Source organism: Pinus tabuliformis, chromosome 2_1 (assembly GCF_031772625.1).
Source record: "Pinus tabuliformis cultivar Carrire ecotype Pingquan chromosome 2_1, CPIR1, whole genome shotgun sequence".
In the NCBI taxonomy this organism is placed as follows: Eukaryota; Viridiplantae; Streptophyta; class Pinopsida; order Pinales; family Pinaceae; genus Pinus; species Pinus tabuliformis.
Window position 1 is genome coordinate 86,784,753 of NC_142299.1, and position 144,179 is coordinate 86,928,931.

General features: G+C 38.9%; 2 protein-coding genes across 2 annotated transcripts; both read right to left on the reverse strand.

Moving 5' to 3' along the window:
- Nucleotides 1–6,906: 6,906 nt before the first annotated feature.
- Nucleotides 6,907–10,341, reverse strand: LOC149198899 (uncharacterized). Its single transcript, XM_089402202.1, has 4 exons — nucleotides 9,268–10,341; nucleotides 8,545–9,135; nucleotides 7,872–8,435; nucleotides 6,907–7,654 (listed from the first exon to the last, which is right to left on the reverse strand). The coding sequence occupies exons 1-4, from the start codon at nucleotides 10,288–10,290 to the stop codon at nucleotides 6,995–6,997; spliced, it is 2,838 nt and encodes a 945-aa protein (XP_089258328.1). The 5' UTR covers nucleotides 10,291–10,341; the 3' UTR covers nucleotides 6,907–6,994.
- Nucleotides 10,257–58,256, reverse strand: LOC149198900 (putative disease resistance protein RF45). Its single transcript, XM_089402204.1, has 6 exons — nucleotides 57,466–58,256; nucleotides 57,256–57,363; nucleotides 56,805–57,127; nucleotides 11,806–11,963; nucleotides 10,720–11,720; nucleotides 10,257–10,633 (listed from the first exon to the last, which is right to left on the reverse strand). Exons 1-6 carry the CDS (start codon nucleotides 58,204–58,206, stop codon nucleotides 10,355–10,357), a joined length of 2,610 nt encoding a protein of 869 aa, XP_089258330.1. The 5' UTR covers nucleotides 58,207–58,256; the 3' UTR covers nucleotides 10,257–10,354.
- Between the last annotated feature and the right edge of the window lie 85,923 nt (nucleotides 58,257–144,179).

Sequence of the window (144,179 nt, forward strand, 5' to 3'; positions counted from 1 at the left end):
AATTTTGCCCCTAAAACTTTGCTTAGTACCTCCGGATCATCCAATCCAAGACCCCCACGGTTTTTAGGTTTGTAAAACTTATCCCAAGCTACCAAGGCCCATTTCTTTCTTTCCTCCCCCTTACCCCAAAGAAAGTCTCTTTGAATGGTTCTAAATTGTTGCAAAACTCCTTTTGGAGCTGGAAGGGCTGATAGCATGAAGACTGGAATTGATTGAAGAATAGCTTTTGTAAGCACCAACCGACCAGCCAAGTTTAAAGATCTAATAGTCCATTTCCTGATTTTATCCTACATCTTATTAATCACCGGCTCCCAAATGCTCTTGTGCAAAGGTTTAGCAGTTAGAGGAACTCCCAAATATTTTGAAGGGAGGACATCCCTTTGAAAGCCCAGAATTCTGGAGATATTCCTTTGAATAGCAATATTGGTATTAAAGAAAAAAATCTTAGATTTGGAGAGATTAACTTCCATACCTGTAGCCATGGAAAAGTCACACAGGATTTGTTTATATGCTAGTGCTTCTTTGACCGTGGGGATTCCCTGCAACATAGTATCATCAACAAATTGTTGATGAGTCAAAGCCTGTCCAGTCTCAGAAAGTTGGAGACCCTTGATCTTACCAACTTCTTTCGCATGCTTGATAGATTGACCAAGTCCTTCCATCATGAGGATGAAGAGAAAGGGAGAGAGCAGATCTCCCTGCCTGAGGCCTCTTGAAGGAATAAAAGTCTCGAAGGGAGAACCATTAACCAGAATTGAAAAGCTAGAAGAAGTTACCAGGGCCATGACCCATCTTACCCAGTTATGATCAAACCCAAAAGCAATAAGGACCTTCCTGATGTAGGTCCAATTCAACTTATCGTAAGCTTTGGCTAGGTCCAATTGCATGATCATTCCAGCCTTCCTATTGCTTGTCAATGAGTGCACCACCTCATGCGCTTGAATGATGTTATTGAGAATTTGTCTGCCCTCCACATAACCAGATTGTTCCACAGAAACTAGAGTAGGAAGAAGAGGTTTGAGTCTATTGGCAACAACCTTGGATATTATCTTGTATACCACATTGCACAAAGCTATGGGTCTAAACCTGTCTGGAGTCTGAGCATTGTCTTGTTTGGGGATCAGGGAGATGAAGGAGGTATTGAGCACCTTCAAAATAGTTCTATTCATCCTGGAATCTTCCACTACATTCAGAATATCCTGTTTAACAATATTCCAGCAAGCTTTAAAGAAATCCACATTGAAACCATCAGGGCCTGGCGCTTTACCATTCTGCATTTCTTTGATGACCTCACTAACCTCCTCTTCAGTCACTGGCCTATTAAGGTTGAAATTATCCTCTCTAGATACCAGCCTAGGTATATGCCTTGTTAAGTCCCTGATAAAATGCTCTCTGTCTGAAATGGTTTCCTTTGCTATACCTCGAAAGTGTTGAACTAACACAGCTTCTATATCTTCATGGGAATTAAGTAGATGACCTCCCTCGTCCTTGATCGAAGAGATCCTATTATGAGATCTGTTCGCCATGGTGGATCTATGGAAAAATCTGGTGTTTCGCTCTCCTTCTTTTAGCCATTGAACTCTAGATTTTTGTCTCCAAAATATTTCCTCTTGTTTACATAAATTCTCCCAGTCTTGATGATGTTTGGTGACTTGATCATTTCTGACTTTATCAAAGCCATCCGTGATAAGGGCTTGGTTGAGTTCCTGCATTTTATCCTCAACAGCTTTTTTTGCTTCAAAAATATTGCCAAATTCATTCTTGTTCCAATCTTTAAGTTTGAGCTTGATGTGCTTTAGTCTTTTGTGTAGTAGGAACATTCTTGTACCCTGAATATGAAAATCTTCAGACCACCAATTTGCAATGTTGCTGATGAAATCTGGGTGGGTGAGCTAGATATTCTCAAATCTAACAGGTCTGTTCCTGGAGGTACCAATGCCCTGAACCTCAAGTTAAACAGGCCAGTGATCTAAGCCTCCAAAGGGGAGAATTCTTGCTATCATTTCCTTGTCGGTGAGCATTAGGTCCTCTGAGATTATGAATCTGTCTAACTTTGAGGCTACTTGAGACTCTCCTCCTCTTTTATTGTTCCAAGTAAAGAGACCATTACTCGTATCAGTGTCAACTAGCTTCATATTATCTATAAAAGTTTGAAATGCTGAAGAGTCTTTGCTTAAAGTTCTGGTTCCCCCTTTTTTCTCCGAAAGTGATTTGATCATGTTGAAGTCCCCACCCATGATCCATGGTATTCCTACATGTCTGTCTCTGAGATCCACAAGAGAATCTAGAAACCTGAGTTTATCATCCATTCTTTGAGGGCCATAAACATTCATGACCAGATAAGTCTCCCTATCTCCCATAGGTTGAATAACCACTGATAAATAATTCCTAGATGCCTCAACATCTATTATGCCAATCTTTTGGGGGTTCCAAAGAGTGAGTATGCCTCCTACTATATTCTCTGCTTTGACTTCTAGAAACTCAAATCGATTGAGCCATTTGCTGTGAATTTCTTTTATTTTTTGAATGGAACATTTAGTTTCCTGGATGAAGATCATATCTGGAGCTTCTTGTTTCATTCTATTACTAAGTAATCTTTGTTTTCTTTTACTACCTAGACCCTTGATATTCCAAGATGTGAACTTCATTATTAAATATTTGTAAAGGAGTAGCTGGTTAGGTCTTCCATCTTACCTGAATCTATCATTAGCTTTCCACATTCCATCAATAGCTCATTCTACTTTTTCCTACCTCTTTTCTTTCCTGGGTTTCTAGGTGCTAATCCTCGTGTGGTTTTCATAGTTTTCACACCTTCGTTGCCCTGCCTTTCATTGTTTCTTTGCCTTTCCAGCCCTTTAGCCTGAGTTTTCCATAGGAACAGCTATTGTACTCTATTGAACTCTTCTTTAGGTAATGAGTCTACCCCTCCCATGGTTCCCTATTTCAAGAACCCTTCCAGATCTAGGTGTTCTCTATCAAGAATCTCTTGTAGTTCGTGGTCCTCCATTTCCATCTCACTCTGGGTCATTTCCTGGTCCATCTCTAGTTCTACATCGCTCATTATAGTCTCTTTATGTTTATTAATATCCTGTGTTTGTTCACTGTCTTCTTCTTTCTCCTTCTCCACTGGACTTCCTTCCATTACCTGATCTACTTTTGTTATCGCTTCTTCTTCTTCGAGTACTTGGAACCTGTTCAGACTGGCCTGTTTCCCTTCTATTTGATGTTGCTTTGGCCCCCTTTTGCCCCCTTTTCCTTTATGTCCCACTTTGTGAAAGCTTTCAGTATCTTTCATTGTGGTAGCTTTACTCTTGTTCTCTATTTTACTGAGAGGGTAGTCTCTAAATAGGTGCCCATGCTCATGGCATCTGCGACATCTGAATGGAATATGTTCATAATCTACTGTTTTCACCCATTCTTCATCAAAAACTTCCAAGATGACCTCATCCGATAGAGCTCCAAAGAGATCCATCTCCACACATATTCGTGCAAAGGAAGTGTATTTTCCCCTTCTGGTGGCTTCAGAAGCTTTGACAAAATGCCCTAATTTATTTCCTATGGCAGATAACGATTTCGTTTGCCAGTAATCAAGAGGTAGGGAGTAGAGTCTTACCCAGACCGGGACCGAAGTGAAAGTCTCTCGCTCCAGGACAAAATTCATCATCCACGGCTGCATGTAGAGGCCTACTGCTGCATAGAAGTAGGGCCCTCCTTCAAACACCCTGTCTTTATCCTCAATATTTGTAAAGACCACAGTGAAGAATCCCTTTGACCCAAGATGTAGGTCTATGCTTCCTTTTGGTTTCCAGTGGTATTTAATCTATGTCTGAATGCATTTTCAGTGGGCCATAACCCCATGAATTTACAAATGATTGCATATGTCCGCATGTGGTCCCTGTGCGCCTGCAGAGCAGGATCATTTAAAACTACCCTAGGTGTGACCTTAGCTTTGGGTTTACATGGTCCCTTTTGTGCTTTGTTTTTTGCTCCCTGTTCCTTGTCTTCTTCCTCATTTTCTTTTGTGCTATTATTCTCTGTTGATTTGGTACAATCTTTCTCCTCTTCCATGTTCCTTTTCCCTTCTCCTGAAGGATCTCTGACATTTTCTATTGGTTTCTTACCTTGGCTAGCCACGGCCTGCTTGTAGGAGGGAGTGGAGCTCCCTCCTTTGTGCCCTTCCATGGAGTTCAACACCTGCAGAAGCCTACAAACCCTAGCTGTCCGTCTGCGTCCTCAACTACAGGTCTTTGTTTATAGCCTCATATTAACTTATGATGGTAGCTTTTGTATAAAAAAAGTATAGATACATAAAACATATGCTGGCATAGGATGTGATATAAGCAAAGACCCCCTAAGGAGTAGTGAAGGTCATTTTGTACATCTTTCATGAGAAACCAATAGTTAATTTTTCTTAGATAATACATCGGAATATAGAAGATCATAGAACATGTAACTCTTTAGGTGATCCATGTTGGGAAAAGGTTAATTGTCATTCTGATACAACTAGTTAAAAATATGGAAATCAATACATAATTTAAATTTTTTATTCTTTTTTCCATAGTTTAAAACTAGTTTGGGATTAATGGGTATTTGGTTTTGCTTGAATAGATTTATGTCTTATTTCAAAGAAATAATGTGTTTGATTATGATTCTCTTATACTTTTGAACTCACCACAACTCAAGACAACACATCCTTGAATTAACAATAAAAGTTAATAATAAGAAAGAACATTATTATAGTGAAAAAAATGAGAAAACATATTGAAAATAATAAATAAAATGTATTTCATTTATAATACATAGCATTAAATACATCATCTTTGTTCTAACTCAAACAATGCTTGTTCTTTGTCCTCGTTGGAGCCCTTGATGAAGATTTGCATCAATCTCTTGGCTTTCTCTTCCATACTCTCTACATATAGGGAAACCATATCATTCCCATTTTCTATAATTATTTCCCCATCTTTATCTATTAATATCATCCATGGAAAGCTATAACCAATAAAGTCAAAGAGTTTTTTCAGTTTGGCATTGTCATCTCTTTTAGACACTTCTTCTTTTAAAGAATGAAAGTGTGTCCAAAATCTTATAGCCTCATGTTCCAATAAATTTAACAAAGGCATCTCCTCCATCTCAACTTTTAGCATTTCAGGATTTTGCAGTAGACAATGTTGAACATAAGTGGCATCGGTGAGGTTTGATGTTTTTGTCTCTTTGAAGTCAAATCCAGTGATATAAATTATATGAATGTCATCAATAAACTCTATTAACACATTCCTTAAAAAAAATGTAAACTCCATAGATATTCCTTTTTCAGAGCCATCTCCACCAAATAAGCATATCATTTTTTGTTGAAGCAATACCTCTTTCACCTTTCAAAATAAGGAAAAAAATTAATCTTAAAACAATAATAAATCATCTATTTAAATTTTTTTAACTTATTATTTTTAATAATAATATTAAAAAAACAAATATAAATTAAATACTAATCTTTAATTTATCATCCCAAAAAAAATTATATAACAAGACAACCTTTAATCTATCAAACTTTAAACAGACAATGATGGACTACTCACCTTATCCCATACGCTTTCTTCATTGTAGAAAAGAAGCTCTAAAGTAGACGTAGTCTCTATTCGAGACGATTCTTCCTCCTCTAATTCTTTAATTTTGTCCACCGTAAAGGGATAAGCCTTTGGCCCCCACCTATCTAGCAAAGGCAGTACAGGTTTATCAGCTGTAAAGACTTTCCCATTTGGTTCTATTACTGTGATTATACTCATATACATTATGCCACGCTCCTCTCCCCATAATTCATATCCTTGATCCGGTAGACACCCTTTAATGAGGAAATACTTCGCTACTCTGCTTAACATCCATGGCTTTTGAAGGACCAACCACGGAGCATCTCCTGAGAACTGCTCAAACATCTCCCATTTTATATTTGTATTTGGCTGCACAAGTGGAATTGATATAACTTCTAAATTAAATGCCTCTTTCATTGTGTTATACAGTTCCATCAAAGACCCCACACGAATATCATGGCAGATGTCAAGAGGCCTGATGTCTAACAAAGTCATTTTTCCTTTCAATTCTTCCACTCCAAACTTTCTAAATGACACATACTTCCTTTTGAATTGTTTTATAATTCCTTTAAATTGCATTTAGATTCCTATTAACATAAGATTATCAATATTATTAGGATGAAATTTTGTTAATATATTCCAATAGCAGTATTAGATTTATTTATCTAGATAAGAAATATCATGCTTCATGCTGGATAGATTAAAATATGCCTTTTCATAGTTTCGCTTCAAGGTTTCAATGGTGGTATAATATGGTCTAGTCCATTGAATCTTTACCCCTTTTATTAAAAGGAGAACTACTCGTTGGGAGATGTGGCCATAGCCTCATATTAACTTATGACAGTAGTTTGTGTATAAAAAAATTATAGATACATAAAACATATGTTGGCGTAGGATGTGATATAAGCAAAGGCGCCCTAAGGAGTAGTGAAGTTCATTCTGTACATCTTTCATGAGAAACCAATAGTTAATTTTTCTTGGATAATACATTGGAATATATATGATCTTAGAACATGTAACTCTTTAGGTTATCCATGTTGGGAAAAGGCTAATTGTCATTCTGATACAACTAGTTAAAAATATGGAAATCAATGCATAATTTAAATTTTTTTATTCTTTTTTCCATAGTTTAAAACTAGTTTGGGATTAATGGGTATTTGGTTTGCTTGAATAGATTTATGTCTTATTTCAAAGAAATAATGTGTTTGATTATGATTCTCTTATACTTTTAACTCGCCACAACACATCCTTGAATTAACAATAAAAATTAATGATAAGAAAGAACATTACTATATTGAAGAAAATGAGAAAACATATTGAAAATAATAAATAAAATGTAGCTCATTTATAATACATAGCATTAAAGACATCATCTTTGTTCACAATACTGAAAATAAATAATTTGTTTCTCAGCAGACATCATCATCATTATCACCATCATCATCACCATCATCACCATCATCACCATCAACATCATCATCATCATCATCAACAGCATCATCATCACCATCATCATCATCAAACTCTAACAATGCTTGTTCTTTTTCCTCCTTGGAGCCCTTGATTAAGACTTGCATCAATCTCTTGGCTTTCTCTTCCATACTCTTTGAATATAGGGAAATCATATCTTGCCCATTTTCTACAATTAGTTCCCCATCTTTATCTATTAATATCATCCATGGAAAGGCATAACTAATAGAGTCAAAGAAACTTTTTAGCTTGGCATTGCCATCTCTTTTAGACACCATTTCTTTTAAAGAATAAAAGTGTGTCCAAAATCTTATAGCCTCATGTTCCGACAAATTTAACAAAGGCATCTCCTCCATCTCAACTTTTGGCATTTCAGGATTTGGTAGTGGACAATAAGGAACGAAAATGGTATCTGTGAGATTTGATATTTTTTCCTCATTGAAGTCAAATCCACTGATATAAATTATATGAATGTCATCAATAAACTCTATTAACACATTCCTTAAAAAAAGTGTAAACTCCTTCATAGATATTCCAATTTGAGAGCCATCTCCACCAAATAAACATATCATTTTTTGTTGAAGCAAAACCTCTTTTACCTTTCAAAATAAGGAAAAATGTTAATCTTAAAACAATAATAAATCATCTATTTAAATTTTTTTAACTTACTATTTTTAATAACAATATTAAAAAACAAATATAAATTAAATACTAATCTTTAATTTATCATCCCCTTCCCAAAAATATATATATATATATATAACAAGACAACCTTTAATCTATCAAACTTTAAACAAACAATGATGGACTACTCACCTTATGCCATACGCTTTCTTGATTGTAGAAAAGAAGCTGTAAAGTAGACGTAGTCTCCATTTGAGACCACTCTTCCTCCTCTAATTCTTTAATTTTGTCCACGGTAAAGGGATAAGCCTTTGGCCCCCACCGATCTAGCAAAGGCAGTACAGGTTTATCAGCTGTAAACACTTTCCCATTTGGTTCTATTACCGTGATTATACTCATATACATTATGGGACTCTCCTTAAGCCATACTTGAAATTCTTGGTCCGGTAGACACCCTTTAATGAGGAAATACTTCACTGCTCTGCTTAAACCCCATGGATTTTGAAGGACCAACCACGGAGCATCTCCTGAAAACTGCTCAAGCATCCCCAATTTTCTATTTGTATTTTGCTGCACAAGTGGAATTGATATAACTTCTAAATTCAATGCCTCTTTCTTTGTGTTATACAGTTCCATCAAAGACCCCAAACGAATATCATAACACATGTGAAGAGGCCTGATGTCTAACAAAATCCTTTTTCCTTTCAATTCTTCCGCTCCGCAGCTACAAGGTTTGGAGTTTTCATTTGAAGCGCCCTACAATTATCAATGTCAACAAAATAAAGTAGAGAGAGTCAATAATGTGACGCGAAATTTGTAAATTCTGTTTTAAAAAAGAAATATCACAGAAGTCAGAACTTAATACCTTTTGTGAGAACTTAATACCAGTCGGAAACAATTCTCTTAACAACTCTATATTACTCTCTCCACTTCTTGCTTCAAGTTCCTTCAACCTCTCGTAACTTCTACACTTACCCAACAAAAATTCCTCCACTGCAGGGCTTCTCAAGCGTTTCGAGCAAGGACGATAATCCTTCTCGTCTCCCGCCATCTTCGCTCTCATCTCAAAATAACGGTTCGGATCACCTGGATCATCTATATTTAGATCTGCAACATCTGACACACAGAGCATTTTCGCGAACACATCCAAAGTGCGATCGTCATGCTCTCTATGGCCCACAATTTTACCCTTGACTTTCAAAGGCAACTCATTAAAATTGCCGCCAATATAAATTATTTCAAATTTTGTTTGTATTTCATCTATCGTTTCTTCAAATAAAGGCCACGGGAAATCATAATCAAAATCGTCATGCCGATCAAAGATGACAAGAAAGAGGGAGTCTGCAGAAAGATGGTGAGACAGATGGAATGGCTCTCCTTCTCCATTACTGAGAAGGCTGTCGAATTCTGTTAACAACTCCTTTTCTAGAGTCGCCTTCCGGTCCTCCGACAAATCCTGAACAGAAATCTGAAATCAGTACAAAATTCAAAAAAAAAACACACTCTATATTCATTTTAAAAGTTCACATAAAATACATGCAATAACACGATCGGTATATCGATATGGATGGATGGATGTTATGTTAACCTGTCCTGTCAACACTGTAAAAGACCCTAATGGATTGCCTTCTCTTTCAATTTCTCCCCATCTCTTCACCAACATTTCGCTTTGCCCGATGTCTACCAACTGTAATGTTTTTATCTTCACCACCTTGTCCATCTCTTTCCCTTCCAACAAGAGGCAATCATCTAGATATAATCGTCGCAATGAGGCAAGACACTGAAAATGTTCAGGGAGTCCTTTTAAACTGTGGCACCCACGTAATACTAAACGTTCCAAGGAGTGGAGGCAGTGGAAGTCATTACACAAATCTTCAAGGTTTTTGCACCCAGTTAAATTCAGCTTCCATAAATTTACTAAATCCCCAAATCTGTCTGGAAGCTTCTCTAAATTGCTACACCACTCCAATGAAAGAACTCTGATAAAGGAGAGGTTGCAGAACTCATTAGGTAGTTCTTTTAAGCTTGAACAGCCAGACATATCCACTGAGGAGGCCAACGACTTCAGCTCTCCAATGCTTTCTGGAATACTTGTTAATTCGCTGCATCCCTTCAAATCTAATTCAGCAAGTGATGTTAAGTTTCCTAAGCCATGAGGGAGATCTAGTAGCCTCTCGCAATAGGATAGATCCAATAATTTCAATGCTGTGAGTTTCTCAAAATTACTAGGAAGCACTTTTAGATTCTTGCAACCCTGCAAATTGAGTTTTTCCAGAGAAATCAATGATCCAAAATCTTCAGGCAATTGCATTATACTCGAACAGTACTCCATTCTGATTACTCTTAAAGATTGGAGGTTTGAAATTGAGGCTGGTAACTCCTGTATAGATCTGCAATGTGAAAGTGTCAGTTCTTGCAAACCACGTACTAGATCACCCAGGTCTTCAGGCAATTTTTTCAACGCTACAAAGTGGGTCAATCTAAGTATCCGCAAATTCCCGAGATGCTGAAGATCGCCGGAAGAGATTTCCAAGGCATGAGAATGTAACCTTCCATCAAACTCGACGCAGCTAACACTCGAGGGAATCTGCAAATTATTTGTGACAACCATAATCAAATTGAACACAACTTCATTTTTTAAAGAGAATTGAAGAAAGAGATATTGGACTAACTATTTAAAAGAGACTTGCCTCGAGGAAATTCAAATCCCTTGGTTCATACTTCAAATATTTCAATCCCTCTAACTGGGACACATCAAAGGGAAGATGGGGAACTGCAGCTTGTAGAAAAACCAACTTTTTAAATGTTTGACTACATTTGCCCTCTACTTTTATCAAGTTCCCCAATGCAAGAACTCTTATCGAACTGCACAACAACTCCAATTTTGATGCTGATATATCTAATAGATCTTTATTATTTTCACTCAGCCATATACCTTTGATCTCTGGAATTTCCTGCATGATATAATTAAACAGAATTGAGTAGTTATCATAATGATAGAGACATATTATGGAACAAAATTAATTTCATGATTTGATACCTTCTCATTTAGCAGCTCCTCAACTTGCTTTCCACTGGTGAATGTGGATCTCACTCCCTCTGTCTTTTTCAGACCGATTGACAAAATGACATCGTGTACAACAACAACCCCATTTGTGCCTCTGCTGACAAGTGATCTACTTTCCAGCATTTTCAATTCAATCTCTCCCACAATATCTGCCACTGTGTCCCAGTCCCATCCTTTAAAAAAGGAGCAAATGTCCAGAAATGGATCTCTGGATATCTCAGGGAGATAGTCGTATGCAAAGAGGTAGGACTCTATTTTCCCAATTTCAGTGTCCCATTTTTCTTTTTCTTTCATCAATATTCTATAAGCTTTTTGTTTATCCTCTTCTTCTCGTATGAATCCTCCTACCAGTTCCAAAAGTTTTGGAATTCCGCCATATGACTGTACAATCTGATTCAATTGGGTAGAATTTATTTGCTCCTCCCTGTCGTAGTCTGTCTCATCATCATAGATTTCTCTCCCCAAAAGCTGCATAGCTTCTGTGTGATGAAGGCCTTTCATAGCATAGCGTATTGTTTTCACTTTTAACGCTCTGCCCACATCTATATCACGTGCAGTGAGAAGCAGCCTCACCTTCTTCGCCTTTTTCATATCCTTGGGCAAAAGCTGCCCAAGCTCCTCTTGCCCCAAAACATTATCTATGTAGATAAACGCGGGCACCTCCTCTAACATCCTGCCCACTTCTAGTTGTCCATCCCGCCCACTTCTAATATCTGGAACCGTCTTTCCTTCTTCCATCAAATCTTTTAAGATCAATCTCTGCAATTCTACTATCTTTGGACTTGAATCGATATTTTCGAAGAGTTGAACTTTAGAATATTTACATCCTTGAATGTTAGCGAACGAAAAGACGGCATCTGCAAGGGTGCTCTTACCCATTCCGCCGAATCCATGCACCATAATTGCAATGGCATTTTTGTCACTCGCCCATTCCAAAAGATCGATAATTTCTTTTACCGACTCCTCTATTCCAACTGTTTCAACGGCATTAATTATCAGATCCATGTTTGTGGGAAGAACGAATTTAAAATAAACAAATTATTTCAATCATATATTCACCTGCATGATCCGGATATCTTCTGGAGAGAGGGGCTTTCTCGCGGCCAATGGCATCTAAAATACAAATACCCATCTGGGTATTAATTTGCCTGTACATACCATCTATGTCTCGTCTAAAATTATCCAGATCCTCCTTGTCTACTGGGGTTCTGAAAAACCTGTAATAAGTCAAGGAAAGTCCATTAAAACACTGGATTCTGCCTATTGGACATGGTCATCCATTAATTATGGAACACGTGGACTTTTTTTAGATGACGTGATGTAAATTTTAATGATGAGTAAAGGTTTGAGTTGTAATGTGCAGGTTATTGTATTATAATTTTTTGAGCAGGTTTGTCTCTATCAAATATTTTCGTATAACATTTTATATTTTTAAGTTTTATATTAATAAATTATTATTATTTTATCATTATAAAATGTAGTGTTCCAAAACGTGGAGTATTAAGAAATGGATTATGTGATCTGGAAAACCACTCAAGAACCTGATCCGATAACGAAAGCTTGAAATCTAATTTTTTTCAAATTTCATTAAATAATAAAAAATATTTTAATTCACAAAACTAAAATTAAAAGTAAATTTTTCAATATTTTATATTAATAAATAATAGTTAAAAACTTAGTTTTTTAATATTTTATATTAACAAATAATAAATGACAGGAAGTTGTTTAGTGATAAACTAAATTAGTGGGGAGATTAAAATCCGGGGATTTTTTGTCCTAAAAAATTTGATGGTAGGAGTGTTTGAATTTTGTTTTTGATGGTGGAGATGGATTCAGCACCATCAAAAATCCCAAAGCACCCAAAATCTTGAAGCTTGAAATTTGTACTTGGGATTTCCAAAAAAAATTACCCCATTTTACCAAAATCTCGCCTAAAAATCCATTGTTTTCTAGGCCAATTTACTTCATTTTTAGACTACTTTATTTATTCAATATATTGTTTTTTCTTTTCATGTTAATTATAGTTTTTTATTTTTATTATTTTTTTAATTTCTAATCCACAATATTCACTCAAATTATTATTTTAGTTTTTTACTTTTATGTTATTTTTTGAGTAATATTTTCCTTCCTTATTTTCAATTTAAATAGCTTTTATCAATCATTACTTTATTTTTAATAACTTTTCTCAATAAGCTAATGTGGATTTTCATAGTTGTTCATAATGTTAGAGATTTTTGGAACTAAAATTATGATATAGAACATGAAGAAATATAACAGTTGATGAAAAATCAATTTTGAAGAGATAAAATTCAAAGGAGGGTCAACGGACAAAGTGTTAATTTTCACATTGCTCTATGTCGTTTCAATTACTTTTAGCCCAATTCAATTCTTCAATTAGCAATCTTTTCAATAAAAATTAATCTTTCCAATCATTAACAGTGATTGAACATAGAACAATAAATGCAATGATAAAGGAGACCATCAACACATCAACAAGAGACATCGAGTTTGGTCAAAGACTAGGGGAAAACCCCACAAGGAGGAAAACCTTTTGAAAATTATTCTTCTATTAGATTGTCATAAAATGTTCAACAGAGAGTACAATGAGCCCTATACAAAATCATCTAAGAAAATAACCCAATAACATTCAAAATTATGTTTCCAGCATCAATATATATCAAACACAACTTTTCTAGTTTGCGGTCAAATTTAGCCCTAAAGCCCAACCGCATGGAGGAAGAGGTGTGCATGCGGCTGGGACCTTCCAATTGCACCCTTGAGCCTGCTAGCCTGCGGTTATAGCCGAAAATTTCCTTTGACGAGCCTGCAGTGGTGACTGAAAACCCTAGAACTTGTGCGAGCTTCAGACCTTGTATTTTTGGACCTATGTGAACCTCTTTCCTCAACCCAACCTCAGACCTGTGCGAACAAATCAATGAAGAAGAGAAGAAGATGATGCTTGGTGATGTCCAAATGAGCTTGAGGTCACTTGTATTTATAGGCTTCCAAGGGTGACCAATTTCCTGTTAGGGCCGACCTATCCAAATGTGCATATGTGGGCTTTTCTTCATAAGAACACTTTCCCTGGTCCAAATTGAGTGCTTCAATAGTAAAAAATGGTCCTCTCGAAAAGAGGAATCTAGTCCCATGGTTGGAATTTATCACTGAGTTGCAAAATTAACACTCCCTCTCAGCTAGGGACAAATTCCAACTGCATCATGTCATGTGTATCCGTCGTCATATCATGTCCCATCTCTGCTCAACTCTATCTGCTAAAACATTCTCAAATCTGAAGAAGAAGAATATGGGAGCATTAGCTACCACTCTCTATAACTTTAGAGAGCATATCGCAATCTGAGAAGAATATCAAGGAGCACATCTCAACCTGAAACTACATTGAGGAACATATCTCAATCCTGAATCTCATGTGGGAGAAAAACACCTTCAACCCCATATCTAGCAATAGGTGATATAGGGGAGCACATCTCAACCCATCCTATTGCCAACTGATATTCCCAACAATGACCCTCAAGAGTCATGTAGTAGAACACCTACATCATAATCAACTTGGGTTGTACACCCCCAAGTACACTCTCAACCCGTTGGCTAAATACGGAGCAGTAATCCCAACAAGCCTAGTTAGTGGGTATGATGCCAACTGGGGTATATTATGAAAAGACCAAGATACGGGAGCAACAACTCTAGCCCTATGTAACAGATAGGGGAGCAACATATACGAACCTTTTGTCCAAATATCCCTCAAGCCTAGGAGCCCTCTATCTCAATTCCTCACACTAGGAGCTCAGGCAACGGGGAAGAGTCATCTCAGTGTTCTTGATCGGTGATGCCCCTTATCAGAAGGGGTCGTATCCATTAGTCCATGTTTCTCTCTGAAGACCAAGAACTTCCCTTTCAGAAAATCCTTGGTGAGAATATCTGCAATCTACTCATTTGTTGATATATGATGGTGTCTAATGGCTCCTCTATGCACCATGTCTCGAATGTAATGATATTGAATCTCTATGTGCTTGGACTTGTCATGAAATACATGATTATTTGCGAGAAATATCCCACTCTTGTTGTCACAATATATCATTGTAGTGTCTAGGACCTGCTCATATAGCTCTCCAAAGAGCTTCCTCAACCAAACTGCTTTGCAACTAGCCATGCTAGCGGCAATGTACTCTGCCTCAGCGAGTACTCAATGCTACATAATTTTGCTTCCTGCTCATCCTAGATATCATGGAAGATCCAAGACTAAAACAACATCCAGATGTACTCTCCATGTCGACAATGTTTCCTTCCTAGTCAACATTGGTATATCCATGAAGTCGAACATCTTCGGCAGAATATCTCAAACCAAGGGTGATCATCCCATGCAAATATCTCAAAATTTGTTTGACAGTGATCCAATGTGCATGGAGAGGCTCGGTCATGAATTGACACAATTTGTTTACTGCATAGCATATATCTGGATGGATGTTCACTAAGAACATCAAAGCCCTAATCAATTGTCTATACTTGAATGGATTCACCAAATTGGGTCCTGCAGCTTCTCCACATAATTTCTTGAAATTCATTTCCATCGGTGTGGGAAAGGACTTGCATTTTGTCATTCCAAATCTCTCCAACAACTTCATGACATATTTTCCTTGTGAAAGGAAAATCTCACTAGGCTTTTGCCACACCTCAAGGCCTAGAAAGTAGTGCATGAATCCAAAGTCCTTCAGCTCAAATTCAAAGGCTAGCTCCCTCCTACACTCTATCATTAGGGGCTTACTACCTATCAAGGATAGATCGTCAACATATAAAACCAAAATCAACGACATACTTTGGACTACTTTGAAGTATAGGTTGGGATCAACATTGCTTCTTGTGAATCCCCGCGTCACCAAATAATTGTCTATGTGGGCATACCATGCTTTGGGGGCTTGTTTCAAACCATACAATGCCTTCTTCAACTTGAAAACATGTGTCTTTCGATCCTCTACTTCAAATCCCCATGGCTTATCAATGTACACTTCTTCCTGTAACATGCCATGGGGGAATGTTGTCTTCACATCCATTTGATGAAGCCTCCATCCTTGATTAGCAACAAAAGAAACTATCAAATGAATGTTTTTATATCGAGCCACAGGTGAAAATATATCATCATAATCTTCTACCTCTATCTAGGAGAATCCTTAGGCTACGAACCTTGCTTTATATTTCTCAATGCTACCATCAACTCCATATTTAATCTTGAATAACCACTTTGAAGTCACCACGGATTTCTCGTCCAATCTCAGCAGAACATCCCATACATAATTCTTCATAATTGATTCATATTCTTTGGCCATAGCATCCTTCCAAACTTGTTCTTTCATGGCTTCTTCAAAGGTGGTAGGTTTGACTTGAATCATAATACTCATGGCTACAACATATCTCGAGTATCTGCATGGCTTCTTCCTTTCTCTAAATGATATTTGAACGGGAACTCATATTTCATCATCCTGTAATCTGTCATGGATCCAAAGTGGTCTTTTCCTGGAAGGAAGATCACATGGAGGATCTAAGGGATCCATGGGCTCCATGGGATCATCAAAAATATTTGTCTCGGATTCAGGGATGAAAGGACCATCTATAATATCCATATCATAATTCTTCTTCTCAAGAGGAGGAGTCAGAGGAAGGTCCCTTACTTTCCTAAGGTAAACATCTTCATTGAACGTTACATCCCTACTAATTTCAACCTTCCTTTTGTTGAAGAAAAGGGTAACTAGGTTCGGTATTTGTCAATGTAATTTTGATCTTTGTACTTGTCAAGAAAAAGAATTATTATTTTTATAAATTATATGAATGAGTTTCATGCTCATTCCATAGGTCTAGGAAAGTCAAAGAGTCAAAAGAAAATTGAAGATCTCTTCATGAGGCTATGTGTAATGTATATGGGTCAAACCAAATGTCTAGAACAACCCTCCAAGACAAGCACAATCCTCAGGATGAAGTTGGCCAACAAATGAACTAAATAAAAGTCATGTCAGATTGCAAATAGAGAAACATATGTTCACACTTACAGGTTGGCTTAATATGTGGGTCAAACCACTATAAATAGGCGTGTAAGTTCAGAATTAAAGTTAAGAAATTTCAGACATCTCTCTGCAACTCGGATCTCTGAAATCTCGGACAAGTATAGGGGTCTGCAATCCGCATTATAGAAGGACACATTTTCGGATGTCTCTGAAACAGTCTCAATGTAGGAAGATCTCGATGTAGGAAGATCTCGGTGCAGGAAGAATACTAACACAGTCTCAGTGGATATCAACAGTCTTTGCATATATGTGTTGAGAAGGATCTTAGTATTACTGTCTCGGCATGGTTAAGGATCGTGATGATCCCACAGTAGAACACACAGTCTCAGCATATCTATTATGAAGAGGATGATACACTCTTGACATACTCACAGTCACAGTCTCATTGTAATGATAAGAACCTCAGTGATCCTACAGTAATGTTCTCTGTCTTGGCATACATTCTAAGTACAACTATACTCTCATAGAAGTAATCATGTAAATACAGTCATGATCTCGATGAAGACAAGGTCAGTATAGAGACCTAGTTGACATGGTGATGATCTCAGTGAAGGTGTAGCAATCATCTAGTTGAAGGTGCAGCAACGATACTACTGTAATGCAATAATGATGACCTTAGTGAAATCACAATGATGAAGATGATCTCAGTAGTAACAAAGGAAGAGGATTTGTGTCTTGCTCTTGGAGTGGCATAGAGGGTAGAGTATAATGGTCTTGGTGTTCGTCAAATAGAATCTCTATAAGAAGAATTATGTGCGGGTTTCTCTCTCCAAGAGAGAGAGATTTTGGACTTGGAAAAATGCCTACTTCTTGTGTTCTTGTCTCTTTGTTTTGGTAGTAGTTTGATGAAGTAAACACACACACACAGAATAAGAAGAAGATTAAGATAAGATAAATGGCAAAATCATTTCACAAATTGTTATCAAGTATAGAAGAATCTATCTAATGCTAACTACCCTAGATTATTCAACACCTTTGACCAAGAATATATATTCTAAAAGCTTTAGAATTTTCACAATATCCAACAAATGTACCTTTTCTTCCCATGGCTTCTAGCTTGTTTCTTTTGTCCTTTGGAACATGGAAATATATATGGCATCTAAAGATACAAATATGGCCAACATCAGGCTTGACACTTGTGAACACTTCTTCAAGGGTCTTGTTGTCCAATGCTTGATGAGGCACCCTATGTTGAACCTATACAGAAATATTTGTTGCTTCTCCTCAAAGGAACTTTGGCAAATTTTGATCGTGGAGCATGGCATGAGCAGCTTCTACAATAGACCTGTTCTTTCTTTCAACTACTTCATTTTGTTTAGGAGTATAAGGAACAATTGTATCTTTCTTGATATCTTCCTTCTTGCAATAATTGATGAACTCGTTCAAAATGCACTCTCCACCATTGTCAGACCTTAATACCTTGATTTTCTTCCCTGCTTGATTTTCGACCAAAGCTTTAAACTCCTTGAACATTTCGAAGGCTTCATCCTTGTGCTTCAAATAATATATTCATGTCTTTCTTGAGAAGTCATCAATGAAGGTCATGTAGTAGAGATGTCCACCAATAGAATGTAAAGGCATCAAACCACATATGATCTGAAATTGGAGGAGAACTTCTCCTTCCTAAAAAGTGATCATTCTTCTTGATGTTTTGCAAGGAAAAATGAGTCTTATGACAAAATAGGTTTTCAAAGCTCTCTTCAAGGACTATGAGTTAGTTTTTCATGTAAACTTAAAACATAAGCAACATCTCATCATCAAACTCATATAGGCATTCATGAAGAGCAACAACAAAGAGTTTGGTGATGGAGTTCACCCCTCTTGGGCTACATCTTTGGGCCTGCCAACATAACTAGACCGCTCCATATATTCAGTGAAAAAAGTGCATAAAGTTTGCTAATAAAACAAGTGGTTAGTTTCCCCTTCAAGGAAATGTTCTACTACAAAGAACTCTCACTATAAACAGCATGACAACCTACAGTCAGTCATGAAACCATCAACAATAAAAAGTGTCTCCTACAAAGACCTTGTACTCCATCTGAAAATGAGCATACATGAGCATACAAGCACTTCAATTCCACATTGAAATACAAAAGAAATATTTCCTCAACAAGACATAGTGAGAAAAGAATAAATGAGTTGAACCCTGCAAGTAACAGCTGCTGCAGTAAACATCTGAAGGTAAGTACTCCTCCAAAACACCTTCAAGAACTGCTCCAAAACATTGATTAATCCATACATCCATGGACTTGAACCTGCAAAAATTCTCTTTAGATGTGCTCCAATCAGCAAATAGAGGTCACCATTGGATCCAAAATGTCCAAAACCCTATCTGGACTCTTCTTGAGCTCCAAAAGGCCAAAAAATCACCAAGTTATGGCTCCAACAAGCTCTGAAAACTCCTTCTCTATTATCCGTCCTACAAAATGGATAAACAATATAATAGTGCTACAATTTCTCCAAGTTTTATGTTATGGAGGCGACCATTTCACCCATCGAAGGTGCAATTTGTTAGATAATTAAATCTCCCAATAACTCTTAAGTGCAGAAACTATGGCCACATGGGCCATGCGGATGGGGGATGGGGCTAACTACCCGCCCCCGTTGGTCTAGCCCCTTAAACTTCGGGGTTGTGGTCTTATTAGTGCCCACAGGGCCAAGGACTGAGCCAACAGCCCGTCCTTACCTCCGAGCCCCCTTCCATGGCGTTGCGGTCAAGTTGGTGGCCATATGGCCCAGGCTAGCCCCCATTCAAACTCCCTACCAGTGAGCACTCTGCCAAGGTTCTATGGCACCCATACGACTGGAACCTAGGGATATCCCAAACTCCTTCTCTATTAAGCTCGATCCACTATACCGATGAGGTCATATGCAAGTCACCGTGATAAGGGCTAGAGTTAATCTTAAGCCCTTTTCCATTGAGCTCTACTTCGGTGCACTTGTGATCTTGTGGTTGGTTGGTGACTAGGGATTGGGGCTAGTCCCCGATCCCCAACCCTTTTGTGCCATGGTCATATGGAGAGCAGACGACCAGGGGTCAGGGCTAACCGCCTAGCCCCTCCTCCCATATATGCGCTTCATAAATCTTAAATAGGTTTGAGGCCCTTGTGGGGGTAAGAATCACCCTTGTGGCGCAGTGGCAAGGCGCTAGGCTACTAGATGTAAGGTCGTAGGTTCGAATCCTACCCATCCTATCTGACCCATACCAAAATTTTGGCCAACCGTGGGGTGCCATGTGGCAGCCTCTGGTTGGGCCACATGGCACACCCTAATTAGTCCACCACACACAAATCGACCTAATAAAATTTTACCAATACGAGGCTGCCACTTGGCATGATCTCATTGGTCCATACATACCAAGTCAACTGATGATGTTAGCAGTACGATAGCCCAGTCAATTGCCCAATCAGCAAACCTACTAATTTTTTAGATATTGGGACAAACTATTAGGACGCGATAACTTGATCATACGATATCGGATTGAGGTGAAATGATTGTTGTTGGATTCAGAACAATGAACATTTACACTTGATGTCAATTTTGAAAAAATTTGGGCACTTTAATTTTTGAGCTAAAATTTGATCACCAGATCGTACCTCCCCACTAGGAACTTTTGGACGCCAAAATTTTACTTCTCCTAGTAAATAAAATGAGGTTGAAAATCAAAACTTACCTAGAACTCAATCCATAATGCTTTGTTTTCAATTGGTGCCCTCTCCAATGAAGGTACTTCGCCTATCTTCTTTGTGAATACCTACCGTCCTGTCAAGAATCGAGGAAAAATTCTTATTGTTGATGTAGGAACAAAAACACTAGTGAGTGGGATATGAATATTCTCTTTAAACCCATATTTCATGGCTCAAACAACTTCATCCTGAAGTTCCTTTGTTGAAGACAAACTTGACTTCCCATCTTGGAAATCATAAGCAATATAATGCCTATCATGCATTGATTCAAATTTTCTTTAATGTCCTCAAACTGAGCTTGTACAAAAAAGTACACTGCTACAAAAATTCAATGACATAATTAGATTTTCTTGCAAAAACATAGTCATCTTGTATAATCTTAAACAAAGATTCTATTCACAACAAGTTTCATCTTGAACACTTGCATTGGTGAGTACATGACAAACTTGGACAACAAACATTGTACATTCCAAAAGTCTTCAAACATTTGGACTTATAAACAAGCCAACTACATAACATGTCATTGAAAAACACATACTTGTTGTTCATAGTGATTATTCTTGTTCACTTTATAAAGTACCCAAAACAGGTAATGACAACAACAAGCTTTTACAATTTACAAAGCAACAAACTATACAAACAATCTACCCAATCTTTGCCTCTTCTAGGCTTATGGGTTCTCTTTTTGTATCTACTTTTCTTTGAAGGTTTCCTTAGGAACGTTGCGAGTCCTCTTTTCCATTTCTTTCTTCCCTTGCATTGGTTTGCACAATCTCTTTATCCTTGTTGGAAAAAAGCTCTAGATGAAGTTTCTAACATCGATCATTCCCATGCCCATGCATCTTACAATGGGTACAAAAGTACTTTATCTTGCTTGCCGAAAAGTCCTAAAATGTGAAGGAGATTCATCAGGCTTGATGCCAAGAATCTAATCCATTCTTTTGACCATTACCATGTGTTTCTCACAAACAACCACACAATGGTCAAATGCATCACACAAAGTGCAAGGATACATGTTCCACAAATAGTCAAAATTACCAACATTTGGAAAACACCCATGAAATTTATACCTTTCCATTGGGCTACAACTTTGATGATCTGGACCAGACAATGACATGCAAGTTCATTTAAAGCATTCATCTCTCTTAGGAGACAAATGAACATTGTCACCATGATCTTGGTGTGACATATCATCCTCTGATGATTGATTTTCCTCAAACCATTTATAGCATTCTCCAAACTCTCTTTGACCATATCCCAATCCTTGATATTTTGGTATCTCTTGTACCATGATTGGATTGGTGATCCTTTGGCCATTGATGTCGAGGCCTCCTCCTTCATAACCCATTTTAGATAGAAGCTTCATAACAATGCCTCTAGTATGTTGTTCAAATGTTGCAAAAGAGTTTCTATGAGAATAAATAGAAGGATTTGAACTTGAGATGCCTATTACCTCCTTGAAATTTCCATCTACCTTTTCTGCTTCATATGATGATGATGACTTTGTAGATGACTCTAGCCACCCACTCTTACCAAATGACATATGATGAGAATCTATGAGATGCTTACAAAATGCACATGCATCATTTTCCTCATACAGTTCATAACCTTTGTTTGAACCATGCTCACATATTGGCTTCACATTGGAAGTTTCCTTTACTGTCACAGGAGTGGAACTTTCAGCAACTTGTTCCTCAAGCACTTGCTGCAACTGAAGGTGCAGATGCCTCTTCTCCTCTTCATCAATTTCAAGCATTCTTCTCAATTCAATGTTCTCCATTCGAAGAGACAAATTCATCTCCTCTATCTCTTAGAGACCCTTCTTTCCCTTTAAACAAGCTCTGAAAATTTGTTCCCTATTATCTGTGCTACAAAATGGAAAAGCAGTCTAACAACGCTACAATTTTTCCCTTTTTTCCACCATGGAGGCGACAATTTCACCCGCCAAAGGTGTAATTTGTTGGATAATTAAATTTCCAAATAACCCTTAAGTACGAAAACTATGGCCACATGGGCCATGCGACCAAGGGTCGGGGCTAACCACCCACTCCCGCTGCTCCAACCCCTCAAAATTCAAGGTCGTGGTCTTATTAGCGCCCACGAAGCTGAGGACCAAGCCAACATATGATGAGAATCTATGCGATGCTTACAAAATGCACATGCATCATTTTCCTCATACAGTTCATAACCTCTGTTTGAACCATGCTCACTTATTGGCTTCACATTGGAAGTTTCCTTTACTGTCACGGGAGTGGAACTTTCATAAACTTGTTCCTCAAGCACTTGATGCAATTGAAGGCGCAGATGCCTCTTCTCCTCTTCATCAATTTCAAGCATTCTTCTCAATTCAATGTTCTCCATTCAAAGAGACAAATTCATCTCCTCTATCTCTTAGAGACCCTTCTTTCACATTAAACAAGCTCTGAAAAATCTTTCCCTGTTATTCGTCCTACAAAATGGATAAACAGTCTAACAATGCTACAATTTTGCCCTTTTTTCTGCCATGGAGGCGACAATTTTTCCCGCAAAAGGTGCAATTTGTTGGATAATTAAATTGCCAAATAACCCTTAAGTACGAAAACTATGGCCACATGGGCCAGGTGGCCGAGGGTCGGGGCTAACCACCCACCCCCGCTGGTCTAGCCCCTTAAAATTCAGGGTCGTGGTCTTATTAGCGCCCACGGGGCTGAGGGCTAGGCCAACGGCCAACCCTTACCACCGAGCCACCTCTGCCATGGCATCACACTCATGTTGGTGGCCATATGACCTGGGGCTAGTCCCCATTCAAACTCCCCACCGGTGAGTGCTCCACCAAGGTTCTATGGTGCCCATATGACTGGAGCCTAGGGCTATCCCAAGCCCCTTCTCCACTGAGCTCCACTCTAGTATACCAACGAGGTCATATGCAAGTCCCTGTGACCGGGGCTAGGGCTAATCTTAAGCCCTTTTTCATTGAGCTCTACTCTGGTGCACCTGTGGTCATGTGGTTGGTTGGTGACTAGGGATTGGGGATGGTCCCAAAGCCCCAACCATTTTGCACCATGGTCATATGGAGAGCAAGCAACCAAGGGTTGGGGCTGACCACCAGGCCCCTCCTCCCATATATGTGCTTCATAAACTTTAAATAAGTCTGAGACCCTTATGGGGGTAAGAATCACCCTTGTGGTGCATTGTCAAGGTGCTAGGCTACTGGATGTAAGATCGCAGGTTTGAATCATGCCTAGCCTATCTGACTCATTCCAAAATTTTGGCCAACTGTGGGGTGCCATGTGGTGGCCTCTGGTTGGGCCATGTGGCACACCCTAATTGGTCCACCACACAAAACGACGCAATCAAAATGAACCTATTTGACCAATACAAGGTTGTCACTTAGCATGCTCTCATTGGTCCATACCTGACAAGTCAACTGATGATGTCAGCAGTATGGTAGCCCAGTCAGCCGCCTAGTCAGAAAACCTGTTAATTTTTTAACTGTTGGGTCGAACGATCAGAACACGATAACTTGAGCATACGATATCGGATTGAGATGAAATGATTATCGTTGGATTCAGAACAATGAACACTTTAAATTGATGTCGATTTAGAAACATTCTAGGCACATTAATTTTGAGTTAAAATTTGATCACTGGATCAACATATGTAAGAATGAATGAGATGGTGGATGTCATTTTTCTTGTTCTCGCTAGAGGGGAATGGTCCCCTTGTCTTCTTTCCATTGGCACAAATTGTAAATAATCCATCATGTTGGCTTGAAAATCAGGAATACTAGAAACCAATTTATTCAATTTCAGAAGAGCGTCATAATGTAAATGTGTCAATATTTGGTGCCATAACTCACTTAGATAATTAGTATCATGGACCAATGCTATAAGAGGTCTTCCAGTAACTCTGTAGAGTCCTTCAAATATTTATCCCAATGTAAATGCATCTCTCATGGGTGATCCAACAAGAAAAGTAAGAACATTTCCCCTGATGAAGGCAATCCTCATCCCTTTGTCTTCCAAAGCAGATATTTATACCAAATTATTCTTCAATCCTAGCACATACATTAAATCATGGAGCACAATAGATTCCCCAAACTCCAAATGGAATTTGATGGACCCAAAGCCTTTCATGGAATGAGTGGAGTTTTCTCCAAGAATAATTTTCAAATTTGACTCCCTCTCTACCAAATCAGAGAGAACTTCCTTATACCCAGAGAAATGATGAGTGGCCCCACTATAAACCAACCAACTATCCCATGAATCCAAAGGAGAGGAACTATTAAGGGAAGAAATAAGAATATATTTAGATTGATTGCCTACATTACTTTCATACCTAGAGAATCTTGACTTCTTTTGAGGATGATGATATTCTTCATGATAACATAGAGTATATCTTCTTCTTCTTTAATCTCATCCATTGTGATCATTCCTTTGGTCATCTCTTCTTCTTCGATCATCAAACCCGTTGTTGTTGCTTCTAGTGTTGTATCATGGACCCTTGTTCTTTTTGGGGCAATCTTGAGCATAATGACCAAGTTTCTTGTGACAATTATTGCATTCAATGTGAGATGTCGCTCTATCATTCCTTCTCTTTGCATTTCAAGGAGGAGGTTTTCTTGAATTTGATGGACCTCCTTTTCCTTTCTTCTTCTTGTTTTGAGTGACAAATGTAGCGGGCTCTCCCTCTTCATTTTTTTTAATCCTTCCTCTTGATATCATCCTTGATTCTTCTTGACTGAGCTTTCCAACAATCTCATCAAATGATGAGAAGACATTTTTGTTGCTTATGGTAGTAATGAATGTTTCCCAAATGGGAGGGAGACCTCTAAGAGTTACAATCACCAATTTCCTGTCAGGCACAGTTTCCCTGAATCTTTGCAATTGATCTCTAAGACGAGATATCCTCATAATGTAGGATTGCACAGACTCTCCTTTTTTCATATTCATGTCTTTGAGTTGATCTTTCAAGGAGATGATTTCATTCAAATTATTGATGCCATACATGTCATCTATTTTATCATACATTTCCTTAGACTTTCTCAAATTTTCAATATATGTAAGAAGACTATCTTGTGAACCATTAGCTATAATTTGATTTTCTTTTGACTCACCTTTCTTGTGATTTTTCTTGGCAGTAGCAGAAGCATTTTCCAAAGGCTCGGGTACTTTTCCTTGAATGTATTCCAAAGCATCATTGTTATCAGATATGATATCCAACCTGATCTTCCATGCAACAAAGTTAGATGAGTCACCCAACTTCTTATGTTCCTTGAATAAAGAGGAAGACATCTTGACTGTTGAGAAATCCAAGGCATTCAATGTTAACAATTTCTCTACTTGATAAATGCTTGTGATATGTTTTTACTTCTTAATTTATGATATTTCTTTGTTATCTTCTTAGTGTGTTCTTTTCATCAAGACAATTACCAATAAATAAAGACAAGTGACACAGTATATAGGATTCTCAATACAGGGCCAAAACCTCTCACCTTTTGAGAGGAAAACCTGATAAAATTCTTCTTCTAGATCTTCAATTGATAAGTACCAAGACCATGACACAAACCCTTGACTATTGTATCCTCCCAAGAACCTTGTCACCCACCTTGATTTTCTGCCTCTTCCTTCCTTTGCCTTTCCTCCTAGAGAAACTCAGTCTCTATATCTTATATTGCACCTTCACAACTTCCCTAAAGAATGTCGGTCTGTAGGTCTTCTAGAGAGAACCCCAGTCTCTAATTTGATCACTTAGTAGAGTCTCTCTCTTTCTACCCCAAAAGAACTTCACTGCCTTAACTTCGCACTGCCCAGAAGAATCTGCTGCCCAGACTTCGCACTTCCCAGAAGAATCTACTGCCCAGACTTCGCACTACCTAGAAGAATCTGTTGCCCAGACTTTGCACTTCCCAGAAGAATCTGCTACCCAGAATTCACACTACCCAGACTTCACACTTCGTAGAAGAATATTTGCTATACCCAAAATATGATGTCCCAGAAGAATCTTTGCACTTCTATTTTTCTGCTCCTTCACTCTCCTTTTAGCCCTCTTTCTTTTGCCTTCTCTTCGCACTTTTCTAGTGAATGCTTGTCTAAATTGTCTGTCTCCAAATGAGGCCGAGTAGGGTTATTTATACCCTTCTTTTTTGTCCTTTAGGCTGAATTGACAACTTGAGTTTAGGTTGACCTCATCTTGCAGTTTCTTCATGGTTTGTAGGTCAACTTGAAGGGGCTTGGTGACAAGTTCTTGGAGGATGCTTTACATAGATAATATTGACCTATTACAAAGTGTAACATGATTTCATTTACATGAAAATGACTCTTTTATGTCTATATGAATAAACCCTAAAGACTCTCAATGGGAGTCTTGACTCAAAAACAAAATCCCTTGCTCATGAAACCCTTGAAGCAAGTCAACATAATAATTACATTTTTCTTATTTACATTTCTTTACATATAATTACATGTCATTATGAAGACCAAACCTAATTACACTTTTCAAAATTGACTTGATTAGATAGGCTCCTTAAACTTTCCAAAGATGATTGCTTCAATGCTTGTCTCCTTTTGGGCTTGTCCTTCACCTTAGCTCTAAAACCATGTTAATTTTCACACTACTCTATGTTGTTTCAATTACTTTTAGCCCAATTCAATTCTTCAATTAGCAATCTTTTCAATAACAATTAATCTTTCCAAACATCAACAGTAATTGAAGATAGAACAATAAATGCAATGATAAAGGAGACAACAAACACATCAACAAGAGACATCGGGTTTAGTCAAAAACCAGGGAAAAGCCCCACCAGGGGGAAAACCCTTTGAAAATTCTTCTTCTATTAGATTTGTTGAAGGATCTAGGGCAATAAGGTATAGTAGGATTCTTCGTTACTTGATAAAAAAAATTGGAGTCTTGTTACTTTTTCTTGTTAGCTTAATCTTCTTCTTCTTATTATTAATGCATGTGTGTGTGCTTCATCAAACTGCTACCAAAACATAAGAACAAGAGCACAAGATGTTGGCTCTCTGCCAGGGCCAAAACCTCTCTTCTCTTGAGAGGGAAACCCTTTGGTAAGTTTTCTCTTATTGAAGATTCTTTCTTGATCAATGCCAAACCCTAGACCCTTGACTAGAAGAACCTCCAAGCACAAGTCAAGTCCTTCCTTTTCTCTACACTATGTTTCCCCAACACTTTGTCTACCTCCTTCCAGCACTTCATTCCCTGGCACTTCATCCTTCTTCCGGAACTTCATTCTTCCTTGCACTGTAAGTAGATATTATGGAAGAGATACTTTTACTTAGTGATATCCTTCACCTAAGGATACTCATTCCTTCTCTTGATCATCTGAGTTCCTTCTTGGTGTATGGTGGAAAGCTTAGTGTGACAGCACTACAGCCCTAATTCTCGTACATGTGGGAGGTACCCTAGATAATTAGGGTCCTTTTTCCTTTTCTAGAGAGACAGGCTTCTTCGACTTGGGAGACCTTGTAGGCATAATTTTAGACCCAACCAACACTAATTCATGAACTGTTTGATCCTGTTGTTATACCCACATACTTACCCACCTCTTCTTTGCACGTGTAACTATTTCTAGCCTTAGAAACAGTCCTCTTCACTTTGTCCTTCTTCCTCCTTCCTTCGCTTGTCTTGGAGACCCTTTAGGCTTATGTTCTTATCCCAAATAATGAATTTTTTGTGACTGTAATAGAGGGTTTCTATGATAGCAAAGAGACCCTCTTCTTCTTCACACATGTGACTGTCTTTTAGCCCTAGAACAGACTTCCAAGGCTTCGGTATTTCTTCCTCCTTTTTCGCTATACTTTTAGACCCTTTCTTCGTCCCTTCTTCACCCTTTTTCTCGAATACCTTCGTTGATTTCAAAGAGATGGATGGCGTTGTTATGGAGTGGATAGCCTCTATATATAGAGGATTGTCCCTCCCTTTAGGCTGACTTGTTGTCTTACTTAGGATGGCTTCTTTGGTGGTGTAACATGCTTGAATGAGCTTCTTTGGTGGTGCCTTTGCATAGGAGGAGACTTGAATTTGCTTGGAGGTATTCTCTTGACTTTAGTACATATTCATACATGGTGTAACATGCCCTTAAGGCCTTCAACATTTCCTTTTGACTATTTGACTCACCTATAGCACTTAACATGTGCTAGACCTACTTCAATGAGCAAGAAACACGTTGACATATATTATAAAAATAATATTTATTTTCTTGAATAAGTACAAATATCAAAAGTACATTTATGAAGACCGAACCTAGTTACATTTCCTTCAACAAGATTGTCATAAAATGTTCACCAAAGAGTACAATGAGCCCAATGCAAAATCATCTAGAAAAATAACCCATTAACATTCAGAAATATGTTCCCGAAATCAATATATATCAGAGGCAACTTTTCTAGTCTACAATCAACTACAGTCAACTATGGTCAGATGTCAAATTTAGCCCTAGATCCCAACCGCATGGAGGAAGAGGTGTGCATGTGGCTGGGACCTTCCAGCCGCACCCTTGAACCTACTAGCCTACGGTTATAGCTGAAAATTTCCTTTGACGAGCCTGCGGTTGTGACCCAAAACCCTATAACACGTGCAAGCTTCAGACCTTGTATTTTCAGACCTGTGCGAACCTCTTTCCTTGACCCAGCTCAAATATGTGTGAACCAATCAATGAAGAAGAGAAGATGATGCTTGGTGATGTCCAAATGAGCTTGATGTCACTTGTATTTATAAGCTTCCAAGGGTGACCAATTTCTTGTTAGGGTCGACCTATCCAAATGTGCATATATGGCATTTTCTTCATAAGTACACTTTCCCTTGTCCAAATTGAGTGCTTCAATGGTAAAAACTGGTCCTCTCGAAAAGCAGAATCTAGTCCCATGGTTGGAATTTGTCACTAAGATGTCAAATTAACACAAAGGGATTAAAGAACCCAATAATGAGGGGAAGAATAAAATAAGACTAAAAGACAAAAAATAGGGAGGAAGAGAATATTAAGGGGGTTGGTGTGGGGCGACGGGGGTTAAATAAATTGTGGGTGGAATCATAAAAATTAATAAGAGTAAAAAGGTAAAATTTAAAATTAAATATAAAATAAGAGGGGGACAAAAAATAGATAGATAGGGGAGGGGAAATAAAATTGAATCTAAAATAAGAGGAGGGGAACAAAATATAGATAGAAAGGGTAGGAGAGAGAGGGAGGAGCCAAATTAGAGAATAGAAAAGACGGGGGGGTTTAAAAGTTTTAAAGAAGGACAATAAGTTAGGGAATGAGAGAGGTGTAAATAAAAAAGGGAAGGTAGGGAAGAGAGATAAAACTTTGAAAAATAATAAAAATGGGGGTGGGGGGTAGAAAGATAGGGGGAGTCAGAGAAAGGAAGAGAGATTGAAAACCAGAAAAATCAAGAAAAAAGGGGGGCGGATTATAATAAATATCATTTGATAAGATGATGGATGGTAGACTTCCATGATTTTCTTATCCTGTAACCATCTTCTCTATTAAAATTAAGAGGGTTATTTTCTGTTTCAAGAGCTTCCCGAATAAATCAAGAGTTATGGAAAGGAACATATGCTAATATTTTGATTTGATCTAAACAAATGAGATGCTTAGAATGAAAAGAGTGATCTACAATGGATGAACGCCCCCAAACCCCAATATTTAAGGGCAACCCAAAATTTATAAACCTAGTGTTCCCCTTCGACCTATTGTTAGTGAAATCAGAGCCCCTATCCATGCCATTGACTGTTATTTGGCCAAAAAAATCCACCCCCAAGCCAATGGTACAGTAGAAGCCTTCAAAAAGATATTGGAGAAGGGTTTAACCAAGATATGCTCAGCAAATCAGGATGATTACTACGAGAGAGTGCCAGCAACTCTATGGGCATATCATACAACTGTGAAGCAGTTACACAAGAATACACCTTTCCATCTTGTGTATAGACGAGAAGCTATGGTGTCAGCTGAATTTTCTATTCACAACCTTTTCATTACCCAGGCCACTCATATAATAGACAAGGAATCAATTCATGAGCAGCTAGATGAACTCGCGGAGCTCGATGAGGCAAGGTTTATGGAATATTTCCACCAAATGGTCGAGAAGCAAAGGGAGAAGGCATGGCATGACCAACATATTAAAAGGAAATCATTCAGAGTCAGCGAGCATGTTCTGCTATATGACAACAAGTTCTTGAAGTTTATTGGAAAACTACAAATGCATTGGTTATGATAGTTTGTTGTTGCGGAGGTAAGGGAGTCATGAGCAATCAAGCTTGCGCAACTAGATGGGGTATTGCTACCAGGTCGGGTGAACAGTGCATGCATGAAACCTTTCCAAAAATCAAAAAATGTTACTTAGAATTGATGGGATCTCCAAAAGGAGACCATAGGTAGGTGTAGGTAAGAGTCGGTATGAGTCATTTATTTGTGTCATCATTAGCCGCGTCCGTCAATTTTTATTTTCCTCTGATCAATCAGTCCTTTACAATTCCAAATAAAAATTCAGCCAAGTCAGTCCCAGTTGTGGCTGTGTTAAGTTTAGGCAACAATGGTATGTTCTATGCTTTAGAGCAATTTTACTTCAATTTCTTTGTGAGCCCAATATCAATTTCAGTTTAGCAATCACATAAACATGTAAGTAAAATTTTGATAGAACATAAACATAAATAGTAAAAGAAAAGCCAAGACAACAGGACACAAGATGTGGCACCATCCAGGGACAAACCCGAATGTGGGGAAACCCTTGATCAAATCTTCTTTTAGTCTTCAATAGTTCAGCAGAGAGAGATAGTACAATTTACAAATTCTGGTAATTTATAACAGCAGCAAAAGAGCCCTAACCAGAAAAGTCGATGCTGGTCAACAAGGCAGATTTGACCTCCAAAACAGCTCAGTCAAACCCATTCAACTTGGCCTCCAACAGTCCTCTGAATCATCCCAAAACAATCCTGAAAATCACGTTCAAACTTGGTCAACACAGAAGTCAAACCTGCGGTCAATTCTCTACAGTCAACGCTGGTCAAACAGTACAAAATGCCTCGATTTCTATGCCCAGAAATGCGGCCTACCCAAATAGAGATTTCCCTCAAAAAAACGCAGTCAAATAGGTCAACGCTAGTCAAAACCCTTCCTGAAATTTGGTCAATGCTCAAAACAGAAAATGACTATCTTCTTCTTCGCACGTGTGGAGAGGCTGCCCAGAAATCTGTACCCAATCATGTGAGGAGAGAGAGGTGTGTGAGAAGTGAAGTGTGTCCAAATGAGGATGAGGCATGATGTATTTATAGGCAAACGTTGAGGATGAATAGACGTGACTGTTGGGCTTCTAAACCTACATGAGTTTTCTAGCCGACCTTGACAATTTGTCCATAATCAAAATAAATTCATAACTTAATTTGTACATGTCAAAATGGGATGATCTTTAGATCAATCCTACACCTCTCGGAGAGAGGAATCCAAGAAAAATATCAAGGGTCAGAAATAAGATGACCCATGTGGATTTTGGCCCGAGTTGCCAATTTTAACATTATTCCACCACACCACAACTGATTGTGGTTGGGGGGGAGGTGGGGTCACACGTGTTAAGAGTCCTTTATGTAATAATTAGACAATAATGTTGGTGTCAGCCCAGATTCCCGTTAAATCTTTCCAATTATAGCAATAATTAATTCCTAAATGTCTTCCATCACTATAACATAATTACCCATCAACTCCACCTTTCCTTTTTCAGAATTGTTTCGTTCGAGTCAGGTCCAACTCAGTCGATGGTAGGATTAACACGATTAAGTATGCATAGGGAAATTTGTTGTAGTAATTAGTTAGGAGGTCTCGTAAAAAACGTTGTGTTGAGTTGGTCTACTTAATTTTCATGGCAATGTCGAATTCCTCAAAGTCTGAAGCCAAGGTGGTAGAGTCGTTTCATTTGCAGTCTGGTTCTAATTTCTGTTGTTCTAGGATTAGATACCAGCCCCCTGTAATTTGCGTTTATTAGCGCCGCTTCGAGATGACGAAGAAAATTGTATATGTTCTAGAGTTTGGGTTGGATGAAAGAATTGGAGTAAGGGAGCCACTTTACGGAAAGTATGACAAGGTCGGGCTAGTCGACAACGATCTTTCAAACTCATTCCAATTTCCGACCATGAAACACGATGTCTACATAGATTCAGTCACAAAGGAAGACGAGAGTGAAATAATCAAAGTCAAAATTGATTTCAGAGGAATCCAACGGTCCACCTTACTGAATTTGAGAAGTTTGCTGGTGTTTGGGATGACTCTAGCAGCGATGCAATGTACAAAGTTATTGGTCAGTAGAATGCATGGAGGATCGCTCTAGCTCAACAAAGAATACCCAATTCATGCAATAGAGATTCAAAGGCTCACAGGGTTGTTAGCAGGAGGAGACATAGTTTCAACCACATTCCAAATGACTTCCAAGAGAGCGAAGAAGACAGGGGATGACGACTACTACACCAAGTATGATGCTAAGAGAGGAGGAAAGGGAGCGCGCGTAGATTTGATCAACTCCCCAAAAATCAAGTTCACTTGCTACATTATTGTGAGGAAGCTGATGCGTCACTTCTCCAAGAATGAGTGCACGTTGAATACGATTTCAGTCGCAGAGCATTGCGTAGTAGGCTCCCAGCTAAATTGGTGTGCTTTTCTCCTCCAGGAGATGTTCGAAGCATGTGAAGATGTATACAAGTGGTCCACCCATTTTATTTATGGTTATCTTGTTGTTGCTATGGCAATGTGCAAATATTGCCAACTAGAGGGTCTGGAGCTAGATTCCATCACAGAAGACCCTTTGGTCCTAAGGTATGCGCCTTAGAGAACTTCGAGGGACCCAAGCAACAAGGAGATAAATGAGGCTTCATTTAGTAGATGGTACATAAAAATGTTGGCAGTAATCAGGGTTGCGGAACAGATTCCCAGGTCCCTACTTGATGAATATTCGGCAGAGATTTATTTCATTATTAGTCATGGGAGCACCTGGGTGAGGCAACACTACGTTCACACCCATACTTTCCAGATGTGGCCCCAGAAGTTTATGTTATTAGCCGAATCTTTCCACATAGAGGTCGGTTCGTTGCCAGGAATTGCAGGGGAGATTTGGGAAGGTAAACACATATATTTCTTTGACGGGATGGTACCTCAAGAAATACCAGGAGAGACAGTTGCGGATTCCAGGAAATGCCTGGCCAAGGAGGAGATACAACCAGTCATCAAACTGTTGAAGAATCAAATGAGCTCCTTGAAGGAAACCATCGCCAACATGGGGATCTCAACAGGTTCAGTTTCCAAATTTCCTGAGTTTCAAGTTTAATACAACATGGTCCTTTGAGTACTTCCCCTTTAGTTGTTGCAATGTTGGTAGTAGGACCTCATTCACAGTCCAACCCCACCATCCCAAAACCCCGTAAGTCAAAAGCTAAAAAACCTCCAGTCGGGACCAAAAGCAGAAATCCACTCCGGCCAGTCACATTGTTGACCTCACCATTGAAGAGCCCCAATCCAATACTACCTCATCCATCATTGAAGAAATTCCACCCTCCACTTTAGTTGCGACATCTAGCTCATGCAAACCATCATCGCATACTCCATCCACATCCGCTACCCTCTCAGACACTATACCCTCTGGGACACTATTGGGCACGAAGACGAAAATGGAAGTTGATTCCGTTATCCAATCCATCATAGAAGTCCCCAACAGAGAACTCGTCATCACTTCCATGATGTATTTATTGCTAGAGTCGGGTCCACTACTGAGCACAAGACCCATCATTACCCAATCACTCACCACCACTATCAACCCAGTGTCACTACCACTTCATATGTTTCCTCTAGTTACACCACTCCCCGTCTCCATAAAAATCACTTCCCCATTGGTTGAACTATCACAGCAGGCCACCTCTCCCCACGGACACTCAGAAAAGTCAGTCACCAATGGGGAACCCTTGCAGAGTCAGTTCCCATATCCATCAACTATGCACCAGGATGATCTTCAGGGCTGGTCCTTAGCCCAATTCTTCACCTTTATTCAGCAAGCCGCACAAAATGCCACAACGTTGCACAATGATCTAATTGTCGACCATGAGCAACAACAACAACAAATTGTTTCCCTCATAGCCAAACGTGATCAGCTCTGCCAAGATAAACAATAACTCCAGGGGCGCCTAGAGCAAATCACCACAAAATTCCAAGTACTGTGGCCTTCCATTTCTGATGTTGTGACTAATGCCCCAAAACATTTTTCAGTTTGCAAACTGGTTGAATGCTGCAACCATATCCAGACTACATGCCATGACTTAATCTCTACCAATCAGGAACTCAAGAAAACCCTCGCAGCCACAAGAAGTGCATTGTCGGACCCTGCGACAACATATGCCAATGAGATAGAACAGAAGATAAACGTCGCAACCACCCTCAAGGATTCCATTGTAAATGTTGCAAATGATGCCTACACCCTCCTACAACAAGTTCACGACTGGTCAGGAAGCCTTGTGAAGAAAAACCAACCGGTCTACCCACTCCATGACCAAGTCAATGAGCTCATCACCGATTCCAGGAACACTAAATACAAAGAACAGAGGAAAACACTCAGGGCATAGATAGACGTTTTGGAGGCATGCATTCAACATATCGAAGATGAGTCAGCCAGGACAAAGAAAATACTTTGGGATCTTTGTCCCCCAGTTCAAGCACACCTAGAGACACTGCAACAACTAACCGAGGATATGGAAACACATTGGACTTCCTTGTTGATGCCCCGGCCAACCCACCCGACATCCAACGCAACATCTGAATTCCTTGGTCAGGTAGCTGCAATCACAAAGGTCTGGCAGACATTGTTCAATGACTACACTCAATTCCGCCAGGTGACCATCACGGTTGTCCCTGAATTGGGGCTTCATTTAAAGAGACCAACCAAGAGGAAGTGCTAGCAAAATAAGCAGCACCACCAGCGCAGCAAAAGCATCAGCAACAGTCCCACCAGTAGAAGCATCAGCAATAGCACCACCAACAGGAGGATCAACAACACTGACAACGCCGAAGAAAGATTGACTTGGGGACGAGTCAATGAATTGTGATCCGGACCTATTGGGGCCTTTGTTTTTGGAGAAATTAAGATGTTTTGGAGAAGTCAAAAGGCTGGTGACAAGTGGTGAAAATGGTCGTTAAAGATATGCGGAAACAATAGTCAAGGAAAGGGGAAGGAACTTGTGGAAGACCAGAATTTGTGGAGGGGTGGTGGGAAGAAGCAAATACAGTCAAGCGAGAAAAGATCAAGGGAAGCCGAGGAATGAAGACAATCGAGCAAGGGAGAATGAACTAGAAGTTTTGGCACGCAAAGAGAAGAAAGAAGAAGATAAAAGGCAGAAAGGAGAACCGAGAAGGGTTGGTTGTTGTGTCGTGACTGCTATGGTGGATACTGCTCTTCCTGTGTAGCGGAGCGATGAGAGCAGCTTTGTGTCTATCCTTTTGTAACCTTGTATTCTACCTTGTTAGAGTTCTAGATGTTGAGGAATAGGCCTTGAGCCTGATGTAATGTATTTACCTTGCATATTAATGAGGAAGACTACTATTGGGATCATAGTGTGTTACCTATGTGTTATTCGGGTTCTTTAAAATTTTTATGTATGCACATGTTTAAGTAGTCTTTCTGTTACAGCATATATGACCTGTTATGATCTAACTTCCTTGTAGAATGACTCTATGTTATCTGCTCTCTATTCTTTGATATGGTTTTCCTTGATGTTGGATTCTAACCCTCATCTAACTAAAGTTGTGGCACGCCTCTGGTGAGACTCCTTACCCTTTCCAGGTAAGGTGAAAATGTCGGTGTTGTGTTAAACTACAACGGAGCCTTGTTGGCCCTTATTCCTGAACCCAGGGTCTCGACCCTATTTTTATTTCTACGCGAACATGAGCCAACTAGAGCCAAACCAGGGAGCAGAAGTTCAGGTGTTTTCTTCGTGCCTCATTGAAGATCCATGGGAGAGAAATTCATTACTAAGACCATACATGTTTGCAAAATCATGAACATCACTGAGAAGTAGGACACCATCTATTGAGATCATGGTAGGACAGATCAGTACAGGGCAAAGATATTGTGATATATAACCACATCTTATTGGATTGCAAGGGTTGTGGGTCACTACCCTGTGGGCGGTGATCGTTCGAGCAGCAAGTCCACTGACCAAGAGCGATGGGTGCATCATTGAGCTGAGAGTGCACAGGAGTGCCATGCAGAGAGGTCAAAGCCATCAGGGGTTGGCACTTGCATTGGTTTGCAGAGAATGGAAGGAGAATTCATAAACCACTCAGTTGTGAGGGAAGTGTTAGACATTCAATCATGTTGTGGAATAACCAATATTGATCCCCTCTCAACGTACAAATGAGCTGAATAAATCTAGACCATTCATGGTTGACCATTGTTGGTTGGTGTAGTGACATGGTTAACTAACTGATGTAGTTTATGATTTTGGCATATTCAGAATTATTGCAAACCATTTATCATTTAATTAAAAATGATTCCATCCATATTGCTCAATATATGCCTGCTTGGATTAAAGGTCTCCAATGATGTTTAACTTGCTCTAAGTAATTGATCAAAGTGGACACACTTGGGATGATGACAATTTGTTTGCAACGTAAGAGTGTGTCGTGGACAAAAAGTGCACAGTTAATGCACCTGATCTAGAACACCGAGAGATAACACTACCCAAGGTGATGAGAATAATCACAAAAAGGGTCGATTCCTTGCAGTATATTCATGGAAGTTCTCGCACCAGTCAAATAGGGGATCGAATTGCAGACATCCTCAATCTCGCAAAAAATTAAATTGGGATAGCACTATACATCCACTTTGTGAACAAAGAAAGATGATATATGAGGATAGTAGCATCTCTCCTGCATGTTGAAATGTGGCAACAAGAATATTCCAATTTTAATTTGTCCTTGAATTAAAATTCGAATTTAGTCTCACCAACTGCTTGGAAAATAATTAATTAATTCATCTTGAGTTAATTAGTTGGAGAAATTCAAGCTAGAAGTCTTTGTGAAGTCATGCAATAGTTATCCCTAAATTAAGGAGATTATCCCTTAATTAAGGAGATAAGGATGAGTTGTATTTGAGTTGTAATTAGTTAGCTTAGTTAACTGAGTTAAGTCCAATTAAATTAGTTCCAAACAGTTTGAGGAACTAATTGTGAGTTCAGTCAATTAATGCATGCATGCATCAAACTAGTGTACTCCAGATAACTGAAGATTCTCTCATAAATAACTCATGCATGTCAGTTTAGACAAAGACCTAGTTGAGATTAAAGGCAGGGACAGTGTACGATCAGTGGCAAAAAAAATTCTTATAAGAAAATCTCTTGCATGCTAAAGGAATTCATTCCTTGAGATTTGCCTAGTTTTACAGTGTGTTGGAGTAGTGTGTGAGATCAGTGTCACACAAGGTTACTACTGGAACACTCAGGGAAAACAGTGTAGAATTTTCTCTACAAATCAGCTAGCTCACTGATATCATGTAGAAATTTCACCTACAGATCCAATTGATATATGCAATGTACTAAAGCATAATACTAGATCTACATCTACCATAAATTTTGCGAAAGCTTAATCGAACATGAGCAACATCAATAAGAACACATATAACTGATAACAAGGAATCAATCACACATAACACAGAAGAATTTACCCGAGGAAAGCACCAGCCTAAAACCCCATCTCTGTATTATCATACATAGGATTTATACAAAGCCTTAGCTCTCACACAACTAGCCAGCTCTCAGTACAATCCTCACAGATGAAGGTGGAAATACATTAGGATTACACAAAGCCTTAGCTCTCACAGCTAGCCATCTCTCAGTGCAATCCTCCTGGATGCTCACAGGCAATCAATACTTCCCCTAAGCCTTCTCCTCTGCCCTCCAAGCCTCCTATTTCCTTGTGCAGTTTTTCCTTGGTGATCCTCCTGTTACCAAGTGTAACATTGATCTCTCACACTGATCTCACACCCTGTAAAACTGCACAATCCTCAAGGAACCTTAATCCTTCTGCTTGGATGATTTTCCTTTATAGGAAAAATCCATCCAACTAATTGTACAATGTCCCTTCTTTGATATCAACTGGGTCTCTGTCTGAACTGACATGCATGAGTTATCCATGAGTGAATCTTCAATTATCTGAAATACATTAGTTACATGCATGCAAGCATTAACTAACTGAACTCTCATTAATTTAACAAACTGTTAAATTAATCTAACTGGACTTGACTCAGTTAAACTAAGTCAACTAATTACAACTCAATATTACAACTCATCCTTACCTCTTTAACTGATGGATAAATTCATCAATTAATAGATAAACTGTTGCATGTGCTCACATAGACTTCAAGTCTGATTTTCCTTAAATAATTAACTCAAACTGAATTAATTAATTCATTTACAAATTGATCTTAATACCAAATTCGAATTTTACTTCCTACAGGGATTGACTAAAAATAGAAATCCATCTGAACTACTAAAAATAGAATTTCTATTTTTAGCACTTCCATTTTTCATTCCTTGTTGCCCAACCCAGCACTGGTAACCAAACTGTTATTTTTAGCAGTGCTATTTTTAGAACTTCTATTTTTAGCACTTCTATTTTTAGCATTTCTTGTTGCCATTTTCAACACTCCCTCTCAACAAGAAAGGCTTCCTCTCGAGCCTGATCCTGTACCTTCGGAATGTTTTGCATGCAACACTTATACCAAGTGTGGTTGCTCCAGCAACTCTCAGAACAAAAAAAACTCCCAACTGACCTCTCTGTTGGGCTAGAAACATACTCTGATGCTAAAGCTCTACCTGCCGCTGACAAGTGCTCCCTCTCTGACCTCTGCGCTACTGCAACATCTTCATGCATCTCGCACTGTTTCACCCTTCTCTGTGCTACCCTATACTGTGCAACACACTTGTGCCTCTCGCATTGTTGCAGCGTGCATGCTCTGCGCTGTCATGGGATTCCTTGCACTGTAGCTCTCTCTGCCGCTCCATCCGCATCTATCTCTACCCAATCAGTTAGTTCCTGCTACTCCACATCGGGGCTCCCGTAGCAAAGTCGAATCAAAGAGGTTGGGTACCTCAAGGATCCTGCCCCTATTCCAGCACTCTTGGGACGATCACTCCACATCGCCCCACCTCCTACCTGGAGGTATGGATGCATGTGATCCCTCTGCCCACCTGGATCAAAATTTCCCCCTACTGGAGGTCTCTGCATGAGTAGATGTCTCTACTCTATCTCCTCTCAGCTTCTCTAGTTACGGCTGCTCCACAACCTCCTGAAGCTGCTTCCCCAATTGTGGCTCCTCCACAATCGTCTGAGACTTCTTCTGGCACTACATGTTGAGAGGTAATATACTCTCCCTCTCAACCACCAAGTATCTAACCTTTGCCTTGCTCCTCAAGGCTTTGCATGCATCTTGTACCTCAAGTGCATACAGGTTCTTGGCTAACACACCAATCTGTTTCATATTTCCCGCCATCACGAAATTTTCTAGAAAAAGCATTGATTTTAAATCAACGATATCTCCCTCATCCGAACTCTGATTCAGCCGATTTTTTTTTTTTAATTATTATTTTGGGTATTTTTCCACAAGGAATCCAAATCTGCTATTTGTTTTGAAAATTTTGTACAGAAATTTTCAGATTTGCTCTGCAAACTCTCGGCCCAAAACTCAAAATTTTGAAATCTCCTCTCAATATACTGTTCTCTCCTTTGATCACCTTTGCTCTGATACCATGTAGAATTTTCTCTACAAATCAGCTAGCTCACTGATATCATGTAGAAATTTCACCTTCAGATCCAACTGATATAGGCAATGTACTAAAGCATAATACTAGATCTACATCTACCATAAATTTTGCGGAAGCTTAATCAAACATGAGCAACATCAATAAGAACACATATAACTGATAAGAAGGAATCAATCACACATAACACAGAAGAATTTACCTGGGGAAAGCACTAGCCTAAAACCCCATCTCTGTATTATCATACATAGGATTTATACAAAGCCTTAGCTCTCACACAGCTAGCCAGCTCTCAATACAATCCTCACAAATGAAGGTGGAAATACATCAGGATTACACAAAGCCTTAGCTCTCACAGCTAGCCAGCTCTCAATGCAATCCTCCTGGATGCTCACAGGCAATCAAGACTTCTCCTAAGCCTTCTCCTCTACCCTCCAAGCCTCCTATTTCCTTGTGCAGTTTTTCCTGGGTGATCCTCTTGTTACCAAGTGTATCACTGATCTCTCACACTGATCTCACACCCTGTAAAACTGCACAATCCTCAAGGAACCTTAATCCTTCTGCTTGTATGATTTTTCTTTATAGGAAAAATCCATCCAACTGATAGTACATTGTCCCTTCTCTGATCTCAACTGGGTCTCTGTCTGAACTAACATGCCTGAGTTATCCATTAGTGAATCTTCAGTTATCTAAAATATAGTAGTTACATGCATGCAAGCATTAACTAATTGAATCTCATTAATTTAACAAATTGTTAAATTAATCTAACTGGACTTGACTCAGTTAAACTAAGTCAACTAATTACAACTCAATATTACAACTCATCCTTATCTCTTTAACTGATGGATAAACTCATCAATTAATAGATAAACTGTTGCATGTACTCACATAGACTTCAAGTTTGATTTTCCTTAACTAATTAACTCAAACTGAATTAATTAATTAATTTACAAACTGCTGTTAATATCAAATTCGAATTTTACTTCCTATTTCTAGTCCAGGGACTGACTAAAAATGGGAATCTATCTGAACTGCTAAAGATAGAACTTCTGTTTTTAGCATTTCTTGTTGCCATTTTCAACAAACAGCGCAAGGAAATAGGAGGCTTGGAGGGAAGAGGAGAAGGCATATGAGCAGTCTATTTTGTCTATGAGCAGTGTGAGTGATTGTACTGGAAGTTGGATAGCTGTGAGAGCTAAAGTTGTGTGTAATCCTGATATATTTCCACTTGTATGATAATACAAATAGCGGGGTTTTTAGCTGAGGCTTTCCCCAGAGTATTCTTCTGTGTTTCATGTGTATTGATTCTTCTTCTCTGTTGTATGTGTTCTGCTTGATCTTGCTCAAATTGATTCAGCTTTCGCAAGTTTGATTGTAGAAGTAGATTAAGTATTTTGCTTTAGTTATATTGCATAATCAGGTTAATCTACAGTGAGAATTTCTACACTGCACATGAAACTCATCGCCACCTCTTCCACGTGTTTTTTTGGGAACCAATACCAATATTTAATTACTTTGTTGGACAACTTTAAGTTGGGTGTTTAGTCATCAGCGCAGGGGATTAAGTAGACAACCACATTGACCTATCTTTGTGGCTCGGGTTCAAATATCAAGTAACAGATTCTTCGAGAATGGAAGGAATGGAGGAGATCCATTGGCATTGGAAGGAGGAACTCAAGTAATGGTGGAAAATCCCAAATGAACCAGGAAGTCGAACTGTATCAAGGGCCATAAGGAATATAATACTGGTAGGAAAATAGGTTGTGAAATTTGCTGGGAATTTTATCTCAGATATTGAAATTTGATAGGATATTATTAAAAAAAGAAGAAAAGGTGGAAAAATCATTTTATTCCTAGCTATTATCTTCCAAGTCTATGGGCTAAATTGGAAGTAAAATGATTGACAGAATGTTGATATAATCTTCCTATATTTACCTGCTTTGGTATGTGAGAAGATGAGTCATCTTGAAGAGACCTTGGAAAACACTCAAAAACTTCTTGATGAACTAGTGAGAATATATGGTCCTTTACACATCAATACCTCCTTAGACCAAAATGATGGTCAAAGAATCAGAACATTCTCGAAAAGAGTCCATGTCATTCAGCAGCCCAAGCACCCATGGAAAGTGAAGGAAGGACATGGAAGAGGAGCTAAGCTCTCTACACTTGGATCTGAATTGCAACAAACAAAGTTAGTCATAGACCTTCGTAAGTTGGAGGAATTAGACGCATGTATGTCCAGGGTGGGGCAGCCAGAATGGAAGAAACTCAGTTGGGCTATCAAACCATCCCTGATTGCATTAATACAACCCAAACTCTAGGAATATCCTCGTGAAGAGGCCTCGCTCACAGTTGCTTCTTATCTCAACAGGATCATAGCTTTAACATCACCACTACTGCCTTACAATAATGATATCATGAGAGAGATATTGTAGTTGATAGTAGAATCCCTTCAAGGGTTGAACAACATCATGCTTCCTACCTTTGCCTATGATCTAGTTGAGAAGTTGGTCAGGAAAAACATAAAATTTCTCAGAAGGGTGCGGACTAGGAAGGAGTTGAGAAGGATTGATGGAGGCAAGAACAAAACCTGCAGAAAGAATGAACTAAGGAGGATATGACTATGCTTTATCTGCAAGGGACCTTGGGCCTTTAACCATTCATGTCTAGGTGATAGGAAGGAGGCAACATAGATAGAAAAAGAGGAGATTCCTTTAGATCATGGGGAGTCTTTTGTATTTGGGTCTATTCATTTTCAAGATGGTGAGTAGCAGCGCGATATTATTCAGGGAGACTTGCAGGATGACAAGCATTTGGAAGTGCATGAGGAAATTCTACCTAATGGTATTGATGAGGTAGACTCCTATACAGATGAGTCCATAGGTCTCCAGGGGGATGTCCATAAAGAATATGAATAGTCAAGTATAAATAGCAGTCCACCAGTGCATTTATGTTCGAAAATTGGAGAGGATGAACAACATATTGTATTCACAGATGGAGGAGACAAGGGAAATTTGAGTAAGGAACTAGTAGTAGTGAACCAACATGATGAGCATGATCATTAGGAGCATCATGATGAAATAATGTGCAAAATGAACCATTCCCAGAGAGTCAGTCAAAGGCTCAAGTTGAAGTTGTGGTCATTAGGCATTCGGTGCAGACAGGAACATAGACATTCATCAGGGCATTAGAATCACCAATAGAGAACTTTAAGGGAAAGATCATGCATTTCAAGACACATCTTATGATGTTGAAGCAGAGAGTTTGGATAGCCCAAGACATTATCTTACAAGAAAATAGAAAAATTGAGGAGCTCATAGGGGTATGTGTCGGGTCAGTGGCCAAGTTGTCTAGTGTAGAGGAATGTCTCAAGTCCCTCACAAGGCTACAAGAGGAATACAGTTAGGAATTCCAAAGCAGCCCTCTACAGGAGTACATAGATAAAGCTCGCAGCACTACCAACCCACCTTTATACATTGGGGAGATTAGGGAAAAATTATCCAAATGGATCATGTTGGATGACCGAGTGGAGCAACATGAGTTGAGCAACTGGCAACATCAAAATAGTAGACTTATTCCATGTGCAGCCATTCATGCATTAGATCCTTCCTACAGGATGGATTGCCGAGAAATTATGAGTTGGAACTCTATTGATGGGTTGATTCCTATGAGGATACCCATAACCAAGGGCATATTGCAGCTTGGGCCCTTAGGCATGGGCAATGATGGAGGGTTGAGATGGTATCATAACCCACAGGTCCCAGGACATAGGTGGCATTGGGATCTAGGTGAATCTATTGAGGGCACGATTGGTCAAATAATTGTTTGGGATCTAGGGATCGAAGGATCCATTCAAGGTCATTTAGCATAGAGGCATGGGATAACACTTAGGTTTGTATGGGATGTTGGTATTAGTATACATATGCTTTTGTTGTGGATAGAAGTGGATTGCTTGAGGGCAAGCAATCTTTGGGTGGGAGGATTTGTAATATTCCCTTTCTTGATATGGTCAAAGTGGACGAAATTTGCCCATGGTATTTACCGCGGTATTCGCCAATGGTATTTTCCTTTGTTTTTCGAAGGAAAACAATAAAATAAGGTTTTTGGAGAGTCCATCAAGCCTATAAAAGGGGATAAGGGCCAGACAATGGGATCATGGAGAGTTTGTCTATCTTATTGTGTTTTGTTCAGAACTTGGCATGGCCAGTTCTAAGTTGATCCTAGGACGAAAACCCCACGGTGAAATTTGTATGGTGGATCCATCTAGGATTCACAAGTGGGCTTCAGTGTCTTAGAGTAGTCGTTGTTGAGCAGTCGTGCATGCTATTGGTAGGGACTTGAGTATGTCTTGTTTGAGCATGTATCTTGTTTTCATTTATTAATATAAATAAGAGGTTTCATTTTCATATCCCTTTGGTGTTCGTTTTTTTTATTGCAAGAATTTTTATTAGAACATTCTAGTGTGCCAGATCTATTGGAAATTTAATTGTTTGGGATCTTACAAGAAGGAACAATCTAGGGAGAGATTTGAAGGCAAAATTGTTGAACTCAATGTTGATTTGGGGTAGCATCGGATGTGCTCTAGGCCTCAAATTTTGTAGGGAAGCTTGGGAACATGTATTCCAAAGAACCCAGAAAGAGTTTTGGTAAATTCAACCCAGAGAAATTTTATTAAAATAATTAATATTTTTTAATGGGACCCTAAGTCTAAACTTAGGAAATTAAAAATATTAATGGGTATTAATCTAATTGTGGGTGTAACTTCTAGAAGAAGACAATGATCAAGCTAAAATGATCTTAGCCATTGATTAGCTTCTAATTTGGGTCATTGAATGTAAATGAGAAGATTATTTAAGGGAGCTTGAGGGTCATTTGGAAAACACACCAAGAGATCAAGAGATCGAATTTATGAAGTGAGAAGTTCTCAAGAGGAAATTCTGATCGAGTATATTTCTTTTAGTTGAGGGGCAGGGATAGTTGGGTTGGAGTATCTTCTCCAAAGCCTAGGATACGCAGTAGAGAGAGGCAGAGAGACACCATAGGGGTTGATGTTGAGCCAAAAGGGCCCACGCAGAGCTTGACATTGAGCCAAAAGGGCTCACGTAGAGGCAACTCAGTCACCCACACAGAAGTCCGAGTTTTACAGAGGAGCTGACATTTCTGAGCCGGGAGGGATGGAAACTACTCCAGAAGGCAAGACGTTTCCTAGTTGAGCTAACACAGAGCCTCAGAGAGCTCCACACAGGCCCACACAGTTACTGCGCAAGGGAAGCGTAGTTCTAGCCGGGGACAGTTGATTCAGTTGTCAGAACAGTCGAAATTGCTGAGTATAGTGAGGGAATCTCACTAATTTTTTTTACCAGTTTATTTCTCTGTAACTAGATTGGTGGGAGGGCATCCAAAGTTGTATTCAAAAACTACTTCTTAATAATAAAAAAACCCTCAGAGTTGTTGCACCGATTTTCCTGCATTGGGTTTTTCTGGGGACTTTTGTCCAAAAATAACAGTGTCATTTTTGTTGTATTTTCTTTCTTGCTCAGTCTCTTGTTTCCGCATAATAATTTAATTAAGTGAAGGCTACAATGTATGTATTACAAAACTTTTCGTAGGAAACTGCAAGTAATTTGTTTAAAGGAATTTAACAAATAGGAGTAATATCATCAGTTGCTGCAGTAGGAATTACGGTCAAGGAATTTTCACACTCAACACATTCTTGGTTCACATGAGCACAACCTCAATAAATATGTCCAAAGCGATGGGAATTCCCTTTCCTGCTCCTACCCCTCCTCTGACATCCTCCAATTCAAATGGAAGGTCTGAAGAGGTGGAATCCTCCCAACAGGAGAAAAGAGCCTCCAGTTTGGCTCACCCAAAACCTAAAGCCAAGAAACAAAAGGTGGTCGGCGCCCATAACTCTCTGGAACCAGTAGGGTAGGCAACAGACTTAGCCATTCAGTCTAGCGTTGAGGGCATAACCAACGGAGAACCCTCACGAAGGGAGGTAGATTCCTACATTGGGAAAGCATTCATGGAATTGGAGCATCCCTCTTGTCTCCCTAAAGGATATGACAACCTCTTCCTCTACCTGGAGCAATAGGAACATGCTAGGAAGTAAAAGGCTTGGCAAGGCAAGGTTCCAAGGGAGCAAATGCATCTCACCTAGACCAAGACCAAGACCGACGAGGATAAGGAATAGCCCAAACATGCATGCTAAATTCCCTGGATAGACATTCTCAGAGTCTCAATTTTACATGTCATTTAGTTTCTCTTGTCTACTTAGTTTCAGTTATGTTTACTTTGTTTTAATGTCATTCCATCACCATTATGGTTAATACCTCTTTGGGAGACCATCTGGCTTCCCTCTCGAGCTGATGGTCTCCCTAATTTTCTCCTCATTATATACATGTTTTCTGTCTACAAACAACTTAGGGGTACAAACTACTCTTGACCTCCAGGATTGTATTTTATGTAAAATTTTGAAAATATACAAATATCACCCTGCTTACCCCTTAATTTTTTTTATTAAACTTATTTAAAATTTAAGATCAAAGATTTGACTCGTGAACAGTTGGGAAGATGACAACGAAGGTGAATAACTGATTTCAAGAGAGAAAAAACAGAGAGAGCCTTTGTTTCTGAACAGAAAAAGGCTCTGTTTCCTTTTGCGTTGTATCTAATTCCTGATCTGAATTGAATAAACGATTCTTATGTTGTGGGTTGAATGATACTTTCTTTGGACTCTTACAGAAAAACTGTTAGGCTCACATGGAATGTAAACAACCATAAATGATAGAACAATGAATTGCATATATTATTGACACGATATACATTTATAGTACATAGTGTGACCCTTGGATTCATATTCCAAGTGGTCTCTTGGACTCCAGTGGCTGTTCACATTCCACACCAACCCATAGAGGATTAGGTGTCCAACATTCCCCCCCTTAATCCGAAGGGGTATGTATGAGTCCAAGAAGAGAGTTGTAATACAAAATGTGCAAAAATGCACGGCAGCACTAGGCTGAATGTGCTCTCTGAAATGTTGGTATAAGGAGGTGGTTTAAGGATGACCACCAACACTGGAATGCTTAGTGCAGTTCCCAAAACTCTTCCAAGTCTGGCAAGAAGCTGAAATCTTCTGCAAGAGGAAGTGTCCCTAATGCTTTGGAGAGGGAGACCTTCAACCTGAAACAGGGAGGTCTACAACCTGCAATGGTTTAAGGATGACCACCAACTCTGGAATGCTTAATGCAATTCCTGGAACTCTTCCAAAATTAGCAAGAAGTTGAAGTCTTCTGCTAGAGGAAGTGTCCCCAATTCTTTGAAGAGATGTCTCAACCCCGCATAGATGGTTTAAAGTTGATCATCAACCGAAGGCATGCTCATGGGCATCTTTGTCGCTAGCTACAACTCTAAATCTAGTATGGAAGGTTGTGGCTTAGGCTCGCTTGATGTGGCTTTGAAGCTTGTAGATGACCATCACTTCCCCCCTTGTCAAATACAAGGTGAGATGATGGAGAAAAGTGCAATACTGTTCAATACTCTAGAACAAGTTCTGACATATGGTTGTAATATCTTCTTGTTTGTTGAAGCCCATTGCCAAGAAGCGATCCATCCAAGATGAATCTTTGTTCTTGCAGGAGGCTTGTTTTTGTAGCACCTATTTGAAGAATGAGTGATTTTATGACAGTTCTCACATGGATGAAGATCAAAACAGTGATCTTTCATATGGCCAACTCGGTCACAGTGTTGGCATTTAACAACTTTTGGTTGCAAATGTGGAGGAGTAGAATCTGGAACAACTGAAGGTGAACCATAATGAAGAACCCCAACGCTCTGAAATTTGATGTGCTTTGAGTAATCTGGAATATGAAAGGAAACTTCCTTATCATATCCAAGACATGTTATGTGCTTATTGCTGATGAGTTCTTCCCAAGGTTTAATGATGGGCTTGAGATGTGCAAACTGAACTTCTACATCTGCATGAAAATATGCTCTGGAGCTGCGCACTAAATCAACCTCAACTTTATATTCTTGGTGTTGATGGGAGTCTGTCTCAATGTTCTAAACAAAAACAAGGTTTGCATTTTGCAGACATATGAGTGGTTTTGCTGATTTTGATAGTGTCACCTAGAGTATATTGTATCAAAGTTTCCAGGGACTCTAATAATTCATAAACTTTGGCCATTTTCCAAACAACTCAAGCTAAAGAAATGAAGGGTGTCGGCTTCAACCGATAATGCACCCATTTAAAATGTAAACAAATTGCGAATATTATTCAGTTTGGATTGATCTTCAAAATAAATGTGTCATTGATTTAATAAAAAATATCAAACTAAAATGTTGAATATAGCACCCCACACCAAGAAAAATTTCAACTATACCTCTAAGATTGCGAGAAGAGATAATGATACTATCATTACTTACTATGCAGTGTTTTCTAATGCTAGAAAATATAACATATCCATGGTGAGGGGTTAAGAATTCTTTGAAGCTTCCTGAAAGTGATACAAACACACTCGGTTGGAGAAAATAGATCATACTTCGCTCCCTTCCATCTGGTTCTTTAATTTTTATTTAGGTCGCGGTAATCTGCATTTAGGTCTAGCCAAAATCCGCAGCTTTCCCTTAGATCTTCCTGTTTTCTCCCCTGTCTTTGTGCAGCAATGGTGCTTCACACTAAGAAAACAGTGTCCAACAGACTTCGGGAGGTTGGAGATCGAGTTGGCTATGAAAAGTCACACTGGAGCCAAGGGACCGAGGTTCGAGGGAGAGGACCGAGTGGAAGGATCCCACAACTAACACACAAGAATGCAATGGGCGTAGAGGGAGTAAACAAAGATGTTGGGCATTGGGTTTTCTTAGTAGAGAGAATATTCATGCAGAGACGTTAGTCTTCATTACATGGGAGCTCCAGACGTTAACCAACAACATTCAGGCATGGAATATTAAAAACGCATATGACAGTGTATGGAAGGTGGAGCGTTATACCAGAGGTAAAAACACAACGTTATAGACCGGTGGCAAAGGACTGTGGTATGCAGGCAGAGGACTGGCGCTCAACTGTGGTATGCTTGCAGAGGACCAGGTGTTAACTGAAGACCGTTAATATATATGGAATCGGCCTCCAAATTCGACTGCTCCAGCATGGGCACTTGCCAGACCAGAGACTTGAAAACCTCTCAACTGCAACGTTGTCGTCTGGTGTGAATACCACAACAACCGTTACTTTTATGACGCCTCTGGAATAACATGTGTAGCAAGCACTATACCTATGTTAATTAGAAAGCGCTATACCTACTGATTCTGGCATAAGGTGCAATTGCAGACTCCTCTCTGTGGCGGTGTTCTAAAATTATGGGGGTCATGTTGCCTTTTCTCTGCTCACAACATTGTTGCTTGACAACATGTCTGGAAACAGATTGTCGGCATCTCAGAACTGTGATAAAAACCCTGCGGATTCATCTCATGATGAACACAAGTGGTCGCCTACAATTTTAAAACATCAACGTTCTTTCAAAGACTGGATCAATGGTAGCACTATGACGAGCAACAACATTAATGATGTTGAGCTGATGATATCGGTCCCTGAAGAATTTTTGAGTAATGATGAAGAATCAATGAACGCCACCCCACAACTAGTTGAAGAAGAGCAACCAACTATGCCTCAATCTGAGCTTATTGGACTGCATAGTGACTTGGACTTGGATGCTGAACAATGCACGAGGGACAAGGAATTCAAAGGTTATCTTTGGAGGAGGCGCGAGATGAAATTCAGTGGGGACGGATGAGACCCTCAGATTTCCCCCCCATACATGTATATCAAGATGAGAATGGTACCTTGTGGTCTAAGGACAACAGGAAACTGTGGGCTTTTCGAATGGCCAGCGTTACCTCCATTGCAGCGAAGCTTTTCTTTAACCAATTTTTCAGGATGCCTCCTAACAGTGGTCAGTGGGAAGAGGTATCGATGGCGTAATGTTTTATACCTAAGTGGATATGAATTTGAAACTGATGCATTCAATACTTTGAAGATGCCTTTTCCAGCCCAGGTACACTTCTGTATTCAGAAGGAATGCTTGACATTGCCAGAGGAAAAATTCAAGGTTGCGATTAAAGATAATCACTATGGGAAAAGTAGCTTAAGGAAAGAGCCTGGGTGGCGGTAATAGAAAGATAGGCTTAGATGGCAGAGCCTTAAATTTGATGAGACCACAAATCAATTCCAAACCAAACTCAGATTGGAGCAGCTATGAACCAGCTATGAACCATATGATATAATGAACATAAAGTGACATGAACCAGTGCTCACAATAATCTCAACGCATATATAAATATGACCCTCATATAAAACGAAATTTAATGCAGGAGTAACCTTCACATATAAACCTTGAACTTCAATTAACGCACAGAGAAAGAACGTATATACCAGGATTTAGTGGGGCAGAGAGCCAAATTTAGGTCCTGTGTTCTAACGGGTGAATATTTCAGAGAATCTAGATAATGCCTAGGTTTGGAAACAAACTCACAGAGAATGAACACAAAAAATAGTGGCTCAAATTGGAGCATGACAGGAATTCTCCTGCTCTGATACCATGTTAGGCTCACATGGAATGTAAACGGCCATAAATGATAGAACAATGAATTTCATATATTATTGACATGATATACATTTATAGTACATAGTGTGACCCTTGGATTCATATTCCAAGTGGTCTCTTGGACTCCGGTGGTTGTTCACATTCCACACCAACCCATAGAGGATTAGGTGTCCAACAAAAACTTGTTAGAAGTGTTTCTTTTCTCCTTGTCTCTTTGATTTATTAGATGTGATGTATGAATTATGTTAAAATTGGAAACTAGGGCCAAACTCCACATGGGTCATCTTATTTATGATAGCTGATATTTTTCTTGGATTCCTCTCTCCAAGAGGTGTAGGATTGATCTATAGATCATCCAATTCTAACATGTACAAATGAAGTTATGAATTTATTTTGATTATGGACAAATTGTCAAGGTCGTCCAGCAAACTTATGTAGGCTCAGAAGCCCAACAGTCACGTCCATTCATCCTCAACGTTTGTTATAAATACATGATGCCTTAGCCTCATTTGGACACACTCATCTTCACACTTCTCTCTCTCTCTCTCCTCATTGATTGGGTGCGGATTTCTGGGCCTCTCTCTCTCCACACGTCCAAAATTTCAGGAGCGAAATTTCAGGAGGCCGAAATTTCAGGAGACCAAATTTTTGGATAGTTTGACCATGTGTTGACCAGCAGCGTTGACATGTTTGACTGCGTTTTTGGGTGAGATATTTCTGTTTGGGTAGGCCGCATTTCTGGGCACAGAAATCGAGGTCAAACATTGACTTTGACCAGGTTTGAATGGACTATTTTGGGTTGTTTTGAGGGTTGCTTCATCTTGTTGTTTGGAGGCCGAAGTTTACTGAAGTTGACCAAATTGTTGAGGGTCAAATCTTCCCTTTTGACCAACATTGACTTTTCTTGTTAGGGCTCTTTTACTATTGTTACAAAATATCAGATTTGTAAATTGTACTATCTCTCTCTGTTGAACTATTGAAGACTATAAGAAGATTTGATCAAGGGTTTCCCCACATTGGGGTTTATCCCTGGCTAGTGCCACATCTTGTGTCCTCTTGTCTTGGCTTGTCTTCTACTGTTTATATTTATGTTCTATCTGCATTTTACTATCATGTTGATGTGATTGCTAATCTAAATATTGATACTAGGCTATTAAAGAAATTGAAGTAAAATTGCTCTAAAGCATAGAACATACCATTTTGTCTAAAATTAACATGGTATCAGAGCTAAGGTGAAGACAAAGCCCAAGCAAGAGTGAAAGAGAAATCACCAAAGACAGTTGGACAAGGACAAAAGGCTCAATGGGTTCCTCATCCTACTTCCCGGCTGAAGACAATCTCCATGATAAATCTAACTATCATGGATGGAAGATGTCTCTTGATTTGACCTTGGAAGAACAAGAAGTGATGGATTATGTGCAGGGTAAAATCCCTGAGCCTCCTTCAAATGCACCGGTTGTTGCGAAGACCAGGTACAATAGGGATGAAGTCAAAGCAAAGAAGATTATCAGGGATTTCATTGACAAGTGTTTGGTGGCCTACATCTCCGAATTGAAGACCTCCAAGGAGATCTACGACATGTTGATCAACATGTTCAAGGTTAGTAATGCTAATCAAATTCTATTTCTCAAGAATAAGTTGAAAGATATTAAGAAGGGCAAGGACGAGGATATTCAATCCTACCTCTTAAGGATCAGTGAGATCAAGAATGATCTACTTTTGATTGGAGAAGTCATTCCTAATAGGGAACTTACTCTCACCACCCTTGGAGGACTCCCACTTGAGTGTTATGTATTTAGAACCACTATACTCAACAATGATCGAATTCCAGTGTTTGAAGAATTAATGTCAAGATGCATTCAAGAAGAAACAAGAATGGTGGAGCAAGAAATGCCTTCTATTAGAAGCAACCCCACTGCATTCTTCGCTCATGCCAAAAGGAGAAATAATGCAGGGTCTAAAGGTCATTTCCATGGAAAGACAGGATCTAAGGGAGGAAGGAAGGGAAAGTGCTTTGTTTGCAATAAGTTTGGCCACTATGCAAAGGAGTGTCCAAATAGAAGGGACACATCACATGATGATGATCACAATCGTTCTAGGGGCAACTTCAACAACAACGATCAAAGGAATGGCAGGTCCAATGGCAAGGGAAAAAGGAATGCGGGACATCAAGGAAATGGTCGACCCTCCAAGAGATCAAGGAACTCCAGGTATAAAGAATCTAACGTTGTTAACAATAGGAAAAAAGAGTACTATCTTATATCGGCCCTCTCCACTGCCTCTCCTCTGGACACTTTGGGAAATTGGCTGATTGATAGTGGTGCCTCAAGGCACTTCACCGTATACAAGGAAGCCCTCTCTAATATGATGGAAAAGGAGACAAACTTGAAGATCATCCTTGGAGACGATGCCACCTATCTCATGAAGGGAGTAGGGAATGTTACCCTTCAATTGAATCAAGGTAACACTATTCATTTGCAAGAAGTACTATATGTACCCGATCTCAAGAAGAACCTGGTGTCCATTTCGGCAATGGAAGATAAAGGATTCAAGGTGGCTTTTATCGATGGAAAGGTACGTGTTTGGAAAAGAAATTTTAAAGATGATTTTACTCTTAGGTTTAGGGTTGACACTTTGTATCAAGTTGGAGGAAGTCCATTGGGAGCCATGTCTTGCAACACATCTCTACAATCTGAACTATGGCATTGGAGGTTTTCCCATCTTCATTATAAGGCCCTACCCGATGTGAGACAGATGGTGACAGGTATGCCCGAATTCAAAGTAGAGCATGAAGGTGTATGTCCAGGATGTGCCGAAGGAAAACTTACAAGGGGACCATTCCCCTCAAGTAATAGCAAGACCACAAACATATTGCAATTGATCCACTCTGACATATCTAGTACGATGCCCATAAACTATTTGGGAGAATATTTATATTATCTCACCTTTACGGATGATTATTCTCACAAAAACTGGATCTACTTCTTGAAGAAGAAGGATGAAGTGTTCACATGGTTCTGACACTTCAAAGCCTTTATCGAAAACCAATCCGAGAAGAAAATCAAGATATTGAGGACTGATAATGGGACCGAGTACCAATGAATTCCAAGATTATTTCAAAGAAGCTGGCATTAAGAAGGAGACTACAACACCATACACTCCCAAGCAGAATGGTGTGGCTAGAAAGAAGAATCACATTATTATAGAAGTTGTGCGTGTCATACTTCATGATCAAGGGCTTCCGAAGTTCCTATGCGCTGAAGCTGCAAATACCGATGTGTATGTTCAAAACCAATGCCCTCATCAAGCATTGGACTCCAAGACTCTTGAAGAAATGTTCACTGGTAAGAAACCTGATGTCTCTTATTTTATAATTTTTGGAAGCCCCGTATATTTTCATCTTCCGAAAGAGAAAAGAAGCAAATTGGGTGCATCTGGGAAGAAATGAATCTTTGTGGGCTATAGTGAAAATTCTAAGGGATATAGAATTTATGTGGCTAGTCAAAGGGAAGTTGAGATAAGTCATGATGTCACCTTCGACGAAGATATAGCCCTCAGGAAGATCAACAACCTTCCTATCCCAAGGAAGGACAAAGACGCTGACACCGAAAAACAGGGTGCAAAAGAAGATGAAACAATGCCAGATGTTGATGAACCTATGGATCCTATTGATCCTCCTCCTCAAGAGGAGACCCTCATGGCTTAGGGAGACTCTCGAAGATATCGAGAGACATATTGCACCAAGGGGGACCTTCCGTGAAAGCAAGAAACCAAACAAGTATCAAAGATACTTGACCATCATGAGCACTATCATTCAAAATGAGCCTTCATCATTTGAAGAAGTCGTGAAGCAACAAGTATGGAAGGAGGCTATGAATGAAGAATACGAGTCAATTATGAAGAATGATGTCTAGGATGTGGTGCCTAGACCTGAGGACAAATTAGTTGTCACCTCTAAGTGGCTCTACAAAATCAAGCATGGAGCTGATGGAAGTGCAGGAAAGTTCAAGGCTCACTTTGTTGCTTGAGGTTTCTCTTAAAAGGAAGGTGTAGATTACGATGAAATATCTGCACATGTTGCCCGGCACACCACCATCTGCTCGATCATAGCCCTTGCTGCCTCACAAGGATGGAACCTACATCAGATAGATGTCAAGACTACTTTATTGCATGGTTCGATCAAAAAGGAAGTCTATGTGGAACAACCCGAGGGGTTTGAGGTTCATCACCGGGAATCTCATGTATGCAAATTGAAGAAAGCTCTCTATGAATTGAAGCAAGCACCCCGGGCTTGGTATGAGAGGATCGATAGCTATCTGATGAAGATGAGATTCACTAGAAGTGAAGCCAATTCGAACCTTTACTTTAAGGTTGAAAATGTTAAACCTCTCATTCTGGTACTTTATGTGGACGACCTCTTTTTGACAGGTGCAAACCCTCTCATTCACAAATGTAAGAGGGAGTTGGCTTTTGAATTTAAGATGAAGGACCTAGGACCGATGCACTACTTCCGAGGGTTGGAGGTCTAGAAAAATCCAGGTGAAATTTTCCTATCTCAAGGAAAATATGTTGTGAAGATATTGGAAAGATTTGGGATGGTGGACTGCAAGCCTGTGACTACGCCGATGGAACTTAACTTTAAGAAGTTATGTGGTAGCGCTGCTGGACCTGAATTGGGAAATGCTTCTGAGTATTGTTAACTCATAGGAGGATTGATGTTCTGGGTGAACTCCCTTTCGGACATATGTTTTGCAGTTAACACATTAAGCCAATATATGGTTGAGCCTCATCATATACATTGGATTGGCGTCAAGAATCTTTTGAGATATCTTCGGAGCACAATCACTCGTGGATTGAGATACACTATCGAAGATGTGAGGTTGCATGTTTATTCTGATGCTGATTGGGCTGACAGTGTGGTGGATCACAAGAGCACTTATGGATGTCGTTTTTCTTTGGGTTCTGCTTCGATAACCTGGATGAGCAGGAAGAAGAAATCGATTGCCTTGAGCACCACTAAGGCTGAATACATCGCTGCTAGTATGGCCTCTTATGAAGTTGTCTAGTTGAGGAAGCTCTTCAGTGAGTTGTTTGGACATGTGCTGGATAACATGCGATCCTATGCGATAACCAGAGTGGGATCCAATTATCAAAGAATCGTGTGTTTCTTGCTCCAAGCATATAGATATCAAGGACCACTTTATCCAGAATATGGTACAACCAGGAGCAATAAGAGGTACAAACTATTGTGGACTTCCATGATTGTATTTTATGTAAATTTTTTAAAATATACAAATATTACCGTGCTTGCCCCTTAAAAAAAAATTATTAAACTTATTTGAAATTTAAGATCAAAGATTTGACTCGTGAACAGTTGGGAAGATGACAACGAAGGTGAATAACTGATTTCAAGAGAGAAAAAACAGATAGAGCCTCTCTTTCTTAACAGAAAAAGGCTCAGTTTCCTTTTGCGTTGTTGTATCTAATTCCTGATCTGAATTGAATAAAATATTCTTATGATCTGGGTTGAATGATACTTTCTTTGGACTCTAACAGAAAAACTTGTTAGAAGTGTTTCTTTGCTCCTTGTCTCTTTAATTTATTAGATGTGATGCATGAATTAGGTAAGAAAACCTCTTTTAAGAGCTGCAGTACCTTCTCTATTTCCACTTTTAGACAACCTATTACAGCTGCAGGCTCTTATTTATGTGTATGTTTGAAAAAGATTGTAACAGATTTGCTTTCCCAGAAGATAGCATATTCACATCGAGTTCTTTGTTTTGGTTAATGTGCAGGTTCTGGAGTATTTGATTGTTTGCTTTTATAACAGAGTTGTGGGGCTTTCATCAGGGGACCTCTGCTATATGTGCATATCAAAATAAACCGTGACACAAATAAATAGATTAGAATGTTGATTTACTCACTTGGAATATTTTGACGAGTCAATCTGATAACAGCACCTTTTGTAGCCTTCAATTATCAATTCGGTTGCCTCTTTGATTAGATTGTGCATTCCTTCATCTTCATTCAACTGACGGCGTTCTTTAAATTGTTTGACAACTTTGGCCAGAAAAATCATTTCCTTCAGAAGACGTAGGCACTCAGCTTTATTGGCTTTAACTTCTTCAAACCTCTCCAAGATATTCGCTACCACAAGAAGACCTGCAGTAACCAAGTGTGCCGTTCCCATACCCTGGAGGAGACCTTTAACAGCTGTCTTGATCACGTCACCGGGAATAACATCTTTCTGAAATAAACATAAACAAGAAAAATTTAGGGGATGCACAACACAAACAAGAAGAATTTGAGCATATGAATAAAAGGGTTTGTAAATAAAACATTGTCAAATGATGAAGGTCCAAGTTTACTACGCACAACGACAGTGATTCCCTCTGATATCAGCTCCTTTAATTTGAAGAATGTTTTGGAGGTAGTGGGCCAATATTGTTGAGCCCCTTTTGTTTGTGGCGGTTTTTCCCTTTCCTGGAACAAAAGGAAACGGAATTTCATTCATGCTGTTTTCTAAATCTGCAGGTCATGATGTCCATATAAAATCACACAATATCTATAGCGATACGCTTTTACCTTGATGAGTCGCAAGCGTTCGGATATGCGCTCAATAAGGGCATCCAGATCCACGTCCACGTTGTCTCCTTCAAGCCCAGCAGCATCTTCGTTTGTGTTGGTAATAGAAGAGGAGGACGTTGTCCCTTGAAAAGAAGAGGAGTGGGCTTCTCCAGGTTGAATAGAGGAGGAGGCAACCGATTGTTGGGAGTGATGAATATCATCTGTCGCCATGGCCACCGTTGGAACGCGGGAAGAAGCGGAGGAGGTAGCAGTTTCTGGAACGGTGGAAGAGGAGGAGGGCATCCCTTGAAGACAAGAGGAGTGGGCTTCTCCAGGTTGAGTAGAGGAGGAGGCAACCGATTGTTGGGAGTGATGAATATCATCTGTCGCCATGGCCACCGTTGGAACGCGGGAAGAAGCGGAGGAGGTAGCGGTTTCTGGAACGGTGGAAGAGGAGGAGGGCATCCCTTGAAGAGAAGAGGAGTGGGCTTCTCCAGGTTGAGTAGAGGAGGAGGCAACCGATTGTTGGGAGTGATGAATATCATCTGTCGCCATGGCCACCGTTGGAACGCGGGAAGAAGCGGAGGAGGTAGCAGTTTCTGGAACGGTGGAAGAGGAGGAGGGCATCCCTTGAAGAGAAGAGGAGTGGGCTTCTGGCAGGCCAGAAGGAGAAGCATCTGGCAGGCCAGAGGGAGAAAGGGTGTTCCTCCCCGAAAAACAAGAAAAACAGGAGCAGCGGCATCTACTTCTCCTGGTCATTGTTGGTAGAACAAGGTAAGGTTGGAAGGTGAGGATGAGAATAGGAAAAACAATGAGAGTCGAAGAACTGAAATTTGAGAGGTAGCACTTCTCTGAATTCACTCACCGCGACGCATTATATAGGCACGTTCAATCTAGTAGCTTGCAAAGTCACGGATTCCATACATAAGATAAAGCTAAAGTGATCAAATTTATTGATCAAATTTATTCTGCAATTTGGACGTAAGTACAACCCACACATGCTTTACAAGTCGTGTACGGAGCGGAGGAATTGTCTGGACGATTAAAAATGAGGAATTGAGGAATTGTTGGGTCTCGAAATGTTTTAGAGGTTGGAGGAATTGTCTGAACGATTAAAATTGAGGAATTGTGGGGTCTAAAAATGTTTTAGAAGTCGTGTAAGGGGCGGAGGAATTGTCTGGACAATTAAAAATAAGGAATTGAGGAATTTTTGGGTCTGAAAATGTTTTAGAATTGTCTAAATCACTAAAAATGAGGAATTGTCTGGACAGCTAAAAATGTCAAAGCCAAAAAAAATATGAAATTTTGTAATATTAGTGTTTGAATCATATTTCTTATGGTGGAAATGGATACAGCATCCTCAAAAAAACTTCATAGTACCCAAAATCTTTAAATTTCATAAACTGTTTTTTGACTGGAAAGTTATAAAAATTCTAGCTATATTTTGATAAAATCAGGCATGAATTTTTGTAAATCCAAGTTACAACTCTCAAACTTCAAAATCATAAGTGCCTCCAAAATTTTGATGGTGCCGAATCTATTTCTACCATAATAAAAAATAAAAAATTGCCCAAATTCCTATCACTTTGAAACGTCCAGATTCGTAGTCTACTTCTCCGATAATTATGATTGTGCTCACGGGTTACCTTCGGATGAAATGACGCGTATCATGATGCGAATTCTATTTTCGATACGTGATTCGAAGGCAACATAGTCGAAGTGCTAAATTCAAGGAAATTCTTTTTTCACTTACGAGTCATTTTTTAAGGTCGTCTTCTTTAAAAAATTTAAAAGTTTTTTTTTAAGGGTTGGGTAATTTTTTTCTGAGGATGTTTTTTTTTAAATTATTTTGCAGGTTATAAAACTTATGTTTATAAAGATAAATAGTAAAGGATATATTGATAAATATAAAGATACTAAAATTTTTAAAATTAAAAAATTATTAGATATTTTTTTTTAATTTGTTATTATTTAGATGTGTAGTATTTTTAGTTGTAAATTGGATAATGAGTTGTATATAGTTTATATCATTTGTTGTTTTTATAAATAGGTTTTTTTTATTTAATTTTCTAGGCATCTAGTGAGATTTGTAAAGGTTGTTTTCTCTCCTTTGTTATTTCTCATTATTGTTGAAGTTCTAAGCAGACTCATTGCATAACCTAGGTTTTTGGATCTTCTAAAAGGAACCAAAATTTCTAAGTCAATTCAAGTCTCAAATCTTCTATTTTTCGATGTTATTCTATGTTGTGCACATGGTGGATGGAGAGACCTGGTCTCTCTCAAAAGATCAATCAACTTGTTTTACTCTTCCATTGGAATGGAGATTAATGTCCAAAATTTTGTCTGGTTTCCCATGGAAATTTCGAAGCCATTAGTACTCAAATGATAACTCTTTTTCCTTTTCCTCATAAGTAGTTGTATGGTAGTCTTAATTATCCAGGGGATTTTTTGAAATCAAATAAACACAAGAAGGTAGTCTAGCTATGGATGGTGAAAAAGGTGGAAGCAAGAGTCTCCATTTCACCTCTTAGATTCCTCTCTCATAGAGGCCATTTAGTGTTGATGAAGTTTGTACAACAAATCATTCAATTCTATTGGACCTCCATTGTTTCAATTCCTAAAGGAATTCTTTCCATGTTCAGAAAAGTCAATTTCCATTTTTTATGGTTCGGTGCTAGGAACGTAAAATGTATAACTCTGATTAAATGGGATCAATTAGTAGCTCCCAATGACCTTGGAAATTGGGGTGTCAAAAATATTTATCTGTTTTCCCAAGCTCTTTCCAGAAAAAAGTTTGTGGAGACTCACCCAAGGAAACTCTCTTTGGGCAAGGTTACTCAGGAAAAGTATTTTCTGGGAATGTCATTTCCTTATTGGTTCAAACATCCTCGAAAATCCGCCAAAGACTCTATATTGTGGAAAGTACTTGTGGGAGATTTCCTCCTAGTTGATAAATGGGTAACCTAGTGGATCAGGGATGGTCATAATATAATATCATCGAAGATCCTTGGATCGGTGTTGGTAACAATTATCTCCTCCCTGATCCCTTTCTACAAGTGACTTGATAGAAGAACATTTATTATGTGATTGATGTGAAGGCTTAATCTCCATAACTCAGAGATAGAAGTGGATGGAAGTCAGTCATCTCATTAGGCCTAAATGGAGATGTTGTTACGAACTTGGATTGTTTCATTGGTCTCTTGATTCAAACTTCATCACATTTAGGGATAATGTTCCAGACTCAATTTCTTGGTCAACTAAGCCACAGATAGGTGAATTCACGACAAATTTGGGGGTACAAAGCTTGGTTTGAAGATAACTTTGATGGTTGGAAGTTATGGTGGTGGAAGGTAATTGGGAAATCCAATGCCCCATTCAAAGTGAAACTTACTACTTGGTTGGATCTCAGTCGAAATTTTTTAACTCGGGATGTACTTATTAAGCATAGTTGGATTGGGCCCAACAGATGCCCTCTATGTAAAATTTAGGAAGAATCCTCATTAGATTTTTTTGTCCACTGCAGGTATGTATCTCAAATTATATATCTCATTTGGAGGGAATTCAATCCCAAAGTTATCTAGGATGGTTATGTTCTTACATATTCTATCAAATTTTGGTTATCGGATAAGTTGGTAAGATCCTTTACCAACTAGCCATGCATTCTTTCAATTGTATTTGGAGAGGTTGTAATTCGAGCCCTTTTAAGGAATTTGATCTTTCTCTTGAATCCTGTGAGACTAAGATCATCTCCCTCACAAAAGAATTTAAGTCTAAGCCAAAGAAAAAAAAATCCAAGGATGCCTCATATGTTAGAACTAGATTTTGACATTCCATGGGGATTTTTCGATGGGGCCTGTAAAGGCCACCTACCTCAGTGTGGTGTAGGTTTTGTACTATACTTCAACCACTTTCATTTTATGTCCTATACATTTTCCCTTGGTAGATGATCCAACAATGGGGCTAAGTTCATAACCCTTTCATTCCTCTTGGAAATAGCATACAAAAAAAGAGATAAAAAAATATTTAAATAATGGGTGATTCAAAATTGGTCATTGATTGTGCAATCCATAGAGCCTTAGTTAGCAATGTTAGTTTAGAATGTATTATGCATGATACACAATAGGCATCTCAATATTTTGAGTGGATTTATTACTGCCATATCCTCCAAGAATTAGACGAGGAAGTTGATGCTTTGTCCAAAGAGGCTCTTTATTTGCCTACTAGATCTGTTGGACTTTGCGAATTTAGTGATGGGTTTGAGGTAAAGTCCATGGAGACCTTTCTCTGATTCATTTTGACAGTATTAGTCTATTATATAAGTTAAAGGGAATTTTATTTTTTTGTTTGAAGGGAAGTATGAAATGGACATAGACATATATGGTGAAAGCCAATCATTTTTTGATGATTTTATTACACATTAGATTGTACACATTCAATAAATGAATATATATGATATTTTTCCTTGATTATATTAGTAATGTGCTAAGCTTATGATGTCATTGATGTCTTGGTTACTTACTAAGTAGCTTATATTTGAAGGCATTTTTCCTATAGGTACCTTGTTCGAAAGACCATGAAAATTTCTTGGTTGGATAACCCTCTTAGAGAGCTTTCCAATGATATATGGAACTTAGTCTAGCTCCCTAATAATAAAGAGAAAACTTAAGTATGAAGTGATGGATTGTAGAAAGACCTGGTCCAAGTTCCGATGGGTCAATGGATATCTTGTCATCCGTCCATATGGGGGTTAAGCAAAGATGAGAACCAAGAATATGACCATTTATTCAGATTCATCTAGCCATCTAGACCCATCCAAAGGCACCAAGGCATTCGGGCATTTGGGCCTATGAGAGTGCAATAGGGAAACCACTTATGAAAATAATTGGATCTCAAATTTCCTAGTGCCAAATAGAAAGGGGGCCCCAATATGATGTGGTAGCACATCTGGTATCAGATGGAAGAAACAAGTGACAAGTTGGTGATGTGGCACCCTTAGGTGAGGACATGTGGCATGTGGATTTAGCTCTTTTGAATGCCCAAGTGGCCCCTTTTTGAGTGAAACATGGTAGTGATGTGGCGATGATGTGATCGTGACATGGCATGACATGGCAAAGAGACGATGTAGTAGATGATGTGGCTACGATATGGAAAATGATGTGGCTTATCTCGATCTTCGTGCAAGGATGTTGTTTTGTAAGGCCTCAGAGTGTTAATATTTTTTGTGATTTTCTTTGTTTTTCAGTCTAGAGGCGCATGGTCATCTGGGCATCTAGTGGTCTAGATGTGCACATAGTATGCACCGTTAACAATAAGTCAAATGTCGTATTTACCGAACAAAAACCACAACACGAACCTCAAGGTAAGTTGGACCCCACATCAAAGTTTAACATTGTTGTTTGGTCATCTGGCTAGTCTACGGTGTAGTTTCTCTATGAAAGGAGTGGGTACTAGATCCTAGATCCTCATAACCAAAGCTCAACGTAAAGTTTAAATGTGTTATCCAGCCATTTTACCATACAATGGTGTAGTCTAGCGTGAAGGGGAGTAAGCACAAGATGTCAAATTTCATAAGAAAATGTTGTATAATGAGAGTTAACCAGATCACAAAGGATATGAAACTAAGTGCCTTTGAGCCTAAGCTCCAGGTTATTTCCCTTGGTCACATAGTTTGAGGTGGTTAAATCCCGAGTGCTAAGTCTAGAAAATTGGTGTCTTTCAAGCACCAAAATCAATTAAACACAATTTTTTTTAAATGGTAAAATGCCCAAATTTCTAAAGTTTCAAAGATGAATGAAAGATCTAATGAAACTATGGTTGATGTTAGAGGATATAAATTTTGAATGTAATTTGACAAGAGAATTTAAAGAAACTTGTGTTCTCATGATTGTGAAGGGGAAAAGATTGATAAGGACAAACAATATTGTGGTAGTTTGTGAGAGGGAGCGAAGATGCAAAAATTTATATAAGTTGAGTTCCTAATTAGGAAGAATGTATGAAAAAGATAGTGTGTGCACGAGAGGACTAGACAGAGGTTGAAACTGCTAAATGTCATAAATCTAAAGCATATAAGAGACAAAGTGTGTAGAGGAGAGTTAAGTAGAGGCTAAATGTGGAGATTGGCTGAGACTTGAAGTTGTTGTGTACAAGAAAATTTTTAAGAATCAAAGAAGTCAAATCTTAACTCTAATCTACCAAGAGTGTGTTATGCAACCAACTCATTACATTCAGACACGACGTTCATCAAGATTTCATCTCAAATGAGGGGCTACAATAGTAGTATAGGTACCTAACAGAGTGAAGAGGAATCAAATCTCTCTAGGTGCAACTCAAACATCAGTTTGCATCTTAAGGGATTTGATCCCTCTCGTTGCTTGTTAGGTACGAAGTTAAAATGGATCTATGTTGGTTATATTTTTTTTTCCCGAGGAGAAAAATTGTAATTTTCATTAATCTGAAGATTTAGAAGATTACATGTTGTAGATGCATGAAGCATATGCAGAAATGTGGACAGAGCCACTACAAAACAATACTCCCATAGAAGTATCCAGAAAGCCCTTAGAAAGGGCAGCAAACAATAGGAATGAGAAACCCAGCAAATCTGCAACAAAACAGACCCGGACAGGATACCCAAATCTATTACAAAATAGCAAATAGCAGCAGAGGTACAGCACCCAGCGGCACCATAGCCCTGCAAAAAGAAAAAAGCTCCTGTGGAAGGAAGTAGAAACAGTAAGTTCTAGATCAGGCTGCCCAGACAAGAAGGAGAGGCACGAAATGAGGAAGAGAGCCGCCAGGGTAGCCACTCCTTCCCCACCCCCTCAAAAACTCTCCTCCAGGAGCAGACCAAACCAGAGAAGGACAACTGCCCCAAACATCCACAGCAACTAGCAAAAAACCAGCAAATCCATCCATTGATGCGGCACGAAACAATGCAGAGAAAGATCCTCCACATCCCTGTTCCCTCAACGCTCCAACAGGGCAGCCAGCAAAAACCAAACCAAAACCCACAGCCGCTGCATAGGAAGATTAGTGCAGAGGCGAGGAAACAGGCGCAGAGGTGGCAAGGGAGCCACCTCGCCCCCGCCCAGAATGGAAAATAGGTTCAGAACCCAAACACCCGCGTCGCTGCCAAGTTCTGTGGGTCACAGATGGTGCTGCGGCGTCGACGGAGGAAGCCCTGATCTGCGGCGCCTCGCACCCGAAACCCTACCGCCGCTCTTCGCCCTCGCTCCTCATCTATGTTGGTTATATGTTCTCAAATATCATGGTTATGAAAATGAATCATTATCATTTATATTTATTTTAGTGTGATATACATAGTATGATTTTTTCCATAGAAAAAGTTTGTAAGTTTATTAATAAAAAGAAAATTACATTATAACAAATTGAATTGAATCGATTTATTGTTTTTAATATTTTTTACTTTTTTTTTTTACTTTTTTAATTGAGCCAGTATTATGTTTTATTATCATTATTATTTGACTTAACGCTTTATTTTACGAACACTACAACATTTCTCCCATATTGAGCAGACATCTAAAGGTTTACACTCATTTACAACCATTACAACATCTTCGTCATACCTCTCAGCACAACAAGAAGATGAAAATAAGGTGCATGCGATGTTACATCACCCGAATTATGAAAAAGTAAGACACAATAAGTTATAAAGATTTGAGTAGCTTACATTGTTGGATTTGTTAACACAAAAATGACATAGTTATATTAAGAATGTTTTATAACACCACTAAAACATAAGTATAGCAAGTTGAGACGTCTTTGGAGTAAAGAATGTAAAAGACAAGAAATCTACCCATACCCCTTCTTTCTCAAAATTATTTCTCCTTTTTTTAGAAATCTACCCATTTTTTATAATTATAACCCTTTGCTCTCTCTAGATTCTCTATCTTCTCCCTGATTCTACGCAACAAGTTTGACCTGGAATTTTATTCAATTTTCCAAAGCTTCAATTTCTCTTCCCTACTTCCATTATTCTCCTCATTTTTCCTCGTCTTCATGTCATCTCTCTTATATTCATTCTCCTTTGTTTCCTTCTCTCCTCAATTTCTTTCTACTTCCCTTCTTCATGAAAGAGATTATCTCCAGAAACCGTTCTCACTCAAATCTCCCTACTTTTCCCACTTTCATCTCCACACTTTAACTGTAATGACCTCCACCACATGACTAAGGTCCAATCTATGAAAACAAATGAAGTGGTGGGATTTGACCACCAACATAAATGTTAATGAATGCCACTAGAAAAATCACCTAACAACCAATTAATCTACCACACATAAACCATGTGGAGGAAGAGATCATAGAGCCTCTCCTAAGTAAATATGCACACCTCAAAATTGAAAGCTACATGTGGAAGAGAGTCGCTAATTTTATGCATGAGTTAGATGGTCTCCATATAATCCTAAGAACAAGATGGAAGGTAGTTCATTCTCCTAAATCATTTTAGGGAAAATTTTAGTTGTTGGATAAGACTTGGGTGATCGAATGGCTAAGGATGAATCCTAGGAATAAAAACCATCGTTATCACATTGATTCTTCAATGTTCTATGTTTCGACCATCTTTCTATGTGCAAACTACTATAATATGGTAGTTTGGTGATGCTCCTATGTAACACTTTTTAGGTAAATAGAAACACAACCTCATGTTGAGGTTCATTCTTTGTTAATAATTTAATCTCACTTTCTTTGTGATAAAGCCACCCTAACATGCATACGCCAACAAATTGGTGCATATTTCTCTTCTTTCTCCAACACCACACCTTGAACCATTTTTAATTCCCAAATGGAAGTGTTTCTTTGTTGACTCATGGAGTTGTTCTCTACTACAATAAATGTTCTCATGGAGTGAAATGTCTCCATATCCAACAAATTTTCAGAAGAAACCTCTTGGAGCAATACAACAATGTATCTAGCATGGCATGTTTCTATTTTGTGTTTGTTTCTATTGAATCTTTTCAAGCAACTACATCAATCCTAGATGTTGTAATGACATTATCCTCTCCTCTACCTTCTTCTTCCAAGTTTGAAACCTTTAGAGTTGCAAATTTTATCAAGCTTGCAATTTCCTTAATATCACTTTGCCACACCCCATCTATCTTCTTGCTTGTGTGGGTAGTGTCACATCCCAATAAGTTGATTTACCTTTATAATTCCCATTCTTTCTTAACTTTGATTTGTGCAAGATTAGGATATTAGCCTTGGGTTATTGACAAGTTTTATGGTCATAATATTGTTTCTTTATCTGTGCATGTTGTAGGTAGAATTATTAGTATAAATAATATTATGTATTCAATCATTCTGAGTTGACTAATATGTGAACCATGTTGAACATGTGTTTCTTATGTAATGAGATCATATGATGGTAGGAAATAATTATTGATGATATGAAATAAGTGTGAATTGTGTCAGGAAGGCTAGATTTGTGGGCCTCTTGGGAGGAGTTAATTAACAATTAGTATGGACATTTGAATATCATGAAATTTTAACAATATGTTGTCAAAGCATCATTAAATGAATAGAGTTGAATTTGATAATATATCTATATTCCTATATTGGAATTGAATATAATAATGTTTATGTGTTTGATCATGTTTCATATATGTATGTATATATTGCGATATGATTTTATCAGCCTTATTGATGCAAGCTATTGGTCACCTAAAAAGTGAGATAGGTGCATATGATTGTGTGGGAGAAATATAGGTTTGGACTTTGATATTAAAACACAAAGATGGTAACATATAAGGTTGAAAATTTGATGTTTCCTTACTATTTATATTCCCAACATACTTTATATATGGATGTGTGTTCTTAAATTTGTAGTGTTGGTCTCAAAATTAGTCCTTCAACTTATTTAGTTAGACTCGAGACACCTTTAAAATAACTTTATTTGCAAAAATATTCCTAAAAGTGGTTCTAAAAACTATGCAAGTGCAACTCTCAAATTAGATCTTGAACCATGTAGGTTTAGGGGCATGATCTCTCTTGCCAACTATTGGGAGCCTCCATGTTTCCTATAAAAGAAAGGTTCTTGGTGTGGCTGAGATAGATTAAGTAAGATAACATCCTTATGTTGGTGGAATTAGTCTAGCCTCTCATTGATTTAGCTTTGGGTCATGTGGTCTCTACTTATGAAGATTATTGCCTTCATTCTTTATTAGTGATATTGCCTTGAGAGTGCTTTGTGGATCTATAATGTTCCACCTCTCAAAGTGTAAAAAAAAGATCCATATATTGTTGAAGATCTCTTATACAAGTAGCTAAGGTAGGAAGATCATAGATTCCAAAACATGGAGGTATAACAACTAGATCAGGTATGTTTTTCTTAGTTGGTGTATAAATTCTATTTATAAATTAATATATATTTATCTTCTTTCCTCCCTCTAGTTCATTGTTATTTCTTTTATGAATTTCATTTAGATCTATGAATTGGCTATGAATTGCTTCACCTGAAAGTAATTAAGGTGAATAACCTTTTTATTTTTATTCATTTGATATGTACATGTTGGAGAAAGGGTTTATTTGTATCTTTTATATGTAGATATAAAGCCAAGAGTAACTCTAAAGTCAATTTGAAAGTAGAATTGGATTGTATTAGCTTACTTGTATCTACATCGAATTGTGAGAACAATCTATGTTCCTTCTCCTTCTTTTTGGATCTAAAAGTAGGATCGAACTTTGACGCTTTGCAAGTTATAAGAAACCGGGTCCTATAAATTGTCTTCGTTCAAAAGTGTTCAAGCATGAATAGGTAAATGAAAATGAACTAAACGATATACATGAAGCATGTGATACTCAAAATCAAACTGATGAGAACGAAGTTCGTCCAGGATGGAATACGTCTTTGGGCCCTGCTCCAATGATGATGAGGTCGCTTTATTGAGTGCAACAACTGAATAATATATATATATATATATATATATATATATATATATATATATATATATATATATATATATACATATATATATATATATCAAAACAAGAAATAACTCTCTTGACGAGTAGCAATGTCTCTCCTACAAATAACCCTCACTGAGAGTCATCTCTACAACAAGACAAAGAAACATAAATTGGACACCCTCACAAACATAACATTAGGTCCATGAATCCACTGCTCGGATTCAAAACATACTCAACATCATCGTCATCATCTCATGAATCTGAGATCAAAAACTATATACATGAACACTTTCCAATGAAGTGTCAATATTGTCTTATCTCGATTTGCACCATCTAAAGATCAACTAAAAATTGGTCACTCAAATGAGAAAACAAACATCCATAGGTGAATTCGTTGTGAAATTTTGAATCTTTTGAGTATATACTCGACTATCTTTTGCTTAAGGCCTCTAGGCCCTCACTCTGGAATTCTCCTCTAAAAAGGCACGTGTAAAAAAGTACAATGGAAAAACTTATAACTCTGAGTGCAAGGGTACAAATCCACTGATTACAAACTCTGCATAAAATGGAAACCCTTTATGCCCTTTTAAAACAAATCCTTCATCTTTTTCACTAGAGGATGAACAGGTTAATGGTTAGACACCATTATGACTCTCAGGATGAATTTCTCAAAACATCCATCTATGAGCCTTAAACTGCAAAAATTACTCTACCATCATGTTCAGAAGAGCCAAAAACCCATGTCTAGGCTCTTCTTGTGCTAAAAAAGGCCTTAGGATGACCAAGTTATCCTCATTTTTCCAAAGTGCACTATAAATTGTGCTACAAAAACCTCTGGTCTCACATCCCATTCAACAAAATGGCATAGCCCGACTGGTTGGGCGTGTGGGCTATTATATCGTAAGTCAAAGTTCAATCTTCCCTACCTGTTGGTAGTTGCGTTGGTTTTTAATATATATTAAAAAATAATTAATTGGGTTGTTGGTCCTCGCCCTTGGTTCCTGCGCACAATTATGGGACCGAGAGTCATGGCCCACCCGACGCCCCCTTCTCCATTCCGTTGGATCACATTACATGTAATATAATTGTGGTTCGTGCTGGTCGGGCATGCCAATTGTCCCGCACACTACTCCTAACCACCAAGCCGTTAAACAATAAATATGGTTTGTTCCCTTTATATGTTAAGACTCATGGCATGGTGTAAGGGTAAGTCGAAAGATTGTTACGCGAGAGGTCGATCTCATAAATTTTGGTCTAATCTAATGGCCCACTTGGTGGCCTCTCATAGGGCCATGTGGGGTTGTCTGATTGGCCCATGTGGTGGCCTGTGATTGGCCCATGTGAAAACCATACGCCTAGTCACCTGATGACGTCAGTGCCACATGGCTTACTGAGATTGGTTTACCTTCCTGCACATACAACCCAGTCATTTTCCACATCAATACCATACTACCACATGTCATTCGCTGGTAGGTCAACCCTGTCCAGTCAATGTTGACATCAACAGACACATGTCACGTTTGTACAGTGCCATGTCATCCGTATGGATGCCACGTGGCCAAATTTTATTTGTCCATTTAGCAATCCAAAAATGCCAAAAACGAGTGACACATGGCAGTCTCTTATGCTACCACATCACCATGTTGACGTCAACAATATGTATTTCCACATGAAGTCAAAATTTCCCTTTGACTTTTTCCAGTCAACCCTAAATTTTGACCTACAATAACTTTCGCATACAGACTCAGTTTGATCATGTTCAAGTTGCATTGGATTTAGAATTTTAAGCTATACACAATGGAGCCATTTACAAGGAATTTTAAGACAATCAATTTTTGGGTGTGCAAGGATCGACCTGGATCATGCCTTCAAACAAAAAGAACTTTTGGACTCCAAAAGTTTTTACATCATGAAATAGACTTTAACTCTCAAATTTTCATACATATTGACCCAATAACAAGCCAGAAAAAGCATAAAATGCCAAAAATATTGTTGCATATAAGTGATTTATACATGACATCACTTTTCAAATTACCCAACCAGGTATATAGAACAAGTAATTAAAGTTCTTAAATCAAAATGGTTGTACATTTAGTGTACCCATTCTTTGCCTAACCAGGCCTATGGGTTCTCTTTCTGCACCTTCTCTATTTCAAAGGCTGCTTAGGGAATTGCATCAACTTCCTTTTTGTCATTTGTCACTCCCCTCACAGGGGATTGTATGACATCCTTGTCCTTCTTAGGATGAAGTTCCGGATGGAGTTTCCAACACTTCTTAATCCAGTTCCCACTTATATCACAGTGGGTGCAAAAATATTGAACAGATTCCTTGGCAAGAAAGCTTTCAAACTTCAGAGAGGTTCCTCATGTCTCTTCCCAATGATTTGGTCCAATTTTTTTACCAATTCCTTCCGTTGTTCACACTCAGCCACACAATGGTCAGATGCATGAAAAAATGTATAGGGAACCATTTTCCATAAATGATCATGAGAAAAGAAAGTACTAGAATGCTTATACTTGTCTTTTAAGTTGTGACTCCGATGAGGAGAATCTGACCTGGCATGTCCTTTGGAACGTTCATCTCTGTGCGAAGACAACTTGTCACTATCACTACCATCATGGTGTGACATACCATCACTTCGTAGGAGCCCTTTTGGCATGAACTCCATACTTGAGGATTTCTTTTCCTCAACAATTTTGGAGCACTCTCCAATTTCTTCATGGCCATAACCCAATCCTTCATACCGTAGTCGTTCCTTCACTTCGATAGGATTGACCATATATTGGCCATCGACTCCAAGGCCCCTTCCATCATAACCCATCTGAGTTAAGAGCTTCATACCAATTCCCTTTGTATGGATTTCAAAAGATACAAAAGATGTGTCTTTAACATTAGTTGAAGGAGTAGAATTGGAAATACTAATTACCTCCTTTGACAAAAAACCCATCTTTTTTGTTCCAGTTGTTGATGACGAAGTGGATGATATCTCCAACCAACCACTTTTACCAACTAGCACATGGGGAGAATATTTTAGATGCTAGCAAAAATCACAAGCATCATTCTCATTACAAGATTCATATCTTGTCTATTAACCATGCCCACAAATTGGTTTCATCTTTAAAGGTCTCTTTTCTACTTCCAGGAGGGAACACTGACCAGTCTGCTCTTCCACAATATTCTGCAACTGTAAACGTATTTGCCTTTTTTCCTTCTCTGTTGCTTCGAGCAATGTTCTAAGCTCAAAATTCTCCATTCGAAGAGATAAGTTAATCTATTCCAACTCTTGGAGTCTTTCATGCTTCAATTTATTTCCCATGCTTGAAACTTGGTCAAACTTGGCTTTGATACCACCTGATCTAAAAATAGGATCGAACTTTGACGCTTTGCAAGTTATAAGAAAATGGGTCCTATAAATTGTCTTCATTCAAAAGGGTTCAAGCATGAACAGGTAAATGAAAATGAACTGAACGATATACATGAAGCATGTGATACTCAAAACCAAACTGATGAGATGTAAGATAAAAGAAAAAACACATTAGTACAACCATATGATAACGAAGTTCATCCATGATGGACTACGTCTCTAGGCCCTGCTCCAATGATCATGAGGCCACTTTATTGAGTGAATAAACCATATATATATATCTTTGTCAAAACAAGAAAGCACTCCCTCATTGAGTGGTGATGTCTCTCCTACATAAAGATGTCCTCCTACAAAGAACTTTCAATTAGAGTAATTTCTACAACAATAAAAATAAACATAAACTAAGCACACTCACAAACATAGCATCAGGTCCATGAATCTCCTGCTTGGATTCAAAACATACTCAACATTATCTTTGAATATGAGATAAAAAACTATATACATGAACACTTTCCAATGAAGTGTTACTACTACCTTATCTCGACTTGCACCATTTGAAGATAAACTGAAAATCGATCACTCAAATGAGAAAAAAGACATCCATAGATGAATTCCTTGCAAAATTTCGAGTCTTTTGAGTATATACTCAAATATGTTTTTCTTAGGCTGTCCAGACCCTCTCTTTGGAACTCTTGTCTCAAAAGGCATGTGTAGAAAGTACAATGGAAAAAATTCTATCCTTGCATGCAAAGGTACAAATCCACTGATTACAAACTTTACATAAAATGGAAACCCTTTGTGCCTTTGTACAACAACTCCTTCATCTTTTTCACTGGAGGATGAACAGGTTAATGGTTAGACACCATTATGCCTCTATCGATGACTTGCTCAAAACATCCATATATGAGCCTCAAACTACAAAAATTACTCTACCATCATGTTCAGAAGAGCTAAAAACCCCTGTCTAGGCTCTTCTTGTGCTCAAAAAGGCCTTAGGATGACCAAGTTATCCTCAATTTTCCAAAAGGCACTTTAAAATGTGCTACAAAAACCTCTGGTCTCACATCCCATTCAACAAAATGGGCCTAGCTCGACTGTTTGGGCATGTGGGCTATTATACTGCAAGTCAGGGGTTCGATCATCCCCACCCACTAGTAGTTTTGTTGGTTTTTAATATATATTTGAAAAAAATTTAATTGGGTCATTGGCCCTCACCCTTTATTCCCCAGTGCAGTTATGGGACCAAGGGTCATGGCCAACTCAATGCCTCTGCCTCTATTCCACAGGGTCACATTACATGTAATATAGTTATGGGCTAAGCTAGTCAGTGCACCTGCCGACCCGCCCACTACTGCTAACCAACGAATCGTTAAACAATAAATATGGGTTGCGCCCTTTGTATGTTAAGACTCATGGCATGGTGTTGCGCCCTTTGTATGTTAAGACTCATGGCAAAATTTATTGGTCCATTTAGCAGTTCAAAAATGCCAAAAATGAGTGACACATGGCAACCTCTCATGCTGCCACATCACCATGTTGATGTCATGTTGACGTTAGTAGTACATACTACCACATGAAGTCAAACTTTCATTTTGACGTTTTTCCAGTCAACCTTGAAATTTGACTTCCAATAACTTTCACATACCAACTCGGTTTGAGCCCGTTCAAGTTGCATTGGATTCAAAATTTCAAGCTCTACAGAATGGATCCATTTACAAGGAATTTTGAGATAGTCAATTTTTGGGCATTCAAGGATCCACCTAGATCATTTTTACATTTCATGTATAAGAATTTACCTTTGGTAAAGTCTACTTTCTTATCTACCTATAGTCTGTAGCAATCATCTCACCCGAGAATACCAGATCTTAGATTAGGGAAAAAAATCCTTATAACAAAATTGGCAACTTCACATATATGAAGGTTATTGCAGCATATATGGAGGTTACTACAATAGATCTAAAGGTTAAAAAAACAAATTTAAAGGTTGCAACTACATATATAGATTTACAGTAGGCAAATCTTATAGATATGAGTTTCCAATAGACATATATAGTGCAGATCTAGGTATATAGCAAGCAAATCTTGCAAATTTGAGTGACTAGTAGCCAAATCTAATGTAGATCTAGGTTTACAACATGAAAAACTTACAGATCCGAGTGACTAACATATAGATCCACTAATATATATTTCAAAATATGAAATCTACACTATGAGGGGTAATTTATCCTTAGCTTTCTAGATTCCTTAATTATTGTGTTATGTTTATGCATGCAATAGATAAAATATGAAAAATAGAGCACAAAAAATTAAAACTCACAAACCAAAATGAGCACAAGATATGATATGGGAAGCCCTTACATGAGAAAACCTAGTTGGAAGGTGAGGCTGTGTTTCTCTTTGCGTTGCTTTCTCTTTCTCCAAATAGAAATGGATGCAAGTACAAAGGAGTGAGACTCGTGGCCCATGGGATGCTATAATGCACAAACTCTATGTGTTTTTTCTCTCTCTATCCACTCTTTGTTGGAATTAATGCTTCCATGTCATGTGTAGTTTTCATTGTGAGTTCTGAGGCATCAGTCAAGAAGTTGTTGATTCTTCTGTTATGAATTGGAGTCATGATCTAGATGTGTCGAAGTCAGTGTGTTATGCCCTATATATTTGTAACTGATGTGATCAATAATATCAAGTGTGATTTGTTGTGTGGAATCAATCTCTCTCTGATCGCTCTCTCCATTTTTCTAACATGGTATCAGAGTATGTACTAGCTTGAATCCCTAAAGGGAGGGCCAGGAAGATGAGAGAGTCTTGAGTTTTATCACTATGTACATAGATTAGGGTTAGTGTGATGTGTGGAGTGTTTATGTGAGTAAATTTTATTTTTGTGTGTAGAATTGTTCCTTGTGCGTTTAAGCTATATTGGGTCATAGGCTTTGCAGAATTGACGCTTCTCGGCCTCCCAGAGCACGATGGGTTAGTTTTGATACTGAACCATCCTATGGACACACCTCCATATGTTGAACACATGGTCTTCCATTGTCTTCCCTAGTTATCTAGGAAGGCAGTCTCAGTACTGAATGTATTCAGAAGTCAATTTGACAAGATGACCTCTTAAACACATAATCAAATTAACCATTAAGTTTATGCAGTCTAAGTACTGAAATTCAGAAGTCAATTTGACAAGATAACCTCTTAAACACATAATCAAATTAACCTATAAGATGATGTTCCTGGCTCCACACAACGCCACCAACTTATAATAGATTATACATAATCAAATTATTTATATGTTATTGTGTCACCTTATGCATCAAGAACCACCAATTTGAAAATATGTTAATCTATTCTATAATTGGTTCTTCATTTGATTTTTCACATTACAACATCATAACATAACTACAAGTTAGATCACAAACTTATAAATAAACACACAATCAACATGTTCCTCTTCTTGATCCAACATGAAAAGCTCATAGAGTTTCGGATTCTCTACATTGACCACTAAGTAGATGTGCATGTATGGTGGTAGATATGGTTTATAGTTGTTATCTCCCACCTTTTCTGGTATCTCAAGGGACCATATCTAGCCTCTCCATGTCTAGTTTTTTCAATTCAAAAAACTTTATACTTTGAGGGACTTGATCCCTATTTACTCTTGATAAATCTAGTTAAGAAAGAGTTACAAGAAGAAATTTTTACATTTTGTTTTTATTAAGGGTTCTATTTTTTATTGTAAATGTGGATACTAAGAGCTTTTTGTTATATATATGTTATACATCCTTTTATATTAAATATGAGTAAATAGTTCTATTTTTTATTTTAAATGTGGATATTAAGAGTTTTTTTGTTATATATATATATATATATATATATATATATATATCGTTTTATATTAAATATAAGTAAAGAGTTCTATTTTTTATTTTAAATGTGGATATTAAGATTTTTTTGTTATATATTTTCTACACTTTTTTATATTAAATATTAATAAAAATATATAATTTTTAAGAAATATGAAATTTTTTAATTATGGTTACTTTTAGTATAATTGATATAGAGATTTTATTTAAAATAAATATTGAAATATTTTAGTGAAAATAAAAGTAAATTTTTGAAAAAAATAATTGAAAGGCCAGAGAAAAAGGAGATGTAGAAAAAGAGATGTGCTGCTCGGTAATGGTTAACAAGAAAGTAGGTAGACATCTACAATTAGAAAAAGTTGTGCATAAGGATTCTACCATGGGAAGAAATCTTGTGGATGTACTGAAAAACATTTAAGAAGGGAAATCATGGTGAATTCATAAAAGAAAAGAAAGTGAAAAATTTTCAAAACTTTGTTGCATGCTATCAACTCTTTCATTAAAAAAAGAAAAAGAAATGTCATGATGGTAGGACCAGGTTGGTCTTCCAGTACCAAAGAAATATGAGGATTGTGCAGCGTCCTTCAAAGTAAGACAAATCAAATAGCATCGTGTTGTCACGTCGACTCTCCTTGTCATACATAAACGTCATATCAGAGTGATTGCAAAGGATAACCTCTATTTTATTGATCGCCAGCTTTCTTTCACATTTATACGGCATTTTCTGATGGTGCCAGCTTTCTTTCTGATGGAGCCTAATTTCCATTACGTACTCTTGATCGGGGGCATCATCAGCATCCCATGCCTGCTGTGTTATTATGCACTGGTTGCCAGGACGTTATTCAAATGTCCATCGATATTCAAAAGAATTCAATACATGTAATGCTTTGTTCCCATTTTTCACATGGAGTAAAAGTTGGGTTTATCTTTTGTTCTTCAGAGTACTAAATAAATTGGAATATTGTAGTTTAAAGAAATCACAAATTAATTTAGAAAATAACTGAAATTTTTGCAAGATTATGATAAAATATGATAGAAATTTTAGAAAATTTGGGTTATAGTTGTCAAACTTTAGGGTTTTGGGTGCCCAGGTTCTTGATGGCGCTTAGTCTATTTTCACAATCAAAAAATGATTCAAACACTCCAGCAGTTTGATTTTTTGAATTTTTTTACCAAATGCCAACAAAAGATACCATCAGACTAATTTGTGGCCTCTATAGACAACGCCACAGAGTGGGGCAGCAAGACTTTTGTAATGCTTTGTTGCTGGACCTTCAACTGTAACTTGCCCTTGGGCAGCTGTATGGAAACAACAGTGTAATTTCCATACCACTTTTTTGACCTTCTAGTATATCTTTAGGTTGATTTTTTGAAAATTAAGTTTAAAATTTATAAATTGCATAATTGTAGTGTCATGAAATTGTTTTAGTGTTAAAATTATTTATATATTAAAAGCATATTTTAAATAATAAAAAATCACAATCTTGTGAAAATATTTATTCCACTGTAAAGGTAAAAATGTTTAGTGAATAGACTATTTTTTTTTAAAGTTGATGCTATGGTGGAGCATAGTGGATATTTTGGTCTTTTTGGCATTTTTCACTCAATTTTACTCTAAATCTGGTAGTTATTCTTTAAAATGGTAAAATTGAGTTGTGTAATTGGCCTCATTTGAGTGTGTGAATCTTTTAGGCTGAATCCATTTTATGTATTCAAAATCACATAATTAAGTTGCATTTAGCTAGATGTGGTTATGATTATGGACGTACATGAATGTAATGATACAATGTATTTTCAAATAAGAGTGAGTATAATGATCAGAAGATACAATAAAAATAAGAAAATTGGAAAGAAAAAAATAGTTGAATAAAATATAGGTTATTTTAAATTAGTGCAAAAAAAAAGGTTAGTGAAGATAAGAGAATGAGATTTTATCAACTTAAGGTTAATATTTCAAAAAAATAAAATCTCTAATTACAAGGAAAACATTTACTTTGTTAATTTAAGTTAAGCTATTATTACTTAGTACTAAAAAGAAGGATATGGAAAAATATATATAGAAGAATATAAAAGAATGCCTATGTTCACTTTGTAAACAAGAAGATGAAGATACATTGCACTTCATGATACATCTTCCTATATACAAAAAAAAAGGAGAAGAAAGAAAGAAAGAGAGAGCATAAGACACAATGCATTATGAAGATTTCAGTGTTTTATATAGCTTGTTGAGTTTACTAACACAAAAAATACTAGTTATATTAAGAATGATTCAAAACGCCACTAAAACCTATGGCAAGTTGAGGCATCTTTGGAATAAGGAATGTAAAGGATATTATGCAAGTGGTGTTTCTTTTTTAATTCTTGGTCCCATGGATGATACAAAGTATTTGTGTATCTAAGTAAAAGTATTTTATTACATTCTTATTGCTCGTAATGCTTTGTTATTGGACTTCAAATGCTATTGCTTGTTGTGTGCAATTTGAACTATAAGATGTTTAAAAAAATTAGTGGATTTTCAAAATAGGTGCTACAGTTGATCAATTATCAAGGAATAATGGCTAAATTCCTTGTATTGTCATTTGACTTCAAGAATTAATTACATATCTCTTATGATTGTGAACACTTGTGACAAATTAGTTGCATGCAAATTTATATGAGAAGATCTGGCCTCTAGGAGGTATACCAGCCAGAATCCTAATCCAAATCCCCCTATGGTTGTTTGTGATCCTAAAACATTACATACGAAGGAGAGGATTGTGGTGGAAAGTCAAGCAAGTAATATCCCTCTTAGGAGATCTGTCTCTTTACCAGAAATTGATTCTCAAGTTCCTTTGTCTAAAACCAGATCTTGCTCCTATATTCCCGAAATACTAGTGGATTTATATGTTGTTAGTCCTTATATCCCACTTACAGAAAAAGAGTTCAGTCGAAATATTCTTCAATAGTTTAGTAAACTGAAAAGTTTGGTTAATAAAGTCTAGAAAACTACTAAAAAGACAGTCTTGTCTCAAAAAATAGGCCCTTTACAAGCCAGTTCAATTTATGGTTCTATCTTCACATTATTTCTGGGTCCTTCATCGTCTGTTTCAACATATATCCATCCAGTTTTTCCATCATTTGTTGTTTCTGTCACACCGTCCGCTAGTCACCCAACTACTCAGGTAGTAGTCATGGCAACGAGATATGCCCCTCTCATTTTGCCTACTCAACTTCATGATTTGCCTCTTAATTATGGTTAAAGGCTTCCCCAATATGATGGTACAGGAGAAGTTACTGCTAAGCAACATATTGATAAGGTCAGTGATTTTTTAGATTTAGATGAAGTAGACCATGATCATGTTAATGGTTTTGTAGAAGTAGTATCGGCCATCACTTCTTCATTTTGTCCTTCGGTCAGCACTGGTTCTTGTGTGGCAGTGCCGACCTCCTACCCTTCAATTAGCTCAATTCATTCACCAATCGACACTGGTTTTTTAGTAACGGTGTCGATAATGATCCCTCTAACCGTCCCAAAAAAAAATTGGATTAGGGGAGAAGCTTTTTCTTTTTCCATGCATCTAGGGGAACAAAATTTCCTTGCCCCTTTTGGCAAAGATGCAAGAAAAGGAGAGCGACAAATAATTTCATCAATTTCCATTCTCTTAATGCCTGTTGATGCAAGCCCTCCTCCTTCTTCTTCTATGTTCATGACTGTTCTATGCTCCCTTTTTCTCCTTCTGCCTGTGCTTCTTCCAAATTGTCCTTCTGCCTAGCAATCGACACTGCTTCTTGTGGAGTGGTGTTGATTGCGGCCCTTGTTTCTTCCAAAGGTTCCACATTCATTTGAGTAGGTGGTGTTGGTTCTTGTGTGACAGCACCACTAACATTTCCATTCAAAGGTTCTTCAACTGCTTGGACAGGTGGTGTTGGTTCTTGTGTGTCAGCACCACCTACATTTTCAACCAAAGGTTCTTCAACTACTTGGACAGGTGGTGCTGGTTCTTGTGTGTCAACACCACCTACATTTTCAACCAAAGGTTCTTCAACTGCTTGGACAGGTGGTGTTGGTTCATGTGTGTCAGAACCACCTACATTTTCAAGCAAAGGTTCTTCAATTGCTTGGACAAGTGATGCTAGTTCTTGTGTGTTAGCACCACCTGTAATTGCATCCAAGGGTGGTGATTCTCCTCTTAAATTGGCAATCAATGCTGGTTTTGATGGAGCAGAGTCGATTGCACTCTCTTCTATCGCCATTGTGTCTATTTCTATTGGGCCAATAGGCGACGCTATAACAACATCATCTGTGGCCTCTTCTTCCGTTGCTAATTCTTCTTCCTCCTCCCTTGCAGGCAACATACCTACTAGTTCTTCCTCCGCTAGCTCGGTGAATTGTGGCCAAGCCATGAAGGTTCAAGATAGAGCATGCACCACCAATAATCTAACCAACACATGATTTGTGAGAACCACTAATGGTTGTCGAGACCGGTGGGCAGACTACGCCATTAAGTGAAGGCTGCTCCATAGAAAGTATGTCATGTCTAAAGAATGAACCTGCACATGCCGAAACTGAAGGCATGCAAGGAGTTTGAAATGGTATTTAAATAGTGTAGAAAACCGACCTTCGCAGGTGACATACCTCATAATAAAATATGCCACCTCAGCCCATGGGTATGGCAGAGATTTACAATCATACTCCCTTCCTTTCTATACCGTTGTCTCCCCAACCTGCAAAAACAATTCCTGAAACTGTAGCAGAGGACACTTCCAAGAGAACCATTTTTGACCTCCTCACTGCAACCTGCTAATAATCGAAATAACTTCTTCCGTGACAAAAATATCCAACCCACGAACTCTGGGCTGATTTCCTTCCAAGTTTAACACAAATTCAATTGTGATAGCTTTGTCAAATCCTTGTAGCCTCTCAAAATACACATGCCATCTTGCATCCAAGAAGACTTGCCAAACATCTGCATTGCATCGAACTTGCTCTGTGCTTTCTGGTTCATGTCTCATAGCCTACACATCCATTCCGCAATGACTCTGTAACAACACTTCGGAGTGACATCACACTGCCGAGGAGGAGTGTCGACAGGTAGATTTGCATTGAGAGAGTTGTGATAATGATGAGGTGCAACAAGAGTGAAATCTGGGAGGGTAACGGTGAAATATGGAAAAATCCATGGCGGATAATGGTAATAATGAGTGGTAATTACTTCGCAGCATTGGAAAGTGTCATTCATTATTACAATAGTACTAAATTTAAGTCCCGATGTATATGGATAACCATGTGAAGTATGGTGGAAATCGTGGAGTGTACGCACTTAGCACAAGGTTCAATAATGATAATAACAAGTCATTATTGTAATTTAATTATGGCATCTTTTTCATTAATTATAGTACCTCCCCCCAACTAAGGGATGACCATCCTCGACTATATCGAGTCATGTCGAATGAATTATCAATTCAAATCCACAAAGTTGATTGGGGATGTACCTGGTGACTTACTTTGGCGGAGTAACGACAACAGAGGAGTAATAACATCGGGGGAGTAACAACATCGAGGGAGTAACAACACCTAAAGAGTAACAACACCGATTGAACACTTAGCCAAAATCACCACGGAGTAATAAAACTGGAGGAGTAACTGCACCGAGGTACTTAGACGAAATCACGACGGAGTAACAACACTGGAGGAGTAACAACACCAGAGGAGTAACAACACCAGAGTACTTAGAAAAAAACACCATCGCCATGGGTAACAACACCATAGGAGTAACAACGTGGAGGAGTAACAACACTAGAGGAGTAATAGCACCAGTGAAGTACTTAGACAAAACCACCACGATCATAGCAACAACATCGGAGGAGTAACAACACCAGTGAAGTACTTAGACAAAATTGCCATGATCAGAGTAACAACACCAGAGGAGTAACAACACCAGTGAAGTACTTAGACAAAATTTCCATGACCAGAGTAACAACACTAGTGAAGTACTTAGACAAAATTGCCATGATCAGAGTAACAACACCTGTGAAGTACTTAGACAAAATTTCCATGATCAGAATAACAACACCGGAGGAGTAACAACACCAGTGAAGTACTTATACAAAATTTCCATGATCAGAGTAACAACACCGGAGGAGTAACAACACTAGTGAGATATCTATAGGAAAAATAATGATAGGGTAGTAACAACATTTTATTATATTAGATATATAGATATATATTATTGATTTTGATTTTTATTTTTTAATCAGGGGTGCAGAGGAGTCTCTTGAAGCTAGACAGTGATATAATCTAAGGCAATGTCCACTCATGATAAGAGGAGTTTGGGCCTCATCAATTGTTATAAGTCTAACAATGCCATTATCGAACACCGTGTCAACTTCATATGGTCCCATCCACCTCGAGCATAGTTTTCCCTTAAAATCCTTGAACCGAGAATCATAGAGCAATGCCCAATCTCCTCTTTGAAATACCTTTTTCTTAATGAATTTATTGTGCCATTTAGTTTGTTGCTGCTGGATTGCAGCAGTATTCTGGATAAATACCAAACAAATTTAATCCAACTCATTCAACAATTCTAGTCAGTGTTTCTGGGCTTCTGAAAGATCTAGACCTACTTCAAGGGCTATCCTGAGCATCTTAATTTCAAATTCCACTGGAAACAAAGGGGATTTCCCATATACAAGCTCGTATGGTGAAAAACCTATTGTGTTCAACCATGTTGTTTTATATGCCCACAGTGCCTGAGGAAGCTTCTCAGCCCAATTCTGGCAATGGTTCGCTACAGTATTTGTAAGAATATTCTCTAGTACCTTGTTTGTGCTTTCAACTTGATGATTCGCTTGAGGGTGATATGGAGATGCTATCCTATGCTTGATTCCATACTTTTTCATAAGTCCTACTATTAGATGTGATGTAAATTGTGCCTCTCCATCTGAAACTCTCTCTCTAGGAGCTTCGTACATGCAATAATTTCTTCAAATAAAGAGTCCAAAACAACATGTTCTGTTGCTTTCACAAAAGCCTTGGCCTCTACCCACTTTGTCACGTAATCCGTGCAAACTAGAATGTGAACTTTTTGCTGTGAAGGTGGATTAAATGGCCCAACGAAATCTATAGCCCATTTTTCAAAGGGCTCAAGAGCTAGTTGGGGCTATAACGACATTTCATCTGCCCGACCAGTCTGACCCATCCGCTGGAAACTATCACACCCTCTAACATATTTCCTTGCATCACGAAAAATAGAAGGCCAATAGTATCCCATTTGTAACACCTTATGACCTGTCCGCTTATCTGTAAAATTTCCCCCACAAGGGCCATCATGAGAAGCTTGCAGGACATCATATATGTCATCACCACTTATGCAGTGCCATATTTGCTGGTCATATCCTGTGTAAAAGAGATATCCCTCCATCCATGAATAACGAGCACTATGATGGATAATCCTTCGCTATTCTCTGTAAGGCAAGTGTTGAGGCACCTTTCTTGTAGCAAGATAGTTAGAAATATTTGCATACCACGTAGTGTGAGTATAAATTGCAAAAAGATGTTCATCTGGAAAACTGTCCTCTACAGGTGTACCTTCATCACTAGTATCCATCCTAGATAGGAAATCTGCAACTACATTATCTTTCCTTGGTTTATCTACAATGGTAATATCAAATTCTTGAATTAACAGTAACCATCTTATAACATGACCAGGGGTTATTCGTTTGTTCATCAAATACCTGATAGTTGTATGATCAATGTGCATGAAAGTAGGATACCTTGTGATATAATGCCGAAATTTATTAATAACATAAATGACAACCAAGAACTCATTTTGAGTTACTGTATAGTTTAATTCAACAAGGGTAAAATTCTTGCTGACATAGTAAATTACATACAGTTTCTTGTCCTCACGTTTCCCAAAAACCACCCCTACTGTTGTTTGAGAAGCATCAGTAGAGATGTGAAACGAGAGCTTCCATTCAGAACCATGTAATATCAGAGCCTTGCAGACTAGTTCTTTGATTTCTACAAAAGTTGCTTCACATTCACCAATCCACACAAATTTTGCATCCTTAGGTAGTAATTGAAAAAGTGGGAATGCTATTTTAGAAAAAAATTCTATGAAATGGCTATAATAGCTAGCATAACCAATAAAGTTGTGTACCTGTGTCAGTGTCTTAGGCATAGGAAATTTTAATATTACCTCTACCTTCACAGGATCAACTCGAATTCCTGCAGCTGAAAGCAAGTGTCCCATCACTATTCCTTCTTTCATCATCATATGAAATTTGACTGTACTAAGAGAAACATGTGTTTTCTTGCATCTTTCAAGTACTTTCTCTAAGTTTTTCAAAGTTTCTGTAAAGGAATCCCCATATGGGGTGAAGTCGTCCACGTAAATCTCAACACTATCATTAACTAGATTAGAGAAAATTCCTAATATTTCCCTTTGAAAGGTAGCAGGTGTTTTACAGAGGCCAAATGGAAGGACTTAGTAGGCAAAGGTTCCCTAAGGGCATGTGAAGGTAGTTTTTTCTCGATCCTCAAGAGCTATTTGTATCTGATTGTATCCGCTAAACCCGTCCTGAAAGGAGAAAAACTCCTTCCCCTGCTAATGTATCAAGAACTTGGTCAATAAAGGGTAAGGGAAAATGGTCTTTCTGAGTTGCTTTGTTTAGTTCCCTGTAATCAACGCAAATCCACCACTTTCCATTCTTATTAGGAACAATGACCAGCAGGGAAACAAATTGAATGTCTAATATTGGATAAATAAAACCCACATCTAATAACTTCTGTAATTCATCTTTGACAATGTTTTTTAAGGCATGATTCATTCTTCTTTGTGGCTTCCTAATAGGTTGACATTCCTCTTTAATGTATATATGATGAGTACATAAATCAGTAGGGATTCCTTTCATATTTGTATACTCCCAAGCAAAGGCTTCTTTATGCTCTAGAAGCACTTTCAGCAGCTATTCGGATTGGGAGTGTGAAATGTCAGGATTAATAACCAATGTTTTCCCTGGTTCAATTTCTACAGGAACACTAATACGAGGTACAATTTCAGGAATGTTTTTTACTTCTGTTTCAGGTTCAATATCTTCCTGAACATTACAACTCATGAAAATTTCTAACAGCTGACAGGTTGATTCAGAAAGGGAATCGGGACTGCTGAGAAAGGTGCTAATGGTGTCGTCCTCCATTTCAGCGCTAAAACAAAGAGCCTCGCTGATGGTAAGGATGGGTCTTATTAGCACTCAGTAATTTTTTGAGGTTGTAGAATAAAATCACTAAGGTAACCACAAACCAACTTTGGAAGCTGAGATCTAGCCTTGCCAACTTCAGAGAGGGCTCTCTCTATAAGATTTAACTTTGTTGGATTGAATATTAGGCTAGTTATGAAGTTTAAGGTTTGATTTGTATTTGAGTGGTTTGTTGATAACTAGATTACCATTGGGCTATGGAGTCTGTTACATAAAATGCAGATTGATTGCAGTGTCTACAAATAGATCTCACAGGGCAGGGTAGCCAAACTGAATGGATTCTTTAAAGTCTGTGAAATGGAGAAAGGAGAACATATTAAGATTCACTTTAAACATAGAGCATTGTGACCTGAATTCTATATTTAAAAATCAGAAGAAAACATTGAAATTATTCATAACCAGGTGCAGAGTGTAGATTTAAACAAATTCTTCCTTTTACTTATCTCTTGAATAATTCAGATTTGGAAAACAAATATGTGCTATGAAATGAGAAATATAAACACATAAGACAGATAGATGCACTTCACCAACAACTTGACACAAGAATCCTGTGAAAGAGCTTCTGTATTACTTGGAAAATCCGTTGATGCTTCAACAATATACAATAGTGTTCTTTTGTTCAAAAACCAACCCTTGATAAGATGAAGTATTTATAAATTAATTTACAAAAAATCGTGAGATCTTGTGCTAAACTAATATCAAATCTCAAAAAAGGAATTGAGTTACAAACTATTCTCTAATAGTCTGTGTCTCGATGTCTTTCTATTCCTTCTGTTCTAAAACTGTTGTGCTGAATATGCAATGTTGTCACTGTTTATCATGCTGCTGTAATGTGCATTGTTTTATCCATCATCTTTTAAATACTTTGTTTTATCACAAAATATTTGGATTTAAATAATATATTTAAATTGATATTTCCAAATATTTAAATGAAATTCATAATTCAAAGTATTATTAGAATGATTTATAAATCCATCATGTTTTCGAATCCATAACTCATGTGTTGTTTTCAAAACCATGTCCTCTTTCTCCTTTTACCTTCCTTCTTTTACTCTTGTAAATATTTGGATGGATTTGCAAAACCATGTGTTGTTTTTTGTAAATCCATGGTTGGTAAAACATTTCTATTTTGACTTTCATTTTGACTTGTCCTCTTATGTGTAAAACTAGTTTACATGAAGCTCCTTATTTTTTCTCTTCTGTACTTTACTTTCATGAACATACTATTGCAAATTTTCCCTCTTATTTTCTCTCATGTATTTATTTTCCGCATCCATGAATTTCTTTTTCCTGTAAAAATCTGGTTTCGATTGATCTCTTTCATTCAGCCTCCCATCCACACAACATTGGTTTCGTGATCACATGAAATTCCATTCCAGCCATATTTATAAAAGTCAAACCAATACAGTTAATGGATTTTGGAGGTGGGGTGGGTAGTAAGAGGTTTAGGGGGAGGGGGGTCTGAAATCACGTGAGGGTGACAGTTGTAAAGGACGGTAAGAGTGAAAACCACTTTTCGAACTCCCCTTTGGTTAAATGTCGAAGGGGCTGGTCCGAAACATATTCATAACCATGGATTATAATATGCACACATCTCAATGCCTTTAACGTTGGGGGAATTTGGGGTCCAAAACATATTCATAACCATGGATTATAATATGCACACATCTGGATGCCTTTAACGTTGGGGGAATTAATGCATGAGTGCGGGGTGGGCCATAGGCCTTGACTTTTGGATTTGTAATGAATAAAGGATTTTTCATGTTTTTTTAAAGTTTATATTTATTCATTTATTTTTGGAATTAATTTTAATAATTCAAAATATATGATTTCTCACCTATGCCTTCTTATGTCCTTTCTGGTGTAGACTTCAACTTGCTCTTTCCTTTGATCCAGGAATTGAATTTGAGTGCATGATGTACTGTTGAAAATCTACTTTTGAGCTCTTTTTGATGAAAATACCCACAGTTTGATCCAAACATTTATATGCAAAAATCTCCCTAAATCTTAGTACTTGGTGCCGCTTTGGAAATAATTTGCAGGAGGAAATATTATTTACAACATCTCAAACATAATAATGATTAGCTATAATCAAACGATTCTATAAAAATTATAGGACCCTAAGAGGTATAACTTCTTCATTCCTAGATTCAGGCTCTTTGGTAGGTAGAGACTTCTATATCAAGGTAAATCCGAGTTTATTTGATGAACTTGGTTCTGCAAGGGGGTAAAGGATAAGATTCTTTGTGACTTCCCCATTGGATATTACCATGTTTCCAGACCAACACCCAATGCAAGCATCTGAGGTTGCGAGCCAAGGTCTTCCTAAAGTCGAGGGATGCCCACTAGCTGGGGATTAGGTATGTAAAACCAAAAGGTCAACGACGTACTACCATGAGTATATCGAAATAGTGATATCTTCCAGCTTCCCTACTGGTCTTATAGTAGACTGATCTACTAATTCTAGGACAGTGGGAGTTGGTTTAAGGTTTCACAGACCCAAGGTAATCACGGTTGTAGAGGTTATAACATTAATCACTACCCCCAAATCTATCAATACATTTGGGATATCCACCCCATTAATCTGTACTATCAGAATCGGGTTCCCAAGATCCCTGTATTTGACATGTACAAATTTCCCCAGCATTATATCTCATAATTTACCCATGAAATGATTAGTAAGTGGGTCCTTTGGTTTTCTGCTAGGTTTCTTAGAATGATATTATTTAATTTCCTTATCATAAATCGGTACATCCTTCATAGCCTGAAGTATCAACATTTTTAACGAATAAATTCTGCAATTTCCCTAAAAGGTCAAATTCAGGATGAGGACTTTGTTTACTCAAAGATAATCTTTCCAGATAAGGTGGATCAATCTATCATCCTTTAGTAACAATAGTTTGTCAAGGGGTTTGTTTCTTTATAGGAATTTGTGTTGGCTCATCCCCTATTGTTCTATGTTCTGGTTCTGATACTTCATCATTAGTATGTTCAACAATTATTGGTGAATTCTGAGTATTGACCACCCGACCAGATTGAAGATTTAATTCATTACATTCCATGGTGGTGATACTATATGAAGGGAGGTTGAGTGTCTCAAACTATTGAGCCCCTCAATTATTTGGATTTGGATTGGATTGGAAAAACAGTTGAGGATGAAGAGGAGGATTACTAGTGAGTGCATTAGCAGGTAGCTGTAGCCATTGTTGTGGCATAGGTTGGGAGAATTGTCCTGAAGGAGGAGGAGGAGGTCCACGCCAATTCTGGGACCATGAAAAATTTGGACTAGATTGAGGGTACCATGGGTGTCAGGGCATTGGATATTGGTAATATTGCAGTCAAGAAGGTGAAAAGGGTACAGACTGCTGACCAAAATTCATATTATTAAAATACTGAGACGGGTCTTGGGGCATACCTTGACTCATGTTCGGCGGTTGTGGTTGCCATGGTTTCCTTGATACCATAAAGTAAAGATGATATGCTTCTTCATTTGTTCCCTGAAATACTGCCTTCAATCCAGGAAGAGACAAACAAGTGCTAGTGGAATGGCTCTGCTCACATATCGCACAAGTCTCCACAGAATTTAATGGACATTCCTTCAATGGATGCTTCTTCCTACATTGAGGCAGAAAATAGACATAGCCTTCTTTGCTTCCATCTGCTTCTATTTTTCCTGCAACACGTCTAGCTGCGATGATAATGTGCTTAAGGTATCGGTTCTCAGGTTGTCCAGCAGATTCCCAATTTCAGCCTTTGTAACTCCACCGTTGGATGTTTTGAGAGTTTGGACTCCGTACCTCTGTCTCGCAGCCCCTCCTGAACACTTGATGCATAATTCACAGATGGTATCAAATTATTCCTTTGATATATCTCCTTTCTCTACTATGTTCAATAGCTCCAGAGATTCCTCCCTCAGTACTTTGAGAAAGATGATCTTAAATATATTCTTATCCAGGTCACTGTGGCCTGATCTCTACAAACTATATTGAAAATGTTCCACAAAATCTTCCATTTTCTCATCCTCTTTCAGCATAATCTTAAAAATTTCTTCCTTTACATCTCAGGATTTGCAGTAGTCCTGATATTTCTTGAGGAAAATCGTCTTCATATCATCCCATGTAGCAATAGATTTCCCCCCTAAACCCATAAACCATCTCAAAGTTGTTCCCTTCAAAGTAGAGGGGAATATCTTCAATTTCTAAGCATAAAAATATAATCATACCCCCGAAAAAAATGTCGAATTCAAAAAGGAATGTGTTCAGATCCTCGGAAGAAAGACCATGGAAATTAGGTAGTGTTGTTAAAACAATAGGCTTCATAGGCGCATCACCTTTGTTATCTCTAATTGGGAAGAAGTTGCAGGAGCCATGAATATCTGCCAATACCCAATTGGAATCTCAATAGGTTTTGGCTCTGGTTGTTCTATAAGAGGTGATTGAAGTTGTTTAACAACACTCCCTTGATCAAATGGTGCAAAGAATTACCTCAAATATTCTTGCTTTGAACTTGCAATATGCAGTTCCTTAGATCCTCTACTTGCTACTTCTTCTTCCTTGGCTTGCACTTATGCTATTGGGGGAGGTTTTGGTTGTGAAACTGATTTTCATCTAGATCTCGTACTAATGGAATCTTGTGATGATGCTCCAGACTCAACCCTTGAGATAATCTCTTGGATGTAATTTATTCTGCCTAAATCAACCCCTTTTAAAAAGGGAAACATTCAAGCAAATTAAAAGCTCAAGAATTGGAGTAGGATAAGAAATTCCCTCCCCAGGACGAGAGAGTGGCCCCTAAAGAAAACAAGAGAGAAAATAAACAAATAAAAAAAATCAAGCTCAGGACCTGAAACAGGCAAAAAATAAAACTACCCTTCCCAGGATGTGAGAGCAATACTTATGAAAGCTAAAAAAAGAAACCTAAAGCTCCAGACCTCGAGCAAGGTGATAAAAACTTCCTTCCCCAGGACAAGAGAATAATCCTAAAAAAATAAGAAACCAAACAACCAAACGATCTAATACTTAGGAATTGGAGCAAGGTGTAAGCTTCCTTCGCTAGGATGAGAGATCAGTCCTATGGTCAACACTATTCGTACTTTCGCGCCTTTGATATCCTCCCCAACAATGGCACCAAAATGTTGGTGTTCAAGTATGAATCATTCAATTCACGCAATCCACATTTAATTGTCAACCCAGGGTTATACCAGTTATTTCAAGGCTATCATGCATTTTATGTGCAGGCCACAGTTTCCCTACCCAGCATTGAACATTAATTATAAATTCATCAATGTGTAACAACAAGAAATAACTGTAACAACAAATAAGAGTAACAACAAGTAATAATTATAACAACAATTAGGACTCAAAGCAAACACTAATAAACATTCACAACAACACTAAACTCACGGAAATAAACCTAAACACACATCTAATCCAACAACATTTGGTGAGGAGAGTGATCCCAACTCCGTGATCAAGGTTGTGGTGAGATCAACGAATCACAATATGCTCAGAAGATCAAACTGTCATTAATTAAAGAAATATTACAAGTATGTTGTTACAGACTCAGAGTTAGAGTATTTCTCCTATAACTTTAACGAATCTTAACAGCGATAGCTTTCATAGCCCGCAACCCTACTTTATACATTTTATCAATAATACAGTTCCTAGAATTACGACGTTGTTTGCCTTTAATTACATGGTGGTTTTCAGAACGAAAAAAAATGTAAAAGATAGTATCATGTCAATCGAGAGATTGATTCACCGTTGTAGCCAATGTTCAAGGATATTGCTGCCAACTTTGACAGTATCATTCAATGAATCATGGTCCTAGTCATTCTTCTTTCAAATCGGTAGAAATAGCTAAATTAGCAAGCCGCTTAGGTAATAATCCCCTATGACTATGCTTCATTGACCAATAATCCATAAAGACATGAGAAGAGGTATACCTGTGTGTTTTAAGATATCGATTAACCATTATTGGCGTAAAATGGATAAAAAGAACAGGGTAAAAGGGTGAGTAAAAGTATGCAAATCTAGCCACCAACATGCAGCAAGATATGTATCAGACTAAAGAAGATGAAGAGCGGGAGCTGCTTGAAATTTTTGAGGCAGAGGATGAACAGTTGCTACTTGCTCATTCTCAAAATGATGTGTTGATGACTGAATCTGAGGAGTATAGGAAGGGATATCAAAATTCCATCATGCAAGTGCAACGACAATATAATTTGAGGAACAAAATTGTGGGAAACAATGTAGTGAAAAAAGAAATACCAATCAACAGCACAACAAACAAAGAAATTGTAGCCAACAATGTGAATAAGGATGCCCCTAGTACAAGTGCCCAAAGGAAGGATGTCCCAAGTACAAGTGCCCAAAGGAAGGAGCCTCCTATCACTATCTTGTAGAGGAAAGAAGATAGATCCAAAGATGCTGCAGAAAAGAAGGAAGCTGCCCATAAAGAGATTGAAAAGGTATCAAATCCTTTTAATCTTGAAGCTGAAATTGGTAAATTAAAAATCTCTATTCCTCTTGGTGAATTGGTAAAAAATGACCAATATAGATCTCATATTTTAAAGGCACTTAGAGTAGACAAATCCTATGATATAGTTAATATAGCGGATGATAATCCAACTATTATCTTTGGACCAAAGATTGATTACAAAGAGCAAGATGGGGATGTTCCTCCTTTTTATGTCAGTTGGAATGTGCATGAACAAATACTGCATAATGTTATGCTGGACTCTAGAGCCTCACATAATCTAATGCCGAAAGTGATCATGGAGAGGTTATGCCTAGATATTACAATACCATACAAGGACCTCTATTCATTTGATTCTAGTAAGATGAAGTGTCTAGGATTAATTAAGGATTTAGCGGTGTCCTCAACTCAAATTCCTTCAAAATGTATGGTTATGTATTTTGTGGTAGTGAGTATACCTCCCAGGTATGGTATGTTTTTGTCTAGATCTTGGTTGGCGAAATTGCACGGGGAATTGCAAACAAACATGTCCTACATCAAAGTTTCAATTTTTAGAGGTCAGTCAAGCAGGTTATATCGAGAACTGCTCATGCAATACATGATCAGTAGTAAGGATAAACCAGTGAGTCATCCTTTGCACGCTGTTCATTCTGATTTGGACTCATTTGTGTTATTCAATTCGGGTTGTCCAAATGATGAAGAGAATGTTTCAGATGTAGAAGAGGAGAGGGACAATGCTCAGAATTTAGAAATTTTGGGAAAAGAATAAGAACAAGACAACATAATAAAATCAGTTGTTCCAGACATTAGAAAAGAAGAAAATAACAAGGAAAATTATGAAGAAAACAATCGTGGAATGGAGGGATAGGAGAACAACAAAAGTGAGGAATAGAGAAGCCAAAGTGTCCATGGAAAACTGAGAGTTTGAAGGCTGAAATAGGCAAAAAATAACAGAAAAAACCTTGTGTTTGGACTATGCATTTTGATCGGGTAGGAAGCAAAGAAGGTGTTGGTGCGGGGATATGGATAATCAACCCAGAAGTTTTTAAGTAAGAGATATGCTCATACAAGTTAGTTTTTTATTGTACTAATAATGTAGCGGAATATGAAGCTCTCATTTTGGTTTTACGAAATTTGAAGAAATTAGGAGCTAGAAGAATAGTTGTTTATGGATATTCTGAGTTGGTTGTTAGATAGGTTAAAGGTGAATATCAAACAAAACACCCTTGGATGCGTGCTTATCGTAATGTTGTACTAGATTATTTGCAAAATTTTGTTGACTACAGTTTTTCAGTTGTTCCAAGAAAGGATAATGTTGTTGTGGATGCATTGGCCACTTCGCCTCTGATTTTGAAATTCTGAGCAGTGTTAAAGGGAAATACAAGGTAGAATTCAGACATAGGCTTGCTGTCCCGGATAATATGAAGCACTGGCAAGTCTCTGAAAATGACAAGCAGTTGGAGAAATTTTTTCTAATGAAGGAGGGATTTTCCAAAATGAAATTGGAAAGGGATGGCGGATGGGAAGATGTAGATAAAGGGAATTTTATTAATAAGTTGAAAGAAGAGTTAGATAAACAAGGTACTGAGTTAAAGATATTATAGCTCAAAGAAAACGTCCTTCCAAGAGGATTTGTACCTTTGGAGAAACTGTTTGACCATAATGATGTGGCCAAAAGGCCAAAACTAGCACCTGTAGGAGAAGGAGTTGAAGAATGCAATATAGGTACAACAAAACACCCAAACACCCAAACATTATAAATTTGTCTAAGATATTGAGTCCAGAAATGAAGAAAACATGTTTGGAATTGATGACTAAATTTTCTGATGTGTTTTCCTTTGGATACAAGGACTTAAAGGTGTATAACAAAGACATTATTCAGCATACAATATTAGTCAAAGCAGATCAAAAACCATTCAAGAGAAGCTGTGAAGGACAAATCCAGTTATTTTTCCCCTGATTGAAAAGGAGGTAAGGAATTTATTTGATGCCGACATTATAGTACCTTGTTATGAAACCAGCTCAAGAAAAGATAGAAAAGATAAATCCACGCCTTAGAATTCAGCCTCTTCAAGGGGGCAACCTCCTTTACATTACATAAATGAACAATTCTTGGATGATACAAATGACAAAACCTCCTTTCTATATATAGGAGTCTAAGGAGTCACAATATAATCCAGCCGACCTAACAATAATAATATAAAGCCACAAAAATAACAATAGAGGGATTCTATGGGGCACAGAAATAACAATATGGGGGTAATAGGGGCACAACAATATAAATAAGGGGTATAACTACAATAGTAATGGGGTAATCACTAGTATTATAGGGACCCAACATGCCCCTCTCCTTCAAAAAAGTGTTGTCCTCAACGCTTGAGTAGTTCTGGATACTTCTGCATAAAATTCTCATCCTCCCATGTGGAATCTTCAGCGGATAAGTTCTTCCACTTGATAAGATACTCTGAAATTGATCGATTTCGTAGCTGTCGAGTTCTTGTTTCTGTGACTGCTTCCGGTTCCAATATAATTTTTCCTTCCTCGTCAAGTTCTGGCAATATTGTTTGAACTGGGAGCTTGTCACCTATAACCTTCTTTAAACATGAAACATGGAAAACTGGGTGCAATCGAGAAGCTGCAGGAAGCTCCAATTTGTATGCCATAGTACCAATCTTTTCCAACACCTTGTACGGACCATAATACTTTGGTGATAATTTATTATCCTTCTTAGCTTGCTTTAGGGACATTTGCTTATATGGTTGTAGCCGTAGGAATACCCAATCACCTACATCAAAACTTCTTTCACTGCGATGTTGATCTGCCTGTTGTTTCATTCTATTTTGTGCCAACACGAGGTTATCCTTTAAGAGTTGGAGGACTTGTTGTTGATGTTCGATGTGATGTTCCACTGCCTGAACCTTAGAATTTTCTCTTAAATATGATGTGATGGATGGTGGTTGATACCCATAAAGTGCCATAAATGGGGTCATTTTTGTTGCTGTATGGAAGGAAGTGTTATACCACCATTCAGCCAGAGGCAACCATTTGACCCATTGTGTCTGTTTATCAGATACAAAGCAACGAAGATATCCTTCCAAACATTTGTTTACTATCTCAGTTTGCCCATCAGATTGAGGATGATAAGATGAGCTATGAGCTAACTGAGTACCAAGACAAGAAAATAATTCTGTCCAAAAATTTCCAGTGAAAATGGGATCTCTGTCACTTACAATAATCTTTGGGTTTCCATGTAGCTTTTGAACTGTTTCCATAAATGCAGTAGAAACTGTACTGGCTTTAAATGGATGTGATAATGCACAAAAGTGTGCATACTTGGTAAGTCTGTCAACTACCACCATGATGACACTCTTTCCCTCAGACTTGGGTAAACCTGTGATAAAATCCATTGAAACCTCCTCCCAACGTTGGCTTGGAATGGATAAAGGTTGTAATAGACCCGGTGTCTTAATTGTTTCAACTTTATTTTGTTGGCAAACCAAACATTCCGCCACAAACTTTTGAATATCTGATTTAAGGCCATCCCAAAAAAATTCCTTCTTAACCCTGTGGTAAGTTTTTAAAAATCCTGAGTGCCCTCCTAAGGGAGAAGTGTGCAATTCCATAAGAATCTTTTGTTTTAGCTGGGAATTCTTACAGAGGTATAAGCGATCTTTGTACCATAACGAATCATTTTGCCAGCTAAATGTATCAGAAGTACTGGAATCTTGTTGTAGCTTTCGAATAAGTGCCCACACTTCTTCGTCATTCTTCCATTCCTCCCTTGCTTCGTTTATCCAATCTGGTTGGATAATAGAAATGGCACACAACAATGCTTCCACATCCTCATCCTTTCTTGAGAGTGCATCTGCCACCACATTTTGCTTCCCTTTTTTGTAGATGATTTCAAAGTCATAACCCAACATCTTTGTGACCCACTTTTGTTGCTCTTCAGAGGATAATCTTTGTTCTAAAAAGTATTTAAGGCTATCATGATCCGTTTTTACCTTGAAGTGTCTTCCCATTAGGTAGGGTCGCCATTTCTTAAGTGCATGGAGTATTGCCAACATTTCCTTCTCATAAATAGCTTTGCTTAAAAACTTTCCCTTGATTGGACGACTTTCAAAAGCAATGGGTCTTTCATCTTGCATTAGAACAACACCAATTCCATTTCCTGAAGCATCACATTCCACAATAAAGGTTTTTGTGAAGTCCGGTGTAGCTAAGACCGGTGCTTGGCACATTGCCTCTTTAAGATGTTCAAAGGCCTTTGTTGCTTCCGGAGTCCATGAAAATGAATCTTTCTTCAATAATGTTGTTAGAGGTGCTGCTATTCTCCCATAATTCTTAACAAACTTGCGATAATACCCTGTCAACCCAAGAAATCCTCGCAGATGCTTTATGGATGTGGGGATTTTCCATTCCTTAATGGCTTTAATTTTGCTAGGGTCTACCTTAACTCCTTCATGAGATACAATATGACCCAAATATTCCACCTCCTGGACTCCAAAGAAACATTTGGATCTTTTTGCATATAATTGTTTCTCCTCCAATAGTTGTAGCACCCTGTCAACATGTTCAACATGATCCTTCCAAGACTTGCTGTAGATTAGTATATCATCAAAAAATACTAACACAAATTTTCTAAGGAATGGTTTGAAAATTGAATTCATCAAACCTTGAAATGTTGAAGGTGCATTGGTAAGGCCAAAAGGCATGACCAAAAATTCATAATGACCCTCATGAGTTCTAAATGCCGTTTTCGGAATGTCTTCAATCTTCATTCTGATTTGATGATATCCCGAACGAAGATCCAACTTGGTGAAGTAAATTGATCCATGCAATTCATCCAGTAATTCATCAATGACAGGAATGGGGAACTTATCTTTAATAGTGAGCTTGTTGAGCTCCCTATAATCTGGACACATGCGCCATGATCCATCCTTCTTGTGCACCAATACTACTGGAGCTGAGAAAGAACTTTGACTCGGTTGAATTATACCAGCCTCTAGCATTTCTGCAACCATACGTTCAATTTCACTTTTTTGGACATAGGGATATCTGTACGGCCTGATGTTTGGAGGAACACTTCCTGGAATCAGATGAATAGCATGATCATGATCACGCATAGGTGGGAGACCTTTGGGAGTCTCAAATACCTTGGAATGATTGTCCAGGACTTTTTGGAGATCTGGAGAAATAGATGATTCCAATGTGGAAACATCTAGCGAACATAATTGTGCAATTACACCTCTTTGCTCCTTTTTTAGAAGCTTTGTCATGCCATTAGAGCTGATTATCTTTCCTGGTTTCCCTGCAATACCCCTTAATTCAACTTCCTTTCCTTCCACAGAAAATTTCATGAAAAGTTCTTGAAAATTAAAAGCTATTGTACCCAAGGATTGTAGCCATTGGACTCCTAGTACAACATCAGCACCTCCCATTGGAATGGAAAGCATTGGGCTAGTCAATACATATTCTCCCATGGATAGCTTGATATTATGGCACTTTCCAGAACAATTTATTGTTCCTCCATTTGCAATCATCACTTGACACTCTGGTGCTGGATATAGGAAGCAATTCAATTCTTTTGCTACCCTACAATGAATAAAATTGTGGGTGCTTCCTGAATCAATCAACACTATTACCTTTTTCTTCTTGATTTGTCCTTCTATCTTGATGGTTTGAGGAGTGGTAATTCCCGCCAATGCATTACAAGATATGGTCGGATTTATTTGTTCTTCATCTAGGCTTTGTTCCTGGAATATATCCTCTTCTTTTGACCTTTCTTGCTCCTTTTCTTCTTCCTCTTCACAATCTATGTAGAATAATTTCTTCTCAGCACACTTATGACCTTTTGTGTATTTGCTATCACAATTGTAACAAAGCCCTTTTGCTCTTTTTTCTTCCAATTGTTGTGGTGTCAACCTTGTAGGTTGTGGAAGACTATGGGCAACAACACTTCCGTCTTTATAGTTGTGAATGGTATGCTTCCTAGTTGCCATAATTTTGCTTTCCATTTTTCTTGCTAACCTGAATGCCTTCTCTAATGAATCAGGTTCCCAAAGGCGCACATCATGTTGGATATTATCCTTTAAAGACCCTATGAACACATCAATCCTATGCTCCTCTGGAATATCTTTTACCCTTATGTTCAATTTTTGGAACTCCTCAATGTGCTCCATTATTGAACCCTTTTGTTTGAGACTTATCAATTGGCTAAAAAAAGTGTTGCTTTTTGTATCCTCATAATGTGCTATCAATTCTTCCGTAAAAATTGCCCAAGTGATAAATTGTTTACGAGAACAAAGCCATTGATACCATACAAACTGATTTGGTTCCAAATATAAAGTTGCCATACGTACCTTTTGTGTGTTTTGCACATTATTGAGATCGAAGAATTGCTCCATCTGTAATATCCATGTGGCGGGATCCTTGCCATCAAACTTCCTCATATCGATTTTTGGAACATGGTGAGTCTTCGATCCAACATTAGCGTCTATGGAATCATGATTAACATTTCTTTTGTTCTCATCATGAGTTTCCTTTACTACCTTTTCACCATTAGTGACACTTTCTTGTAGCAACTTCTTCAATTCTTCCATATCTGTCTTCAAATCTATCTTCAAATCTGCCATGTCTCTCTTCAAATCTGTCTTCGAATCATCCATCTTAGCTTCCATGCCGTTTATCTTAGATTCCACGCCACTTATCTTAGCTTCTGTTAGCTTTTGTGAGCGTGACATTTGTTGCACTTGTTCTTGTAATTTTGATATATCATGTAGCATTTCTTCCTCTTCTTCATGAGTCATGCTAGAGCTTTCAGGTTCCTTACTAGGTGTTTGCATTTTCTTTCCTCGGGGCATCAGTTACCGATAATAATGCTTTACTATGCCCTTTGAATTCCGTTAAACCAAGCTTACACAAAAATTAAAAAAAAAACTACACACCTTTTTTCACTTTATAGAAGCTGATATTGAATCTGATGTATCTCTGTAATTTCGAATCATCCAGTTCTGAAATTGCTACCTGTAGTAGCCTTCTGCGTCCTCTTTCCAATGCCACAAGTCTGAGCCAAATTGGATTCTCCAAGGAAGAGTTATGTGAAATCTCCCACAGTGACTTGATTTTAGACTAGTTCAGTAGAGCGAACTTGTACGACGTGCCACGAGTCACTGTTTCAACCTTTGAATCTAAAACACACATACAAGAAACTACAGTCCGTCCTCTTTCTGTACCTTTTTACGAAATTTCAATCCGATCCTCAGAGAGAGAGTTATGACGATTTTCCCCAGGTCACCTGTTTTGAATGTAATTCAGGAGTCTGCAAAAAGACCAACTTCCTCAGATCATATCTCCGAAAATATCGCGCGAAAAGCTCTGAAATTCGGACCCAAGGTTCAGCGCCAATTCTTCTCAAATGGGTTTTTTTTTGCGACTTCTGAAACGTCACAGAAAAAAAGTTATAGCGAAAATTCCACGATGACCTGTTTGGAGCAGCGAAACCCTAGAATCCAAAGCTCTGATACCAAATGTTATGAAACCAGCTCAAGAAAAGATAGAAAAGATAGATCCACGCCTTAGAATTCAGCCTCTTCGAGGGGGAAACCTCCTTTACATTACATAAATGAACAATTCTTGGATGATACAAATGACAAAACCTCCTTTCTATATATAGGAGTCTAAGGAGTCACAATATAATCCAGCCGACCTAACAATAATAATATAAAGCCACAAAAATAACAATAGAGGGATTCTATGGGGCACAGAAATAACAATATGGGGGTAATAGGGGCACAACAATATAAATAAGGGGTATAACTACAATAGTAATGGGGTAATCACTAGTATTATAGGGACCCAACATACCTCTTCTTTTTTTTGATTGGTTATCTAACTTGGTACCAGTAAAAAATAAGATAGGAGAGATAAAATTATGTGTAGATTTCAAGAATTTGAACAGGGTGTCACTCAAGGAAAACTATCTGCGGCCAAAAATGGACCATGTTCTTCAGAAGGTAGTTGGTGCAAAAAGAATTTCCTTGCTAGATGGTTTTTTCAGGTATAACCAGATTTTGGTTCACCCAGAAGACAAAGATAAGACTGCCTTCACCACACCTTGGGGGACTTTCAAATATGCCAAGATGTCGTTCGGTATGATGAATGTAGGGGAAACATTTCAATGAGCTATGCATATAGCTTTTGCAGAGGAAAAATATAAGTTTCTTGTCATATACCTTGATGATATTACTGTTTATTCATAGTCTAATGATGATCATTTGTAGCACTTAAGAGAAGTTTTTGAGAAGTGTAGGAATTACGACATTTCATTAAACCCCAAGAAATCATTGTTTGGATCGGTGGAGGGAAAATTGTTGGGTCATATCATTTCAAAAGATGGCATCAAAATAGATCCCAATGGAGTTGCAACAATTTAGAAAATGGAGATTCCTAGGAGTAAAAAGGAGATTTAGTCCTTTTTGGGCAAAATTAATTTTTTGAGAAAAATTACAGACATGTTAAAGAAGGACAATGAGGTGAAATGGGGTGAAGACAACAATAAATTTTTAAGCGAAGTTAAGGAAGCATTGTCCCATGTTCCCACGTTGGCCAGTCCAGATTATACACAAGAATTCATAGTATTTTATTTCGCTTCTGAGCACAGTATTATTGTTGTCCTGTTACAGAAAAATCAACAGGGAGTTGAACAACCCATTTCATTTTTCAGTAGGGTGCTTAGAGATGCTACACTCAAATATTACATAGTGGAGAAACAAACATTCTCTCTTGTCAAGGCTTTGAAGGATTTTTGGGTATATATTTTGCATTCCCATGTTGTGGCTTATATGCCTAGTGCTACAATCCAAAACATTTTGACTCAGAGTGATCTAGATGGGAGAAGGGGTAAGTGGATCGCTTCCATACTTGAATATGACATTGAGATCAAGCCAACAAAATTGATTAAAGGGCAAGGCTTGGCTCAAATGTTAGCTGAATCAAATCTGCAATCACTTCAAATCAATTCCTTAGCTATCCTGATAGAAGAGGAACTCTCAAATACTAGCCAACAAGTGTCGGAAAAGTTTGCTTCCTCACCATGGTATGCTGATATTTTATATGTGTTGCAACATTTACAAGCACCTCCAGAATGGCCTAAAACTAAAGCTCGCTTTCTAAAATTGAAGACAGTAAAATTCTGCATTATTGATCAGTTCTTATATTGGAAGGATCTTGATGGAATGTTGCTCAATTTTTTGTTAGAAGACGAGGCTCAAGTAGTAATGGAGGAGTTCCAAAAAGGAGATTGTGGTGGGAACTTGTATTGGAAAACCACAACGAACAAGATCCTAAGAGCTAGCCTTTATTGGCCTAGTTTTATAGTTGATGTTTATAAAAAGTGGCCAGTTATCAGGAATGTTAGATGTTTGAAGGCAGAAAAAAGTTTCTCCCTCTACCCCTGAAGCCTATAGCAATTGATTCACCATTTCAGCAATGGGGACTCGAGTTTATTGGTGAAATTCATCCCACTTCATCTGGACAACACATGTGGATATTAAAGACAACAAACTATATTACCAAGTGGATTGAAGCAGTCCCCACCAGACAAGCTACCGACACAGTGATCATTCAATTTCTGGAAGGTAACATTTTGTCTCATTTTGGTTGTCCACAAAAAATTATCACAGATAATGATGTTTCCTTTAAGTAAAAGAAGATGATATAATTTTTCCATAAATACAACATCGTTCTATCAACAACCTATTATCCTCAAGGTAATGGCTTGGCTGAGTCATCTAATAAAAGTCTGGTCAACATTATCAAGAAGTTGTTGTAGGAGAATAAGAAGAGCTGGCATAAAAAGTTGATTCACACACTGTGGGTAGATCATGGAAGTACCAAGAAGTCAATAGGAATGTCTCCTTTTAAGCTGGTCTATGGGACAAATGCACTTTTTCCTTCTTCATTGGGAGTTCCAGTCATGAAACTATTACAGGAGGTTGAGGTAGAACCAAATGAAATGCAGGGAAGGATTGGCCAAATGATTCAAATACAACAGTCCAGAGAAAAGGTGTTAAAAAACACACAGTTGGGAGAAGACAAAATAAATATAAATTATGATAGAAGAACAAAGGCAACTGATTTTCAAATTGGAGATATGGTATTAAAGTGGGATGCTCAGAATGAAGACAAGGGAAAACATGTAAAGTTCGAAAATATGTGGAAGGGACCATTTAAGATTACTGCATTCATGAGAAAGAACGCTTATCTACTTGAGGATTCATTTGATGAACCACTTCGAGTAGGTCCTGTAAATTGAAGGCTGTTGAAGCACTTTCTCACATAATTTCACTGTTTCAATATGATGTCATTATATATATTGCTTTACTGTTGAATAATGAAAGTGTGGGTAGTAGTAGTTGGGATTTGAAGCTTGAGGTGAAGGCCATAAGGTCATGGCTTTCTGTTGCCATAAATAAGTCAGTTTGTCAAATTAGAGTCTATCAGTTATGCAGTCTTTTTTAGTTAGTCCGATCAGTAAATGTTTCTAGATTTGTCAGTCTTTTATTAGTTTTGTACATTATTTCTATTGCCCAATGGATAGGCTTCTAGTCTGCGGTGTCATTCTTGGCACCTCACAGGGAGGCTTCCATCCCCAATGGAGCCAATGTTAGAGTCAATTAGTTTATTAATAGCCAAATTTCTTCGAAAATAATTTTGCTGTCATGGAAAAGGTCAAACTCATAAGCATTTTCACTGTCATGAGTTCGACCAGCTACTGCCTGGAAAGTCATCATGAACTTGGTCATAAAATTTTTAATCATTAATGGGAAGGGGGTGTTTGAGTTTTTGAGAGGTGTCATTATGATTTTTGAGTCAGGGTTTTGAGGGTTTATTAGGGTGTTCACCTAAACATATGTTTACAGTCAAAGGGATGATGTTTAAAGCAACATGGTCACAAATGTCACAATTTTTCTCCCTTTTGTAAAATCATTTCTTTCCCTCATTTCCTATTCCCTATTTTCTTTCGTAGCCCTAATCATCCTATTCCCTTATCCCCTTATTCTTTCAAACTTTTTCCTATTCCTAAATAGTCATGTTATCCCTTATTCCTATTTTAGGCCTAAATCCCCTTTTATCCTAAGTCCCTTTTTACCCTAGGCCTAAATTCCCTTACTAAAGCATCATTGCGTATGATGAGTGAACCTCACCCACATAGACCATACGCAAACTTTTATCATCTTACCCACATCATTTTCCCAGATCCTGTCACACTCCCAAATTCAAATATGATTTTTTTTTTTTTTTTTTCCAGGTGGAGCATCGATTAAACACCATGTTTAATTACGTCAACAAAGATTAGGAATGATTTTCAAATCACTCCACGAGGCCACAATTTTCATTGTTTTTGATCATAGGCGAATGTATTGGTTCATTGTGTAGGAGATCTGAAGACTAGTTACACATTGAAGGAAAATTACACAGAATTTCAGAAATTGTGTTGCGTTGTTTCTATGCAGAGCGCTACGCAACCATTGCGCAGTGTGTCCCTAATCTACCAGAGCTCACACAAATCAGTCTCAACATTATGGGAGGTAGGATTCAGTTACCTAGTCTGTGAATTTATTGTTCAACACTTTGATTAAGCATAGTAAAGCTCTTGTTGCATTTTCTTTAAAAAACTTCACTACGCACACCCTGCCTGTCAACCATGCGTACAGTCAAATTTCTAGCTTGAAGTCATGTTTTATTAATGAGAAATGTAGCCATAATGCAATGCTGAATGGCCAAGGTAAATTGTAAAGTGTAATTGGGTGCTTTCCCACTCACCTTGAACATTAGAAACCTACTTTGTCATCACTGTCTAATACTGCTATTTAGTGAAGTTTGCATTGTCACAATTGTCGAGTCTTTCAGTCTCTGACCTGTACACGCTTTCACTCTCTGACCTGTACATGCCAATAGAGTCACTTTTGAGAATTCCGGTTGCATTCCATTCTGTCAGAAAGTCCTGCAAATGGGTCATAATACAATATTGGCTAGCTTCTTCACCATGACCCTCCATGATAACAGAGTGAAGTTAGGGAATGTGGAAATCATTGTCACAAAAAAAACTAATTGCAGATGCCACAAGCCTCCCCACAACAGGTGAAAAATGGTTCAAAGGTGATGAGCTTGATATTTAAGCTTTTAAATAGTTTGTCAAGCCTGAGTTCAATGATAAGTTTGCTACAAATTTCCCCACCATCTACCTCCAGGACCATTACAATGAGCTTTTGAAAGTGATCCATAGGTATTTCACATGTGAGGGTAGATTCAACAGGGTGTACCAGCATCATTTGAGACTTCTATGGAACTTCACAGAAAAAAAACCTATGAACATACCCTTCTTCTTATTCAAAAGTCTGGAAAGGATGGCAATAAAAGTTCAGATGCAGAAAGATAACCATATGTCCAATATTTTCCATTCCTCCCTCATTAAAAGTTTGGTCATGTTTGCAGTTGATAAGAGGAAGATTCATTGGTTTGAATTTCTACTTAGCACTGGTTTACTACGTCATACATAGTCTTCATCACTAAACATTTGTGAGGAGGAAGAGCTCCATGAAACACATGGGAAGAAGATTACCCACATAGTGAAAGAGACCAATATAGTTGAAGTAAAGGATGAAAAACCCAACAAAAAGTCCACAGGTAAACTTGGAAAGCAGGGTAAGAACCAGATTTCGAAAGGCAAAGAGAAAACTCAAGAAACCAAGGTTCAGGTGGCATCATCTTAGACCACCAAGTTTTAGGTTAAGGTAGAAGAAACATGTAGGTTTTAACCCCATACAGAAATTACCTGCATACGAATTCTAAAACAAAGAAAATAAACAATGCGAGAGCATAACACATAAAACACATATACATAGAGATTTCCCTGGATCCCAAAACCGGGACTACCAGCTTGATTTTTCATTATATTCCTTTCAATGTTACAATACATATTTATACATGCTGAAGCATCCAATACCATGGATCGAAAACCATTGCGTCCAAAACCATGGACCAAAAACCATCGCGTCCAAAACCATATGCGAAAACCATGCACAAAACCATAGGTAGGTCCGCCCAACCTAATATAGGGTCCAAAAAAAATTTCCCCAGGGCACTGGGGGCTACCCGCCCCCCTCAAACCCCCTGGACAGGGGGGCTTCCGCCCCCCCTATAACCCCCCCATTGCGCAACAAAGGGGGGGCTCCGCCCCCCCTCTAACCCCCCGATTAACTATGTGGGCTAGTCGTGGAAAGAATATAACACAACCCAACATTCTCCCACTTGTTATTTTTTTTCCATAGGGGGACACAAGAGAGCTTAGTCATTTATCTAGCCCTGAAACACCCATTGTTTCTCTACACCAAGAGAACTTCTCAAAGCTCATAGATTTTGTCAATGCATCTGTAGTATTCTTCAAAGTGTCCACTTTTACTAGCAACACTTTTTTTTCTTCTATCATATCCCTCACAAAGTGATACTGAACATCAATGTGATTTGTCTTTGACTGGTAAGCAGGGTTCTTTGCCAAGAAAATTGCACTTTGCTTGTCACAGTCTATCCTTATAGCTCCTTGCACTAACCCATACTTGAAGACAATGTCTGCAACCAAAATGCTTCCTTTCTTGCATGAGTGGCTGCCATGTATTCAGCCTCTATAGTTGATAGTGCCACTACATAATGTTTCTTAATCATCCAACTGATTGCACCTCCAAATAGTTTAAACACATACCCACTTGTAGATATTCCCTGATCCAGATCTCCAGCCCAGTTGGCATCAGAAAAGCCATGAATATCCAAAACTCTGTCCAATCCTGGTCTTCCTTGGTAGCACAAACCATAATCACTAGTGCCACACAAATACCTGAAAACCTGCTTCACTGCTGTCCAATGCTCCTTGCTTGGTTTTGACATAAAACTACTCAATACTCCCACTGCATGTGCAATGTCTAGTCTAGTACAGACCATTGCATACATCAGACTATTGACTGCACTTGCATATGGAACACGGGACATGTCCTCTTCCTCTTCTTGTGTCCGGGGACACTGTACGGTAGATAACTTTACACTTACAGGAATAGGAACCTTCACCGGTTTACTATCTTGCATATTAAACCTCTGCAGTATTGTCTCGACATACTTCCTCTAGTTTAACCAGAGCTTACTCTTTGTTTGATCTCTTTTAATTTCCATGCCCAAAATATAGTTTGCAGCACCAAGATCTTTCATGTTGAATTTGAGGGAAAATAGGGTCTTCAAATCCTTGATAATTTCTTTGTCATTTCCAACCAGCAACATATCATCCACATACAAGACCAGATAAATAACACAGTCACCAATTAATTTAAAATACACACAGTGATATGCTTTTCTTCTAGTGAAGCCAAGTCCCCATATAAATGTATCAAATTTCTGGTACCACATCCTTAGTGACTGTTTTAACCCATACAGAGACTTCTCTAACTTGCATACCAGTTCTTTCTTACCCTTCACCGCAAAGCCTTCAGGTTGCTTCATGTAGATCTCTTCTTCCAGATCCCTGTGAAGAAATGTTGTCTTCACATCCATCTATTCTACCTCAAAATCAAAAGTAGCAACAACAGATAAAAGTAATCTAATAGAAGCTACCTTGACAACAGGAGAAAAAATATCACCAAAATCAATTCCCGGCACCTGGGAATAACATTTTGCTACCAACTGAGCTTTGTATTTCTCCACCTTTCCTTCTGAATTTGTCTTCTTCTTGAACACCCATTTGCTGCCAATGGGTTTCCTTCCAGCTGGCAACTCCACTAGATCCCATGCCTCATTTTTGTACAAAGATGCCATTTAATCAACGATGGCCTCTTTCCAAAGTTTTCCATCCTCTGAATCTACTGCTTCCTTCACAGTTCTGGGATCATCATCAGTAATAGATAAAGAAAAATTTGAACAGAAAGCAGATGGACTATACCTTTATGGCTACCTTCTTTCTCAAACTGATCTTCTCACACCTGGAGTTTATGGCTCTTCATCTTATGGTTCCTCTTCTGCTGTAGAGTCTGATTATTCCTCCTTTAGCTCAAACTCTATCTTCTCAGGTTCCTTTGATGGGACTTCATGTTTAATAACATCTTTCACCTCTCTAAACACCACATCTCGGTTGTACACAACTTTCCTTGTTACTGGGTTCCAAAGCTTATAACCCTTTAAACCATCCTTATACCCAATAAAGATGCACTTTTCAGATTTACTGTCCAACTTGGTTCTTTTCTCCTTTGGAACATGTACATATGCATCACATCCAAATACACTCAAATGTGAAAGAGAGGGTTTCTTACCAGTTCATACCTCCTGTGGAGTCTTATCCTCCAACGCTGATGAAGGTGATTTGTTGACCAGGTAACATGTTGTCTCCACCACCTTTGCCCTAAATTCCTGTCCTAACCCAGCACCATTGAGCATGCTTCTTTCCCTTTCCATCAACATCTTGTTCATTCTTTCTGCAACTCCATTTTGCTCAGGTGTGTATGGAGTAGTCTTTTGCCATGCTATACCACACTTCTTACAAAATTATTCAGATTCCTTGTTGCAAAACTCTCCACCGTTATCTGACCTCAACACCTTTATCTTCTTCTCTGTCCGGTTTTCCACCAGAGCCTTAAATTTTTTAAACATGTCAAAGACTTCAGATTTCTTCTTAAGGAAATATATCCATGTATTCCTTGAGAAGTCATCTATAAATGATACATAGTACATAGACTTACCTAGTGATGGAACCTTCACAGGTCCAAACACATCACTATGCACAAGCTCTAATATCTGTTTCGCCCTCTTACCACCAGAGGGGAAACTCACCCGATTCTGCTTCCCATATACACAATTTTCACAAAAATTAAAATCTAGAGAGTTATTACTCATACCTTCTACCATACCTTTACCATGAATTATTCGAAAGCCCTTCTCTCCAATACGTCCAAGCCTTTAATGCCACAACATGATCTTCTCTCCTATCATCCCCTAAGAAGGCATCACCACCATCATATTTCTCATACTCTCAGAACCACTCTCTATGGGGAGTGAAGTGAAAGGATGGACCTGAGTCAATCAACCATGCCTCATGATCTACATTTGTACTTGAAGAAGCCAAGTACACATCCCCACCTTCATCTGAGGTAGTTTTCGCCTCTGCAAAAGGAGCATCATCAGATTCATTTCCTTTGTCAGGAGATTTAGATTTATAGTCCCTTTTGTAGTGCCCTTCCTTTTCGCATTTCTAGCACACCACCTTTACAGGTTTTCCTGGAGATTTAGATCTCCCATTCGATGACTTATTTTTGTTTATGTTCTGGGACCGTCCTCGTACAGACAAGGCATCACCATTCTGGCTCTCCATATTTTTCCGTCTCATATCCCGTGTCAGTAAGGATGAGACTATTTCATCAAACTACAAGGCAGTTGCATTGCTACCTATTGCAATAACTAGACTATCCCATGAATCTGGTAGAGAACACAACAAACTAATGCACTTATCTTCATTTGAAATTTTAATATCAACAGACAATAACTGACTTACCACAGTATTCAATGCATTGAGATGCTCTGTCACTGAGTCTCCATCTTTCATCCTCAGGTTATACAACTTTTTCTGTAGGAACAATTTATTGACCAGAGACTTAGATTGGTACAAAGTCCCTAACTTGTCCCACAAAGCCTTTGCTGTAGCTTCCCCTAATACATTCAACAATACTGAATCTAAGACACACAATCGTATTGTGATCTTTTCCTTCTGATCCAACCTTTTCCATTCTTCATCGGACACCTCTGTTGTTTTAGTACCTAGATCTACCACGATCCACTGATCTTTATCCACCAACAGATCCTCCATCTTGAGTTTCCATAACTCAAAACTCTGACCATTAAATTTATCGATCTCTATCTTTCGACTGCTCGCCATCTTCTTTCACCACCAGAATCGATCCTGTAGATCTCCCACTGAACAGGGTCTACCACAGGTCCGAGTGAAACCCCTCAGCAACAAAGGCGTCCCCTTGAAGCCAAAACAACTCTGATACCAAATGTAGGTTTTAACCCCGTACATAAATTACCTGCATACGAATTCTAAAACACAGAAAATAAACAATGTGAGAGCATAACACATAAAGCACATATACACAGAGATTTTCCCCTGGATCCCAAAACCGGGATTACCAGCTTGATTTTTCATTATATTCCTTTCAATGTTACAATGCATATTTATACATGCCAAAGCATCCAATACCATGGACCAAAAACCATCGTATCCAAAACCATGGACTGAAAACCATCGCGTCCAAAACCATGTGCGAAAACCATGCACAAAACCATAGGTAGGTCCGCCCAACCTAATATAGGGTCCAATTTTTTTTTCCTGAGGGCGCTGCCCTGGACCCTGTAGAGGGGGCCTACTCGCCCCATTCAAACCCCCTGTAACCCCTCCACTGCACAATTGGCGCAATAAAGGGGGTGCTCTGCCCAACCTCTTACCCCCTGGTTAACTACGTGGCTAGTCGTGGAAAGAATATAACACAACCCAACAAAAAAATCAAGAATGAAGAGTTCATGATGAGGCCTACGACTAGGTCAAGGGACAGGAAGAATGTGAAGGGGATAGACCCTCAGGTAGTTGTTGAAATATCAGAAGATAAACAAGAAGAAAAGTAAGAGGACAATAAAGAAGAAGAAGTGAAGCAAGATGAACCAATCCAGTTTGAACAAGAAGAAGATCCAATACAATATGAGAAATATACCATACAATATGAGGAAGAAGACCCTAAGATGGTCAAGATGAAAGAAGCCCTTTCCAAATATTAGATGAAGATAACATTCCTGAAGAAGAAAAACAGAGACCTGAAAGAAGCAGCCCAACTAGCAGTTGAAAAGGTAGAGACACCTCCTAAAACTATTTCTAAGGGTAAAATTAAACATGTCTCATTTTCTGAATAAGCTAAAGAGATTGGAGTGGAGTCTAGTGGGCCCACAACTAGAGCAGCCAAGTCAAAACTTAGTTATGTGCAATAGATGAAAAAGGTGGCTAAAGCACCTTGTAATCCACATTTTGATCAATGGAAGGAATATAAGAGATTCCTAGAAGAGAATGAGGAAAGTCAGGAGCAGGTTAAGAAGTTCAGGTAAGAGAATCAGAATTATAAGAGATCTGTGAAACATGTTCTTGAGAACTGTGACACAGAGGTTCATGAGGCATCCAGAGCCCTCAACAGAGGTGAAGATTTTGTGAAATGGTCCATTCCTGTAAGAAGACATTTTAAAAACCTCTATGTTAGGAACCTAATATTGAATGCAAAGTTGAGGAGTAGGAAAAAGAGTTTAGATGAGGCATGGGGACTGGTTAAGAAGTACAAGGAGGCAACCAAACCACCTTCACCTGGAAGAGTGCCAAGACTGAGATCTAAGGCTATGTCTGAAGCAAAACCTACTATGCTAGTGCCCATTGAGTAAAATGATCCCACACCTCAAGGTTCAAAGACCCAAGCTTCCACGAGCAAGACCTCTACCAAAAGGAAGAGGAGGTAATAGGTCCTTGTTTGAAGTCTGAAATTTTGTTTTTTGTCTCAAATTCAAGTTGCAGATGTTGTTTTGATAAGTATAATGGTATGATTCTGATGTTTGGAGTGGCTTATAGTAGCATGGTGGTGTTTTGTTAAGACTGGAGGGCACTTAAGAGGCATTTTTGAAAAATGCGCTACACAGTTGCTGTGCAGGCCCTGCCTACACACTTGCACGAGTATTGGGAAAAGTCCAGTTGTCAGGGTTTAAAGGTATGAACATGGAGCAGATGTGGCAGCCAACTCAGATATTCAGTTGCCAACCACGTGCCATCTTTGGAAGAAAAAAGTGGCATCATAGTTTCTGCGCAGCTGCTATGCAGCCATTGCACAGTCAACAATCAACTTTTCTTATTTTTGTGTTGTTTCATTTCATGATGATGTTCTTTTAAGATAGGATTGCTTTTACAAAGTTTTAGTTTTTGTATTAAGATAAAGCCAAAGACACTTTTATGTTTTTTGTTTTTGAGGAAAAGGACTTAAAACAACAACTTTCCTCTGTTTGTTTTTGGATTGATCCACTGTTTGGATCAGTGATCCAGAGAATGTAAACAGTTATTATGTTTTGTCTATGGTCTATTTAAACATGTAAATACATATGAAACAGGTTGTTGTTGGTTCAATGTTACTGCAAATTGGTTATCAGAGATTATGTGATTGTGATCAATTTTTATGAATAGAATGCTTATGAATTGAGGGTTTACCAATTATTGTCTGCAAGGGTACTTATGATATGACACTTTGGAGTTTGTTTTGTCTATTTATCAGTTATTTAGTTAGCTCTTCTCTATAATTTCTTGTTTTATGGGTATAATGATTTTAGTTGGGTTGGAATTCAATTTAAACTTCTCTAAAACAGTTGTGTCTGTATTTCAATTGCAAATGGAATATTTCATACCCGTGCATGTTGTTACTTTTGTTCAATTTGTTTCTTATGTATAAGCAGTAATTTTTATTTATTTATTTTTTTTTTTTTTTTTCTGAATCAGACTAATCTATTATATTACAAAAAAGGCAAAATTTACATCATCAGTGTTACAACAGAGCCGTAGCCCTGTGTTTCCTGTCGAGAGAATGACAGAATGCTCAGGAATAATCATGTCCAAAATTACATAAGACCGACACTGAACCATATCGACAGTACATAAGACCGACACTGAACATACATGGATAGCCGAAACTGAAACACATAAGGACTGGAACATATATGGATATCCGTCACTGGAACATATAAGGACTGAAATACATAAGGACTAAGTCCTGACACATACAAGATAGCGGTGAGAGCAAACAGTGAAAAATTTCCTTTCTCAGAGACTTGTGGCGAACTGCAGATCGAGTTAGTCATCATCTGTGGTGTGCGGATCTTCCTCCGCTTTGCATCTGAATTGCTTGGGGATGTCCGGTTCGGGGAGAGTGTTCCGCTGCGCAGGTTCACTTGGGCCTGCCCGAGGATCTGGGGAGGAACTTTCTTTGACGGGGCGCAGCATATCTACAGCAGGAACTTGCATGTCGACTGTGGGAGCCAACCCAGGAATCCGAGGAGGGCTTGCCTGTAAAGCTTCTTCTTGACCACCAGGATTGCTACAATGCTCCACCGAAACCGAAACTATAAAAGTTGAATTTGACAGAGTACATGGAATACGATATCTCACCATGGGATGCGCAGAGTGCCCACATTCCATAATTTCTCGGTGTTCCGCTGCTCTACCTCGGCCAACTGCACGTCCTCTGGAGCGACTGCGGTCGGAAGAAACCTCAATTGAGGAAGAGGGGGAAAGAGCTTGCCTCTGAGACGAAGCACGACCTCTGGAGCTTCCGCGCCTGCTTATCATCCTTTGGCGCTCACGCTGCATCCCCGAATTGTTCAAAGAGCAGGAGTACCCCTTCGTAACCTCCCTCAGAACCAGAGAGTGAGCCAACGCAACCTCCGAGCACCCAAACCTTATGCAGAACTGCGGGAGAATGACAGAGGTGCCATGCCTTTGTAACTCCATTTTCCCGCTACCAAGGAGAGCAGTAAATGCCGAAAGGACTCGTCTTAAGTCTCGCAGATGAACATTCGCCGCCGCTCTTAAATGATCCCCGGTCCTGGAATACGTGGCTCGTCCGGGCTGACACATGCCCATGTGACGAGCCACTAACCTGTTACGCACTAAAGCCACCCGCATCCGGGAGGGAGAGGTCCTTTTGCACCAAAGAGATGCAGTCCCTTTTAAGTTGTTCATCATCAACCATGTCCAGAGAGCCGGAGAAGTATGGTGATGGCTGAGAAACACCTTGGTTAGCCATTCTGTCGGCTACCTGGTTTGCTGTTCTTCGTACATGCTGGAAGGTTATACTTTGTGGATTCTTAAGCTTTGCCTCCAGGGATTCCAATCTGCTTAGCAATCTCCAGCTAGTTTCTAACTTGACTGCGGTTGCCCCTGCCTGAATTTTCGTATAAGCAGTATTGTTATCTGCAAGGAAATTTTTTTTTTTTTTCGTTTTCTCCTCTATACTACAACACATTTCTCTTGTCCAAAGTTTATTCTTTACAAGCCTTTGTGGATGATATTGGTTTTCACTTTCATAATTAAAGTGGGTAGCAAGTGAAATTGATCACATATTTCCATCCTCTTCGACCATTCATACTTCAACCAAATATTTCAAATTCCCTTTTCAGATTTGGTCTCCGCTAGAATTAATGATTCAAAGTTTCTTATCTCTAAGTTGTACAAGTGAGGGAGCCCCCTACGGTTGAAGAAAATTAGTCTATCAACCAAAAGAGGTCTGTGGTCACCTCTGTGATCCTTTTTCCTTCAACCTAAAAGGAAATCATGGAGTGCTAATAGGCCAGAGAAAAAGGAGAAGTAGAAAAAGAGATGTGATGCTCGACAATGGTGAACAAGAAAGTAGGCAGACATCTACAATTAGAAAAAATTGTGTATAGATATTCTACCATGTGAAGAAATCTTGTCGATGAAATGAATTTTTTTTAAAGGGGAAATCATCATGAATTCATGAAATGGAATAAATTGAGAAATTTTCAAAACTTTGTTGCACGTTATCGACTTTTTGTACCATCTCACTAAGGAAACAAAAAAGAGGAAATGTCATGATGGTAGGACCAAGTGGTCTTCCACTACCAAAGAAATATGATGATTGTGTAGCGTTTTGTTGAGTAAAACAAATCAAATAGCATTGTGTTGTCACGTCGACTCTCCTTGTCATACTTAAATGTGATATCGGAGTTATTGCGAAGGATAACCTCTATTTACTATTTTAATAAAAAGGTGGTTATTGATGGCCAACTTTCTTTCATATTTATACAACATTTTCTCGTGGTGGATGTTGAGGGACAAAGTCCCCTAGGGTTTTGGGTCAACACCCTAGCAGAGCAAGGGTTATCTACAGTAAAAAACAAGCATTCCACACAGCCATGATACTTAAATAAGCAAACTATGCGAAGAGAGGTGCACCTGGGGGTCCTTTGTTTGGGTAGATCCAGCCAGGGTCCAAACCCTCTTGGATTTCCTCTTGATCCTTAGACTTGCAAAACAACCAATTCAAAGAAGCATAGTAATATATGGAACAAGTATCATATAGAAATCAACTTCATAACATATTGAAAGATGGTTAGTTATACATGGAAATAACTTTTCATATGCAAACCATAACAACAACATCATAAGCATGAAGAAGATTGATTTCGGGAACAAGACAAATGTTTCTTTATTGCAGATAACTAAAACAAAGCAAGGATTGATATCACCTGAATCTTCCTCTTGCAAGCTCCAAGCGGAACCATCCTCCAGATTCGTCCAATCCCAAGGCTCCTTCCATGACTCACACAAGGATATCTCAACTAGTGAACGACATCAAAACTCAAGGAAACAAGGGTTTCCTGTAAAGGGGGAAGTGTTGGAAGCATAAGGATCTTCAGACCTGATCAGGGATAATCTCAGCAGAGTGATTTTTCTCTCCATTCTCTCCCCCTTTAGGCCTTCCCATTGAAGCCTTTTTATACTTCTCCCAAAGTAGTTTTTTAGTTGGGAATTGGTTGGGAACAGTTGGGCCATGGGCACTAATAGGTAATCAACAGGTAAAACCTATGATCTCTGCTCGAAATTAAGGATTTTTAATTTTTTTAAGTGTTTTAAGACATATACGCGGGTTGGGTATACACAGACCCGCGTACACACGCGTTTAGCTTAGGGCAATGTCGCGTATAGGGAGTAAAACATTGTTTTTTAAGTATTTGGACCAAGTTTGGAAGGAAGTGTTGCCCTAGGCGATAAATGCAGCATCACAAACATCAAGAGTGAGATTTGGAGCTATAACAATGGAAGACACCCTAATTTCAATTTTCTCATGGTGGAAGATAGCCTAATTTCCATTTTCTCATGGGGATGTCACTGTTGTCAGATTTTGGAATTGCTCAAGTGGGAATGGGGGAGTGCGGACATAAGAATTCAATACTTGATTTTTCAATTGTGGTAGGTTTTGGAAACCTAGATACCACAAGTAAAAAAGATGAAGAAAACAAAAGTAGATTTTCAAAATAGTTGGTAAGGTGGATCCATCAATATTCAAAAGAATTCAATACATGTAATGCTTTGTCCTTTGACTTTTAATAGTGACAAGTAAGGCCCACTTTTCACATGGAGTAAATGTTGTTTAGAGTCACTCGTGTGCTTATCTTTTGTCTGTCAGATTCTTCAGAGTGGGAAATAAATTGGAATAACTTAGTTTAAAGAATTCACAAATTAGCTTAGAAAATAATGGAAATTCCTGCAAGATTATGATAGAATCGGGTAGAAATCTTTGAAAATATGGGTTAGAGTTGTCAAACTTTAGGGTTTTGGGTGCTCCAGGTTCTTGGTGGTGCTGAATCCATTTTCACCATCAAAAACCGATTCAAATGCTCCAACATTCTGATTTTTTGAATTTTTTTACAGAGTTCGACAAAAAATCTACCATCGAGATGAATTTGTGGCGTGTAGAGTGGGGTTGTAAGACTTTTGTAATGCTTTGTTGTGGGACCTTCAATTGCGGTGTGCCTTGGGTATACAGTGTAATTTCAAAACCACTTTTTTGGCCTTTTAGTATATCTTTAGGTTGATTTTTGCTGGATTTTTTGGAAAGTTTTAACTTTGTAAATTGCATAATTTTAGTGTCATGAAATTGTTTTAGTGTTAAAATAATCTATATATTAAAAGCATATTTTAAATAACAAAAAATTACAATTTTATGAAAATATTTATTCCAGCTGTAAAGGTAAAAATTTTTAGTGAATATACTATTTTTTTTTAAATTGATGGTATGGTGGAGCATAATGGATATTTTGGTCTTTTTTGGCATTTTTTCACTCAATTTTACTCTAAATCTGGTAGTTATTCTTTGAAATGGTAAATTTGAGTTGTGTAATTGGTGTGTGCATCTTTTCAGAGGTTGAATCCATTTTATGTAGGGGAGAGCCTTCTATTGTTGTGCAGGGACCAGTACTAGTTATAGCACTAGTTCCACACATCCATAAAAAAATCATCATAAACCATAAAAAACATGCACATAAATAATTTATATTAAAATGTATAAATATTTTTTCGGAAGAAGTCACATTGAAGATTTTGGTCGACGTGTTTCGAACCAACAAGTGTGGTTCATCTTCAGGACACGATATAACTTATATTAAGTTATATAAGTTATATAATTATGTCCTAAATGGGCCCATATATTCATTGGACCAACAACTGTCAAACACCAAACCCTAACATCACAAGTTGACAAGACATAATGTCCCAAGTACCTCCAACTCTGAATTACCAATTAAGTTAAAATGCACTACAAAACATTCCATTGAATTCTATCCATGAGTACACCTATCCCATTAAACAACCACCCACTGATTTCCACTAGAGCAACACATCCCATTGCTCAGTAATACCTACACAAGAATAGGTGAAATGTGTGTCAGCCATATCTACATGTGTGTTTAACCATTCAACCTATGAAAGACAATAAATGACAACATTCAATTCAGGTATTAGTTCAGAGGATGCAATAAATGACCCCAACCCTTTCAATGCAAGTATTAAACATACCAACATTTTCAATTCAGGAATTAAACACAAGAAAGCACAAGGATCAACAATGAGAGATTATGATGCCGTGCTAAGCCGACAATACCCACATTATGCAAATAAAATTGCATATCACTAGTCCCAAGCCTTAATCACCTGATTTATGGTGACAATCTTCACAAATTAAGGTTTAGGTTCTTAATTAAGTTTATGCAGAAATGTTACTTTTGACCATCCAATTCTAACCCTCAATTAACCTTTGAGTGGTACTTTACTCAACCTTCAATAAAATTTGGTTAATTCTATACTCCACGCGTATTAACCAAACCCCACTCTTTAACTTTGGTTATATTCAACTTAACCCATAAAATCTTTATCTGCTTTATTTCTATTATAATTCTTATATAATAGAAATACACATAAAACACACGTAAGCCTTACCTTTCTGCCAATCCACGACCTTTGCACATTTTCCGATGCTCTACCTTTATCGCATTCAGCCTCCACTGTTGATTTCACTCCATCAGATCAATGGCTGTTGCGTCGTATCGCCACTTAAACCCATTCATCCACTGGAACTCAAATCACTTAAATCGCGTTGATAAACTTCTCGGGTCCGCTCAAGCCCAAGCCTTATCGGCTTCAATCTCCTTCGTTGTTCTCACCCTTCAATCCGACGATTGATGATACACCCGAGCATTGCACATCGCAAAATCGCATTTTCTCAAGGTTCATCCACTCATGAAATATTGTGATGCGAAACTATCAGCGATTCCCCACCGTTTGATCAAGGTACACTTGATCCGACGGTCAGTAGCGATATTGGACGAGAATCTTGCATAACGTTTAACCGCCCTTATAGAGTCGATAAGGAATATAAACCCTTGAGCTATAAATGTTCGGGTCCGTTTTTGGAATTAAAGCCCGATCACTTTATGACTCGATATCCGTTGGATATAAGAGGCCATCAAATCTACAGCTTGCGGGACTCCAACCAGCACGTGGATTAAAAATGGCTTAACCCTCGCAGTTGATTGTGACCAAAAAGTTTGAAAATGAGATCGACAACTAAGAGCGAGTGTGGGACTTCAGCCACAATCAAGGAAACTCGTACTCTCCTACCCCTGCAGTTGTTGATCACCATTGATTTAATAGATCTGTTGATCTGATGATCCATATCTATTCCTTCGCCATTAATATCTGTCGATATAATGGATCTATTGATCTGATTATCCACATCAATTTCCGTGATTCACCTTTCGCAAGCACTTGGGTTTGATCTTTGTCGTTCATTTCTTGACTGCATTCTACGTGACTTAATCCTGGCCACTTATCGCAAACAATCTTGTCCGTTGATCTAGTTGATCCAATGGCTCCTATGCATCGACACTTCACTTCTTCATTCTTCCCTTTACTTTGTTTTTATGCCGTTTCTTCAGTGTTCTTCTGTGGGCTTAGGTTTCTTCTAGGTTTTCGGTCTTTAGATGTCCTGCATCGCAACTTCCTCCTGAGCTTAACTCCGCATGCTCTTAACACAGTCACTCTTGAATCTCGACTGTGATCCTTCGAATGGATTCAAGTGATCCATTACGATCCTTCATATCATTCTTCTTCTCTGTGTTATGCTCGCATTCCACCTGCAACCTCTGTTACACAGAACTTACTCTAGTTCACACATAGATTATAACTAAATTACTCCATACACACACAAACTTAGAATCGAGTTGTTTGTATTAATAAACAGGTATTTACACATGAAATCTCTCCTTGGCCTGATCTTCTGTATCAGTGGCCTCTGTTTTCCTAACTTCCCATAGGCTTACAATCAATTCTATAACCCACAACCTCTAACTATCTAACTTGACTATGCCTTTTAGGCTTACATTTATACAAAAGGATTCTATAACCAATTCTTGGTTTAGATCCATAAACTTCTCAACAAAATCCTAAAATATCATCTTTATCCCTAAGGATCCTCTTTAATCCGCAAATCAGGAAACCAACTACTATTTTAAGATTTACAACTGATTCTCAAATCTCTCAACTATTCTAAATCTCTCCAACATTCGAGAACATTTACAAATGTGCCTCACTATACTTAATTCCTATTCTCATTAAAATCACTCAAAACCTTAATAATTACATTAATTCAACACTTAGGAAACCAACTTCCTTAAAACACAAGACCCCCCTATGTCTACTAAAATACAATGATTCTTCTGAGCTAAATGCTCCTGCATCAGACTCCCAAAGTAGAAAACATTCATGATCTCCTAATCATGTGTCTTCATATGTTGATAGAAAACCTCCAGGGTCCCAAACTTTAGTTTGTAGTTGTCTGAGTTCTCTGCACCTTTGCTACTATTGTATGTCTGTTGTCTTTTGTTTCATCTTCCTCTCCTTGTCGATTAGGTTGAAGCTCTAATTGATCATCCTTCCTGCTGTCATTTCCCTCATCCTGGACTATTTCATCATCAATTGCCATAATTCTTCAATCTCGATGTCCAACACATCCTTGGGCTGGTCCACACTCTGCCACTTACTGTTACCTCTTTCTCTTTGTTTCAGGTTGTTGCTGCTATTCACTAACTCTTCAAACTATTGTTCTTCTCTTTGAAGTTGTCGAATTCTTACTCTTACTCTTTTTTCGCTTATTCTTAATTTTTCTCTCATTCTTACTACCTCCCTTTCATCCTTACCCTCTTTCATGATTATCTATTTTTGCATTGAATCCTGACTTTCCAACATTTTCTACAACAATTGAACATCTCTGTTCCATGGATTAAATTCTTCCACATAATCCTTTTCTACCATCTTTACTTGGCTGCTCATCTGTGCGAAATTTCCTCTAGCATCTGCAACTAAACCTGCACTCACAAAACAATTATTAAAATAAAAAACATAAGGCCTTAGTGCCTCTTCTTCCTTTGGCAACACTTCAGTATGCTACTCTGATTTCTCCTCTTCTATCAGCACATCAATATGTTGATTCAACCTCTTTAAATAATTCTCTAATGTACTCTCAAGACTATCAGTTAGTCTCCCCTCCGCATCATCTGCTCTAATGAGGTCTTTCTGACCTTATCCACTGTAGTGAACTCCTTCCTCTGCAATCACACTGTCATACTCTGGATTTCCCAACAAATACTCTAGCAATTCAATTTCTCTGTGACACTTCATAAGTACTTCATCATTACTTATGATTCCTGAATTTATACACAAATTATCAGTTTGAAAATTACAAGGTTCAACAGTCTCAACTGTTGCTTCACATATCAGTTCTTCAGACTGAATTTCAACTCCTTTCACAAGAAATTTTTCCTATGTTGTCACAGCTTCAAACATCAATGTATTACTAAATTCTTTCTACTGCAATAATTCACTTCTTTTCTCATTCAAGAGACATTCTCCATCATTCTTTACATCAAAGTTTTTATCTTCTGAAAGATACTCTTCCATACTTTTGACAGCTTCAAAATATTGCTCATCCTCTGTAAAACCTATAATCACATCAAAATTATTAGATTCAACAATATAAGGTTTTACATTCTCTTGTTGGTCTGCATTTGTCCAACAGTTCAGAAAATCATCAATAATTCCTTCTTCTTCACCCAGAACTTCACCCTGCTCTGGTTCACAAATAGACACTTCCATTTCCAACTCAGCTTCTCTGAGTTTTTCCATCAACCAATTTACTTGCCTCTGTTGTAGCCTTCTCTGTAACTTATGCCACTTTATTGCCCTTTTTCTCAAGACACAACCTTGTCTCTGGCTTTCCTCCAGTATCCTCCTTAATGCATCGAGTTGTTCTTTTATCTCTGCAATCTCTTTGCCAATTTCCTCTTGACTCATTCTCTTTCCATTTGCCTTGGCATCCTCCTTCATCACTTTTCTTTTGTTGTGGTCTTCCTCAAAACCTCTACTATGACTATTAGTAGTCATCTTCTTCTCCATCTCTATGAGTTCTTCACTCACTCACTATGAGCTGCATTAAAGCCTCTGCAAGAGCAATGATCCGGATTTAAACATGAATGCAACAAATTACAGAGATAACCATAAACACAAAGATGCAGTGGAAATAATACTTCATTTCATTAATGTAAAATACTGAGATATGCTTACAAAACTAAAATGGAAATAAACAGCGACGACGTTGGTAGCTTATCTCTGAGAAGAGATGTGGTGGCTACATGCCTCTGAACTGTGTTACAATGAGGCTCGAAGGCCTATTTATTGTTGAGAAACAATGGAAAACCATAAAAATCCAAAAATCTAACCCTAGAAGATGAAACGCCAAACTGTGGGCCTCGTTTGGGTAAATTGGTTCATCAACTTCCCGGGGTCGTAACTTTGGCATACGATCTCTGTTTGATGCATACAATATCTCGCTAGAAAGATCTATCCAAGAACTAAAACTTTGGGAAGAGCAACATCGATCCATGGACCCATGTTGCTCCCAGTATTTCCAAGAAATGTCGTTTAGGGCCTCAAAACGGCTCCGAAATTTTAGGACCCGAAAAACTGCTAAAAATAGTAAACTGTGCTACAATTAAGGAAACTGAAAAGCTGAAAGAAACAATGGTGGGGGTCCAAGTGGGCTTGGCGGGTGGCCACCAATATCCACTTGGATCATTCCTCCCCCTTAGGAAGCAATGGTCCCCATTGCGTTGAGTTCCTCCATGAGATGAGGAAACTTCTGCTGAACTTGGTCCCTGGTGAGCCACTTGCCCTAGTGAAGGAATTGGCCTGCTTTGACAACTTGATACAGTTGGATGTTCTGCTGGCGAGTGTGCTTGATCTATGTGTCCATGATCCAATCAGTTGCAACTTGTTCCATGCAATCTGGATTTAACTCTGTGGGTGTGAGCTGTTCTGCAATGTCGGATGTGTCTAGTAATGGTGGAAAGTATGGCCGAAGGCGGTCCACATTGAACACTGGGTGCAGGCCAAGGAATGGGGGAATGATGAGCTCAAATGCATTGTCTCCTGCAGCCTTGGTAATGATGTAAGGACCATAGCAGAGTGGTCTGAGTTTCTGATAGGCTCCGGTAAGGCGTTCTTTTTCCAAATGCAACTAGACTTTGTCGCCCACTTGAAACTTTTGTGGCACCCGATGTTGATCATGTCACTGCTTGTACTTGGCATTTGATTTCCCCAGAATGTCATGGACTTGCTGGCGAATTTGTTGGATGTGCTCAATGAAGCTGTTTGCCTTATCTATTTCAGACTGGACATGAGCTGAATCTGCGTGAGTAGCTGCAAATGGCATGGCCACATCAATGGGACATAGTGGCTGGAATCCCAAGCCCACCTGAAAAGGGCTGTGGCCAGTCAAGCTATGGAGAGCCCGGTTGTAGCTATGTTGAGCATAGGGGAGGCTCTCATCCCATGTGCATGGATGCTTTGAGTTGTACATGCGTAGAATGTGTACAATCATCCTGTTGAAAACCTCTGTTTGGCCATCAGTTTGAGGATGGAAGGCTGTGGACTTAGTGAGTTTGGTGTCCAACATCGACCAGAGACTGGACCAAAATGCACTGAGGAACCTGCTATCCCAATCTGAGATGATAGACTGTGGGATCCCAAAGTGCACCCACACTCGTTCAAAGAAGAGTTTAGCAGTGGTGTTTCTGGGAAAACTAGTGTCTTTTCGATCTGCTAGTTCCACTAAGATTGGTAGCTATCTTAGAAACAAAAAAACAAAGCAATTTGTGATTTCCTTTATGTATGATAGATAAGAGAGAAGCAAAGGGGACCAGCCTAGATCTTCTGCTTGACTCCTTGCTTGATTTCTCTCTCCCTTGATAGAGCTTGCAACTCCTCTCCTACTTGTCCCGCTTTAGAGAATACCTGTAGAGACAAAGCAATGAAACACCATCAAAGCATCTTGATCTATAATATCATAAACAATGCAGAATCAGAAATACATTGAACATACAATTGCATTCACAAATGACAAGATTCACAAATACACGATTGTATGGAGGAAAACTCAAAGAACCTTATTAAAAAAGAAGGCAGAATTACAACCCAGCTGTCTGATCCAACATCATCCTCCCAGCATCAAAGCCCTCTTCACCTCATGAAAAGGAAGATCACCCAACAATACAATGTTCCTTCTCAAAGACAAACTATCAACACTTCCTTACAAATTACAAAATTCCCTCCTCTAGATATCTCAGATGAGGGATCCATTTATAGATGTCTGCAAAGGGTGTGAGTCATCTTTGGGTTTTTGATTAGTGTCATTCCACTCATAGTTCTTGGTTCCAGTTGGAGATTTCATTGATCTCTTACTCATCCTTGGGCGAATTTAGAGAGGCAAGTGTCATAGGAGAAGTTTCTAGAAGATTCCATGAGCATCCACTTAGAAAACTGTCTCAGGCATTTGTCCATTCTCGCTCAACGCACCCCACAGAAGGCCTCTTTAGTATGCATCACACCTGGCTAGTGTAGGAGCCAGTATGCATCACACCTTGACAGTGGAGCAGTCAGTATGGTCCAGTTTTGGCCAGTTCTGAGTGATTTTTCAGGTGGAACTTTTGGGGAATGATGTAATCAGTTGACTATGATTCTTTAGGGTATGAAACAACAATTTTAGGAGTTAAAGAGACCTTGGTTTATCGACATATAACATGGGGTTGTAGTCCCAAATATGTCTATAACAGTTGCCCCCTAAAGCATGAAGTCGTAAATCTTTAGATGTCGAGTGAAATGCTTTATCATGAGGATCCAAGTAGGTGGCCTGTATAAGATACAATACAATACATCATCATCATATTATTTTCATGATCTAGCTGAGGTGGGCATTCCCATGCTCAACTTTATAAATTCATTTTCATGTACATAGAACAGATAATTGTCTGCAGTTGTAGACTAGTGATTCTTCATATGAAGGGTCATCATCCCTGGCTTGGATGACCATCTATGCAGTTTCTGTGTACATTTGATGTCTTTATATTCCTGAATATATCACAGCCCGGATGGATGAAACTAGATACGGGGTCTTCAAACTCATTCAATCTTCGCCCGATGTACAAGTCGATCCATGTGAAAAGATGTCTTGAAGTCGAACATGGAAAGACATCGCCTGATTACCAGCCAATAATGTAAGCTGTTAATAGACGCGAGAGGAATCACCGATAATGATAATGAACCTCAAGGTACTACGGTACAATTCACATGGTGTGAATATATGATCCGATGTCGAACACCACACAAAATCTTTTGGTCAAAGGCCATTGATGTAAACCTGTTGCCGGAAGTGAGAAACTTGCCATTGAGGCATGCAAGCTTCAAAGTACTAAAAGGGTTGTTTCTAAGTCAACTTCTTGGATAATGAGCTAATGTTGACAAGAAGTCACTCGTTGTAGGAGGGCCTTAATGTATCCCACATCTACGACACGAAATGAAGCAAATGATTTTCTGGATGTGAAAATGATCTGATGAATGGCGGTCATGAAAAATGGAGGGTGAAGGTATTGTAGTGGATGAGGCGTTAACTGGATGGTGAATTATTTGAATGAATTCTCTTGAACATATCGGTGACATTGAGATGGATTGGTATCATTAACCCCAAAAGATGCATGGTACGGAGGACCAATGGTGATATGACCGGTGAACGGAATAACCCAACCCGACTCAATCATGGTGATGGAGTGAAAGTGTCATGTTCAAGAGCAACCCGCTGCCAATAAAATTCTTCAAGTTTTCTTCCCTTTTTCCCCAGTCATTGTTGACCAGTACCTCTTTATTTTTTTCAAGCTTGAGGAGGATAACATATGCTTGTTCTATAATTTTCCCTTCAGGCAAACCTGTCGCTATGTTTTAGCGAGCCTAGCAATAGTGAAACTCGTTCTTGTCTGGGTGGACAAGTTTGTCGCTATTGTTTTAACGAGTTTAACGACAAGGATAACTCGGTCCTTTTCATGTTTAGAGAGTTTGAAAAGTGACAAAAAGGAAACTCCAGCAGTTATTTTTCGTAGCATAATCCCTTGAGTCCAAAAAAGATTAAAATAATACAAAAGGGATGACTTTTCTGATCACTTTAGCGAGCCAAAAAAGACAAGCGCTCGATCTTTTTTGTGGGATGATCCCTCAGGTCCAAAAAGATTAAAATGTATAGGAGGGATGGTGCTTCCCTTTACTTTAACGAGCTGGAAAGGCCAATAGCTCGACAATCTTTTCATATTTAACGAGTCTAAAAAGAGTTTAAAAGAGACTCGTTTTTTAGGAACAAGTGGCATTTTAGGGTAGCAACTGGTTCCGGGTAAGCTTAGAACTTCTCAAAACATGGTGATGTGGAGAGGGTGGCTAACAGGACCACTTGTCGTAGCTGTTCCTCAAAAAGGTAAACAATCAAGTGGAAGCATATGATCAGCCAAAAGAATGGAGGTGATGGTAGGAACACAACCAAGGTTCAAAAGGCTGATGGCAGGGCAATCACAAAGGTTATTTACTGAGGGTGGATTCATTTTTTAATGAGCTTGAATCAGGAGAAACTATGCTCAGTGGTGGGTTTATTTTTTAACGAGCTTGAACCTTGCGGAAACATTTCTCATTGCAGTCAAAGATGTCCCTCATTAGTAGGTTCATTTTTTAGTGAGCTTGAATTCTACGATAACATATGCTCATTGCCTTTTTACGTAGGCTAGAAATGACCAAACTACAAAGCTAAAAACACTAAAAAGCTAAGGAACCGCTGAGGTTAGGTAGGATGGTTTTATCTTCCGTCTAGACTAAACCTTTCCTTTGGTCCGTCTGCATTGCAGACATTGCCGGACCAATCATCTAACCTAAGAAGTTGGAACTAAAAAGCTAAAAATCTAAGAACGCTAAAAAGCTAAGAAAATGAAATTGGTCATTTTTTCCTAGCATAAAAAGGTTTGCATGCCCCCAGGCATCGAGAAAAGGAGAGTCTCTAGGTAACCATATGGAAGTCACTACGATTAGGCAGGACTGTTAGACCAAAACAATTCCTTGGCTTTGTCCCCAGAATGAGTGGAAAAAAGTGAATGGTGTGAGATTACACTTCCAATCACATAACCTATAGGGAAACCTATCTTTTCAGCTGGGTTCGTCTGGATGGACAAGGGTGCATGCCCCCTAAACTTCGTTACATTCACCGGACTACTCGCCGTAATCAGGTGGATGGAATGAAGGTTGAAGAGACACTCTTGATGCAAAGAGACCATTTAGGGATGATGTTTGACTTAGCTCTGTGTTTGAACCGGGAAATGAAAGCTAGTCGATAAGTTGGACCATTTTTCCTTCATGTGGGAAACACATCACTCGAAAGAGTGTGGAAACAATAGCTTCCATGCTATAAACATAGTCACGTCCAAGGAGTAAATTGAAATCTAATGGTCCTTGGACTACCATCACGTTCAAGTGAACGGTTTTCCTTTTCAAAGTTATCGGCAACTTCGGAAGGATCCCTAACGGTCAACTGGTTCCTTTGTTAAAGCCTGACAAATTTTGTGTCACAGGCATAAGCGATGGTGAACCAAGCGCTTTCCAAGTAGTTGAGGAAAGGATACTCATTGAAGCCCCTTCATCTATGACAGTGCCAGACACGATCATTTTGTAAACTTGTACTATGATCCGGAATGGTACATTAGATGGAAGGTGGGGTCTTGCTAGTTGATTCCAATCAAATAAAACGACTAGACTACTTGGCGGGGGTACCGGATAAATGGCTGGATGAACCCCTTGAACTGGGGAATTTTCCTCCTGTTGTAAAGGAACGGGCGGATTGCCCCCAGGTTCATCAGACTCTATATTAACAAAAAGAATTTGAACGGTATCGTTCTCATTCTCTTTGGAAATTGTATCATCTGAAGGTAGACCTTTTGAAGACAAGACTGGGTCGAATGCCATCTCGACCTGCTGACTTTGGTACGGTATGGACTCAGAAGGTTCATTCTCAACGATAGGCGTTCCGACCGACGATTGAGTTACATCAATTGGATTTTCAACTAGCGAAGGACTTGGTGAGAGTTTCTTGTATCCAGGTGGAAGTCGCTACGGTGAAGCAGGACGGTTATGAAAGATTTTCTTGGCCTCATCCAGAAAAGGACAACGGGGAAGGCGATGGTCTCCTTCGCATAATTGACATGGAATTTTGACCTTTCCTTTATGTCCAGGAACTTCATTTTCACTAGTTGATGGTGTGCTGTCAACATGATTGCCAGAGGTTGATGACACCGGATGGTGCGAACGGGGAGACCATTCTCTCAAGATCCGCAGAATGCAAGGACAATCTCGATGAAAATGGTTTCCTTTGCAAATTAGACAAGGATATTTAGGAGACTTAATGTGTGGATTTTCACCAGATGATTCATTGTTGCCTCCTTGCTTAACTGACTTCTTCTTCTTCTTCTCCTTCCCTTTCTTCTTCTTCTCAGCCACTTGGTTACTAGTATCACTATTTTCACCAAGCGAAGAGGAAGAAGGGGAGGGAGAAACAAACGAAGTAGAAGGTGAGGGGTCACTTTCGGTATCAACCGGTCGCTGATTCGATTGCTGAGGAATTTCAGTATTTTGAATGACAGAGGTTGAGAATAGCCATACCGGCAGACCAATTGTGATTCCTGGAAGGGACAATGTGGCCATATACGGAGCACCAATGTTTCCCCAAGAAGAAAATGGACTAGGATTCCCCTCAAGAGGGATTCCTTGATTGGTGGACTCCATTACCTCAACCTAAGATCAACAAAGGAACAGGGATATTATTCTGAATTAATAAATTTTAATGATTCTTTGACACAACTTTGCTTTTTCAATTTTTAAGAGTCAAGAAAAAGCTAAAGATGACTCTAGTCCCCTTTGATTTTGAATCAGCCTGAAGTGACAAGTGCTCAGTTGGACCTTTTCTTTTAAGGAGTCGAAAAGGAACGAAAGTGACTACTTTGGAAATCTAGACAGAGGGATTACCAAACAATATATACCTTGGTGGTAAATTAAAGAGAAATTACCAAGGACTTATGTACGACAATCAATCTTCCCGAATGTTGTGTTCAGTGCATTGCGATCGATAGTGCGGCAGACACGACTTCCTATGGATAAAGGATATCAGCCTATTGTGCTCTCCCAATATATACTCGATGGTACAGGGAGCACAAGTCCATGCTAGCACTTGTCATATCAAAGAGGAGGAATCACCCAACCTTCGATGAAAACGATAGTTACTAGATTTTACGACGTCGAAACACGTCTCTAGCCTAGACTTCTAAATGTTGCGTTAGGTTCCAAAGCATTGTTAAGTTCATTGAAATTTATTTTAGAGTTGATCTTGTTTAGAAGTTTGTCTTTCAAGGTTCACCATGTGATGTAGATGTAAAATTCCTAAATATGCAATCTAAAATGATAAACAATCGTTGTTTTCTTTTAGCAATGAAAATCCTAGCTACTAAGGAAAGAAGATTATGATTCTTTCAAATAGAGAGCAAAGAGCACACACTAAATGCACTTTTCCTAAATCATCTTTCACACACAGTCTAAATGCAAATGCAAATGCAAATGCATGTATTTGTTTTTTGTTTCCTTAATGTGAAGAATGCCAAAAAGGAAAACTAAGTATAGATCTGAACTATTTTCTTCAAAGTGACATTTCGACAATTTCTTTTCAAAATGAAAGGAAGACTAAACGACACTTTTTGATTTCGAATAGAAATATGCTTTCGACACTTCAAATATTAACAATTCAAATCAAATACAATGACAAAAGTAGAATCGAATATCTAGAGGAGGAAGACTTTACGACACTCTTCTTTTTGACTCAAAATGACAATTACGACAATTTTTTGCATCAAAACGACAGTTTGATTAAGCTACTTTTGACAAAGGATTGTAAATGATGGACAAATACATAAAAAAATTTACTAATCCTAATCAATGGAGGCTGAATTATGTAAAGGAAGGAGGCTTCAGTAATGAGATACTGATCATAAGTAGCAAAACAATTGAATAGAGCTAAAAACAAAGAGGAAAAACCCAAATTTCAAATAGAGAAATAGTATTACTCAGTCATCACACCTGTGCTTCACAGAAACAGGGATGCATCTCACCTGCTACACACGGGAGGTGTGATGCATACTAGCTTCCAGTGATAGACAGTGTGATGGGCCAGGGAGCGAAACTGAGGTGGGTTTTTGCTCAAATTTGCAGTTGAGTTCAGTGATTTAAGCTGAGCTACTATGAACAGTAAAGAACAAAGTACAGGGGTATGATCTTAAGAGGTTATTGAGCTACCACAAGGGCATTTAGAATGCTTGTAAGTCAGATGTTCAGTTCATAAACTAACCCAGAGATTGACTGAAGCAACATTCATCTACTTTGCAATTGCATAGCAAGAGCAGTTCGAAGGCTATCTGGCTAACTTCAGGCTCCGTTTGTAGTTTATAAAGAAAACAACAATAACAAACAAACAAACTATTCACTCCCCAGTGGAGTTGCCATTTTGTTTCCGGGAAAACTAGTGTCTTTTCGATCTGCTAGTCCCACTAAGATTGGTAGCTATCTTAGAAACAAACAATCAAAGCAATTTGCGATTTCCTTTATGTATGATAGATAAGAGAGAAGCAAAGGGGACCAACTTGGATCTTCCACTTGAATCCTTCTTGATTTCTCTCTCCCTTGATAGAGCTTGCAACTCCTCTCCTACTTGTCTCGCTTTAGAGAATACTTGTAGAGACAAAGTAACGAAACACCATCAAAGCATCTCGATCTATAATATCATAAACAATGCAGAATCAGAAATACATTGAACATACAATTGCATTCACAAATGACAAGATTCACAAATACACGATTGTATGGAGGAAAACTCAAAGAAATTTATTAAAATAGAAGGGAGAATTACAACCCAGCTTTCTGATCCAGCATCATCCTCCCAGCATCAAAGCCCTCTTCACCTCATGAAAAGCAAGATCACCCAACAATACAATGTTCCTTCTCAAAGACAAACTATCAACACTTCCTTACAAATTACAAAATTCCCTCCTCTAGATCTCTCAGATGAGGGATCCATTTATAGATGTCTGCAAAGGGTGTGAGTCATCTTTGGGTTTTTTATTAGTGTCATTCCACTCATAGTTCTTGGTTCTAGTTGGAGATTTCATTGATCTCTTACTCATCCTTGGGCGAATTCAGAGAGGCAAGTGTCATAGGAGAAGTTTCTAGAAGATTCCATGAACATCCACTTAGCAAACTGTCTCAGCCATTTGTCCATTCTCGCTCATTACACCCCACAGAAGGCCTCTTCAGTATGCATCGCACCTAGCTAGTGTAGGAGCTAGTATGCATCGCACCTTGACAATGGAGCAATCAGTATGGTCCAGTTTTGGTTAGTTCTGAGTGGTTTTTCAGGTGGAACTTTTGGGGAATGATGTAATCAGTTGACTATGATTCTTTAGGGTATGAAACAACACTTTTAGGGGTTAAAGAGCCCTTGGTTTATCGACATATAAGATGGGGTTGTAGTGCCCAAATATGTCTATAACAAGTGGCTTTTGCTGTGATATTCTTCTTGTAGGCTACCATAATGGCCATCTTCGAGAACCTGTCGATCACCACAAAAACACAGTCGTTTCCATGCTTAGTGGAAGGAAGGCCTGACATGTAATCCATGGAGATGGATTCCCAAGGTTGACTAGGGGTAGGCAGCAAGGTATAGAGGCCTTGCTTCTTATCTGTCAGTTTGGCAATGGCGCAGGCAATGCATGATCTGATGTGCTTCCCAACATCCTGTCGAAGATTCGGCCAGTAGAAATACTTCTATGGTACTGCCACCATTTTCTCGACCTCGAAATGCCCAATAGCCCGACTATAGTGTGCTTCCCAAATCATCTTAGCACGCTCGCTTGAAGGAACACAAAGGTGACCCAGGTGGCATAACAAGGCATCCTGGAGGTGAAAATCTGGAACATGCCGACCCTCCAAGAGTGTCTGGTATGTGTGGCCAAAGTCTGGGTTGCTTTTGTAGAGAAGTGGCCAATCAGAAGTCTCGTGCCCACAAGAGTTGAGCATGGTGGTTAATGACATGATCGGTGGTCGACTGAGGCAATCTGCAACATTATTGGTGCTGCCCTTCTTATACTTGATATTCAAATGGAACTGTTGCAGGTATGTGGACCACTTCTGATGGCGATCATTATGTAATTTCCCTTGGGTTTGTATGAACTAGAGGGGTTGGTGGTCTATGTGGATGACCGTTTCCTTCCCCAAAATGTAATGTTTCCATTGTCAGCAGGCCTGCACAATGGAATACATCTCTTTGTCATAAGTGGGATACTTCCGGATTGTGTCTGAAAGTGTCTCACTGTGATATGCCACTAGATGCCTGTGTTGAGTAAGGACTGCCCCAATAGCATAGTCAGAGGCATCTGTCTCGACCTCAAATGGTTGTTGCAAGTCTGGCAATGCGAGAACTGGTGCCGAGCAGAGGCAGTATTTCAACTCTGTGAATGCCTTCTGTTGAGATTCATACCAAAAGAATTTTGCTTTCGCTCTTCCCTTAGTGACTTGACTCAGGGGAAAAGTGGTATGAGAAAATCCCAACACGAACCTGCAGTAGAAGTTAGCAAGACCTAGAAAGTTGCAGAGCTCCGTTAGGGTGGTTGGAGAGGGCCAATCTCGAATGACTTGGATCTTGGCTGGATCCACATGCACCCCCTGTTCATCAATAATGTATCCCAGATATTGAACCTGGGTCATGCCAAAAGTGCATTTCTCCAAATTGGCACATAACTTGTGTTGCCGCAGTGTTTGGAGAACTTGTCAGATGTTTTGGAGGTTCTCTTCCCAACTCTGGCTGAAGATCAGGATGTCATCCAAGTATACCACTACAAATGAGTTGGTGAATGGCCGCAAGATGTCATCCATTAGCCTCATGAAGGTTGCAGGAGCATTCGTCAATCCGAAAGGCATAACCAACCATTCGAAAAGGCCCTCCTTGGCTTTGAAGGCAGTCTTCCACACATCGGAGAGTTCAATTGGTACCTGGTGATACCCTAACTTCAAATTGATCTTGCTAAAATATTTTGCCCCCTTCAGTTGGTCCAGGAGGTCATTGATCCATGGGATTGGGTACCTATTACGGACAGTGATCTTGTTCAGCGCCCAATAGTCAATACAGAGTCTCCAAGTCCCATCCTTCTTCTGTACCAACATGATCGGGCTCCCACAGGGCGATGAACTCGGACGGATGTGACCTTTCTGTAGCAGCTCCTGAATCTGCCTCTTAATTTCATCATTCTCTAGAACGAAGCACTGATAGATTGGTCCATTAGGTAGTGACACACCTGGGGTCAAATCGATGGAGTGCTTGACCTGACAGTGCAGAGGAACCCTTGTGAGGGAGGTGAAGATGTCCTCATACGCCTCCACAAACTTGTCCATCTGTAGTTGTCGTGCGGAGGGGACTTGTTTGGAGGTCATGGCCACTGTCTTCTTCTTTCCTTGAGGGCATATCATCAGGAAAAAAAATTTCCCGGTTTTGGAAATGAGCTTACTGCATTGTTTTGCAGTAACCAAAGAGATGGCAGTAGGCGGTGCTACCTCTGGTATCCTGCACAACTTATTTCCCAAAGTAATAATAACAACACGGGGCCTTGATTCATACACATCATGTCACTTCCACAAGTATGGTTATCCTAATAATAAATCACAAACTTCAAGGGGAGCAATGTCACACAATACCTCATCTATGAAGGGCTTGATGTTGTATGGAAGGCAACACTGCTGGATCACTCGAAGATCCCGTCCTTGGTGAATCCACCCAATGGTGTATGGTTGTGGATTAGTTGTGGTTAGTAAGCCCAGCCACTTCACGACCTCTACCGAAATGAGATTCTTGTGGCTCCCGCTGTCGACAATGAATTGTAGCGAGGATCCCTTTACCCACATCTGGGAGTGGAAGAGATGCACATCCTCCTCTGGATCTTCGGGTTCCTCCTTTTGGATCTTTGTGGTGGCAACGGTGGTGTTAGGTTCTGCATCAATAATTTGCTTCCCTTTGTCATTCCCATTGTCGTGTTCTGACTCAGAGTTGGAACATGCATCTGATTCTGAAACCTTTAGCTTAGCCACCAGTGACTGCTTGGCCCGACACTCACTTGTGTTGTGAGTGGAGCTCTTATGGAACTCACACCATTTTCCCGTGTCCTTTTTTGGCTTCACGGCACTGTTCTTTGCTTGCAGCTTTGGCGGGTTGTCTTGGGCCACCCCGCCTTGGCTTTTTCCTTTGTTCTGCGGTTTGAGGGCACCTTTCCCTTGCTTCAGATTTGCAGATCCAAAGTCTCGCTTCTTCTGTTTAAATTTTTGCTCGACCTTGACGACATTGTTGGGTGTGGAGCATGATTATTTAGAGGTCTTTGTTTCAACCGGATGTATACCCTAGGAAGTTTGTACACCCCTCCACACGGGGGGGTGCAGGGGGGACAAGTCCCCACTGCAGGGGTTCGGGGGGGGGGGGGGGGGGGGGGGGGGGGGGTGTTCGGGGGCCAGTGGTCCCCCGGCGGGGTTTTGGGGGCAGTGCCCCCAAACCTAAAAACATATGTAAAATTGCCTTGTAAAAGTATAGTAATTTCTAGTCAATATGGGTCGTTCATTAGGCGGATGATATGACTGTAGAACTTATGTTTAGTTTAGGGTTTTTTGCCCTAGAAGGCAACCCCTCTCTTTGTATGAGGGCATTGTATTGAGGCTATGTAATAGATGTGTATTCTCCGAGCGAGAAACAGAGAGGTGAGACTGTGAGAGAAAATAGAGGATATTACAGCGGATTTGCTATAGGTTGTGTCTCTTCATTTTGCTGGATAATAGAAAGGAAGGACTGGCTGTTCGGGGTGTACATAGCCCAAACTGGGTGAACCATGTATATTTGTGTCTCTCTGGTTTTGTGCATTTTCTGTGTTTATATTTATGCAATATTCTATGTGTTCCATTGCTCTGTAATATATAATTTTCTAACAACTGGTATCAGAGCCGAAGGTCTATTTGGCTGATAAACTTGCAAGAAAGAATGGTTCCTCATTCGAGTGGGAGTGATGGCAGAAGATGGTAAGTTTGGGGTCGAGAAATTTAACGGCCAAAACTTCTCGTTGTGGGAGATGCAGATGGAAGATTATTTGTATTAGAAATATCTGTACCTACCATTGGGCAGAAAAACAAAGATGCCGACGGGTATGACAGATGAAGAATGGAACCTTCTCAATAGAAAGGCACTCGGAACAGTACGGTTGCATTGTATTTATGCAATGGTATTTCTAACTTTGTTAATGCTTTAACTTCCAAAGGAGCAGATGTAGCATTATGGCATCATAGGGTCGGACACATGAGTGAAAAGGGGATGAAGATTCTTCACTCAAGGAATTTGTTGCCGGGTTTGAAGAATGTTGATTTGGACTTCTGTGAGAATTGCATTTATGGAAAACAGAAGAGAGTTAGATTTCTGAGAGTTGGGAAAGAAAAGAAGAGCGAAAAATTAGAGCTTTTGCATACAGATGTATGGGGACCTGCTCAGGTATCATCTCTCGGTGGCTCTCGTTATTATGTTACTTTTATTGATGATGCAACTAGAAAAACTTGGATTTATTGTATTAAGAATAAATCTGATGTATTTGATACTTTCAAGAAATGGAAAGCTTTGGTTGAGATTGAGACAGGAAAGAAATTGAAGTGTCTCAAATCAGACAATGGAGGTGAATATTGCAGCAAAGAGTTTGATACGTATTGTTCAGAGCATGGAATTCACAGAGAGAAGACAGTTCCAAGAACACCACAATAAAATGGTGTGTCAGAAAGGATGAATAGAACAATCATGGAGCGTGCAAGGTGCATGAGATTGCATGCAGGATTGCCTTTACAATTTTGGGTAGATGCTGTAGATACTGTTGTTTATCTAATAAACAGAGGGCCTTCAAGTTCCTTGGATGGTGGTGTTCCAGAGGAAGCATGGACAGGTAAAAAGGTAAACTACTCTTTTTTAAAGCCTTTTGGTTGTGAGGCCTTTGTCCATATTAATAAAGAAAGTAGAACAAAGCTTGAGGCAAAATCAAAGAAATGTACCTTTATTGGATATGGTGTTAATGATTTTGTTTATCGCTTATATGATTATGAAAATCACAAAATCATTAGGAGCAGAGATGTAATATTCAATGAAAAGGTCTTGTATAAGAATCAGTTGCAGGAAAAGAAACAGGAAAAAGAAAACAAGGAATACATAGTTCTTGATGAGATCACTGAAAAAGTAAAGGTGCCTGAAAATAATAATAATCAACAGCCACAACAACAACAACCACCACAACAGCAACAGGCACCCCAAACACCTAAAAGTGGTGTTAGAAGATCTAGCAGGATAAGTATACCCCTGAACAATACTCTCCTTCATTATATTATTTATTGTTGACTGATTCTGGTGAACCCGAATGTTATGAAGAAGCAATGCAGGTTGAAAGCAGGAAGAAGTGGGAGCTAGCCATGGAAGAAGAGATGGACTCCTTAATGCATAACCAGACTTGGGACATAGTCAGGTTGCCTGCAGGTAAAACTAATTTGCAGAATAAATGGGTTTACAAGCTGAAGGAAGAAGATGGAGGAAAACAGAGGTACAAAGCTAGACTTGTGGTGAAGGGGTTTGCACAGAAGAAAGGTATTGATTTTGATGAAATATTTTCTCCTGTTGTTAAAATGACTTCAATTAGAACTATTTTAAGTCTAGTAGTAGTTGAAGATTTGCATCTTGAGCAGTTAGATGTAATGACAACCTTTCTCCATGGAGATTTGGAGGAAGAGATATATATGTAGCAGCCACAAGGATATGAGGTGAAAGGGAAGGAGAAACTAGTGTGCAGGTTGAAGAAGAGCTTGTATGGCTTAAAACAGGGTTCAAGGCAATGGTATCTAAAATTTGACAAGTTTATGTCTCAACAAGGCTATACTAGATGTCACTCTGATCATTGTGTTTATCTAAAAAAGCAAAATGATGGCAGCTATATCATATTGTTATTGTATGTAGATGACATGCTTGTTGCAGGGTCTAACATGCAGGAAATAAATGTGATCAAAAGAAAATTGGCAAATTCATTTGCAATGAAGGATTTGGGAGCTGCAAAACAAATCCTTGGCATGAGAATAACTAGATATAGGAAAAATTGCAAACTAACATTGTATCAGAATGAGTACATACAAAAGGTGTTGAAAAGATTTAATATGCACAATGCAAAACTAGTTAGCACACCTTTTTCTAGCCATTTCAAACTTAGTAAGGAAATGTACCCAAAGACCCAAGAAGACATGGATTATATGTCTAAAGTTCCATATGCATCAGCAGTTGGAAGCTTAATGTATGCAATGGTCTGCACAAGACCTGATATTTAACATGCACTGGGAGTTGTAAGCAGGTACATGAACAATCCAGGAAAGGAACATTGGATGGCAGTGAAATGGATTCTCAGATATTTGAAAGGTACCACAAATCAAGATTTATGCTTTGGTGGTTCAAACATTTCTCTACAGGGATATGTTGATGCAGATATGGCAGGTGACAGAGATAACAGGAGGAGCGCTACAGGATATGTATTTACTGTGGGTGGAACAACTTTCAGTTGCATTTCAAAAATCCAAAGTGTTGTTTCGCTTTCAACAACAGAAGTAGAGTATGCTGCTGCTATAGAGGCTAGTAAAGAAATGATTTGGTTACAAAGGTTTATGAGTGAATTGGGTAAGAAGCATGATATGGGCACGTTATACAGTGATAGCCAAAGTGCCATTCATCTTGCAAATAACTCAACATTTCATTCCAGGACTAAACACATATAGATCAAGTACCATTTCATATGATCAGTGTTGGAAGATGGAGAGTTGAAGCTGGACAAGATACACACTAGCCAGAATCCTGCAGATATGCTAACAAAAGAAGTAACAAGGGAGAAACTGAGAATATGCTCAGTTTCAATTGGTCTTCAAGGATGATGATGAAGATGAGAAACAGCCAGGTCCAAAGAGGAGTCATTGTCTAACAAATGAAGCAATGGTGCAGTTGCTACAATCATTCTCCAAGTGGGAGATTGTTGGGTGTGGAGGATGATTATTTAGAGGTCTTTGTTTCAGCCGGATGTATACCCCAAGAAGTTTGTACACCCCTCCATGTGGGGGGGTGTGGGGGCCAGCGGTCCCTCAGTGAGGGTTTCGAGGGCATCGCCCCCGAAGCTAAAAATAGATGTAAAATTTCCTTGTAAAAGTATAGTAATTTCTAGTCAATCTGGGCCGTTCATTAGGCGAATGATTTGACGCTAGAACTTGTGTTTAGTTTAGGGTTTTTTTCCCTAGAAGGCAACTCCTCTCTTTGTATGAGGGCATTGTATTGAGGTTGTGTAATAGATGTGTATTCTCCGAGAGAGAAACAGAGAGGTGAGATTGTGAGAGAAAACAGAGGATATTACAGCGGATCTGTTATAGGTTGTGTCTCTTCATTTTGCTGGATAATAGAAAGGAAGGAATGGCTGTTCAGGGTGGACATAGCCCAAACTGGGTGAACCACGTATATTTGTGTCTCTCTGGTTTTATGCATTTTTCGTGTTTATATTTATGCAATATTCTATGTGTTCCATTGCTCTGTAATATATAATTTTCTAACAGGCATATCGGTATGCCGTGCCGAGCGAGGAGATGTTCAGGAATTCTATTTCTTCCTGGATGTACTTGTGCAGGTAGCCACGATATTTGAGTATCAAATACTGCTCCAAATCCTTGATACCCAACTTTGTGCGAAGGGTATGGAAAATATTGGTAAACTTTGGCACGTCTTGGTCCCTTCCCTGCCGCAACGTGGTCCACCTTATGTATTGATCCTCATATCTACCAACCGGGTAGCACTGCTCCTTGACGGCATCCCGGAATGAATTCCAGGTGGGTGCAGCTGAAAATAGTGAGCCAATACTTTCATCCTTCTGCTTGTAGTAGGTTTCCCACCAGTCCTTGACGTGGGGGGCTGCTTTGAGAAGAGTGGAAATAAACAACTAGGGCGATGGTAGCTTATCTCTGAGAAGAGATGTGGTGGCTACATGCCTCTGAACTTTGTTACAATGAGGCTCAAAGGCCTATTTATTGTTGAGAAACAATGGAAAACCATAAACATCCAAAAATCTAACCCTAGAAGATGAAACGCAAACTGTGGACCCCGTTTGGGTAAATTGGTACATCAACTTCTCGGGGTCATAAATTTGGCATACGATCTCCGTTTGACGCGTACAATATCTCATTAAAAAGATATATCCGAGAACTACAACTTTGGGAAGAGAAACATTAGTCCATGGACCAATGTTGCTCCCAGTTTTCCCAAAAAACGTTGTTTAGGGCCTCAAAACAGCTCCGGAAGTTTAGGACCCGAAAAACTGCTAAAAATAGTAAACTGTGCTACAATTAAGGAAACTAAAAAGTTTAAAGAAACAATGGTGGGGGTCCAGGTGGACTTGGCGAGTGGCCACCAATATCCACCTGGATCAAGCAAGTCCTCCCTGCTGCCACTTACCTCACCAAGCTTTCCTCTGTACTTGGTCTTTTGGCAAGCCCTTGGTTCCCTATCTCTGGAACCTCTTTTGAGCACGTTTCTCTGCTCCTTCTAGGCTTCAACTCATCTGCACCTTCTAATAACACAACTCTCCTCTTGTATTTCGATCACAATGAAATACTTGGCTCTGACCACCTCTTCTTTCACTTAGAAAGTCTTATCAGCTTCCTTCATTACTTAGCAATTCTACCCACATCCTCTGTGGAATTGCCTTTGTGAGCTGCAACAATACCTCTGCAGTAACAAGTCTCCTTCTTGCTACATATGCCTCACTAAGCTTCTCTCCTCTGAGCTCAGTGTTTTGGCATCTCTCTAGTTCTTTCCTTTGGAACCAATTGAGCACTCCTTGCTCTAGGTTGCTGCAATCTTCTCACCTTCTTATGATGCTACCTGTGCATCAATATAAAAACCACAACTCTCCAATCTTCAAATAAAATTAAAACAAAACATATCATCTCACCTTCAAGATCTGTGCATGATCTTGTTCTACCATTCACCTGCACTTTGAATGGATTGTCCTCTGTTCCCTTGCAACTGCAAGTTCTGCTACACATTATCTCTATGTGCCTACTGCTTGTCAGATTAGAATCTAATCTCCTCTTGCCTGCATACACATCTTAAAACATAACTCTGTTCTAAATTCTCTTCAAAGAAATTTTCACACAAAATTTCTTTGTGCTGCTCTGATACCAAATGATGCCGAGCTAAGCCGACAATACCCACATTATGCAAATAAATTTGCATATCACTGGTCCTAGGCCTTAATCACCTAATCTATGGTGAAAATCTTCACAAATTAAGGTTTAGGGTCTTAATTTTTTTTTTTTTTCTAGTTAAGACTAACCTAAGTACCCACGGGGGATTTGAACCGGTGACCTATCGCAAGGAGTGCCTTAACAATGCACCCATTCACCGTCAATCCAAAACCCCGTGGGTAGGTTTAGGTTCTTAATTAAGTTTATGTGGAAATGTTAATTTTGACCATCCAAGTCTGACCCTCAATTAACCTTTGAGTGGTACTTTACTTAACCTTCAATAAACTTTGGTTAATTCTATACCCCACGCATATTAACCAAACCCCACTCTTTAACTTTGGTTATATTCAACTTAACCCATAAAACCTTTATCTGCTTTATTTCTATTATAATTATTATATAATAGAAATACACATAAAACACACATAAGCCTTACCTTTCCGCCAATCCATGACCTTTGCACATTTTCCAACACTCTACCTTTATCGCATTCAACCTCCATCATTGATTTCACTCCATCAGATCAACAGATGTCGCGTCGTATCGCCACTTAAACCCATTCATCCGCCGGAACTCAAATCACTTAACTCACGTTGATAAACTTCTTAGGTCTGCTCAGGCCCAAGCCTTATCAGCTTCAATCTCCATCGTTGATCTCACCCTTCAATCCGACGGTTGATGATACACCCGAGCATCGCACATCACAAATCAAATTTTCTTAAGGTTCATCCACTCATGAAATATTGTGATGCGAAACTATCGGCGATTCCCCACCGATTGATCAAGGCACACTTGATCCGATGGTTAGCAGTGATATCGGACAGGAATCTTGCATGATGTTTAACCGCCCTTACGGAGCCGATCAGGAATATAAACCCTTGACCTATAAATGTTCGGGTCCGTTTTTGGAATTAAAGCCGGATCACTTTATGACCTGATATCTGTTGGATATAAGAGGTCATCAAATCTACGGTTTGCGGGACTCCAACTAGCACGTGGATTAAAAATGGCTTAATCCCCACAGTTGACTGTGACCGAAAAGTTTGAAAATGAGATCAATGGCTAAGAGCGAGTGCAGGACTTCAGCCATGACCAAGGAAACCCGTACTCTCCTACCCCCGCAGTTGCTGATCACCGTCGATCTAACAGATCTATCAATCTGACGATCCAAATCTATTCCTTCGCCATTCTTCTTCCGCCATTAATATCTGTCGGTCTAATGGATCTGTTGATCTGATTATCCAGATCAATTTCTGCGATTCACCTTTCGCAAGCACTTGGGTCTGTGCCGTTCATTTCTTGACTCCATTCTACGCGACTTAATCCTGGCCGCTTATCGCAAACAATCTCATCCGTTGATTTAGTTGATCCAACGGCTTCTATGCATCGACACTTCACTTCTTCATTCTTCCCTTTACTTCGTTTTTATGCCGTTTCTTTAGTGTTCTTCTGTGGGTTTGGGTTTCTTCTAGGTTTTTGGTCTTTAGATGTCCTGCATCACAACCTCCTCCCGAGCTTAACTCCGCATGCTCTTAACATAGTCAATCCTGAATCTCTACTGTGATCCTTTGAATGGATTCAAGTGATCCATTATTGTTATAGACATTTTTGTGCCTTACAACTCCAAGCATGAAATGTCCATAAACCAAGGGCTCCTAAGTCCCTAAAAGTGTTGTTCTAACCCCTAAAGGAACAAGGTCAACAAATTACAGCTTCTCCCAGAAGTTCTCCACCAGAAACTGCTGAGAATAAGTCAAAACAGGATCATTTCAGCTGCTCCATTGGCTAGGTGCGTTGCATTGCACCTAAATACACTGGCTAGGTGCGTTGCAATGCACCTAAATGCACTATGAGGGTGCGTTGGGCGAGAAATGACAAATGGCAGTGTCATTCCGCGAGGTGGAGAGACAATGGAAGCTTCCAGAATCTTCTCCTATGACACTTGCCTCACTGAATTCGACCAAGGATGAGTAAGAGGCCTCCAGTCTCCAAGTGGAAGCAAGAACTAACAGAGAGAAGAAACTAATCAAATCACAAGCTGACTCATCCACCTTACACATATCTATATATGGATCCCTCATCCCAGAGATCCGGAGGCTGGAATTTTGCACATTGTAAGGAATTGCTGTTGGTTTTGAGGCAAACATCAGAGTATTGGGTGATCTATGCTTTGTTGGAGGTGAAGAGGGGCTTCTTTGCTGGGAGGTTGATGCTGGGTCAGGAATCATCGGTTGTAACTCCTCCTGGATCTTTTCTTGTTTATCAATAAAAACTATTTGAGTTTTTCCTCCATGCTTTTGTATCATTGATGCTTGTTACATTTGTATGGTTAACTTAAATCTGATCCTAAGTTGTTTATGAATATAGATCCATGTCTTTGTATAGTGTTCTTCTTCTGTGATCTTACAGTTACTTGGTGAAGCTGGGCAAGTAAGGGAGCAGGTAGCTAAAAGCTGTCAAAGAAGAGAGAGATTGGATCAAAGGATTAGCGCAAGACACAGGTTGGTTCTTCCTATTCCTCTCTATCTATAGTTCATAAAGGAAATCCAAAAGTAGTTTTTCTCTGTTTGTTTCTAAGGCAGCTGTCACACCTTAGTGGGATAGAGCAGTTCTAAATAGACACTTTTCGTGGTAACAATTATGATCCTTCATATCATTCTTATTCTCTATGTTATGCTCTCATTCCACCTGCAACCTTTGTTACATAGAACTTACTCTAGTTCACACACAGATTATAACTAAATTACTCCATACACACACACACAACTCAGAATCAAGTTGTTTGTATTAATAAACAGGTATTTACACAGGAACTCTCTCCTTGGCCTGATCTTCTGTATCAGTGGCCTCTGTTTTCCTAACTGCCCGTAGGCTTACAATCAAACCTCTAACCCACAACCTCTAACTATCTAACTTGACTATGCCTTTTAGGCTTACATTTATACAAAAGGATTCTATAACCAATTCCCGGTTTAGATTGATCCGGATTTAAACAGGAACGCAACAAATTATAGAGATAACCATAAACACAAAGATGCAGCGGAAATAATACTTCATTTCATTAATGTAAAATATTGAAATATGCTTACAAACAGAAATGGAAATAAACCATCTAGAGCGATGGTAGCTTATCTCGTAGAAGAGATGTGGCAGCCACATGCCTCTGAATTGTGTTACAATGAGGCTCGAAGGCCTATTTATTGTTGAGAAACAATGGAAAACCCTAAACATCCAAAAACCTAACCCTAGAAGATGAAACACCAAACTGTGGGCCTTGTTTTGGGTAAATTGGTACATCAACTTCCCGGGGTCGTAACTTTGGCACCCGATCTCTGTTTGACGCATACAAGAGCTCGTTAGAAAGATCTATTTGAGAACTATAACTTTGGGAAGAATGTTGCTCCCATATTTCCCAAAAAACGTCGTTTATGGCCTCAAAACGACTCCAGGAGTTCACGACCCGAAAAACGGCTAAAAATAGTAAATTGTGCTACAAATAAGGAAACTGAAAAACTGACAGAGACAGTTGTGGGGGTCCAAGTGGGATAGGTGGGTGGCCACCAACATCTACCTGGATCATTCCTCCCCCCTTAGGAAGCAATGGTTCCCATTGCATTGAGTTCCTCCATCTGCTGAGCTTGGTCCTTGGTGAGCTATTCTGCAATCTCCGATGTGTCTAGTAATGGTGGGAAGCATGGTTGAGGGCGTTCCACATTGAACACTTGGTGCAAGCGACGGAATGGAGGACCATGTCGGAGTGGTCTAAGCTTCTTATGGGCTCTTTTCAGGCGTTCTTTCCACAGATACAACCAGACTTTGTTGCCCACCTGAAACTTGTGTCATACCCTCGTGGGTGAGGAGAAGTTGTTCCTGTGTTCTATCATGACCGTATCCCTTTGCTTCTGCTACTGTTGCATGGAGGAACCCTTTGCAGGGGTCATGGATGTGGCTAAGATCTTCCCCTTACTTTGGGAGCGAACCAGACAAAATGAATTTCCTAGTCTGGGAGACGATCTTGCTGCATTTCTTAGCAGAGATCAAAGAGGTGGAAGTAGGTGGGGCTACCTCCGGTATCCTGTATAATGAATTGCCCAAAGTAATAATAACAATGCGAGGCCTTGAATCTTACACAGCATGTTGCCTCCACAAGTATGGCTGGACAAATAATACATCACAGACATCCAGAGGTGCAACATCACACAATACCTTGTTTATGAAGGGCTTGATGTTGTAGGGAAGGCGGCATTGCTGGCGAACTTGGAGATCTCGTCCTTGGTGAAGCCACCTGATACTGTATGGATGCGGGTGTGGTGTAGTCAGTAGGCCCAACCGCTTCATTACCTCTACTGGAATGAGGTTCTTTTGGCTGCTATGTCGACAATGAATTGCAGCGGCAAACCCTTCACCCACATCTGTGAGTGGAAAAGACGCTCCCCCTCCTCTGGATCTTCAAGCTCATTCTTTTGGATCTTGGCGATGGCAACAGTGACGCTGGGCTCCGCATCAATGATCTGCTTCCCTTTGCCATTCCCCTTGTCGGGTTCTGACTCAGGGTTGGAACATGCATCTGATTCTGAAGCCTTCAACTCGGCCACCAGTGACTGCTTGGTCCGACACTCACTTGTGTTGTGAGTGGGGCTCTTATGGAACTCACACCACTTTCCTGTGTCCTTCTTCGACTTCGAGGTGTTGTTCTTTTCTCACGGCTTCGACGGGTTGTCTTGGGTCACCTCGCCTTGGCTTTGTCCTTTGGTCTTCAGATTCGCAAATCCAAAGTCTCGCTTCTTCTGTTTGAACTTTTGCTCGATTTTGACAGCGTATCGATACGCCATGCTGAGCGAGGAGATGTTCAGGAACTCCATCTCTTCCTAGATGTATCTGTGTAGGTAGCTACGATATTTGAGTACCAGATGCAGCTCAGAATATTTGATACCCAACTGTGTGCGAAGGGTATGAAAAATGTTTGTGAAATCTGGCACATCTTGGTCCCGTCCTTGCCGCAGCATGGTCCACTTTATGTATTTTTCCTAATAGCTTTTGACAGGGTAGTATTGCTCCTTGATGGCATCCTGGAAGGAATTCCAAGTGGGTGCGTCTGATAACAGTGAGTCCATACTTTCATCCTTCTGCTCGCAGTAGGTTTCCCACCAGTCCTTGACGTGGGGGGCTGCTTTGAGAAGAGCGAAAACAATCTTTTCCCGACTCGAAAATTCATGAACAGAAAAATAACCCTCTAGCAAATTTAACCATTTATCTATGGCATCTGCGTTTATCTAACCCTCGAATATGGGGATTTCAAAATTAACTTGTACCTTAAAGGGCGTGGAATTTCTAGAGTAGCTATTGGAAGCCGATATGTCCCCTCTAGGTAGCCGCTGAAGGATCTGGGCAAAGTTGTCCATCATTGTGTTCCTTTATCGCTCGAGGGATTCTTCGAGCAATATTTTGATAGGATCTCCTGCCCCCTCGTCTTTCTTTTCATCCGCCATGGGAGGCCGTCGGGATTTGCGAGGCTGGTCTTGCTAAGGTTTGACCAGTTCAAGCCCTAACTCCTTATATCCCAACTTCGTTGGGGACATGCAAAGAAAAACAGAGAAAAAGCAAACCACTCTGATACCACTGATCCGGATTTAAACAGGAACGCAACAAATTACAGAGATAACCATAAACACAAAGATGCAGAGAAATAATACTTCATTTCATTAATGTAAAATACTGAAATATGGTTACAAACAGAAATGGAAATAAACCAGCTAGGGCGATGGTAGCTTATCTCTGAGAAGAGATGTGACGGCTACATGCCTCTGAACTATGTTACAATGAGGCTCGAGGCCTATTTATTGTTGAGAAACAATGGAAAACACTAAACAT

Excerpts from the sequence above, each read along its gene's own strand:
- LOC149198900 (XM_089402204.1), bottom strand. The coding sequence starts at position 58,206 with ATGACCAGGAGAAGTAGATGCCGCTGCTCCTGTTTTTCTTGTTTTTCG. Across the intron at positions 57,128-57,255 it reads CAGAGGGAATCACTGTCGTT|AAAGATGTTATTCCCGGTGA; the intron begins GTGCGTAGTAAA and ends TGTTTATTTCAG. Across the intron at positions 11,721-11,805 it reads AAGATATCCGGATCATGCAG|TTGGAATAGAGGAGTCGGTA; the intron begins GTGAATATATGA and ends CCGTTGAAACAG.
- LOC149198899 (XM_089402202.1), bottom strand. The coding sequence starts at position 10,290 with ATGGTTGTCACAAATAATTTGCAGATTCCCTCGAGTGTTAGCTGCGTC. Across the intron at positions 9,136-9,267 it reads TTACAGTGTTGACAGGACAG|GATTTGTCGGAGGACCGGAA; the intron begins GTTAACATAACA and ends ATTTCTGTTCAG. Across the intron at positions 8,436-8,544 it reads GTATTAAGTTCTCACAAAAG|GGCGCTTCAAATGAAAACTC; the intron begins GTATTAAGTTCT and ends TGATAATTGTAG.